This window comes from Leptosomus discolor, chromosome 13 (genome assembly GCF_034619465.1).
Source record: "Leptosomus discolor isolate bLepDis1 chromosome 13, bLepDis1.hap2, whole genome shotgun sequence".
NCBI classification, from domain to species: Eukaryota; Metazoa; Chordata; class Aves; order Leptosomiformes; family Leptosomidae; genus Leptosomus; species Leptosomus discolor.
In genome coordinates this window covers 17,206,832-17,351,010 of record NC_141403.1, presented here as the reverse complement: position 1 = coordinate 17,351,010, position 144,179 = coordinate 17,206,832, and the positions used below count along the sequence as shown (strand labels likewise).

Here is a 144,179-nt window from a genome sequence, read left to right as displayed (position 1 = left end):
TTGTTCTCACGGGTGAAAGGCACTTCCTATCTGAGAGTGCTCGACTACTGCACTCAGAGCAAACACTGGAGATATCCCGCAACAGGTTATCTTCAGAAAAGTAAACTTATTGGCAGCAATTCTTTCATTCATTAACAGGTGTCTCTGCAGCGTCTAGATCTGTGCATTATGGCCAGGGTTCTCCACAGTACCTGTAACTCTATAACAAAACACAGAAAAAGGCTATCAAGAAATTTCACATCTTTGCATCCCTCAGCACAACAGGTCTGTTGCTTTCCCAGCTTTTCCAGTAGAGAAGATCAGGACTATTCAGACAAGTAAGCACATCTGTTTCAGTGTGCAGCTGCTATGTCTTCAATTGCAGTTTAATGAGATTCCTAAAATGTTTGGTACAGGATGCGCTTCTGATCTTCAGTGTCATTATGCAAGTCTGCTACACTGCTCTTAGCTTAGAAATGTTAAGAACAGCTGTGCTGCTGAAAACCTAGTTGAAAAGCTATTGGCATTGCTATTGTAAGAAAAAGGTGCTGAGCAGTGAATATTCTGACTTCTCTGATGTCTATCTTTAAGCTTTAAGTGTGTAAACACGTCTTTTTTTACATAAAAATACTGATACAAAAATGAGTTCTACCTCCTTCTCCTTCTTTTGGGATTGCAGGGTCATGAGTAAAGTCTGTGTTATGGAGAAAATGTCAGGTGACAAGGAATTCCTCAAATTACATTGAAAAATAGCAACATTCACCTGAAAGATGAAATCACACAACTCAAAGGAGATGCAAGCTTAAAGGATAAGAGTATTCAGACACTGAAACAAGCTGCCAATGTAAATTTTGCAATCTTTCTTGATGTATTCATATCAAAACTGATTCCTTTCTAAAAGATATTATTTAGCCAAAAATAAAAATTCCTATTCAAGCAAAACCAGCTCTGTACAGTACTGACTGGGTGAAGCAACGGTGGCCTGCAGTGATGAGACTCTGCAATTTCATTTTTTATGGTCTTACATTATAGATTAAAATTCTCAAAATATACTAAAATAATCACCGCAATAATAGCCTAGCAAGAGTTGCCTAAAAAACCCATTAAGTAGCTCAAAGATCCTTAACAGGTTTCTAACTTTATTCCCAAGCTAGTTTTAAACATGCAGGCTGTCTTCGTGCTATACCAGTAAATACACATAAGGGCAAAGGTCTAAAACGTAAGTGACTCACGTGCAAAATAGCATCAGAAAACATCCCTGGAGCATGAAAACCCCCTTTGTATCTCACTTGTTCGGGCAAATAAAACATGTGGCACTTCTAGACATGGTTTAGTGGGCATTAGGTCGATGGTTGGACTTGATGATTTTAGAGGTCTATCCCAACCTAATGATTCTACGATTCTGTGAAATCAGAAGTAAACAGTATTACTTTAAATTTTATTTTACCTTTCCACTTGAAAAAAAATTAGAATTTTATTTTACCTTTCCACTTGAAAAAATTTTAGGGCTGAAAATAAGCATGGAATATGACCAAGGTAATTTTTGGGAAAAGTAACTGAAAGCAATTTGCAAAGAAGTAGTATGGCATTGATTAGCAACACTCAAAATTATTATTAAATCTTATGGGTTCATTTAAAACGACAACAAAAAATTGTTATTGATCAGATAGCCCGATATTTGAAGTGATCACCCTTTGTAAACTAATGAGGTGATAACAGAAGAAAGCTTGCTGCATTCTATAGATTTTGCTGATGCTTTAGAACAAATAAATGTTTTAAGAACTCTCCATTCCTTACCTTACAAGAACAGATATTCAATCTGCGGAATTATTTATAGTTATCTATCTTCTATAAGCTGATTTGGTACTGATATTTTTTAAACTCTGGAATACATGATCTTCTGAAGTCTCCTAAGAAAATCTGCCAATTCAACAACGATGACTTCTCTTTGGTTTTCGACCGAATCCAAAACCTTGAAATGTCATACTTCTCTACTGTGGTCCCAAGCGTATCTCCATCCTTGCATCCAACAACCAGTAACACTTTTTTGTCTACTTCTCAGGCTGCCTCAAGCAGTTCAATCCAGGAAACATAAAGAAGTTAAACTTTGCAATATGTACTTTGTCCACATTTCCATTAGATGGATCATCCCTTATTGTAAGGGTGGCATGTCATGTCAAATCCTCTGGGTAAAATGAATTCCCAGATATCTCATAGACTTTGCATTGCATTTCCTTTACACCAGCCTATCATCAGTCAACCAGCACAATAAAGTGCAATGAACCCCAGTCAGATTAAAGGAAGCAAGGAAAAATATACTTTTCTTGGTTCCTTTTTCTGGAACAGACTCAAAGTTAATTAAAACTGGGTATGAAGGAAGATCATATATGAATAGTAGCTTTTTGCATACCTGTAAACAGCAACTTACTGTCTAGAATAAGCCAGAAAGTCTGATTTTGAACATGAAACAATGGCCTTTTTCCAACAATTTTCATCTGTCTAGCTCAGTAACATCCAGGCCTGTTTTGGGGATGCGGGTGTGTGTTTGTTTCTTTTGCAGGTTTTTGGTGGGGGGTGTTGGGGTGGTTTTATTTTTTACACAGGAGCTCGTTCTAAGATTTAAGGAAAAAAGCTGAAGCTTAACAGGAAAGTATCTATTCAGTCAACAGTCAGTAGACTTCACTTTTTAAAAAGCACATTCAAACTTGGTAAGCTGCTTCTGCTTAACAGTTTATTGACATCGCACGATAATTCAGCGCTCTGCAATAATGCATCCACCACCTTAAGGAAGAGAGCATCACCTCATTCATATGCAAAATTTTATCTCTGTCTTCAGATAAACAAGTTCCATTGTTTTTTCTGGAAGAGAGTTTCCTTTTGGTTGTCCTTGCTTTCTTTTCTTTTTTCCACCCGCTCCTGGAATGATGTTTAGCATTCTGACTCTAACCTTTTATAGTCAGACAAATCTTTTTCTTCCTCCTGCCGCTCCCCCCCAACAAATAAATGAAACAGAAAATAAGGTCATTCGTCACAGTGCGATAAAATCAGAAAGTTGACCCAAGAAACGAAAGTAAATTTCTTAGCAAACTTACACATTCCTATACCATATAGCCTTAAGTACTATGAAGATGCTAAAGACATACAAAACCCTGATGGGTTTTTTTAAGTACCTGGAGAAGAGATAATGCCAGGGCAGGGTCGATTTACAGTGAAGAAAAGCAATTTTAAAAATGAAATCTACTCAGGCTTGCTCTGTCTGAATACAAGGGATTGTGCCAAGCTCCCTCTGATGCCTTTATCATCTCTTTCACAAATTCCCACTTAGTTACCCTATGCATATTCTGACAACACTGGCAAGGAAAGCACAAGATTTTCTTTGAGTAAAAGCAGACTGAAGAGAAATTACTATACAAGATGGATTTTTTTTCCTTTATGGATTAGAGTTGTGAAAAAGAACAATTCCTGTAATTATTAATGAGATTTGGAGGTTTGTTCATTGCCAGCCTTTGAGGAAAAGTAGCACACTTTCATTATTTTAGAGGTAATCTCTTCCTGCAGTATTCCAGTCTCACGGTGCATTTCAAAAATGAGTACAGTTAATGGTGACAGATTGCCAGATACAAGGAGTTCAGAAAAGAGCTGAAAGGTTTACTACAAAAACCAGTGGCTGGTTCTATCAAGATAAATAACTTGCTCCCAATTTCAGAACACAATGTACAGGAAAGTATCAAATTAGATGGCAACTGGGCAGCTAAAGAGACAAAATGAACTTCTGATTGTTGAACACGGATATCAATTTCTCAAAAAAATTAGACTTTGTTGAGTTAGAAAAGTGAACCCCAAGATAATTTTTTTAATGAAGGTATAAAGCTTTTGGATTATTATCCCTTCACAGACTGGATATAGAATTTCAAAGGAAGACAAAACTTCCATCAGCTTTGCAAAACAAAGGTATTAATAGTTACTCATTGTAAAGCTGCAGCCTTTACTTTCCCTTTTCTGTTGACCCACTATTTTTACTGACAATTATACTTCTTCAGAGAAGTTAATTTCAAGCCATTTCACTACAGAAGATATCACACATGCCTTACATTTATATCCTGGTGCTACCAGGCCTCTCACCCTTTTCTGAACAACAAATTGCCTATTTCCAAGCAGAATATACCCAGCCCAATGCAGATTCTCTGTAGCTTCCCTCTGTCTGTGGTGTAGCACATACAGACTGCACAGCAGAGATACTGCACCCTTATGAAGTGAGCTCTTGCGTTAGACATAAGCTCTGGCCAAAATCTTCAGTTTTGTTCCAGTAAAAACTGGACTGAACAAACTTTCTGTTCTCTTCCATGCAAATACTTGGGGGGAGGGGGGGGGAGGAATGGAAATTTGTAAAATATCTCCATGAGTTTCAGAGATTGTCTCACCGGCAGCCGCCGGTGTGGGTGCCGGGAGGGAACACTCACTCTCCGGTCACTGCAAGGCCACGTCCCCCTTCCCGACCCTTTTGTGCAGTCTGACGAGCACAGTCCCCCACACACTTGCATAGGAGGCTCCAGATGGGAACCGCAGGGGTGACCCTCATAACCTCCGGCTCCACGGCTGAACACATCCTAAGCCAAGCCACCTCCTTTAGAACCGCCCGCCTCTGCTCGGTGGCGGCTCCCGTTCAGCCGCTCCCCCCTCCCCCGCAGCCCCCCGCAGGAGCTCTCCGGCTCGGTCGGGGCCTTCCCGCCGGGCTCCCCCGGCTGGGCGCGGGAAGCGGCTGCCCTTACCTGGAGCGAACACCATGGTGCCGCCGGGACGCGGTGCGGCTCGGCCCCTCGGACAGCGCCCGGCCCCTCGGACGGCACCTCGGACAGCGCCCGCCTCAGCGCCCCGGCCCCGCCCGGCCCCGCGCCCCGGACAGCGCCCGGCCCAGCCCGCCTCAGCGCCCCGGACAGCGCCCGCCTCAGCGCCCCCGGCCCCGCCCGGCCGAGCCCGCCTCAGCGCCCCGGACAGCGCCCCAGCCCCGCCCGGCCGAGCCCGCCTCAGCGCCCCGGACAGCGCCCGGCCGCGCAGGGCGGCTGCGGGCCGCGGTCCCTCCCTCCACAATGCGGCGGGGCGGGGAGGGGGCCGGGGCGGCCCCGCGCCTCCTCCGCCCGCCCGGACACACACACGCACACACACACACACACGCGCGCGCGCTCAGGGAACCATCGCTGCCACAAGTCGCTGCCCTGCAGCTGCAGCAGGAGGAAGGGCGAAGAGGAGAAAGGCAATAGTGACCTGCCCGGCAGGGAGACCGGCTAATTGCCCCTAATTACCTCTCGGCAGCAGCCCCGCTGCCTGACATGCCGGGGCGCGCTGCTTTCACCGCCAGCCAACAGCCCTGCTGGCAGGTTCCAGCCACACCGGGCTCTCTCACAGTGCTCTAGTTCGCCAAGGTTCAACTGCTGAGGAATTTATCCTCTGACTGCACAGGCCCGTTAATCCAGCTGGACCGAACGGGAGCACTTTGATCTAGGAGGGAGCACGGATGTTTCAGCGTGCAAAAGATGACATCAGGGCCAAAAGGTAAATAAGTTACTGAACAAGCAATAAAATAAAGATAAGGAGGGTAAGCACAAAGAGGAGACAAAACTTTAAAGTTTCCATGGACCTTTATATTTCTCATTTAATTTGCTTTTTTTTCTAAAACCCGTGCTCAGCGTTCCTGTGGGCGCTGAACTTCAGCAACAGAAGGGAGAAGCACAACAGCCAGCTGGGACACAATTCAGAGAAACTAACTGTCCTGTTTAAGCCTGCACCTGCAAAAGGTATTTTGAAAAATATTGATTAATCAGTGCAAATTAGAGAAAGCAGTTTTAAAAAACAAATGAGCATGAATGTTTGCATGTAAATTTTAGCACCGCGCAATACATTTTCCAATCACACATTCATAATCTACAGATATTCCTACAAGCCTATTTCATTCTTTTCATAGTCAGGCATTTTATACACACAGAATTCCCCAATTAAATCTGGAATATTTTAAGTCTCCAAATAAGGCCTTATTCTTAAAATACAGATACAGAAAAGCACTGACCTGCTTAAATAACTGTGCCTATATACTCCAGCAATTACTCAAGAACGGCATCACTGTCGAAGTAGAACTAATCATCTGGTCATGTTTTTTCTTTTTTTTTTTTTTTGGAATACTCAACAAGATCATTTCTCCTTGGGAATACCTTCCAGATTTATCTTCCCCTACCATTTCTAGTATCTGATTTCTGGATACTCCTTTTATTCCCCTTAGCAATTTCAGCTTCTTTATTGCCATTTGTTTCTCTCTCCTGTCTTATATTTCAGAGATGCAATTTCACTTCTCTCAGATGGCAACTGAATTAACTAACCCACACATGGTACCTCTGGCTGCTCAGAAATGGTGTTCCCTCAAAGGATGTTACTTCAAAAATCTTCATTCTAACCTTTTTTCATCTACTGTCATTCTCATTCACCTTAAGTCTGAGAACTAACAGGATACCTATGGACTGAATTAGAACAATTTCTAGTACAAGCATCCCACATAAAATACAGAAGAGATTACTGCCAGCAATATTGATCATTCTTAGAGAAAGGTGAAGGATAGCCTATAATCTTTAGAAAAACATGACTAATAGATAATTTGCAAAGACTGTAGGAAAACATGCACCTATATTTTTTATGATGTATCTGTTATGTGGCCCCTACACACTCGATTCATGAGTTCAATGGAGATTCAGCCATCCTGAAAAAAAAGACGTTAATCCACTTCTCTCCAAATAAAAACAAAAACAAAAACAAAAAACTATTGGATATATTTCTATTACATACATCCTCAAAGGAAATTACATGTATGTTTCTAAGGGACTGGGTTTCGAGATGGTGGAGCAGCTGGTTAAAAGACTTTCACAACAGTAAATACAGTTCAGTGATCTGAAAGTCTAAGTAGCCTGTAAAACTCTAGGTGGGTATCTGCAACTTGGTAACAGAACCTATACCATTTTGGTGAAAGAACATACGTCATTAACTAAAATGTTTTACACTCATCTTTCTTTAACTGCTATCTCTATTTAATCTAATAATTCACTCAAAACAGACACATTTTACTTTAGCTATTTTGGTTTCCTTGTTCAAATTAAAAGCTACAAGCAATTAATGTTTTCTCACAGAGGAAAACATGTTATCAAAAAGCATCTTGGGCTTCTTTTCTTTCATTTAAGTCATTTTTGAATTTCAGATTTGGTCACAGGTTCAAATGCACAAAAGTCACTGAAATAATTGCACAAGACAGAGTTCTGTAGTGAATTGTCACCTCAAAACAATGTGCAGTTAATGCAGTGCAACCACCAAAGAAACCAGTACACCAATAATTTTCTCATTCAACTTCAGATCAGTGGAAAACAACATCAGTTATGCCCAGTTATTCAAAAAAGTCCTTGAGAACGAAGCACAGTTGTAAAAATGAAGTTCTGTCATTAAAATACAACCCATGGCCTTGTCCATTTAAAGATGTACCATCAACTTGTATGAAACAGAAAACATGGAAGCACTTACAGAAGCATCTGTATATATTCTTACCAATGATGATACAGTCCCCACCTTGTGTATCATTTAAGTTCTTATTGTTTTGAGCGAGGAATTACTAGCTCCTGTATAACCTCAGGAGACTTAAAAGTTACCTAGTATGTATTTTCAAAGGTTTTTCCTGAAGAAGGCTTGACTTACTTAAAGGGTACTTTGTTAAGAACTTTAACATTTTTAACAGTTAACTTTAACATTTTTAGACAGTTACAAAAATCAAGTTGACTGATGTCACTTTAAATCATCTGTTGCTATCCATAATTCTGCGGTTTTACATCTGAAGTAAATTCTTCAGCTTCTAATGGAGCTGAATACAATTATTTGGTGACATCGATTCAGGAGCTTAGTAAACACGTTTTAAGGAAGAAGTCATTTTTACCTGACGATGTTCAACGTTTCAATGTTTTGTTAACAAGAACGTACAGGTAACATTTTACAGATAACATCTTACACTCTTTTCTGGAAGAATCATTTGGAAACAATCACCTAAATATAAATTAAATCTTTTTATAATAAAATAATATAAATATATAAAGAGATAAACAGGAAGATTTCATATGTCTACGTCAAGTGCTAACTTACTATTTTATAAAAAGCTTTCTCCCAAACTTTGAGAATAAACTAACTCTGAGCCATTTTATTTCCTCACATACATCAACATTAATGATCAAACCCAGCTCTTTGGGAGGTAAGATTAATACGATCAGCAAACTGCCGGAACTACTTGATGCCTTTTGCTAAGGTGGGTACTATCGTAGTGGTCTTCAAAAAGCAATTAAAGTCACTGACTACCTTACGGTTAAGCTTAACAATAAAAATCTTTACTCTCCAAGGTGCATTACAGATACATTACATCTGAATGCAGGGAAACTTTTGAGAGGCAACAACTGTGACTGAGTATCAGCAAGAAATATCTAAAATTATTCAGATGAATATTTGAAGTGTCAATGGCAATTTGTATAGCAGGGATCACAGTAGTCAGTGTCCTAGATTTAGACTAGAACAATTAATGTCTCTGTGATTAACATACCTCTAACAGAGAGATGTAGGGAATAAACACAGAACGGAAAAGAGAAAAATTCAAACTGGTAGAAGTACCATTCTCCTGAAAAAGGAAGTAAATGTAAATCCAGTTACCTTTCCATGAGTACTCCAGAGCAGCAATGCACAGATTTTCAGCAGCCAAAGACACGAGACCTTGAAAGCAAGCAGCAAGAACATGCAATGTTTCCAGAGACAGGAAAAAGAGAAAACCATTAGATTAAAGAAAAACGTGGTCATTAGCATTTGGACACATTAGGCTATTCATTTTTCTTAATTAATTTGATAAACTGCATAGTAGTCCAGGGCTGAGATTTACAAACATGGATAAATTTTAGATACAATCTAGGAGAAACAGCTGTACAGTTTTGGGGTTTTTTGGTTTGTTTTTTAAATATCACAAAGATGAGTCCGCCTCTTAAATATCATAAAGATGAGTCCACCCCAGGACTTCTCCCCGGCATGTAAAGAGATCCCAAAAGCCCCACTTCCATCTAGGGAATCTCTCTAGCTGATTACATCGCCGCCCTCACAGTATCCGAATGCCTTGCACCCATTAGTGACTTACTCCCAGCAGTCCCATAAGAAGCAAACTGGTATCTTTGCAATAAATGAGAGTCAAAATCACAGAGAAGCTGAACCCAAAGCAAAAGGCAATCAGTAAGAAACAAAGACCTAAATAAATTTAGGAGGTTTAAATACAAGACTGAATGATTCACCTAAACATTACCACATATACAGATGTGCAAAAATCAAGCGGAGCCAAAGTAATCACTGCTCCCACCTGCCACACCTCTGCAGACAGCCAGTCCCTTCACCGGGACAGATGAATGAGTCCCAAATTCAGAGCCTTTAGATCACACAGGAATTCTTCTGTACAGCAAGGAATTCAGTCCAGCCCAGTCCTTGGCTAACGACTCTGGGTCTAGCAAAGGCACCGTGAAACACAGGAAGAGACTTTAAAGGATCTCACATACAGCCACTGACTCATGGCATGGGTGAGGCCACACCAGCCCGCACCAGGGTAAAGACTCATAGGATAGGTTGGGAGTCTGCCACAAGTGAAATCCTCATCTTCAAACCTTTTCTGTTCTGCCAGCACAACAACACATTTGTTAGACTAAAAATGAATATTTTTGCATTTTTCCTCTTTTCTATAAAAAGCGTTTTAAGACCCTGATCATACCACAGTTTATTGGTGTGTGTGACTTGACACAAGTCATAAAACTAGGCATATGCTCAAGTCTTCAAAGAATTTAACAGGAGAGAAGCAAAGAAGCATTTATGACCCATGGCAAAACTGCTAGCCAGTGAGCTAAGGAGAAGAAACGCCAGCTTTAAAATAAATGAAGAAATTTCCACACTTGCAAGAAAATACCATTTCATTAAAGTCCTCAATAAATTCAGTTGTAACATTTTGATAAATGTAAACAACCTAAATATGAAACTACACACTTAATTTAATGCTCAAAGAAGAGAACAAAGATATGTAAAATGAAAATATCAAAATCATCATTTTAACATGGATTTAACAATATAGCTTGAATTGTTCAAGAACTGAGAATGAGAAACTATACTGAACTACATCAATACAAAATACAAACAATACACAATGTGATTTCCTAGCTTGGTCTATAGAGTCAAAAGGATGGGGATTTCATCATGCATGGCTAAAAACTACACAATTTGGCCATGAATTTTAAATTATGTTAGAAAACATCAACTTTGTTACAAAAGAAAGGATTTAAAACAGTAGGGAATCAAAACTTTAAACTAGGTTAGCAAGATTCACAGAGCATAATCCATGTCCAATTGAAAGGCATCTACAAGAGGACAACCCTAATCTAGCAGAATTTATCACATCCATCGAATCAGGGCTCCCCTCTGACTGCATTTAATCCGTCCTTGGAACAATGTGAGATCTACCAGAAAGTCATACAACTGAACAAAAGAAAAGTTCATTACTGAAGTGGGAAATTGAACCTATATTTGATATTGAAAACATTTACTAACGTTCTTAAAATGGGAAATTGTTAACTCTTAATTAAAACATTTCTGTCTAACACACCTCTAGTTATGACATTTCCAAGTAAGAATTTCTGATGTGTTTTGGGTTTTTTGCAGACTGAAGAGCAAAACTCTAGCATAAGTAAACTTGCCTGTCACGCACTTCAAAAACTGTACGTTTTAATTGTTGCTGTGGGCATACCTGTACGTAACTGTTAGTCCAGTAAACGAGCCCAGTTATCTTCAATCCTCTAACTCATCCGACATACAAAAGGGTGTAGCGGCTCCTTCCTTCTTGCCAAGTGGACAGTTGAAGTCTTTTCCCTTATTTAAGAACAAGACTTCCAGAAACAAAGTTAGAACATATTTATTTAAAAAAAAAATTAAAAAAAAAAAAAAAAAAAAATCAAGTCTCTCCAGTAGAAGCATTCAATGAGATCTTACTGCTTTTCAGGGGCATAAGGTTTCACGTACAGTGCTGGAAGTTAAAGATTGAAACCTTACACCAGCATTAAAAAGTTTGTGTCTCAAAATCCTGGTTTAAGCTCTAGTTTACACTTTAAGAGCAAGAACATAGCAGCCATGACTGTCACAAATCTTACTGGAAAATCTGGATGAATTAGTAAAATATCACTTGGTAAAATAACAAAATCAATAACATCTGTAGTATAAAATAATGCATCTTGTAAAAAGAAAATATTCAAATGTTGTTTCTTCAGATGGAAAAAAAATCTTGTTAAAGTAAAGCACAGAAAACTATAAGAAATACCAGAAAACAGAACTCACTTCCAGGGAAGAACTTTTCACTGAAAAGAAGGCAAGTCTCAAGAAAGAATGCCTTCCACAGCCTCAGCTACACCACCAAAGAACCACATTTAAAACTCCTTAATCTGTAGTACCAAATGGAAATATAAAAATACCTATGGTTTTTATATTCAGGTCTTCAAATGGATTCGTATTCCTACCTGGAAAGAAATCAAAGTCAATCGTTCTATAAACTTCAAGTTTACTGCAGAAGCCTAAACTAGAAAGACAGAAAAAAGAATTCTTAACGTGAAATCAGCCTAGGTGACATCACCTAATGGAATACAGAATCTATCCCTATAGTTTGGATTTATATTATTTGCAATAACTAAAAAGATTGTTTGGTGATTTTTACACAGTAAGTGATCTAAACCAGACCTAAATAAGCATGAAGTGAATATTGACTGCTTTTAATACTTGTAAACATTAACCTATGTAGCAAAAATATAATTTTTCAACCTTTTGGGATTGTAGCTTTGTCCTTCAGTGAATTAAACACCTATTGTCTCTTATAACTACTCTTTTCTCCTTAACCTGAGCAAATGGTCACAACTAAAGTCTTTGTCGGATTGTTGGATGAGAGGTCAGATTAATTTAAATTAAAAAAAAAAGGAAACAGTAACCCCCACGACTTCAAACCCCAAATTCTGTTCTCCTGAAAAAGCAGAATTAAGCACACACTTCTCCCTCTTCCAAACCCTGCCAGCCTACCACCAGCGGCTGGCGCAAAGGAGTTATGTCTGGTCCTTTCTGTTGCTCAGCTGCTTCTCAAAACACTTTGCAACAAGTGCTCCATCCCCTTGTTCTGAATGTGATGCCGAAGTTGGGTAAGTCCTGCTCCGTCCATCCTCCTAACTCTGTGTGCTCCCGCCACTCACCTCGGCTCAAATCTAACGAATTGGTTCGATAAGGCAGGTCAAGCTAGAATCAACTCACTGAAGCACTGAATTGCTTTCTTATATAGAAACTCACTCGACCGGCTTATCCTAAAGCCACAAAAGCCACTAAATCCGAGGCAAATAAGACGGAGGAAACAGGCACAAAAGGTAACAGCAAGTGAGGACAGGAGGGAACAGGATTACCCCTTTTAGCAACAATTTGCACTTTTCCTACTGCAGACAAAACAGCGAGCTGCTGTCTTAGAAGGCAGCTTTGCAATAGCCAAAGTCGATCCAAACTGGGGCTGCTCTCCCACTGACCCTGGCTCTGAGGCCATCACGTGGGGCTGCTAAGGAGGCCGAGAAAAGAATTCCTCAGAACAGTTATTAGCTTTCAGGTGCTTTGGCTCTCCATGAAGTGGTTCGCTGAGTCATTGCATGAGTGCTACTGCAGGCAAAAGAAGGACAATAAATTGCAGCAACCACAACTTTGATTGTCTAAAATCACCATGGATCTGATCCCTTGACCTTGTTTAGCTCTTCCCTCAACTTGCAAACAGGGAAACATCTCATGATTTAGCTGTGCCTTGGACATAAAGCCTGCTGCCTTGGTGCATTACCTCTCTCTTTTTGTTATCACCCAGGACAGACAAATAGGTTTGAATTAAAAAGAGTGCTAAGCCTGTTCCTGTGCTCTAAGAACACTGAGAACAGATTACCTTTGGATCAAATCCCACAGCCATTACTTTGTTAACAAAATAGCACATACTATCTAGGATATTAACAAGTAATCAGAATATCAGCTCTACCACAGTTCTATGCGTAGTAAATTCTACCTGGAGAAAGAGGTGACATTCTTTTCAGCTTCACTTGAACCTCTCCACCTTGAAAAGCCTTCAAAAAGAAAGAATGCAACAAGAATAAAAGAGCATAACTTAGGAACGAGGTCTTTCCAGACAAGACAAACTTTAAGGAGGTGACTGTGTAAGACAGAAGGAGCTGTCACTCATTTCACTGCAGATGAAATGAGGTCCTGCTCCTTCCTCTTCCCTGTTTATCCTCATCCCTGCTCCTGCCCGAGTATCTTCAGCACTTACCTTGCATTGACACAGTTCACCAGACACCTTTGTGAGCAGGAAAGGAGGGGAAAAGGAACAAGACTCACCCTTTCAGCAGAATTAAGCTTTACCAGACAAAGTTTACTCTGCTACTTTAGAGGACTGTTCTCAAAAAACAACCTTTATGGCAGAACAGAAACAAATAAAAACAATGCTTAAGTTTTGAAATAAACATAAACATTTCATTGTAAACTACCTTTCTGTAGAGAAGAAGCCACCTTCTGTTCACTTTAGGTAGTTGCAAAGCAATCAGATCAAATCCCGCTGCTGTCTGACAAAACATTCCTTGGTGTCCTAAGCAGATCTCATGAAAACATCAGTAATTGCATAAGAGGAAAGGGGGGAATGATAATGGGCTTATTTGGGATATGAAGAAGATGGATCCCCAAGTGTAAAGAAAAAAAGCACTGCTCAGATATAGACAGTCAGTTATCTACAAAACATTAGATGCTTAGCAACAGATTATTAAAAAGAAACAGTAAGACTTCAAAAAGTCTATTTCTATTTTAAAGAGCTCTAGTGCTGTTCATGTTAGAACTGCTGAAGTTCATTAAGTTTCAGAAGTCTATAAATATCTGAAGGAGCACGCCCTGCAAATAAAAAAAAAATATAAAAGAACAGTGGAGAGAAATAAATTGAAAAATATATGAATATTGTATAAATCACTATTTTTAGCTATTCTATTATTTCGGATTTCTTGTATTACATTTAAAAATCATCCCTGAGAAGAGATGTCTCAACTCTTACAACACATATTTAACAAAATCTATTCACGGAAATCCTCCATCTGTTCTGAAATATGAATAAGAATGTTATTATAATTGTTGTAGATGTATATGGAGACAAATGACAGCCCAACTGCTGTAATGGAATTTTTAATGGAACATGCCCGTTTCTGGCTGATGGGGCACACTGCTAGGGTCTATGGACTAACTGCTTGAAAAAGATGAAAATTCCTTAGATCTGTCTTTACCTTCTAGCTCGAATTATCCTATTCTGTACCAATCTGTAAATGTTTACATCCAGAAAAGTCGGATGTTGTTAACAGTAGATGTACTTTATTTCAGAAATGCTTTGTCTCTTCTGTTAGACAGAGGTGTCTAAACTGATAAAAGACTGAGTAATAGATAATCTGTCCCTAAAAATATACTCTAAGCTTAGGGTAGACTTTCTGATACCATCTGATATTTTATTCTATATCTCACCCAACTCTATCAATTTCAATATCGTTACTCACTGGAATCATGAAGACAATATCTAGATTAGAAAATTGGGGCCCAATCTTCAAAAGAACTCCAGTTTGGGTAGCTAAATGGCAAGATTTTTGAGGAGCATTTAGTATTCTATAGCTTACACGAACAAACAGGAGCTGAACTCCTCAAACTTTTGCTACCGATGTCAGCACGAGGCATCTTCTTTCACACAACAACCTTTAAAACTCTGATCTCCAGGTCTAAACCTTCTTAAAAGATTAAAGCAGAAAAAAGAAAACACAAGTACTCAACTGTGAATTGCTTGATTTTCTAATGTCTGTTTAAATATCGATATGAAGGGTGGTAGAACAGGGGGTGGGAAGTGGAGAAGGGCTTGAAGGTATTGTTTCCTGAATTTTTACAGTTTCCAAACTGCATTATGGCAAACAACCAGCAGCATACCCATGGCTAACACAATTTGGATGAGAGATTAATCAGATACCCGAGTTAAAAATGCGTTCTCTCTGTTCCTTTTTCGCTTTACAAAAAACCCACGCTATTTTTAAGCATACATAGTTAAGGTCACAGAATAGCAACGTTCTTATTTCAAATATTTCTTTTCACTCTACGTTATTTAAAGCACAAAACATTTTAACTAAATGGGTATACTCCTTTTGCAACTGAGAAGACTTTGGTTCAGCATCTCAACTGGTGTTGACCTTACAGACCCATTTGGGTCACCAGAAGAACCTCATTTCACATCAGCTGACATGTTGCTGTGTCATATACGTGTAAGTCCTGGTCACGAAAGCATCTACTCGTATACTTAGTTCCAATGCACGGAGAGCTCCGATGCAGCCACTGGGCCACCTTACATCATAACATGGGCAGATGTTCAGTATAAGTCAAAAAAGCAACGGACTCTTTGCTATCCTGTGTATGTTAAAGGCATAACTGACTCCAGTTTCACAGAGATGGAGAAGCGTATGTTTAGGGCCAAGTCCATGCATGGTATTTTTGCTACTTAATTCTGAGAAAAACAAATCATTCCTGTCTAATGTTATTTTACCCACCTATGTTTCTGTAGCACTCTGTCATTCCTGCACACACGCCAATTAGCTAATTGCCCGCTGTTGGAAACCGCGCTAGGAATATTACGCTAGTCTGGCCCCAATAAAGTCAACAGCAAAATTCCCATTAATGGGACAGAATCTCATCCACTGCCTCATAAGCTCTGAAAGAAGTTGCCATCCTTGTAAAAGCAAAAATAAAAATTTGCCCGTTCCTCGATCAACACAGGTCAGAGCTTAAAGGTTTATCACACTGGGTAAGTGGTTTATCTGTGGCTTGGAGCTGACGCATCTGCGTCTCTACACGGCCTCTTCTGGCACAGACAGGAGAGAAGCTGGGCGCAGCAGCACCTTCAGATGCAGGCAGGCTTACCTCAACTCCACAGACAGACCCCCGGACATACGAGCTGACAGACACCCCTTCAGCATGTACACGATGAACAGGACTGATTTAGAACACAATAACGTACCGCTGCGGTTACACCTGCACTTCCTTCCCGAAACCTTTTCCAAAACTTTAAGGTTAAGTATTCTAGGCCTTCTACCTGTCTTGAACAAAAACAATTGGGAAGGGAAGAAAAAATTATCTATTGGTTTTCAAAAAAAGAAAAAATAAGGCAAGTTCACATCCTTAAAACAGCGGTAGTAGAAATTGCCAATAAAATTCTCAACTTCACAAGAATAACTGAGCCTTTCCCTTCTTGATCAATATTGCCATTGTCGGTCTCGGGAACATACAGCAGTCGTCTGACTCTTTAAGCAGCTAAAAACCAGTGAGAGGCCAAGGCCCCTTTCGAAGCCTTTGACATGGGAGCAATTCCCTTGGTTTCACTGAATTTGTTCCTATGACGGACTGTTAAGAACAAGCCTCACGTAAGGTGTTTACACCTGCCCAAGGAACGTGCAATAGTAACAGTTGTTCCCGCCTCTGCACCCTTTGGATACAACACATCATCTAATACGATCCGTCCCAGACTGAAAAAGCTACAAATATCACGCAACCCTTACAGCCGTAACCTCGTGGAACTCGTACCGCGATTTAACAGCAGCAGAATTTACTCTGATGTAAAACAGTGTTATCACACTTCCAGTTGCGTGACTTTTAACGCAAGCCGGCTCTTCCACAGCAATTTCGGATTCACAGCCTGACTGCTTGTGCTCACGTGTCAGAGGGCAATTTTCCTTAACGGTAAGCCCTGAGCTGTCTTTCTACTCAAGTGTCTGCTGTCCCAGTGAGCTCCATTTTCAGTTATTACTTTCCAAAAAAAACCCCAATGAGGCTCTTCTTGAGAGGTTTCTTTAGCTTATCGCTCAGCTTCAAGGCAGAACTAACTATATTTAAACCATTCCTAACAGATGTTTGACTAACCCACTCTCGACTATCGCCACTAGCGGAGACTGCAATGCCTCCCCAGGCATTCTGATCTAACAATTCATTACTCAACCCTTTAAAAGTTTTTCCTAGTGTCTAATGTAAATGTTCACTGCTGCAATTTAAGCGCATTACTTCTTGTGCTCTTCATAGGAGACCTAGAGAAAATTTACTGTCTTCATCTTTTACACTTTGGAACTCTTATCACAACAGATCTGTTATGTACAGTCTTATCAAACCCACTTTTATCATCTAAGAAAAAGTGAACACAATTTTAGATAAGAAACCATAGCAAGACTAATATATTTAGAAAAAAAAAGTAGATCCCATTTTGGACCTACTATCTTTATATCTATGTTCATATACAGTAAAACATTTTAACAATGGTCATTTATCATGTTCCTCAAGAGAACCAATAAAATGCAATGAATACACATCCTCTGATGTTGCACAGATACAAAATGTATAGTTTGTTTACAAACTAATATTACTGAATGTAAAATGAAGCAACATTTTAAAAAAATATATTGGTAAAGGTTCAAAGTTTACATTTTCTAAAATATTAAGTTCATGTTTTATTTACAGACCAGCTTTCAAACAATTATTGGCATTTTAAGATAACTGCTTAACCTGATGAGTACATGAATAAAATGAAGCTGTAAAAAAAAAAAAAAAAAGAAAAAAACAAACCACAAACAAAAAATAATACTCAAAGTTCCATATAACAGTTCCAAAAACATTATTTTCAATTTCTATTTAGAAAAGCAAGATGTGATCTACCACACAGTAACTTACCAGAAACTGGTCTAACACTTTCATATGCTATAGGTATCGCAAGTGACCAATGTATCCAACCACGTGCCCAAGAGCGCCTTCCTTTGCCCACGCCAACTCCAAACAAAGTTCTGACAACAGCTGCAGTATTTACAAATCTAAAATCAAGGCTCGATACCCCTTTGGATTACATTACCACTGTTACTCTGTCTTCTCTGGTTGACTACCCGTGGCAGACTGCAATCCAAAGACCACTTTGTTGACTCTGTGAGTTATCAGCTAAATTAGCAGCATCTACCCCAGCTTGTCTGAAACACCCCCCCGACCTGGCAACTCTAAGTAACAGACTATTAGTGAACACTGGTTCTGGATTGACGGTGACTGAGTCACTCACTGAAGTCTCCCTCTTGCTGAGAGGTGGCGTGTCAGAAGGCGGAGGTTTTTAAACCTGAAGGGGACCCCTCAGCTGGTGTGACCAGCCCCGACACGACCCCCAGCCTGAACAGCGCGGGCAGCCAGGCCAGAGCTCGTAGCTGCGCTCGGCAACGCCGGAGGTCTGGCGGTGACGCCCGCTCACCCCCAACGCAGCTAATCCCCCTGCGCCGCCCGAACCGCCGCTGTGCCTCACCCGTCCGTGCTGGGTCAGGCGAACCGCACGCTGCCCAGCAGGGACTGCAGCCTCACGCTGTACGGGGTCTGAGGCAGGAACACGGCTCCTTCTCCAGGCTGCACCCTTTTTCCCCGTCCCCAGGGACCTGCGCAAGAGCGAACAGAGGAACAAACGCGGCAGACTTTTCCCCACGGAAGGGATCGGTGAATGCCACAACCCTTCTGCTTTGCCAGCCAGGACCACTGTGAATAACGCAGTTTTTTCAGGAAAGCAAGTGTTTCATTAAACTTGCCACCTTGATTGAAATGAGGGTATCTGAGGGAATGGAATAAGAAGCAATCTCATTTCGATCATTGTCTCCCTGTACCAACCTCTAGCACCCACATTAGGTGAAAAAAGGTGGAATTAAAAAGCTTAGGGAATCAACGTCTGTTTCTCAAAATTTGTATGTATAACACCTTCAAAATTATGAAAACCAAGTATTTCCTTTCCATGTTTGTTATTTTCCGAGATCTTGGCGTTTTCAAACATAACTCACTGATTCCGATGTCTACACTGTATGCACTATTCCATACTGGATAAAACAAAACATCAGCCGGTGATGATCCCTGTTTTATAGAGAATTCGATCATATTCTCAAATGAAGTCAGGTGTTAGAGCATTATACTGCTAATGACAACAAAACTATTTCATATTCTAAGAATACCCATCTCTGAAATATTTTAAAATACCCAACCAAGCAATGCTGTGTTCCTACGTAGCATTCAAATCCTCTAAAAATAGGTTTTCTTGAAAAGATAATTCTCAAGTCTAAACGTATACCAACAATAGATTTTGTTCAATTTAATTTCTTATATTACTTCTGATAAAGTTTCTGCTTTTAACTACAAGCTATAGTTTCTAATTGCTGCTCTGCTTCAGCAGCCATGGCTGCTGCCTGTAACTGTTCTGTTTCACTCTGGATGGAATTGGCTGCAGTCACTTGTTTCCTTTCACTGTGCATATTGTTCTCATGCCTTTTTAGATCAGATGCTTTAGCAAATGCCTTAGTGCAGGAACTGCAGACGAAAGGTTTCTCTCCTCGGTGTCTTCTTTCATGGTCTTTGAGGTGGGACTTGTGCTTGAAAGCTTTATCACACATATGGCATGCAAATGGCCTCTCATTACTGTGAACTCTTTCGTGCTTTTTTAGATCTGGTGCCCGAATAAAAGACTTTCCACATACCTCGCAACTATAAGGCTTGTAACCTGTGTGTATTTTCAGATGCTCTTTCAAATGAGCTTGTGTGGTAAAGCCCTTTGTACACATTTCACAAACAAATGGTCTGTCCGCAGTGTGTAGCTTTTCGTGTTTCCTCAGTCGCGCTTCATCAGAAAAGGTCTTGCCACAAGCCTGACACACGATGTGTTCTCTGTGACCATAAAGCAGATACTCAAACTTCATATCCCCAGCTGCTGTGGTCCAGCCCGGTGTCTGTTCATCTTTCACTTCACTTATGCCGTCATTAAATGTCAAAGCCTGAGGGGTCTGAGACCCTAAGTCTTTCGATTCGGTTGTTTCCATAGGCTCTACTTCTTGGCCATAGCAGTTTACTTTTCGAACCTCTTCACTCCCCAACTCTTTCAGAATCGCCTCCTGCACTCTCAGCGTAGTGGTGGGTGATTTTCCATCTTCCTGGCTTGGGGGAGTTCCCTCCACCGTCACATCTGATGGACTGTCATCGTGATCTCCAATTTCTTCCACCTCATCGTCTTGGGTATCATTAGGTTCCCCCATGGGACGGTTTATTTTTAGACAGTACTTGCTCTTGGACTGTGTGTTTTCTTCAGGACTAGACACATCACGCTTCTGAGAGCAGAGTTTATCCAGAAACCGAATACCGAGAATCTGGCCTGAAGACATCATCAAATTTACATCCTCTTTCTTAACAGAAATCTTCGCAGTATACATGTAATTGAGAACTTCCTCAAAAATATCAGAACGTAGAAAATCTATTTCTATTACTGATGAACTATCAACTTCCAGTTTTTTGAAAAGCTTTTTGAAGTAGGTACTGCAGGCAGCCAGCACGCACCTATGTGCTCGGAATTTAACATCTTCAACCACAATAGCTATGTCACAAAATTCTCCCTCCAAACGTTGTTCATTTAATGTTTTCAGGAACACAGTTTTGTGATCGTCGTCATTATATTTAATGGTTTCAGACATACTGATGAAAAACTCCTGTAAAATAACACAGGAAAGCTTTGCAATTTTTATAACGCAGTCTAAGTCATAAAATCCCAAAAGCCAATGCCATTGACACGCCAAAAGAATGTGGCAGTATATTTTATATATATATATATACACACAAATATTTTTTTTTGCTTAATATGATCAGAAAAAGCCTTTCAGATTATAAAAGCATTGCTCTTAAACTTCTAAGTGTGAATAGATAAAGGTCTTTCCCTACGTGATACACTTCACAGGACACAGAGATTTATAAAGGATAAATTTTTGTATCAATATATTAATTTATTCACATATTCATTCATTCAGTTACCCCAAATTGGAAACTTTCTCTGTGAAGCTGCAATTCTCAGTTGGTGTATGATGCAATTGCAGTTGAAGTCATTCTTATAGCTAGAGGAAATGTTAATGCTAAAAAATGTATAAGAAATACTCTAAATGTGTCAGCATAACAAACTAAGTGTGAAATATCAAATACAAGCCTTACCATGTACAATGCAGGAAATTTTCTGAACAAAGGATTATTAAATATTTGACAGATGATTATCCCTTACAATGGGCCACCTTCAGCCTGAAAGACAGGAAGATAATAAAGTTTTCAGAAACTATAAAACCTATTACAAAAGCAGTTTTAAATTTGTGTGTTAAAATACAGTCTTTTCAATTCTTTAAAATGACGTAAAATGCACTGTTAAAAAGACCCAGTTGTTTTGACTGGTTCTACAAACGGCTGCTTAAATCGATCTGACAGCGCTGTTGTCACAAACCATGTGTTTCCGTTCCTCGGGCTACTTCACTCCTGACTCCACTCTCCTGCTACTTACTTTGCCCTACACCTAAAAGTCTGAGAAACCTCCACAGGACTCACCAGCGCCCACCCAGTAACCAACCCATCCAAAAGGGGACCAGTCTCCTGCTGAACGGGTGAGCTGAGCAAGCGGAGCCCTGTCCCAAAGGACAGCAGGCCGGGCTGCCTACGGACGCGCACCCAGGACCAGGGAAAGAGCCAGGGAGGAAACCAGATCTCCGAACAACGGAGGCACCGCCACGGCAGAGGGAAAGCGCAAAACGCCTCATTTAAACTCTTCACTCTTCCACAGGCATCTAATTGTGACAGCAGCAGCAGGCAACGCAGCAGAGAGGAGGGAAATTTAACATTTGGTTCAGAACAAATCCTCCATCACCTGGCACCGGGATCACCTTTGCTAAGTTCCAGTTTACCCCTGACCACATAGGAAACGGAAGCAGATGACAGGTATGGGAACACCCGGTACCTCTGCAGGTCTGGCATCTCAGCACATAGTGCCACCGGCTACAAAAAAAAAAAGACCTGAGGAAAGCCCAAATTCTTTTCTTAGTCCTAAAAAATCAGACGTTAAAACAGCCAGATAGGAACTGCATAAATATTTGAAATACACAAGAGAAATCAAAACCAGGAAACACTTTTTCTGGGCTGTCTGTGTCTGCTGTCCCAGGAAAATGCATCAACCGAGCACCGAAGAGGGCGGGACAACTATTGCAACAGTTTTAGAGTTCTTCGCAAGCTGGGAAAAACACTTTCTTTTTAAGCAAACAGCAAAACGTCACTGCTAATAGCCTAGCAGCAAACCCACCCCGTTTAGTTAAACAATGTGCAATTTTGCTGCAATTCTGTTGAGACTTACGAAGCGAGAACCGATTTTAGGAGAAGCTAATTGTCTGAACCCCGTGTTGCTGAGTACGCAGGGGTGTGTAACGGGTGAAAGAAACAGCGCTGCCGCTCCGGGAGTGGAGCAGGGCAGCGCTCGGCCGCAGGACCTCCCGCACCGAGTGCGGGCGGGGGGGACTCCCGTTGCCACGGGGCGACATCCTCCGAGGGGCACTTCTAATTGAGCCCGCACACGCGTTTTCACGCCGCCGCTGCCGCCCCAGGAGCGGGGGGAAACACGCCTGCGGCCGTCACTCTTCGTGCAGCTCCTGCCGCCGCTCGCCGCGTTCGCTCTCACGGCTCCGGAGGCGCGCTGGCGCGGCGTGCCTGCCGTGCCCGTGTCCGCAGAGGCGGCCGAGCGCACGCCCGCTCCACGCACCCGCCGGCGAGGACGCGGCGCAGGCGGGTTCCCGGCGGGGCCCAGTCCTGACGGGCCGCTGCGGCCGCCACGGGAACCCGCGGCTGCCGGCGCGGCCCTGCGGCGGGGAGACGCCGCCCGCGCTCCCGACCCGTCGTCGGGGGCGCCCGCGAGCAGCAGGCGGCCCCTCTCCGGAGCGAGCCCGGCGCTCCCCACGCCCCGCGCCGCCGCCTCACGGGGCTGCGCGGGGACGGCGCCCCCCTCCCCCTCGTCACCAACGGCTCTCGCGCGGCGCCCGCCCCGCCGGTGGCGGCGGCCGAGACACCGCCGGGCTCCCGCCGCCGCCAGGCCGCGCGCCCCTTTGTTGCGGCCGCCGCGCGGGGCCCGCGCGCCCCAGCGTGCGCATCCGTCACTGGACGTCTCCTCCTCCTCCTCGCCCTCCCCCCGCGCGGGCGGGAGGCGGGCGCGCGACAGCTCCGCGCTGCTGACGGCGGCGGCGGGCGCGCCCGCGGCGCCTCCATCTCACCCCGCGCGAGCCGCCCGGGCTCTAACGGCCGCGGCCGCCAGCAGCCGGAGGCGGCGGCAGCAGCGAGCGGGGGAGGGAGGGAGGGAGGGAGGAGGAGGGAGGGAAGGAGGGGGGGCGCGCGCGAGGGACAGAGCGCGCGCGCGCAGCGCCACGGCGGCCCTGCCGTTGGGCGGCGGAGGCGCGGGGGGAGGAATAGGAAGAGGGCTCGCGCTTACCTGCCGCCCGCGCGCGCGCGCGGAACCGCAGTTCCCGGGGAGCGCGGGGGGCTGCCGCTGCCGCCGCTGCCGCCGCGCGGGAGGGGGCCGGGGAGGGATGGGGGGGGGGGGAGGGAGGGAGGGAGGGAGGAGGGGGGAATTTGGGGAGGGGGGCTGGGGGGGGGGTCTGCGCGCGTCTCTCCGGCCGTCACCGCCGCCTCCTGCACGAGCACTCAGTGCGCGCGCGCGCGCCGGGGGCGGGGGTACGTGCATGCGCGGTGCGAGCAGGGCGCGCCTGTGCCGGGGAGCGTGGAGGAGGCGGAGGAGGTGGGGAGGAGAGCGGGGGCAGCGCGCCGGCTCCATCTCCCTTTTCGGGGGGCCCGCGCGCGGCGGCGCCGGCGACGGGCGGGGAAGGGGAGCGGTGGCGCGCGCCGCGGCGGCCGGGGCCGGCCGTCGCTGAACGGGCGGCCGGAGAGCCGCTCCCGCCGCGCCGCGGGCACCCGCGCCGCCGCGCCCGCGTGTGCGAGCCCAGCGGCGGCTCCCCCCCCCCCGCCCGCGCCTGGCGGCGAGCGCAGCGCGGGCTCGGCCGCGAGCCGGACGCCGGGCGGGAGCGGAGGAACGAGACGTGAGGGAAGGGCGCGAAGCCGCCGGCGCCGCGGCCGTTGAGCCGCGCTCGAGAGGGGCGGGGCCGCGCGCCGGGCACGCCCCGGCGGACGGGAAGGAAGGAAGAGGCGCTCGCGCCCGGCGGCGGCCGCGGCCGGTTGCGATCGGGGGCAGCCGCGGCGGTGTCCGAAAGCAGCGGTGGGGCCGGGGTGGTGCCGGCTCCGCAGGGACCCGCGGCCCTGGGGGGGGGGGGGGGGGGGGGGGGGGGGGGGCGGAGGATTTGGGCGGGATTTTTAAAAGGCGGTTGCGTGGCGAGCGGGCGTTGGCGGCGCCCCCGGCTCCCTTAGCGCGGTGTCGCTGAGGGGTAACGGCCGTGCTGGGGCACGGGGCTGCGGTTAAAGGCTGGGGGGGGCCTTTCCGCCCCTCCGCCAGCTTCTGCGTGTCACGGAGAGGGGAAGCGGCTGCCCACCGACCTCCGCCGCAGGCCAGCGCTTACTCTCCGTGGTTTAGACATCTGGGGGTTTGAATTTTAGAGCAGTAACACCATCGCTAGAAAGAAAGAAGAGCCGTGACTGCACCACCCGCCTTCCACCTCCGATCTTTCTTTTCAGAAACGTGATGGCACAAGGTTCACTGAAATAATTCGTGGATAAATAAAACTTTAAAATGTTTCTGTTAGTGTAAAATGCAGCAGTTCTGCTAGAAAAAAAAAAAAAGTCTCGATATAATAACTACTTGTGTTGAAAATCACAGCAATATAAACAAGCTACTGGAATAGTGGAATCATTCCCTGTGAGCAGCGTAGTGACTTTTTCATCAGGTTAACAGCTCCTGCCCCTTCCTGAGTCATCTCTGATGTTTCTGTGTAGTGCACTGATATATGTGGTGAATTGCTCTCCAGATGCATCACTCTGCCTTTTTTTTTTCAATTATTAATTAAAAGGTTTTATTTTTTCTACCCGCTTTTAGATATAATGAAGTCCATATTTTGCCTGGGCAGTCAAAACTGCCAGGCTTGTTTTTGTAGTAACATCAGTGATCTGCATTCAGAAGGAAGAACTGTCCTGAAGTATTTCTGAATCCTGTACCGGGGGACGGGTAATAGGGGTTTGGGGTCAGTTCATCACACACTGTCTCTGCCGCTCCTTCCTCCTCAGGGGGAGGACTCCTCACACTCTTCCTCTGCTCCATTGTGAGATCCCTCCCACAGCAGAGAGTCCTCCACAAACTTCTCCAACATGAGTAATTCCCACGGGCTGCAGCTCTTGATGAACTGCTCCAGCGTCGGTCCCTTCCACGGGGTGCAGTCCTTCAGGAACAGACTGCTCCAGGGTGGGTCCCCCACGGGGTCACAAGTCCTGCCAGCAAACCTGCTCCAGCCTGGGCTCCTCTCTCCACGGGGCCAGAGGTCCTGCCAGGAGCCTGCTCCAGTGTGGGCTTCCCATGGGGTCACAGCCTCCTTCGGACACATCCACCTGCTCCAGCGTGGGGTCATCCACAGGCTGCAGGTGGATATCTGCTGTACCATTAACCTCCATGGGCTGCAGGGGCACAGCCTGCCTCACCGTGGTCTTCACCACGGGCTGCAGGGGAATCTCTGCTCCAGTGCCTGCAGCACCTCCTCCCCCTCCTTCTTCACTGACCTGGCTGTCTGCAGGGTTGGTTCTCTCACATATTCTCACTCCTCTCTATGGCTGCAATTGCTCCTGCTTAGTAACTTTTTCCCTTAAACCCGTTACCCCAGAGGCGCTATCATCACCCCGATGGGCTCGGCCTTGGCCAGCAGTGGATCCCCCTTGGAGCCATCTGGCATTGGTTGTATCGGACACAGGGGAAGCTTCCAGCAGCTTCTCACAGAAGCCACCCCTGTAGCCCCCTGCTGCCAAAGCCTTGCCACACAAACCCAGTACATTGCATCATATTTTTCGTTACATATAATGTTCCAGGTATTCACCGTCTGGTCTGAATGTGGCGGTGCTGTTTGGTGAGCTTGCAGCCTGAGAGGAAGGCTTCCTTGTCTCTGTGTGGAAGTGCTGGAACACTGCCGGACTGTAAATGCTATAGACAGCGTTACACAGCGCGTACAGTGAGCAGTAGGAGTAAAGGCTGCTAAAATTTAGCAGCACAAGGTAATAATAATAAAGTTGCAGGTGCAGTTCAAGCAGCTGCTACTAAGTGGCTTATTTAAACTATTGCATGTGAGACCATCCCGCACTTCCCCATGACTACTGCCGAGTAGCTGAAGTGAACAAGAAAGAGAAACCAGTGTCCCCTGCGAATCCAAGCTTCTAGTGAAACCTGCTTGTCTGAGGTGCACCTGTGAACACGCGCCTACACACCTCATGAGCAGCCTGTGCCGAAAAGCAGCAGGGGAGCCTGCAGGTCACCTCAAGTGCCGGTGTGTGGAAAGCGCAGGTAGAACAGCTGCGGATATAAACTGAAGCATGGTAACAGGTCTGAATCTGAGTATGTTGCACTAGGTTTTGGAAATAAAAGGCAAAAGGTAAGGATCATGGAAATTTCTGCTGAAAAGACCTGAGATTGAAAATATGTACTACTGAAGATGAAGCACACGAATAAATCACATCTCCACTAGCATCTCTGTGGGCTGATATACACAGTCATGGCGGTTGCCAAAAGCAAGTATTTTTTCCAATCTACTGGAAAATACCTTTCTGCAGAAAAATTGTATCCAGGAGGAAAAAAAATGCCTTGATCACATATCTGACTGAAACACTCACAGCGAAATTACCCTGTACCAGCTAACACAGATCAACATTCAGGCTTTGAAGCAGTTTTGCCATTTTCCTATCTGATGAACCAGACTGTAGATACTGTGGAACTGTTGAACCGACAGGCTGTTTCCAGACTGCTTGAATTCAGGGATATCTGTAGGGAGGAAGACCTTTGTAGGATGCACCTGTTTGTTTAGAAAATGGTGTAACAGGAGCGAAGAACGACAAGAGCCACTTCCTGCAAGCATGTGTGAGGCATCAGAGATGGCATGCAGGAAAGGCTGGAGGTTTGCATCTAAGCGGCAACTGGTTTTGAAACGTGTATTTGGTGTCAGTGGGTTCTGGTGTGCTTGTGATGGTTAGGTTTATAAAGCTTGTATGAGTTACCCGTGGAGATACAAACGTCACGATATCATGGCCAGTTTTCATGGATTCAGGTTGTAACTGGGTCTTGCAGAAACAGTCATCATACAAGGATATAGACTTTCCACATTCACTTTTCATGGGTCAGACTTCTCATCAGGCCAAGTGGGCAAAAGGGAGTGAAGATACCCAACACCCAGGGTGCGTGTAAGGGAATCGCAGAGCCTGTCAGCAAGGACGGTCCGTGTAAGCGAACGCGCTAGGACAGAGGAGGACAGTCAGGGAGCAGATGCTCCTTGCCGTGTGTTTCCCATAGCAACCTGGCAAAGTTCCCAGCAGAAATTTGCTTGTGAGTTAGTCATGGTTTTGCATCAATTCTGTATTTGCAAGTGTCCCTACAAAAAAGGGAATAGTAGAGACAAATGAAGAGGAGCAGAGGCTGGCAGCACAAGCCCTGGCTAAGCTGCGGAGGGAGAGTGAGAGGCCATCGCACCATCCGGACGGCTGAACAGCGCTCTGTGCACCTGTGCCAGGAGGGACAAAGGTTCTCTCTAGAGACCCTGATCTCTACAATCTCATTTAATAATATTGTATTCTAAGTAGAAGAGCATTTTAACTACATACTTTTCCCACCAATTAATTCTAGGACGCCTTGTGACGTGTTCGCCTACAGTCGTTTATAGTAATACATGATGACAGACGTTTGTCAAATGTGGTAGTTAAGATGTGGCCACGTGAACACAGCAGTTCATGCCCTGTACATGCACAAGACACTCCATATTTTTCTTCTTTCTAAGCAAAATAGTCAGATCTAGCTGTAACTTGCATAATTTTACACACCTTATTACTGTCCCTGTTGGACAGTCTCTCTTTCTGTCCCCCCAGCCCCCTCTGGGTATATTTCTCCATGTTCTGGGGTCTGCACTCCATTTCTTTACTAGTTTTCTCTGTTCCCATATCCCCACCATCCTCTCTTTTTTTTTTCTTTTCTTTTTTCTCTTTCACTGTCAATTGCCTCACTCTAGATTTTGTCTGGCATCCTTATTGGATGGACAGCGAGTGAAGGACAGATGCCACTTTACAATGCCAAATGCCAGAGGAATATCATGAAACCACTTTCTCTTCCTCTCCTGCAATGTTCTCTCTGTGTTTCCTTACTATTTTGTCGTTATCTTCCTGCCTCATCCAGTTGGGATCCTGCACTCCTGGTGTGGAAGGCAAGAAGTGCTCCAGGCAGAGACTTTAGGGAGCAGCAATGCCTACTGTCATCCACAGCACCCAGTGGAAAGAGGACACAGAGCAGACATGAGAGGTCCCAGGGGAGAAAGAAAGAGTGCTAAATATATCAGGATCCTTCACCCTAGGTAAAGATTGTATCAAATGAACAGAAGCCTAAAATTACACATTCAATAGTAACCTGCATATTTCTTGACTTTTGAGTGTGTAATATAAGAGGAATAGCAGATGTGAAATATAAGAGGAATTATTTTGGTCAGTTAGTTAATATTCACTAGGCGAGAGCTGCTTCTGTGCTCGATTCCTGTTTGTATCGCAGACCTGCTCACGTTATGAACACACTCCTAAGGAACAACTGGTCCACAAGAGTATAACAGCTTCATCATGCCTGATCTGTCAAAAAAAGAACAGATTTCTCATTCTCAGGTCAGGTATATTTTTGATTTACAGAGCACATATACCATCTGGCCCTATAAGACTAGCACGGTGATTCCAGTTTCAGCCACGCTTCACGTTCAAGGCAGAGTCTTTCAGCATGCAGCTCGTAGAAGAGACTGCCGTTCTGTGAATTATTTACGTGGCGGCCAGTTTGTTTCTGTAAGCAGGGGCAAACACATTTTTTTTGGATGAATGATCTGCAGGTGTGAGAATGGGCAGAGCAGAACAATTTAACTCTTCCTTGAGGTGGAGTTGTGATTACCAAGTTATCATGGATCTCATCGTGGGTCTGCAAAACTAATTTTTATTTGAATGTGAATTTTTGGACATGGCGTTTTTGGAAAGGAGCCGAGCTTGCCAAATGTAAACAAGTACTGTTTACTGAGATGTATTTATTTTGTCAAAACCCAAAGCCTTTATCTTGCGCTTGAATATTGGAAACTGCTCCTCATAATTATGGATAGGCCATAATTGAAAAATTGGTCGTCTCACAGCTACAGACCTCAGCCCCCCTCTAAACTCATTCGTTGTCAACTGCATGTTTTGTTACTCCTGAAAGTTAGATGTTTATTGTCTGCAGCAAGAATAGCAATGGAGAATTTAATGAGTTATTTTTGTTATTTAATATTCTATAAATAAACCAAAATGGTTTCACATCAGTCAACTGCACAGGGTACAACGACAGAAGGAAACGGAGCCTTGTCCATGCTACACAAAGTGCTTGAAATCCTGTAGCCGAGACTGAATGACCAGGACTCTGGCATTCATAAACTGCTCACAAAGTGCCACCAGTAGAGGAATAAAGCCCCCCAGCAGACAGCTTGCCTGCTTCTGGGCGATACAGCTGCTTTCTCTGCTAGTGTGATGCAGATGCTTATTTGCAGACATTTTTCTAATCAGTTGAGCACATTTTGGCATTCACATGCTTAAAGATATGTGGAGAGCTTCGTACAACAAAAAAGTTGTGCGGCTCTACGCGTGACATTTTATTTAAAGGTAATTGGGTTTTCTGCACGTTTGCTAATAACCATAAACTTTCCCTTTTTTAAAAAAGTGCACCGTTCAGAATGGAGAGCACTTTCACTGACTATTCTAGCTTGCACATTTCAAGCCTTCATCAGCCCTTCCCTACGAGGGGATCAGAAAGATTTTAGCCTGTGGACGCCTGCGTTTTTGATCTCACTATTGAATCTAAATATTTGTAGAAAGCATGGAAACAATTTTATGATAATGAAAACAGAATTCAGAACTGATCTCATCTAACAGCAAAGTCATTAAAGATCAGTAGAAAATACATTACTGATAAAAAAATATAACCACAGGAAAACATTTGCACTGAGCTGGATTCAGGCTAGAGGCAAAAAAAAGCTCAGTGCTCTGTCAGAACTGTTAAATATCATTGGTTGTAACCTGTTCAAGAATAAGAAAGGTTTAGCTAACAGGAGAAGTGTTTGATTCATTTTGAGGGAATAAATGGGCCTCGAAAGCTAAAAGAGTTATCCTGATGTCATGCAACATTAAGGAGTTAAGATTTGGCTTTTCAACTTTCTCAGTCCCATGGACAAACACGCAACCTTCAGTACCAGTCTTTGAAAGGGCAGGAAAAAAGAATAGGAATAACTTCAGTATCCACTTCTCTTTGCTGAACTGACAGTCTCTTTGGTTGTACTAAAGGTGGCACTAACTGTCCTGGAGAAAGAATTAATTCTAATGGTCTGTAATGTCAGTTATTCAAACTAGCTTCCTTCTAATGACGGGCGTACATAAAATAATAGAAGCAGAAATAGAACTTGAAGTTCTTCTGGTGTTTACTCTTGCTTACAACCTTTTCCTTTCAGAAGAACAAGCCTCACAAATTGCCTTCAGGCAACTCTGAGATGCAACTCATTTGCACCAGCAATAGAGCTGTTCAAGATACCACCTTTTGCTGATGTTTTTGGCCACACAGTTATCGGAACGCTGCAGAAGGTGGAGTCATATCTGGCAGCCCCAAATGCTCCTCAAGCAGAGGAGAAACAGAAGAGAAATGAAAGGAGAAAAGCTGAGGTACAGAAGGAAAATAATAATAAGTAGGAAGGTGAAATCTGAGATTGGACTGACAGAGGTCTGGTAAAGGCAGCAGGACCAGTGCGGTCCCCCTGGCTTTGGCGGGTCTGAGCATCCTTGAATTGAGGGCCAGCATTTCCAGAATGGTCCTGGCCTTGGACCAGTGGCAGGTCCCATGGTAAAGCTTCCCCTTACCATCTGCTTGTACTTCCAGTACTGGTGACAGCAGACCTCCTTGTTGGATAAATTTGGTTTTCCATATTTAATGCTTTGCAGAAGGGAATGTAACAGATATCATAATATAAAATTAATCTCTTTGATGCGATATGTGTACCTGTCCCAAAGAGGCTGCATAATTTTTGCCCAAGAATAAAAAAATATGGGTAGGGGGTAGGCTGAGATAGGGAGGTGGTGTACAGGTGGTGGATATCAGTCTTTCATTTGCTGTCAAAATATGGCACACAGTTCTGATTCCCATGTTCTGAAAAGGATGTAAGAAAAGCAAAGCAGAAAAGAGCTTCAAAATTCTTTGGAGGGCTGCAGGAAGCATCTTATAGCGAGAGACGTTAAAAGCGCAAGCTATTTAGCTTCCTCAACAAGAATGCGTTAGGATGATTTGATTACAGCGACTAAGACACTTACTTACCTTAATGGAGAGAAAATACAGAGTGACTAAAAGGATCTTTAGTCTGAAGACAAAAGGCCTGAATTGCCCATAGCTGGAAGCTCAGACCATGAAACCATTCAGATAGGCAATGAAGCATACAATTTTTTAACAGAGGGAGTGATTAACTGCTGGAACAAGCCAGCAAGAAAACTAATGAATTCTCCATCTCTTGAAATCCTCAAGTGAAAAAATGAATGCCTTTGAAAGTTAGGCTGAGTCACATACTAGTTAATTGGCCCCAAGTAAACACAGGAAGTTTCATTGTGTCCTGTTTCATATAGGAGGTCAAATGAGATGGTTATAGTACTTCTCTTTGGCTTGCCAGTCTATGAAATGCAACTGCCAAAGGCCTACATTAGAAGAAAAATAATGCTTTGAAGTTTAGTGTTCCAAGGGTAAAGAACGCAGAATTAAGGTTACTCTAGTAATCCTCACTACGATCCTCTGTGCACTTGCATTATGATGCGCTCTTAACTGTTCAGTCACTCAGATTTTCCTCTCAACATGGACCATTACCAAAGTTATAAACCTAAAATTTTTAAATCAGACTCTTCTATTGCTTGATTTAGAGAAACACCTCCTACCTCTTTCCTTTTAGGTGGGTCAGCCCTTCGCAAGCGGTGCAATGAACAAGTAATTGTATAAAGGACTGGCAGAATGAAAGGCACTTTGTATCAATGTGAAGTTAACAAAAGTACAGGAACTCTTAAAGCAGAGAGGATACCCCATTAGGTCATCAGACTTGTCCTGCTTATGATGAAAGACAGCACAGGTATGGAGAGGGCACGATCCTGTCATGTTAAGGACCAATATTCTGTTCATAAACACAGATACAGGACATTGGTCACAGCCCAGTTGCAGAACAGAATATATTTTTTGCAGGAAGGATTTTGCAGGAAGGAATCGGGAAAAGGAGAGGAGATCCCAAGGCTGAAGCAAGGACAGATTTAATGAAACAGCAAAACAAATAAAGTACACAAAAAGTTATACCCAGCCTGGAATGTCTGGCCATCACAGTCCTCAGGAGGAGAAAAGGAAGAGCCTAAGCAGGAACCCCACAGCAGCTCCTCTTCCTCAGCCAGCCTCCCCCCTTTATAACACCCATGACATGACATGGGATGGGCTGCACCTGTAGCTCGCTCAGGGCAGCTGCCCTGGCTGACCAAACTGCTAACGGCTGCCTGGTGTGGCTGAGCTGGGATCCTAACCCAGCCAAACCAGGACAATTGCCCAGCAATTTGCTTGACCCCGTTCTTACAGTCACTGGGAATATTGCCAGTCATAAAGGAAGTAGATGTGAACCCCTAATTAACAATCCAGTGTATAAGTAAAACTGCCTTGTCAACTAACAGGGATTTTTGAGCACATCACTTCATGTTTAGAAAAAAAGATCAAATTTTGATTGAGAAAAATGTATAGAGCTGTGCAATTATCTTTTAAGCCTGTTATAAAGATGTCCCTTTCTATGGCTCTGTACATAACAGAGTATTTAGGAAACAGATTTACTGATTTAAAGAAAATAATGGTGTGAAGACATTTTTAGAGGAGAGAGAAAGAGCGTTTTAATGTATAATGTTGCCTGCTTTTGTCTTGTAGCAGCCTCAACATTACATTAAAAGTTGTACCTTGGAGTGTGAAAGAAAAACCTAAACCTACATTTTGTTTATTTCTAGTGTGCTCCTCTATTTTTTAGGCCCTTCCCAAATGCCGTAGTGTTCAAAGATCTCATCCAACATCCACCAAAGTACCTAGAATGGCTCCTGTTGATTTCCATGGGAGACAGTGTCAAGCTGTGATAAGGATAGGATTGAGCATATCCTAGCTGTCTTCAGATGTAGGGGAGTTTTATTCTGATAAATTCAAAGCTATTACTGTAAATTATCAGTCTCATTTCTTATAAGATGAAAAAAGCTACCTCTCCATTTAGTTTGATGAGGGTTGGGAAATATAAAAATCCTCTATTAGAATCAATGTAAATTTATTACTGCCTTTGTCTGCTTTGTCAGGATTGGGTTTTGCAAAGACTGTATTAAATGAAGTGATTACCTCTATTAAATGTATTGGGGCTACTTGCATCCTTCTGTGTTACTCGATGTGAACAAAGTTTGTGGAATAATACAATGACAATGCTGAATCCTATTAGACCTACTGTTTAAAACGGAAGCAATCCCCTGTGAACTAGTCTGGATCTCCTCCAGTGTTCATTATCAGTATATGCTTCATCTCTGTATGATATGGCTACTTGTCTTGCATTAATTGCCTGCTGGTTTTGGCTCCATCCTTCTATTAAAGTTTACAGACACCAAGAATTCCCAAATACTTTCATTTTTAAATCACTACCATGTCAGAATTTTGGAGCGTCCTTTTAATAGTGTAGGATCACATAGTTAATACAAGTCTGTATTTCTTTGCTTTTCTAAAGAGAATTACAAAATAGTAAGACCATAAGACCATGAGCTTCTTACATGAAATGAAAACAGTAAATTATCAATAGGCATTAAAGACTAACACAAAAGGAAAAGTATTTGCACTAGTGATGGATTGGGAACTTGGCTGGGAATCAGAGAGGTTCATTTTGTTCTTGATTCTTCTCTAAGAGGTCATGATGTTGGTTACTTCACCTCTGTTTGCTTTTCTTTCTTCCCTTAATCTGTGCTCATTTTGATGCTTAGGTTATAAGGGTTCCCAGAAGAGGCATTGGCTCCAACTATATTGTCTTCTACATTGAAACAAAAATTCCTGCGATCATTTTTGGGCCTCACTGTGATATTTCAATACGAAGAGAAATTAATTGTTGGTTATGAGATTTGGTGGGTACAGAAAAAAATCCTTACTGACACATATGTATATATACTGTCGATAAGAATGATTTTCATCATCTCAGAAACAGCTGAATAATCTTTACATAAGATCAGAATGTAGTGTCATTAAATGAGAACTGCAGGTAGGACAGCTAAGGAAAAAGAGTTGGCGAGCACTTACTTTGTGTATACCAGCCATTCATCCTATAAACACCTTGAATAATCTCTTAAATATATCCAAATTAATAGTTCTGAGTTTTAATTCAAAAACATATTCAGAAGGAAAAGGACTGTCTGATAGGGATAATAGGTTTGAACCATGATCAATACTTCTTTTGTTGTGCAATCTTCAACAAATTGCTTTGCCACAGCTTTCTAAATTGCTAAGAGATCCAAAGGTAAGTATATCAAAGCGATGATGTGCAGAAAATACTAAAGATAACACAACTGAAGCAGCTCTTCCCTTTTCTTCCCCTTCATTTTTTTCTTGGCTGCTGAGCGTCTTCCAGAGGCCTGTTAAAGAGTCCTCAGTATTTGCTGGACTGCAAAAAAATGCAGTTATGAGCAAATGAGATGTAGTGGTCAACAAAATACTTTCCTCCACTGTCAGTATGGACCATAGTGATAGGTATGACAGGTGACCACAAGTCGTTTCAAGGGATCACATTATTCTATGGTTTAAATTCTCCTCACTTTGTAAAGACCTATTAATTTTGCCTGTATATGACTGCAGCATTTGTGTCAATTCACTCAAGGAATTACCATGGTAGAATATTCCTAGCAAAGTGACTAGGGTTTGGTTTTTTTTTTGTTGTTTTGTTTGGTTAGTTTTGTTGTTGTGGTTTGGTTTGGTTTGGTTTTAACCTGGTCTTACCAGAGCTAGATCCAGAGCATACACCACCAATTCCTTTTTTCAACTAGTTTCCTGTGAAGTCCAATCTCAATAAAACTAATGCTATGGCTTTCTGAAGCTCATGTCTGCCTGTGTTTGCTCTCGACTTTAAACACAGCACTCTTCAACAGCGTTTCAGGGCACCCTAATAGCTGTAGGTTGGCTTTGCTACCATTGGGGATGCTTGAAAATATCCCAGTACATTGTAGCTGGTGATGTTTAACATATGGCAAAATAACCTCAGTTTGACCTCCGAGAGATCTGTTTATATGCATTTGACTGATGTACAAGAATCCCCAGGGATAACATAGGTCCTTATGTATACTGGTAAACACAGTGACCAAGATGAGAAATGCAGCGACTACAGCATGAAAAAGGGATAGTGCAACAGGTACTGCAAACAATTCAATTTGCAATTGGTCTGCTGCAGCAAGAAGTTAAAGCACTGCTGTGTGCTTCTTGCTGAGGCAGGAAACCTACGGATTTTCCAAATCTGAAGAGCTTGCATAAAAGGGGAAGACTGGAAAAGATCCATGGATATAGCTGCTGCAGTCTAGAATGATAATTGGCTGTGCTGTGCCACTTCTCCCAGTGTGATGACATTCTACAGCTGGACTTGGTCTGAGAACAGTGTTGGTTGTTCAGCCACAGGATTGTCAAAATTTTTGCCAAAACAGACTTTTCTTACCAGCTTGTTTGACCAAAGTTCTTTCAGCTGCTTGTGTCCCCTGTGTGTGTGTATATATATTTTTGAAATTGATACACGATGTTGAATGCACGTGGGCTTTGCGGTCACAATCAGGTTGTGTGCTTCAGTACTGCACAAGTTGCATGAAATACAGGAAACAGAACTTGCAGTAAGTTTTAGACTTATGTGAATTATTAGTCCCATGGAAATAAGTAGAAGTTACATTTGCTTGGTTTGAACAATTTGTGTTTTATAACCACAGCCCGCTAGAGTCTTTTCCACAGAACACATACAGATATCTCCAGCAGCTGTGACTGCCAGATTACTTCGAGCAAGTGAACATTGCTCAGTCTCCGTAAGGACAGAGGGATTAATAACCATCATGCCTTATGGTCACCCCAAACATTACTCATTCTGCTTTACCTAATACATACTTTGGACTTAAATGCTCACCAACATCTCAGCCAAAGCTGCTAGTGTTACAACTGCAGCCTGTGATGGTAATATGAAAAAACTTTTTCAAAATAAGGTAGGGTTACATTAATCACTTATAGTACATCTGCAGCAGAATTTGCAAACTTACAGTCTGATTATTTTATGCGTTGGCAACTAAACTAATCTGTATTTACTGTTCAATCCAAATCTATTATTCACAGAATTCAAGGTGGATGGCTAAGCGTCGTTCTCTGCTTTCTAGCTTCTGCAGTTTTCTTTCCTGTTTATTTTGACATGAATGCAGAGAGACGGTCTCAGAAATGTGGAAAAGAAACACATGCTAAAAAAAGAACCTCTTTTCAGAAAACCTTAGAGGACCTTCACGACTAAGTCACCAATCATCCAACTGTGACACTCAAGAAGATACAGCAGCTTCTCAAAGATCTTGCATAAATAACACAATGTACATACGCAGTTCAGGAATGATTAATACAGCACCTTCTCAGTCCCCATATCTGTAAATAACATAAGTCAAAGGTGGAAGGAACAGGGAGGATAGAGAACAGATATCAGCATAATGGCTCTGGCTACTGTCTGTCTAGTAGCCCAGTTTACAGAAAGTAATGCTTCCAGTCTGGATCATCCTTGAATGGTGGGTCTCATGCAGATGAAGTCAATGGGAAGTCTACAGAGTAATTTAAAAGAGGTCCTGTCCCTCCATAGGCTTTTCCATCTCAAGTATCATCTCTCCCTAAATCAAACGCCACTAGCCATTGCTGATGTTCATACCTGTTAGATGAAGAGATGCGCCAACAAAGCAGGTGTGTGGGACACTGCTACTGCATATTGACTATCAGTCTCTGAGCTTACCACAGACAAAATGGAATTTTCCACTTGCTGTCAGCACTGTCCATCACAGTAGCACTCACTGCAATAATAATCAGGGTTATTTATGCACTTTTTTGGTTAGAGATATTTTCTAACTGCAGCAATTCCCAGACTTGCTCTTGTATTAATAAGGTATGTGGTTAGTAATGGAAGTAAACCGAATTTCTTTGTGTCAGCCTTATGTGTGTGCAATTACATGCTTTCACAGCTGATAAAATGACAGCAAGCAAGTTTCCATGTACATTTACACAAATCAAAGTGCTAGGATAATTCTTGCTTCAAATACACCCATATGAGTGAATGTGGCTGCTGTTTCTGTTAGGTCATCCTGTTAATGTCTCACATCAGTGCCTGTGGGACCAGTTCTGTCTGGTGCTGGAAGCAGCTTATGCCCTGTGATTGGTACCTTAACAGTACAAGCCCTAATTTCAGAGAATTCTTTCAAACAGACTGAAACTTGGCAGAAGCAAGAGTGAAATGACAGCTGCTATAAACATCACCTCTTACATTGATGCAGGTTCTGAAGACGTCATTCATTTCAATAGCAGAAGCCCCTGTGTTTAGGTACATGATGTCCTCAAAGCTTTTCAGAAACCATCATCATTTCTTTTTTGGCCTGTGTGGTACCTCACATTCTGACATAGCCTTTGGCACTTGGGAGGGCAAACGCTTGCCAGGTGATGTACCACATACAATGCACGCTAAGCTATGTTGTAACTCTCTCCAAAGCCAAATTTAGAGAAACTTTGCATGGTTTTTTTTCTTTGTTTGTTTTAAGATCGCCAAATATAAGTGTGCATTCTCCAAGATTCTCACTTGCTAACAATCGTCATCTTGTTTCAGGAGGGCCTGAGGCAGCCTTTATTAGCTCACTAGCTTGAAAAGCTCAGGTGTGTTACATTTAAAAAAAAAAAAATTCATTGACTTAAGAGCATACAGCTTGGCAAGTTAATTCCACTTTTTGCTTTTTTTTTATTAAATCAGTGACTTTATGCTAAAAATATTTAAGTATTTTGTGCACCACACAAGTCAGGAACACGTGTTAGAGCTTTGGATCGGCGTGCTGTCTATTAGCCTACTACACCAAGTGTTAACATTATTATATCTGTTTGCATGTTTTTCTGTAATAGTTACAAGATCAACAGGATTACGTGTGATCAACTCAGAGGCTAAATATATCCTAACAGCCTTAGGCATTGCAGGCTGCTTTGATTCAGCAATATTCTCTTGCAGTCCTCTTAACATGTTATTAAAACTTTTTGCTTGCTTGTTTTGCAGGAGCAATATAACCACAAATTCTGCTCAGCCAATTACTTTGCTTTTCCTGAAATGTATAATATGTTGCTTACAGGAGTTCCATATAAGCAGTAACTCCAGTAATACTTCAGTGCCATTTCCCCCTCATAAGATCACTAGTGCAGAAAGACCAGAGTGGGGATGTGACAGCTTTCCCTTTCCATTCTTCTTATTTTCAAATACTCTCACCTCCTCTGACTTTCAGCGCATTTGCTCTCACCCGACTCTTCTCTTATTATCTCCTGGGCACCTGGACTCTGTAGGCCACTATCTCTAATTTTGACTTACTGTTCTCTGTCAAATGTCTTTCTCCTCTTCTTAAGGCCCCTCATGCTCAGACATCAGTGACCTTTTTGTTGATGGCCTACCTTAGCTGCCTGTTTCCTCACCCTCACCTCTGCTCAACTTATAATCTTAGTTTGAAACTCCCCACAAGGATAATTGCCCAATTTGGGTCTCCACTCAATAAAACTCTGTGTGATCTTTGGCTCCATTCCACCTTGGTACAGTTCAGTTTCTTGCATCATTGGCCCCCATCTTCATGTCCTGTCGCTAGTCTAGCCATCAAAATCCATGTCTTAATTTCTCTTAGTTTACCTTCGTTTTTCTCCCAGGCAGTCCATTAGGGGACTATTTTGGGTTTGTTATGGGAATTCTCTATCATCATTAGCCAAGGGTACAGCTGGAGTCAGATCACTTTGGAGTCTCAGCAATAGCTGCTTTGAATAATTTCATGTAGGTACAGAGTTACTATTAGTTTAGCATAGAAACACTTTGAGCTCGCTCACAAAAATTTGTAATTTCATGACTGTTTATGAAGGGGCAAATGCAAATAAGCATGCTACTGCATCATGGATCTAGGCGCCTCTTGACATTTGTGCTCATGACTGAGTCATCAGCAGTGGCTTCACTAAGATAGAAACTGGAGCTACGCAGGCATTGGGTACAGACAGCCTTTCCCCTAGTATGTGTCAAATATCATCGAATAGTAAGACAGTTGTCAGTACCTAAAGACATCATTAGAGATATGGTTTAGTACTATATATACCAAAAACATGCTTTGGAAGTTAGCAACATGATGGGGATGGCCTTTTCTGTTCTTGTCTCTGTTCATCAAGATTTTAAAGTAATAGCCTGTAAAGGTGAAATATGCCTGTTTCAGACGGTGTACAGGTATTAGCCCATCACTATTTTTACTCTTTTTTGGACAGTAACACCAGTACTTTATGACTGCAATGAACATAAAGCTATTTTTATAGGATACATGCTAACAGAAGAGGTATGTTGTATTGCATATATGAACATTTTATTACTCCTGAAGTACAACATTTTGGCTGATACAGTATTTTATCAAGTGTCACTTCAACAAATAGGTTGTGTTCTCTCTGCAGAAAAAAAACAAATTGTTTTACAAACCCTGCCTAGCTATTGATTGTTCTGTTCCACCTTGAAGTACCCTGTACTGCAACACTCTATTTAACTTGCACATATCTGGAGGTTTTCTCTTTTCCACATGATAGTTCTCTTATAAATAGCCACATGATTTTGTCTTAAAGAAGCACAAAATTAATGCTGTAGATTGAGCACAAAGTTTGACATTATAGCAAAGCATTTTTACTGAGCCTCAGTCATAAGAAGTCGCTTTCTTGATCCTGAACTATTACCACCTACCTTATGATTCAGTCACATCATCTTCCCCAGGCTTACACATAGTGAAGGAATTGATTTTCTCACCATAACATGTGAACAATACTGCTGCTGTTGGAGGAATTTTATTAATGCAGCTGGTAGGTTTTTTTTTTTCCCCCCATCACCAGCAATTTCGGTTTGGCCAAATTAAGTTTCTTGTAACAAAAGACCTTGTTCCAAATCAGTAGAGCAATGGGTTTTGGCCTGCCACAGCACCAGGTGGCTTTTCTGACACTGCAGGGTTAGTTGTCAATAGCAGATTAACCTACTTCACTGGAGAAACTGGAATCAGCTCTCCACTTATATTTCTGGCCAAACAAGGACATACAATGATAAAATTTGTGTAGGGAGCCAACTAGTGCTACTGTTGTCCCAACATCCATTAGCTTTAATTGCTGGAGTGATTGATGTACTTGACAACACAGATTGAAGACGCAGGGTGTCAGCCAAGGTTTCCGTCATCCACAGCACTATGGCAGAGCTTTTGCTCTGCCTCTCTGTCTTCTGGGGTCTCTTCCTCCTCCTAAAACCACTCAGACTTATATACGAGTGCAGCATTAAATGTGCTGAAGGAGACCTTAGTGGCATGACCGCATAAATAACGCTGATGCACTGTTTCAGTACAAATGAACCGATGCATATAATCGGGCAGTTGATACCTGACTTCTCCAGCCTGTGTCACAGCAGCCTCACATGGTTAATATAATTTCACTGCATTCCTAGGGTTTAGGTAAGGGTCATGTGTACAAGAACAGGAGAAGACAGTCGCGTTCTTCAGCCCTTGCACTGAGCAGATCAGATAGAGACCGGCTCCATTTCAGAGGCTGTAAAGATGCAAAGATGCCCTTTTGGTCATGGGGCTTCTTTATCAGCTGAAATAAACTGGCTGTTCACTCCAGAACAGTTTAGGTATCAACATAGCAATGATGTTACCTCTTTATTCTCATACACTGATAAATATCACATTTCCTGGGTATGTTTCCATTTTCCCTTCACATGAGTGTCTACGTTCAGCCGGTACCCAGGGCTAAACTGTAACAGTTGCTTTGTCACCAGACAAACCCTCACCAGCCAGGAAGAGGAATCGGGAAAAAGGAGAGCAGACCCGTGGGTGGAAGTGAACCACCACCAATACCAACAAAGATGTACAGAGTTATACTCAGCGAAATGAATATCCAGTCATCACAACCGACTAGAGAGCAGTCCTCAGGAGAAGCCAGAGGAGGAGCAGTAGGAACCCCAGCAGGAACCCCACAGGAGCTCCTCTTCCTCAGCCAACCTCCCCCCTTTATAACGCCCATGACATGGGATGGGCTGCACCTGTAGCTCCCTCAGGGCAGCTGCCCTGGCTGACCAAACTGCTAACGGCTGCCTCGCACGGCTGGGCTGGGAGTCTGTCCCAGCCAAACCAGGACAGTGAGTGACAGAGCTGTTTCTGCTAAATAGTGCTGCAGCCGTAAATACACACAAGTTGGTTAAAGAAGCAACACTAACCTTACTTTCAACCAGTAAGACAGAAATACAGGCTGGCTGAATCCACATTCATGGGGAAGATCACAGTGAGGCACTGTAAAAGGAGACAGGATGCACGCTAGCAACTCCAAAGATTCCTACAGAAAAGTGGAGTGAAAGAAGGGGAGCCTGTGGCTAAAAGAGTGGTTGGAGAGTCAGGAGGGCTTAACTGAGCGCAGAGAGGAGGACAGGATTCAGATAGCAACGTGGGGTATGTGTCTACAGAGAGGACAGGTCACGGAGAATGGCAGTAGAGTACTGGTCCTGAGCGTGAAGGTACAGCCAGACTTGCTGCAGTAGTTGTTGAGGGGGACAAACATGCTGGCCTGCAGAGTGGGAGAGAGCAGCTCTAGATAATGCCAACAACGTAGTCCTGGATGTGAAATTGAGAGTTAGTGAAGACCAGAGCAGACATTTTAAGATTCAGCTGGACAGGGTACTGAGCCATCTTATCTAGACCATGTTTTTCCCAGGAAAGGTTGGACCAGATGATCCTTGAGGTCCCTTCCAACCTGATGTTCTACAATTCTATGATTTTTAGAATGAGAGGAAAAAACGATTTAGGAAATAAGCCTGATACTTGGGTTGCAATCATGAAGATGTGTTGAGGCCATCAGAAGTTGAAGCAGATGAAAAACTTCTAAGTCTCTGAAAAGGGCAAGTGGAAGCTGAGGATGAAGAGGAGAGAAGTTGAGAGGGTGATAAAAGTAATTCTGCTTTTTAATTATGCTCTTCTTGGAAGGTATGGGCAGGATCCCATGCAGAAAAAAGTAGAGGTAACAGGCAGCATGTATACTGTCTGCTTGGGGGGATTTATTTAAATAGAAGAGTGTTGTTTAACATTGTTAGAGAAAGGAATGTTATTGTACTGAAGGAAAACTATCCACAGGCTTTCCATCATGCATGCTTTTCAGTGATGGGTCAGAAAGAGGAGCAGAGAAACTAGGGATGGGGTTTGAAAGGTCTGAAAGCAGATGACAACCCATCAAAGCTAATGGACCAGAAAACACGAAAGGGCCAAGTGTCAATGGAAAAGAAAATGGGCTGCTGCTGAAACAGATCAGATGATGGTTGAAAAGGGAGAAAGTGGCTATAAAAAAAAAAAAAAATCAAATAGAGCACTGCTTGATAAAATCAGTCACGAAAAAGACACCAGTGATAAGAAGAATGAACCAAGGCTGAAATTTGAAGAGAGATACGAAAGCAAAGACATATGAGCTTAAGGGTTGGATGTGTCATCATTGTAGGAGTTGAAGTTGTTAGGGATGAGTGGGGAAGACTGCAGGAGAGAGAATTAGCAAGACCTTAAAGAAGGTTGATAGGTAGGATAGAATGTAACAGAAGAATGAATGGAAAGAGAAGCAGCAGATGCAGTCTGCTCAAAAGCTGGGAGGAAAGTTGGAAGGGAGAGAAGCCTGATAGATCAAACACGGATGAGTTACGTTGGAGAATATGAAAGAAAGAAAGAAGGGATAAACAGAATTTAAAACAACTGTGAAGTGGTGGGATAAGCCACTATTACAGCCTGTCTGCCCAGAGTTTGCAGAAGCTTCCTTGTCATGGGATCACCTCATGTAGATATTCAAGACAGTCCTTTATTTCTGTGATAGCAGGCCACATGTTTCAGTGTTTTTGTGTTACACACTCCCTTTTATAGATGGATATGACAAAAAGTATTTGTACTGACATATTGCATCTGATTGCAGGAAAAAATAATCTTGTGACATGTCAATCACCAGATGGCATTTTAAATGGAAAACCAGAAGAAAAAAACCATATTCACAGATGACTTCATAGAAATACTGTTAGAACAAATAATTTTCTGTGGAAACATATAACATCTGTGTGTAATTGTCTGGTAGCTTGGGATTTAGGAGCTCCATGGATGAGCGGTGAAAATGTCAACACTTCTGTGACTATACAACAAGATGGATTGGAGACCGGACTAAAGGAATATAAATGCCTTTGGAAACCTTCATATCTCAAATCCATCTACAGAGTTTGGCCAGAAAACCAGTATATCTGAGAAACAGCCCCGTAAAACCCTGGAAGAAGGATATCTGTGCTAGTAGCACTCTTCATTTAAGGAAAAATTGAGCATCATATTAGCTGGACTCCTCCTACTGGAAGAGGCTTTGAAGGTTTCTTAATGCTTTTGTACTTTCAGATATATTGCTTTCATTTTTTTCTTTGCAGTGTTTTACGACTTACGATACACCCTTCCCTTAGCCCTTTAATGTGCTTTGTCTAATCTTGTATCTTTTACACTATAGTCACCCAGGATTATCCACCAAAGAACACATGCCCAATACTTAAAAGCAACATCTGCACTGTAAGGCAGGACCCATGCGGAAACACGCCACTCTTGGTCATAATTCAGGCAGGTCCAAAGCTCCACGTTCTGGGATCTGCCTTTTGCAGTTCAGATTAGTTGACATCATTGCCTGAGCTTTGGTCATGTGCAGAAGTTGAGTCATGGTACACCTCACCACAGAAGCTGACAGCAAAAGTACTTCTAGAAAATGAAAAAGAAATTCCTAGTAAACTCTGGATGAAAAATAAACAAGAATAAAAGGTTGTTATTTAAGTTCTGCACTGGAGAAAACAGAGCTGGTAAACTGTACAGATAAAAGTCTAATGTGCTTAAAAAGCAAAATAATTTCTGGTGTCCCTCTTTTTTCTTTTTTTTTTTCTTTTCTTTCTCCCCCCTATGTCACCGTAGTCATTCTTAAACACAGGCCATTAATCGTACTTACAGTGAGTGATGGTCATTTCAGCTGGAAGAGCAAGGTCATCGATTTATGGAGGTTACAGCTGCATTTGGGAGCATGAGGTGAAGGAAGAGAGTTCACTGAGATTTTTGTGTAATTTGAGCATACTGGTTCTCCTTTAAACAAGGATTTTTTAAATTCTGCTCCTAACAGTCTTTACAGCAGCCATTATTTCTAGCTGAGAAGCAGGTCTGATGTTGAATGGGAGACAGAAAAGAGGGTGAAGGAGGAATCAAATGGCATAAACCAGAGTAATTTACAGTATGAACAAGGGCTAACAGTACTTCCAAGGTACTAGAATAATCTGGCTTCAGTTAATGAATACAGGAATTTGTGGAAAACATTTTAATATAAAAACTAATAGCAATATGCCTCAATATTTAAACCTAAATCCCTATTTGAGACAGAACTAAAAGATGCATAACAAATAACAGTCTTTTTAAGTGTTTGACCAAATTTTTATTAGGAAGGCTGGTATTTTGTGTTGTTCTGAGGGAACCCAGAGCAACCAGGGGCTACCTCTTTGCTGATGTGGCATAACACTAATGACAAAGGACACAGCAAACCACCATTTGCAGAGTAAGACTGATATAATCTTTGGAATCTATAGATTTAAGAAAAGTGCTTCATTTACTCTTTCATTTCATTCTTTCATTTACTTACCTTGAAAAACACCACTTTTCTTCTTAATGCTTGGTAATAGCTAAAGTCAAATGAAAATGGGGTTTCTTCTGGTATTAGTTTGAACTTTGTTCATTTGAGATAGTTACTATACAGTCAGAGACCCTACACAAAAACCTAACAATATAAAAATGATACCAGCCAGTTTGATCAAACATGTGGTTGCCTGAACAGGATTTGGTTTGGGCAATACAGTTAAGAGTATATAGTATGTGCAGCTGGTGTGTTCAACAAACACTAAAAAAATAACCATGCAACATATGTCAGCATCGCCTCAGGCATATCACAGAGGTTTAGTAGACTGGACTAGGAAAAAAGATTAAAACTTAAGGTTTGATTCCTAGCTCTGCAGAACCTGGATCATTATTGGTCCTGTATAAAAAAAGAGGCACACATTTCTTTGCCTCACCCTTGTTACCTGTGAAGAGGGAATATGTAAAGGTGAAGCTGGTAAATGGGCCTTGTGATCTTAACTGACAGAATTATTTTGGGTTAAGGCAAGAAATCTGCAGCAAGACTTGCCAGGGTGTTTGCCAAACTGAAGCCTAGACGCAATGTCCAATTTATTTGCCATGAAGAACTATTTATAAGGAACAGTAATTTCAACAGATACAAATTATTGTACAGGTGAGACACATCATCTCAGCAGCTGCCTAAATCTGCTCTGAGAAGAAATAAGACTAAGCTGTTAATCCCTTGCTTGGATCCAATGTCTGAATTTAGAGGTTCATTAAAATTTTTTTTATAGGCTTGAGCACAGAACACCATTACTTGCCATTTGTGACGAGACAGCCTTAAAAAACTTTGGAGGGATAAATGCTAAAGTGATTCCAAACAGCCTTAAAAATGCCAAGGCAATGTATTAATTCCTTCTGTATCTGCCACAGTCACAAGGGCTGTGGGTGCTTGCTATGCCCATTCGTGCCTGGTGTGCAAAGCCCTGCCATGCCATCCTGGTCCCTTACCTCAACGGTGCAGAGCAGCCAGTTCTCACAGGGCTGAAGCTGCGACTCCAGCTGTAACGAGTGAGGCCGTCTCCATCACTGGTGTCTGTGCTGGTAATGGTGCTTTCAAGTAACGCAATATTTGATGGTTTGTTTTCTAAGCTGTTTTATGTTGAGAATTCGGACAAAGACCAACCACAAATGAGAAGAGACGGAGACAAAAGACAGTTGGTAGAAACAGGCAGGTGTTCTTTATTTCATGTGGCACAGCATTAGGCAGACAACCCGAGAAACAGTTTCTAACAAAAACCAAAGCTATCGCTTCCAGGAACCATCCCCCAAACAAGGGTCTGCTGCCAACAGCGGCACTGAGATGTCCTTGCCTGTCCACTCTCATCTCCTCATAGTTTGCATACACTTCGGCCATATCTTAGCTGTGAGCATCCTTTCCAAGGAGACTAACTTCTAACGATACAATATCTTTAGACAGCGTACATACTGTGCAGTATCACCAACGTACAATCTCCTCAAGCCATGCTAAAATATAACGCTAACTCTGGAGAGAAGGCTGTGCGATCGCCTCGCGTCTCTGAGGTAATACAATGCTGTTTCTTAGCTGACAACATGAGGGGCACCTGAGGGAAGATCAATATGGCTTCAGAGTCTATTTTTAAACTCCTGATGCAGTAGCGAGAACCTGGCATGCCGTCTGCTGAGACACAGGGCCAGCACCTCCTCCACCCCTGGCTGCCGCTGGTGTGGGCAGCACCAGAGAGCTGAGCCTACCGTCACCGGCAGGGCTGAGAACACAGATGACCTTGGACTAGGAGGAGGAGAGGTCAATCAAAGATCACAACAGACCGTAATCTTCGTGTTGGTCATTACGCGAGAGGTAAGCAATGACGGTGCGGGGAGTTACATAGTTAGCACTCTGATTAAAGGCATGAAGAATGGCTGGTGGAAGGATGACGTTTTAGAGACTAAGGGCAAAGCTTTAAAAGCCTTGGGATATTACTTTTAATTATTATCTACAGGTTATTCTCTCTATATATACTATTTTTCTTTCTAAATTAAGAAAATAAACATTTATTAACAAGTCACTGGGTCAAATCCTGCTCTCCACTGAAGCCAAATCCATTGCCTTCAATGTGAGGGAGCCCCGTGTAAACAATGAAGGGCAAATTTGGCCCTTTATGTCCTGAAAAGTCTGCTTGTACCCATTTCTTTCAATCCTGCAAGGAAATAACAGACTGAAGAGTGAACTAATTGTTACGAATTTCTCTTGAACTACCAGGGGAGCGTCAAAGAGATGTGGCAAAGGAGCAAGAAAAAGGAACAGATAAGTAAGCACTGCTTTAAAGAGAATGTTATCCTTTAAAGAGAATTTTATCCATGATTCAGAGCAAAAGTACAAACAAGAGAGTGGATCTGGACCAAGCGCTACTGGCCTTCACTTTCTAAGCAACCACAAAATCCTTCATTTTGCTTCGGTGAAACGGTACACAACCAGAGAAAACAGAAGGAATCAAATACTCCTCTTCCTTTGCAAACATCATATGCCCAAAGGTGAACACTGTCATCCCTTTGGATGCTCCACTAACTCCAACTGTCTGCACAGTGCAGTGTCAGCCGCTGAAGACAAAACGTGTCTACTGTGCAGATGAGTAAAACCTGCGGTGTCTGACGAACTAACTTAATGTTTTCAATATTAAAAAACACTAGGTGCTTTTAGACACAGAACAATACAATTTTGGATGCATTTACCACTTTTATTTCACTATGCAGAAACATACATTCACCATGTGTTGTGATGCAGCTGACAGTGTAATGGACGCTATCCCTTCAGTGGGTATTATAGCTGGACACTAACGAGTTTTCAGTGGACGTTCTGTACAGGTTAAGGCTTGACTCTGAACTAGATAGTAAATGCTGACCAGATTCTCAAACAGATTTTTTTTTTTCTTTTTTTCCTCTGAGAACAAAAGGGAAATCAATAGAAAACCATCATGGTTATTTCAGATTAATAATTTTCTAACGCTGCAAACTAAGTAAAATACAGATTTCTTTTTTTTTTTTTCTCCAAAATAACTACATATAATTTACAAGGTTAGGATCTGTGAAGGGTACTGGAAGCTGACTCTGAACAATGCTGACAAAAATCATTAAAGTTAATATACTAAAATCATTACTACCTCATAAGGTATTCAGTCAGGTATACAAAGCACACTTTGTAAGCATTTAAATATTTTGATAAGAGTAAAGATTTGTCATCATTTATCGGGCAGTAACAAAACCAGATGAAACAAATATAAGATTCAAGTTGTTTACTGAATAAACTGTGTTATTGGCACATCTAATGTGTGGTAAAACATTATACACAGTACCTATACAGCTTCTAGCATTTTGGGGGTAATCTTCATTTACAATATCCGTAAACAAAAGGCTTGCCACCTAACAAATTTTAATTTGTTTAGACTTTTGTAAACTGTGAAAGGCATGAACTGTTTATGTGTTACATGAGATCACTGTTTATATTGTTTATGAACGTGCAGGTATAGCTGAAAACTTAGACATTTTAAGAAAATTAAAAATGCTGCTTTTCTGTAATTTTATCGTTGCTTCATGCAATATTGTTTAACTGCTGCTGATTCAGATTGCTTTCTATGGGAAGGTATCTCTGCCAGTTTCTTTGTTAACGGTCAAGATCAATTCTTCTGTACTGAAATTTTCCATAGACAGATACAAGTCAGTCAGGTTGGAACTGAGACTCCGTACAGGCTCTCGTATTCCTACTGGTGTGCATGTCTGGATTCATATGCAATCTAGGTTATTCCTGCAGGAAAGAGAACGGAATTAATCGTTTGAAGCAACTACTCTCTTGCAAAAGAGATTTTGTCAATTTGCTCGTGTAACAGAAGCTATTTGAAAATGGCATCAACCCAGTATAAGCAACTTGGCCCAAATCCAGTTCCACTGATGCCAATGGAAAGAACCAACGACATCAATACACTTCCAAGCAAGCCACACTGCGTTGTCTCTGGAACAATCAGCAGAATACCACAAGAATCACAGCTACTCACTCCTCAGTGACTGGTTCCACCTTCCAATTACATAACAGATTCTGAAATTCAGTTTTGTTTGGGGTCTGTACATCCAAAAGCAGGAGAGCAAAACACCTTCAAAAGGTGCTGTGCGTTATACTGTTACTTACACCAAGTGCTAAGGAAGATTATTTTTTTAAGAATAAAATGCTGCTATTGATTTAAACAAACCAGACAAGCAGCTTTCTTTTCCCTTTCTGCATACCGCATTCAAAGCATTTGTGCCATGGTGCTGGCATTAACAGCTTTTGCAGAGCAGGTTAGTATGCACGACATGTTTTTGCACACAGAATATATATAGTAATATTAAAATGCCTGTTTAGCCAGCCACAATTGGAGAGCATGCCTTTACTGAGAAAAAGCTTGACACAAGAAAAGCTGCATTATCATCTCATCCTGATAAACAATGCTGCTTTAAAACAGAAAATGTTCTTCCAAATACAAGAAAGCCAAGACATCCAAATACCGACACACTAATTCACTGGGTTTGAAAGAAAAAAATCGAAAGCAAGTTGGACTGTATCTTTGCAAGTTAGGAATCAAAGCTTAACGTATCTGAGCGGGACATTTAAGAAGCTGCTGCAGGTTTTTCCCTTGGCATTTTTAAACAAAATGCTTACCTTTAAGAACAAATTATTTTTGTTCTTAAATGACATAAAAGCAGACAACAGATTTTTTTGACTTCAGAATTAGAAAATTAGACTGTATCAAAGCATGGACAATGAGGACTTTCCAGAGAGCCAACAAAAGCAAATGAGTAGTTTCTCTTTCTCCAGCTGGCACCACTAAATGAAGAAATATGTTTAGAGCTGAATGCGGTTTACATTCAAATACGAGAACTGGTAACCTGCACAAATGCGACTTGCAAATGCCAGTGAGAGAAAGCAAAGAGTTAGAGGTGAATTATGGTAGGAAAACATTTGCAACATGCCAGCCCAGTAAATGCCTAGGAAAATCATCTAGTTCTCTTACCTGTGGTCAATCCTCCCCATCTTCTGGTGTGATTTCTGTCTCTTTATGTACCACTACTTTGGTCACTGACATGTCAGGGTGCTGCTCTTTGGCTTCTTTAATTGCCTGAGCCAGCGCCTATCCCAAGGAAACCACAGAAGGGCAAAAACAAAAAGGAGGTGGAACATGCATGATCAGTAGCAAGGTGGAGAGATTCATGAGATATTACACAATTTACAAATGAGGAAAATGATTAAAATATGAAATATACCATCACTGATTTAACTACTAATCCAATTTAACTTCAGGCATGCTGGTATGAATAGTATCTTTTAAAGCAATGTTTAGAAATGTTCTCTTTGCCGGTCTTCAGGGTAGCCTCTAGCAGTTTACAGATTTTACCTGATCGTGATCAATATCTGCATCTCCTGTGATGACTATTCGTTTTTCAATTCTTGTCTCTGAGATGCCTCCTTTCACAGTCTAGATGGGAGGGACAAACGCATGTCAGTAACTTACTTTACAGAGTGCTGCTACTTATCCAGAGAATGATCAATGCAGGAACCCAGACGTCGCTGGACCGAACGTTCTCAAACAGCACACACAGAGGGGACAACCCCGAACGGCAACCAGAGCAGCTCTGAGGTTGGCTGTTCTGAATGGACTAGGCGACCTCCAGAGGTCCTTCCAACACAGATAATTTAAAGATTGTAGTCAATCTGCACACATGTCCGGAGAGATGTTTGTATGTCAAAAATGTCAGGTACTTAGGTCAAATTCATCCCATGAAGAAAAGAATGGACATACAGACAGCTCATACTAAGACCTGGTTCAGTCTAGCTGCAGACTTCACAAGGACTTACAGGGTGGTATGATCTTTGTACAGCTCATCTACTGAAGGCTGAATTTCACTGCAGAAAGATGAAATCCTGTCCTCAGTGGCTATCAGTAGGAGAGCTGTCACGGCACTGAGGGTTTCTGCTTAGGGAGGAGCTGTTATTTAGATGCTATCTTGGAACTTGGAAGACCCACATTTGTCTGTGCAGCCATAAGCTTTCAGTCTGTCTGTGGGCAAGTTCCTTAGGGTACCACCCAGCAGGGCGACTGTGGCATCTGAGCTGACTGGATGTCCTGTTATGACTACAAGACACAGATTTACTCTGTGCTTTCAACACCGTGCAGGGACAACAACTCAGGACTCAAAGGCAGTATAGTCATGACAACGGAGCCTCATGTTCAGGCAAATTATTCCTTCCCGGCTACCATATGATGCCAACATGGCTACGCTGCTTCCACTTCCAGACAGTATGTGCCGGTAACTCAAGTGTCTCTGCACAGCAAGGTTTTGTGCTTGCACAGACATATCCTGAGGGTTTATGACTCTCAGGACTCTTGTCAAGTCCTTGGATGATGCGTTAATGAAGCCAGTATAGCCAAAGACAGGTGAATGAAGACAGGTACCCAAACCAGACAGGATCTTGTCCAGAGAGTATAAGCTTGTGTCCATGTTTTAAAATAAATAACAGAACTGAAGTTAAGAAAACATACACCCTTGTGAAAAAAAAGCTTCCTGTTTTCTGAGGACTCACTTTGGTGATATGTGTAGTGGTTGTAGTGCTGGTGGTTTCAGATGTGATGGTTTGTGCACTCATCAACACACCTGGTTCTGAGTCAGCACCGCAATCCACCTAGGGAACCAAAAGAGAAAACCAGTCACCAGGAACATGCTCCTGAGCATGGCGAGGCAAGAACTGGACTGGCTCAACTTCCCTGTTTCTACAGTTCTTCATAAAGTGATGGTAGGGAAATAACTGCTATCAGGGTGATCATGTGTCAGTGTCCCTCTGCATCTGGAGACTCTCCTTTGCTTCTGGAGGGACAGAAAAGCTGGGGCTTGGAAATCTGTGGTTTCATCAATCTTCTTGAAAGGCCCTACACCAGAACATGAGAGCCACCCTCAGGTAAGCTACTCTTATGTACATCCTTCTCATGCTATAATTTAATACTTGAATAAGTTAGAACAGTTTACACTAAGGCACACATGAAGATGTGTGAAGAAACATGGGTTCCTCATGGGCATGTTAAATTAGACACTGGCTTTTGCAGAATTTCTTACCTGAGAAGATTCATACGTAATGGTTTTTGTTTCTGTATGGACTACCGGCACTTCCTTTGTGGAAATTTCAAGGTTTTCCCCACCAGCAGAAACACTACTGAAACTGATAGTCTCAGTCTTCACAACTGGCGACTGCGTGAAGAAAAAAAAAAGGAATTGGAACATTTAGCAAAGTTTACGGATTTCTGAGATCATTAATTTGTTTTGCTTGGGTATCCTAGTTTCAGCTGGAATAAAGTTAGTTTTCTTCCTAGTAGCTGGTATAGTGCTGTTTTGGATTTAGGATGAGAATAACGTTAATAACACTGAATGTTGTAGTTGTTGCTAAGTCGTGTTTATACCAAGTCAAGGACTTTTCAGCTTCTTGTACTGCCCTGCCAGTGGAGGCTGGGAGCGCACAAGGAGCTGGGAGGGGACACAGCCACTTATTTATAAATGTACCAAGCATGGAAAAAACAAGATATTTTCTGTCTTTGAGGACACATGAATTTTGCCAGTCTTGGTGGACTTTCCCAAAGAGAATGACAGCTGAATTCTTGTTAGCTGTTACCTAAAATGCCACCAAATTAGGTATTTCTCTGTAGTATGAAATCACTTTTAGGTAAAACATGCACGGCATTTAGCCAATGCTGGAAACCAGCAACGAGCCTTGCAGGTGCCACGCAAGGAGGAAAGAAGAGGAGAAACAAACTGCCTGCTGTAAAGACACAGTCACACCAGCTTGGTACGCGTCACTTTCCATGCCAGGAAGTAGCTCAGTTCACTATTGCCTACATTCACAATTCAGCACAGACATGCCTGATGTAATAACGAGTTACCTCAAAATGAGGTTTTCTTTCCAAAGACTCTGAAAGGCGGACTGTTGTACTGTGCTCCTCTGCCTGCTCACGCGAAGCAGCAGCAGCAGCGACTCCTTCCTGTTTGGCGAGAGCTTTCCCAGCCTCCTCCCTTTTCTCCTCCTTCGCCCCCTCAGTCCCAGCAGAGCCCTCCTTCCCTTTCACGCCAGCGGCCACCGCCGACGCCGCCTCAGCCTGGGCATCCAGCGCAAGTCCGGCCACTTTAGCAGGATCCCCGCTCGCAGGCACATCCATCCCACGTCTCTCTGTGATAACTACAGTCTCCTGTACAACCTTCTTCACTGTATCCTGGTGAGGCTGAACCGCTTGCTTCGTTTCACTGGAAGTTGTCTCCTGAGATGTCGTCGTGTCTATTCTCTGCAAGGAAGGAGAAAAAAAAAAAAAACCCTCGGTGTCAGAAGCAGACAGCGCTACTTGCAATAGCTCCTCAGCTTAATGTACTGTGAACATAAATAAAAAAAAAATGGGTATTACATTTTGCCAATTTATTTCTCTCACGTTGCATGGAGTTTCACTCTCAGGATGTTACCAGAATAGCAGAAACGAAAAACAAAGCAAGAATCACAATTTTTAAAAGTTAAATGTCACAGTGTTTTTCTCGTTGGTATTTTTGCGTGAGTTTTATAAAGGCAAAATACAGCACCCTGCAAAGTGACAAAAAAAAAGTTAATGAGAGAAAACCTCAGGGTTTTTGTTTTTCTTTTCTTTTTGGTGAAGTTTCTATGGCGGTCTATTGGAGCAAAGGAAAAGGCACACGATACATGCATTAGATAGGTTCCGAGTCATGCATAAAAACAGGAAACAAAAGAAAAGCAAAAGTAATTGGTGTGCGGTTGCAACGTTGATGAAGGGAATCAAACGGCCACCTGAGCCCAGCTATGTGAAGTAGAAGTAACCCCTCCTATGAACTCAGTCGGTTTTCTGGCAGATTCTATTAAACTGAAGATATCTGAACCATCCAAGGTTTTTTCACCGGTGGACTGTTTAGTCTAAACAGACAGAGAAATGTAGAGTCATACACAGCAGAAAGGCAGATCCACATGCAGAGACATATTAATTGCCAAAACTGGAGGCAGAGACGGAGGAAAGGGAGAGAAGATCGCAGGGGTAAGGAGAGGTTGGAAACAGGAAAAGAATGAGAAAATAAATCAGAGCAAATTCATAATGGCTGTAGTAAGCAAGAGTTACAAAGCATAGTTGTTAGCGCTGGCATTTTGCTGGTTCAAGCAAACCTTTTTTGTTTTCCTTTTATTAATAAGCCACAGCAGCAATACAACATTTCAGTAACATGGATCTTTAAATAAACCAGAAAGGTTGAAAGCCTTATATAATGTCTGCTTCAGACCGTGGGACGGATTCAAAGTATGAGGGGAAAAAAAATAAGCTGGGTTGGCTGTTGTCAACATAAAGTCAGGCAGCAAGAGAACCAAAAGGCAGGGTGGTGTGAGGGGATTGCCTAGAAGAAGTCATGCTTTAATCTTTAAACCGTGGCATGAAGTCAAAGCCACTTGTTACCACTACTTTTGACGCGGACGACTCGGTAACATAGTGAGCAGTAGCAATGGTAAATGGCTGTTCTCTGGAATATCTCCACTCAGACAGGCTCTTATCTCTCCGGGCAAACGCCCCTGCTTTTACAGCTTCACTGCCAAGGTGTTTCTCTGCTTTGCCCAGCTGCAAGCTTCCCAGGGTACCATGTAACTGCAAATCCTGGTGCATCTTTAGTGTCTTTTTCAAACTCTCCTCTTCAGGACTTTGCAACTGAGATTCTGCTTCCTTTATGGGTGTCAGGGAGTCGGACAGCTTTCTTTTCGTGCTCTGCACGTCGGATCCCCGCCTGGCTTTCTCATCAGTGACAGGCTCGAGGATTTCATACTTGGCCACTACTGGAATGATTTTCACAGATTCTTGCACTTCCCTTTCCACTTTTTGCAAAGCTTCTACTGACGGCTGTACTGCTTTCTCACCCTCTTTAGCTTTACTTGTCATGGTTACAATTTTCCCGGATACGGTATCATAGGACTTTCCTAGGGTGAACATTTTCTGCTTATTCTCCTCTTTGGATTGTATTTCACTTTCCAAGTCCTCAAAGCTCTGCATTAGAACGGTACTGGACTTTAATATCTCAGGTGGAAAGGCAGTTTTACTGCTCACAGTCACTATTTTGTATGCCAGATTTTTTTTCGATTCACCATCAACTACCTCAGAGGGTATTGTGTCTATAATAACCCAATCCTCAGTGCCCTATATTTGAGATATAAAAGCTAAATTAGAATATCTGAAGATTTATCTGTACTTCAGGAGCACTAAATTACGAAGACTTTCAAGAAATCAATGCTGCCTCTTCTGAAAGCATATCATAACTTTCACAATTGTACCTCTTAGAGCAGTTATCAAACAAATAAACAGAATCACCTTAGGCAAAGTGTGATTTCTTTGCATGTTCCCTCCCCTTAGAGGCCCATACAACATGGACACAAAAAAATTACTTTTGCCACACTATTTCTGTATGAATTTGAAGCAGAATAGCATTTTAGTGCATCATTTAAAATGATGACTGGAATCATCCTGACATTAATAAATCATTTATCGCAATGGTTCATATTGCTACAGTCAAAACCAAATTACAAAAATAGGGCGAATAAGCCCATTCAGCTGTTCCCCAGTTGTCACAAACACACTGTAGATGAGCTTTTAGGATAGTATGCATTTGTATGTAGCCGTAGCCTGCACTGAATTTCCTTGTTTTCATTAGAATAACATCAACCCCCTTCAGGATTGTTTAAATTGAGCAGTACCACACAGTAAATGCCATACTACTAAAGATTCTGAATAGAATCTAATGCAGCATCTTTCTTCCTCCTTATGCAAATACGCTCTGTGATTTGCTTTGACTATGCAACCAGCATCCAGTTATTTGACCTTAAGACCGTAACTTCTGTATTTAACTAAGCAAATGTGGTAGCTTAAAATCAAATGAATTAAAAATAACCTCTAGGGATGATGGGATACTTTTCTGGATAATGATTTGATGAGAAGTAACCAAAGTGCCAGCAGATTCTCCTTCCTGCAGCTTCTTCTCTATCACACTTGGCTAATAGAAAAACCAATAAGAATACAAAGTTCACCATCACTCAGCATAATCTGAATTCACTTGACAGTATAAAGGAAGTTCATTCTAATGACAGAAGTGCCCCATTCACCATAACATTCTCAGTGAGGCTTATGCTGGAAACGCATGCACAACTGCAAACAGCATCCACAAACAGCACCGTGCAAGTAGATTTCTAACTAGCAGAGAAATCAGTCTCTATTAGGATGCCATAAATTCTGGAGGGGACTCATTCCTCAGATTTTGCCCCCCAGATCACACCTCTCTCTGGAACTTACGAAATAATAAAAAAAAAAAGGGGGGGGGGGGGCTTGGAAAGGAAAAAAGATAATAAAATAATAAATCATTGCCAGCCTATCTGACTGTTATTTCAAGAAAGTATTATTTGTTTTTACCTGCAATTCAAGGAATGTAGTACCTCCCTTCTGCAAAAATATGAGTTTTTCTGATTTTTCTCTTTCTTCTTTGGTCTAATGTCAGGGGAATAAATGGTTTAAGTAAATGGAGGGTATAAAGTCCACTATACTTTACAGTAGCTCATCATATTCCTCTACAAATTATTAATTGCATGGTAAATCAGGAAACAGAATTAAACAGAACGATTTTACAGCAAAGAAGTTTCCAATAAGAAGTGAAATCAGTGTCTCTGCGACGAATGCAAAGCAGACATGGGCGTGCCATTTGCGTTATACAAACCCCACTAAACTGAGTAACACCCGGGTGCGGATGCCCTGTGTTCATTTCATTTTACATCACTCATTGAACTGTGTCTGGTGCCAACTCACATGGCTTCCACCAACAGCCTAGCCCAGGCCCCTCCACCGTCACCCTGCACTTAGCTCTTTGCTGAGTTCGCAGCCTTCCCTGCCGAAGCAGGCAGGCGGTGTGCCCTGCAAAGACTTCGGCTCTCCCTTTCTCCTCACAGGTGTAAGAGGTCTCAGAGCCTTTTCCCCACGCAGGAAGCTAACCATTGCTGTCTTATTGCTTGTAGTCTGACACCAAAATCTTCGCACCCACTTTTATCCCACCAGTGCCTTCCCAATGCTCTGAGAACAGTCAGAGTATCTCTGCAACTTGACCAACCGGGAAAGTTTTAAATGCTGGTAAAGTCTCGATTTCCTAGGCCTTGTGAGCCCAGCTTCTGGGCTGGCCACCTTTTTCATTTGGCCAGAGCAAGTAAGCCCCTGCAGAGCAAAGCAGGGTCCTTGCCAAACCCTTTCTACCCACTTCAATGGCTAGTGTACTCATTAGACGTGCCACTGGCAGTACTACGACTGGCATGGTAAAAGGGTACTGCTTTAAATAGGTATACTCCATGAACTCAAGAAGAAAGGCACACATTGAAAGAAAGATACAAAACTAGAGACTGAAGAGAGAAAGGGAGAAATGGCCCATCTCCCCAGCTGCAATGAGAAGCGTAACTTCTTTATTTCTAAAGTGCTGGCTTAATACAATCCAGGCCAGACTAAACATTGTCAAGGAGCTGTTAATATGATGGCTTTCATGTTCTACAGCTATACGGCCACCGTTATGGCAGCTATTTAAAACTGTATGTTTCATAACTAAAGAAAACCAATTTCCCCTTTTATTGTAAGAAACCGACTAGTGACTTGAAGTCAAACTGTGAACACACACAGGTGTCAAATGCTCACAGCACGCATCTTGAAAAGGTGTATTTTCCCTTCTGTTCTTGTTTTCTTATATTAAAGACATATAGGTAACAGCACTGAATATGTTTTCAAAGTGGATATGCTAAGCTGAACGTGTAAGAAGAAGCTACTACCTTATGCAGTTCTATGTACTCTCTATCCTGACTGCCTCTGCATTTCTCAGTAGACATCAGGGTGCTGATTTTGACACATGCATGGCTTCAGTTTTTTCCTGAAAAATTCCTCTCTCGGCAGGACATGTGAAGTGAAACCATCCCGCTTAGGGACACCAAAAAAAAGGAAGGTCAGATGTTATCTACAGCAGGGGTCCCTTAGTGACAGAGGTCACCTCAGAGTTAGGCTCTGATAGCTCAAATCCACTCACATTTTTCCACAGAAATGCCTTCATTTGGAAGAGATTCTGTGGGACAGCTGTAGTTTACTTAGATGCACATAAGATATAGTAACTGTACATTGCTTTTGAGCAAGTCTCTTTCTTCCAGTAAAAGAAGAGATACCAGATAAGGGTAACTCTTGCCATTTTCTTTTCCAAATGAATGGCTAAATCCTGATGTGATTCCTCAGGGTGTAGCCTATATAACTGCAGTGCTTTGCTACTGCTTGGGCGGTTTTAATTAAAAATTGGCATTAGACTTCTAAAGTAAAAAAGACATGAAATGAACTGGGGGTGGTGGGATTTGCTTCACCTGCACTCCTCTGATTCAGGCTCAGTTAGCCAGCTGCTCCCTTTTCAACAGTTCCTTACATCTTTAATATGGTAAATGCATTCTGTTCATTATACTTACAATTTTACTTTTAAGAAAGAAAATCCATATTTTCAACTACAACCAGACCAATACGGTTGTAGGACCCATCACGATTCCTGAACAGAAGGAGCAACATTCTGACTCCTCAGCACTGTCTCCAAAAGGCAAGCTTTGGGCACCAAATCTGCTTTTTAGGTATTTTAATTCAACTTGATGGCCACTCTAACACACGTCTGATGTCTGTACCAGCCACTGGTTAGATGGGAATAACATGGGAGAAGAGGAGCTGGGGCCTTTTCTTGGCAACTCCCTTTCCTGAAGAGGAGAAGCTGACATGCGCTATCCGCATCCTCCAGTGATTCCCTCCCACAAAGAGCTGTGGGTCTGCGATGCCAACCTCTAAGGTGGGAAAGCAGAAGACTTTTGAATTATACTTTCCAGCCAATTTTTGCTGAATTCCTTACAACATTACATCAGTGCACAAATTTTATGACCATTTATTTGGTCTGTAATGCTAAAGACAAGTGGTAACCATAAAGATGATTCCTATGAGACAGAAACTAGATTTCCATCCACAATAGGATAAAAAAAATAATCTTCATGCAGACCACACAAGCATATTTCTTTTTGTTCCACTGGATTTAAACCAACACTCTCTGCTTTTTTTGAAGATCTACCTACTCTGTGGCAACATGAGTGTCACATTGTTATCTCTACATCTCATTATCTACCCACAAACTAAATAAAATGCAGCTTTTTAATAGGCAAGTTTCTTGCAAACACTTGAAGACTGCACAGTAAGCAAGATTTTTTTCACGCACGCACACTGCATGAAAATGCACATGCTTAGCAATCTGCGTTGGGTCTTCAACGAAACTGCAGCAACTATCAGTTCCCTTATGGAACTGGCCAAGCAGGTCTAATTATCATCATTTCTTCCGTGTCTTCAAAGACTGAGAGAATTCTGCCCTTTGCTCTGTATTTTCTTGTCAAGCTTGGTACCGTACCCCGATCCGTCCCACCACACCGCTGCTCCCAACCAGTCACCACTACTTAAATGTTCTCTCCATCACCTTCATGGTTCCTTTCATGCATGGGTGGACTTCCTCAAGCTCACCGAACCTGTAAGGAAGCCTGCGTTTCGCACCCTCAGAGAGACCCAATTCTGCCACGCAGCTTACAGTGAACTTCGTACTCTAAATACACGTAAAAAAGGGGCCTGCTCTTCCTTGCATCTTTGCTGCTAGAGCCTGAGCCCTGAGAAAAGGGAGGACCTGCAAGTGGGATATGGCCTCTAACTACGGTCTCTAATCTACTGAGAGCTGTTGTAAGTAAAAACGAATAGACAAATACATAACGAAGCCTTTCAGCTCACGCTGACCTCTTCAGGCACTAGTGGTTCAATCATAGGAGCTTCCTCCTGCCTTGCTGCAAGCCGAACGGGAGATGTGGAAAGCCTCTTCTCCCACTCATTAGACACAGCCGTTTCTGTGGAGGTTTCCAAGAAGGTGCGTTTCAGCTCGCTTATATTGGTCTGATGTTTCATCAGATCTTCCTGGGTTTTGTCTAGGTCCTGGACAGTTTTAAAAGAATAGAGCAGTTTGTAATACATCCTAAGCCAACCAAATTTTAGAGCCAAAACACACAGCTTCGTTAGTAAAGAGGGAAGAAACATCTCAGGGAGCTGGGGAGCACAGCACTGACACAACACTCTGTGAAAATGTGGCATTTTGAAAGATAACAGCATAGCATCTCTCGTACAAGTGAGTATAAAAATACTCTTAAAGAGCTTATCTGTATCGCTATAATTTACACCTGATAAAGAGGCTTCAAACAAACATACATATGCGCGTGGATGCACACACACATACGCACACGCACATATATATATTTATAGTACAAGTTAGAGGAGTCATCATAATCTGAGAAAAAAATATCTATTTGATTTATTAGCAGGTGGGAATACACAGTTCATGCATCATAGTGCAGATTCACAGTTTACCACTAAAACTAACACACAGGTACGTACATGCACTGGTATATACCAATACCAACCTCTAACATAAGATTACTATGTTTGACATACACATTTTCACCCTGTATTCGCTTAATCAGACTATTCTGAAAGAAGTGAAAAAGAAAGGGAAAGGTAAGGGACACAGTATTGAAAGGATACAAAATGCTGTTTCTACACATTTCTTCACAGAGAACCGACAATAACATGCTGAGAGAGGTGAACACCTCCAACATTGACACTTGAGCAACACCTGGGCCTTTTGTTTCTTTACCTGTGCCTTTAGATCTCCGTCCTCCTCTTGATCCGACTGCCAGCATGAGAGAGATTGGAAAACAACACCTTACCCACTTGTATGACCGAAGGCTTGACGAAAATTGGTGAGAGGAACACACTAGGTTAAAATCACATTTTCTCTGCGTTAAGGGCTTAAGGAGAAGGAGCAGACATGCTGGCTGCCTTTCCATGGTCTCCTAACTCAGAGCAAGCCTCCTCTTTTCTAGTTTGTTATTTGTGAATAAAGGAGTATTAAACACTTGTCTTTTATAAATATCGGTGCACTCCATGTTCATAGATCTCTATTTAGGGAGCAGCAGTTGGACCTCCTCACTGGGATCGTGGCTTATTTAGGACCAAATGGCAACAGCAAATTCTTTGGAAGTCTGTAATCCCAGAGTCTAAGCCTATGACATCTCCTGGGCCAAAGCTTTGCGTCAGCTCACCACGGGTAAACAACGCGCAACACGTTCTACAGAATGAAGCACATTTTATGTGCTTAAAATGCTATTTCCCTAGCCTCAGGCCCTTTCTGTATTTATGCAATTTTACTTAATATTTAGCCTGTATATATTCTTTCAGGACCTCTCTGCAATGGTGATCCTCTGGACTGGCACACACAGCGCATTCACTTCAGCTCACATTTCCAACAGCAATGCAGTAAGGACTGCCCAGGCAGCCCCGTTTCTGAGGGCTGAATTTTCAGACGGCAAGTACAGCACCCGTTCTGAAAATCAGGTATCTGTAAGGAAAACTGAGGTTCACAAAATCTTCTCCCCTAAAATAAAGATGGCCAATAGGGAGAGTATGATGCATTTCTGAGTAATAAACTGAACATTTTATATGCCACGGTTTTAGGATTAAGTTTTTCTTTCTGCAGGGCTCAGGGCCTGAAGCTACAGAGTACAAGGGGCACTTCAAAGCACTTTGCACTCCTGACTTGTCTCAACAGACTTTACATTGTTGCTCTATTTGGATTCTTTTAACGGTCAGGCCACTATTTTATTGTTAATTTTTCGTATAGTCCTAATTAGTCAAATGACCCATGGGAAAATCTGTTGTTACTTTATAACTCAGTTCAAATCTATTCTATTTACAGCCAAGGCTGAATTGTCCTGACGTGTCATACAGAGAATTTTTCCTTGATGATAATTTTAACAGCCTGAAATATTAATGAGATCCTACTGAAAACCTACAGTAGTGTTTGTGGTAAGACTCTGTCTTCTACCAGACGTCAGACCCGATTCAGCTCATGCTTGCAGCTGCAACCATATTAATTATGAAAGCATTATATGCACTTCACTGGAGTCACATAGGGTTGAATTTGCCTGCACAGCCTATATACCGTGTTGTGGACATGAGGCTTCTCAGTGCAAAGAAAGCATACATTTTCTTACGTTCCTCCTCTGAAGACAATACCTGGGCTACTGGTGGCAATATGTGAAGACGACACGCGGAAATTACATTTAAGGAAAATCTTAGATATTCATAATGCGGAAACTGAAAACGGCTTTTTACTGTCTCTCCCCCGCCTCTCTCTCACACATGCTGCAGACTGTAAGAGCGAACAAGCAAACAGAAAAATCCAGGGCACAATCCGGCCAGCACGACCACCCGGGCGGGCGGCGCTGGCGTGGGCCCCGCGGTCGGCACAGCACTTCCCAAACCGAGCACGGGAACGCGAGGGACCCGCAGGGAGCGCCGGGAACCGGGCTCCCCGAGCACCACCCTCACACTCGCTCGCACGCGCACGCACGGAGGGGGGGCCTGAACGGCTGCAGGAGACATGCGGTTTAGCCCTCGCGCCCAGGGTCGGGAGGAGACGAGGCAAAACGCTCTCCCCCACCATAACTGGGTGCCAGCGACTGTACAAACCTCGGTGGCAGTGGTCTCACCATCAGCCGCAGTATCCGTCTGCTCACTGTCAGTCTATTTGGTTAGACAAGTAACCGGGTCCCAAGAGGAAGGCAGGAATAAAGAATAAACCCAGCTCATCAGTACACGCAGCTCACACAGGGAACTGTTAAATTCAACATCCCTGTGAACTGCATTAGCATTGCTTTTCAAACCACGCACAAGTCAAAGAAGCAAAATAAAAATGCTATATTAGTAAACAGAACAGACTCAGAGGAAGACTCGAGGCGTACTGTACACAGTATATGGCTTTACTGGAACAAATTTATAAGCCAGACAAAACATTACTGGAAAAGTGTTATTTGAATAGTAGATTTTTTTTTTTCTTAAGAAAGCCAGGTGGCTTTAAAAAAACTGGGGACAAAAAAGCTAGTCTTTTCTAAACAAACTTTTCCTCCCATAATGAATTTTTAAAGAAAATTATTCATCACTTTTTTTTTTTTTTTCTAGCCAATACAGATTAATGTGGTGGCTGACTTTTTATTCGGAGGGGGAAAAGATAATTAAAAAAAAAAAAGGCTACTTTAACAGTCACCTGACTTTCAGCCCCTCATTTGTACAGAAGTTGTTCTTGTCTCCACATTTATACACCATGAGGCTGTCTGCATTACCAAGGAGTTCAAATAACCATACCCCCAGCCCATCTACTGTCTGCCTGTGGAGTAACGGTAAGGCTCAGATCCCACTCGGTTCCAATAAAGAGCAGCTGATGTTGTTAACGACAGTAAAAAGAAAGAAAACTGCTATTAAAAGAATCAAAAATACTTCTCATTCCATTTAAGAATATGAATGAAAGCAGGAGAAAAATAAAAGTGACCCCCACTCCCCCCAAAAACACTTACTAGGTACGAGTGATAAAAATGAAACAAAGCACAGCATTGCACAGACTGATCTATCCCTGCTTTGCTCGACACCGTGAAGAACGTTTTAGTGGAGAATGCGAGTGTCGAGATTTAGTAAATCGAGAGTCAAGTGTAGGTTACTACAGGCTGAGAAGAAGAGTTCAAATGACTATTTTTGATGCTATGCAAGCTTATGGAGAACTAGTAAGTGAAGAAAGTGCTCCCTACTGGCCCGGACTGGCACATCCAAGTTGTTTTAACATCAGTGAAAGCTCTGGTTTTGATCAATGATTTTCTGTGGGCCTTAGATAACATTCAGTAACGCAGGCAGGTAATTTAAAGCTAGGACAATACATCTCATCCTCAAATCACATCCGTATGAAACGAGAGAAAAAAAGCAACCTACTGGTGGATGGAGTATCAGTCTTAACTTTGAATTTCCTATCTTCTGCCATTTTCTGACAACTCCAATGTTTCATAAAACTGCTTTTTTGATATTTTTTCATTGCTTTGTTTTCCATCATTCCTTCCTTTGAATAATCTGTATTGCCTGTATGACAGGCAGAAGGATAAACAGGCATTTTGCACTATTCAGTAAGCGCATGAACGCAAGTTACATGCAATTTTTCAAGCAATAACTACTCACTAGAGAGACTGCTTTTATTTTTAAATGAAACTGTAATGCCGAAACAGTCTAACTAACCAGTCAAATTCTTCCACTAAAGTTAGAAAATTGTTTCTTTATTAGTGAAGGATCTCACACCTTTATAACACTATTAGTGAAGGATCTCACACCTTTATAACACTATAAGCAATTGTAAAGGTATGGTAATACACACAAAAAAATAAATCAATGCATTGTCACTCCTATTTACAAAGGAAAAAAGAGGAATTAATGCATCTAGGCATTTAAAAGGAATTGAAAGACTTGTGTCAAGGCACTGTAACATGTGAGTCTGGCACACAGGGTTCATTTAAGAACTTGAAGTTGGGAACATTAGAGAAAAGTCAATAGACATATTAGCTGCCAAGGTACAAACACAGAAGCTAATGAGATCTAAGGAGAGAGATTCTGTCTCTGCCTCCAGATGCACTGCTCAAGGGAGAACAGAGCTCATAAGGTATGAGGTTGGTTCAGGATACTGGCTGTAGCCTTCTGCATCACTGTGTGCAACCTTTTGTGAAGTGGGGGGGAGGGGGGGGAGATTTCTACTTCACTGTAACAGCAATGAAATGCTAAATAATGCATAAAATTCCCTTCAGTGTAACATACATGTCTGCTAATAAGCCAATCGACAGCCATGGAGTTGAAGTTGGCATTACTGAGTTACTTGAAACAAAGATCTGGGGTCACCGCAGAGCGGGAATGGCAAATTAAGGCTGAGCAAGGCAGGTCTCTGCTGGAGCGGAGGGCCAGAAAGGTCAGGCTCAGCTCCGGGACGGGCTGTAGTGCAGGTGCTGGTGGGGCTCGTGGGTGGGCGAGGGATCGAGCAGGACGGGAAGGCAGCTCTCTGAGGTGCTGTGGCTGCACCTCCTCTAACTTGCGGTCGTAATTGCTGTGATTTGTTTTGGCAATGTAATGCAGACATGCCCGAGTTTAAAACATACCCACTTTCATGCAATATCTTGAACAAGAAATACCCCCTGGATTAGGCACAAGTCTGTGTTGTCTGCCAGGAAGCACTGCCAGAGTAATCACCCTCATAAAAGAGTGACACTAAAAAGCCTATTTTATACGTTTTTATGCTCAATACTTCCTAACTTCACTAACGAAAAGAAGCACTCATTTCTGAAAGAGGAACAGACCAATGTATTACATAAACACTGCCTCGTTATTGCCTCTGGAGCTGGCACTGTATTAATGTTGTTATTGCTATTAGATTAATCCGAGTGCTGAGCTAATGCAAATTGAGACCTAAATGCTATCTCAGAATGAGGACACGAAATGAGACAGGAACATTTTGGATGCCTTTTATCAGAAATTGCATATTATTATTTAGTTGTTAGGCATAACAGAGCCCAAAGCATCTAAAGACATTGTTTTTACCAGATAAATTGATGTGACTCTTGGCTTTCCATAAAAAGGAAATGAAATCCTGCACCAAGTCTTTACAAAACCATCAGCAGTAGATTACACAAATATTTAGATGCACAAGCTGGTTTACTGAAGACAACTACTGCAACAGCATCAACAAGTGGCCAAGACGGCTTTTTACAAATGGCCAACTAGTCTGGGATTATCTGATCTGGGAGGTTTTTTACATACAAAGCAAAACCACGTTTTTGCATTTGAAGACGAAGGGGAAAAAGGAAGAACAAGGAAAAAATGAACTTGCTGTTTATTCTGTCAACAAAGAATAACTAGAGACCAGCAAAAACTGAGATGCCAGTTACTCTGTTACTTAAACAAGCAGATTCCTTTCTTCCTTCATATCACATCATAGTTCCCAGAACCGCTGTGGACTCCTCTTCTGCTGCAGTTAGTTTATCTGCCTGTGATAACCCCGGTGGCTCGAGGCATCTGTTTTGGCAGTGCTAACGGAGCACTGCAAACGGCAAGGCAGCCCGCATGGCATGCTCCCCCAACAGCTGCGGAACAGCTGTCCCAATCTGACCTCTCACTGGTACACTGGGTTTAAGCATGGGAAAACAATTTAATCTGCAGCAGAGATGGGATCAAGGCTGAAAAGCCAGATCCAGGTTTCACTGGAGCAGAAAGGCCTTTTCTGGGCTCGAGCTCCAGCTGATAGCCTCTTGCAAAAAACTGAGTCCACTTGAATTTTGAAACATGCTGAAGTTGGTGAGGGTGCCCATTATTACTGGGCAGCTACTTATACAAATATAATGTATATGCATATGCACATAGATGCATACATACGTAATTACGCAGGAAATTGTACTTAATACCCACAATTCAGATAACTATTCTAACCCCAGTATAAACTGATAGGGTGAAGAAAAACATCTTGGTGGGTTCAGATACAATACTTCAGAGCTGATCAGTGGCAGTTTAGTGCAAGTCACTTTGCATCCGCTGACACAGTTCAAGCCAAGCCACTTCCACACAGTGTTGTGCCTAACCCTGGGCCCCAAGCTGCACTCCCAACACAAGGAAAAAAAAAAAAAAAAGGAGAAGAAAGAAAAAGAACCCCAAACCAAAAAAAAAAACCAACCAAAAACACCCCTTCTAACATATCAGCACAGACAGAAATGAGGCTCTGAAAGTAGGACCACTATTGCAGCAATCTAACACTGGTTAGGACTGAAGCACTGAACACGAAAAAGAGTGTGTTCGATGCCGAGGTACACACCTCTTCCTCTGAACTGTCACTCAGGTCATTGGCAAGTGAGGCACTCAAGGAGGCCGCCTTGGGCTCCAGGTAGCAGAGGCACATAGCCAGAGGAAAGGAGAGAGTGAGGGCGTATGGCACTGAGAAAGAGGCAGAGAGCAGAAAGAAAAAAATGAAGAGGAAGCAAGGCACCAGGGAGGGGGAGCGGATGGGAAGGTAGTGCTGCACGCTGGCAGGCAGGAGGTTGGTTTCGGAGAGGTTAGGGAGCGACAGGTAGCCGTCGTCATCCAGGAGGGAAGGAAATGACTCTGGAAGTTGCAAGGAGAAGGAAAACAGCGTTCCGCCTTTGCTGGCTTTTTGCTTATAGCCAAAAGCCACGTCTTGCTCGGCGGAGCAGACTCGCCCCTTTCTGTCAGGGTCTGGCTCCGACTCGCTGTGCTTCGGAGCGCTCTCGTTGGGCGCCTCACAACCTAGGGACTTGGTTCGAGTGCTCTCCTTGCATCTCCTGCGAAGCTTTGCTGAAGATACATGGGGGCCAGGCTGCGAGGATGGCGAGGGGTGGGGGGAGTCAGTGCCAAGCAAAGATGGCTGGTGACAGAGAAAGAGCAGCAAACAAGGCGCAAAAGCAAAAGGACAAAAAGAAAACTGTAATTAGTTAATTTTCTTCCGTGATGATAATATATATATATATATAAAACTATAAACAGTATTTTAACACCACAGCTTTCCACTGAGTTAAATGGTGCGTGTTCCCAGGCTGCACACCACAGGTATTAGTGAATCAGGGTTACAGCTTACAAAAGGCAACTTCTCAATTCAGCATTTGTCTAGTGTCATCTACAGCATGGGATTTACATAAAAACCATCATGGCTGTATGTGGAGTTTCAGGTGCTGCCAATTCCCACTTGCTGTGAGACTGGCTTCAGATCATAAGGAGCTTTCAAACATGAAGTACATGGTGAACAACAAAGAAACGAGGTAATGTATTTCTAATACCAACACTGCTTGTGACAGCACTCCTGCAGTCAGGAGCAGACCCAGAGGGGGCCAGATGCTTCCCATCTATGCCCTGGACAACCTCTGCAGCAATAATTAAAATCCTAAGGATTTTAAGACTCTACGTGCCCAAATTCCTCCATTACAGTACTTAAACAAAAAAAAAAATCTAGGTCCTAAACCTAAATAAAACACATTCTGATTTGGGGGGGCATAAATCCATACGTCAGCTGTTACCAATGGTAAAAAACTGTACTAGCTCAGTACCTACCCCAGCAGCCAGCTCCTCAGCACAGCTCCCATCACTGTCCAGGTTGGCCTCTGCCAGGCATCCCCACAGCCCTGCCCGCCCCGAGCCTTCGGCAGCACATTAAGAGAGGGGAGCCAAGGGTTTTGGCTAGGCAGACCCCGTGCTCTCTCAGTGGGGGTCTGAAGGGGGGCCGACCAGAGAGAGGTCTGTGCCCCACGCAGCCACATTTCCTCATACTCAAAAAGTGACTCTTCACCCATAGTAAAGAGGTAAAAATGTACCCAATGCTATGCTACAAATTTTGCCACAATGCAAAGAATATCGGCCACCAACAAGCAAGATTTGCTTCCATACGTCGCCTGTAGGGCATTCAATGAGTCCTTAAGGTCATTCAAGGACAAAAAATTGGTAGGAGGGCGGTGATTCAGCAGAAGGGGTGACCGTGACCTAATACGCTCCCTGTGGGCAGCCCCCGCTGCTCTTTTAGGAGGGCAATAACTACCATTGCCGAAGTACCCCAGTGCAACAGACCTGCCACGATGCTGATGGATCGGAGACGTTTTGGCCAAAGTCAACCAGGTAAAGTGGCTCCCCGGCTCCATGACCAAACCCTACGTGCCTGAGCTGCTCCATCCACCACGCATCACCCCGAGGAGCTATAAAAGGCACTCCAACCCCACTGCCAAGCCCAGCTCCCAAAAGCAAAATGACTTCAAAGCCAAAAGAGCATTTGCCTGTACAAGCTGGTGCCAAAGCTGAGCCAACAAGCAGGATCAAGTTTCACACACAGGTTGCACCAAAGCTAGCTACTAAGCCAAATCTTTACCAGGTGTATCAATGGTAGGAATGGGATTTAAGCTCAAGATTTACATGGAAGAGCCCCTTCCCCTCCTCTTAATATTTTGCTTCTCTCTCTTCTCTAACCAGAGCAGTTAAAAAACCAATCTATCAGTTCAGGCAATCTGTATTCCTGAATTAAGCAAGGTAAACCAAGCCTAGCTTCAAATCACTTACAAATGTCTTCTTCATGGGCTTAATGCAGTAAGCTCAAGTCAAAATTCAATGCTGATAGACTTTATGTGAGTTAAATACACAGAAGGCAAAAAACCCAAAGCAAATTTGTTCTTTGCTAATACAGACTATTCACTTACTGACATCTTTGCAGTGTTAATATTTAGAATAACTTCTGGTACTTAAATGCATATGGATAAAACAAAGGAAAAATGTGTTAGTGGAAAAGTTGGAAACCTACCTATAAAATCAATACAACCTTGAACAGGAATTTGATTTCAGTTCTGTCCTATGTTTCTTGAGACCCTATTCTCTTTATGATGCACGACAAAGGTTTTAGCAGGTCCAGTGGAAGCAGGACCGAGATCTCCAAAGGCTTATAAACTGAAGCTCTATTAATGGATGGTTTAAACAGAACCCACCTCTTTAGCAGGGAGTGAGGTGGGTAAAAAAATGTTAATTTGTGGATGTTTAAGTACCATTAAAATATTATCCTAAAAATATCTTTGATTATTTCTAGCCATATATAAGAAACAGATGATCTTTGAAATGCAGCTGATCTCTCCATTAACCAAAATTAACAAACACTTGGAACAGAATTAGTTTCTATTGCATATTTTCTGCACATTTGACTTCCATCTATGTTTCTCCATGCAAAAACTAATGGAGTTTCAAGAAGACCTCAGTTAAATTTTACAGAGATTTTTTTTTTTTAAATGCTATAATTACAGTGCACACTTTCAAAAGAAAATCTTTTCTCATCTGCAATTTTTGTAATTCAATTTGTTTCCGATTGTCGGTACCCTAACTGCAACTTTTTGAGGACTTGATCCTTTATCTACGTAGCTCATTGTGGCCTTATATGATAAGACTAGAAGTTCAGGTTCTAACATTTACATGCATGACAGTTTTGTGGGTGTAGAGGTATATATCAAGGTTTTTACTCATAAATGAAGAGGGTAATCCTACTTGTTCAAAACACTTTTTGAATGATATCCTAGACTCAGTATTTCATCTTCTGTTTTCTTCTCCTCAATGTAAAAGAAAGAGAGGACATTTTACATCCCTTCTTTTCTGATTCTACCTTGTTTCTCTTCCCTGTCAGTCTCTGAAATTCCTATGTTCTCTGTCCCTCTGATTTACCCCGTCTTAATAACTCAGTAGATATAATGCACAACCATGTGTGTATGTGTACGTGTACGTGGCGGTGGTGGGATTGGAGACGGTGAGCGATGAATCAAATTTAACAACTGAGCAGAGAATCATCAACAAAAACAGTTTTCTTCAATGCAAAACTTCAAACGAGGGAAGCAAATGCTTTTGTAAGCCAGGAAAAAGAGCTTATGATATTAATACCCAAAAGTTAATAGAGAAAAATGCTCATTGAAATACATGCAAGGAAAGAGAGCGTTGTGAGAAGTAAATGAGAAAAATACAATAGTTTAAAGCACAGAGCTACACATAGGAACACAGAACTATTTTGTTGCCTTGTCAAAAAATAAAAAACATGATGCCCATACTAAAGTCAAAATATGCCTGAAGACCAAAGAAGCAAAACGTGCACCACTAGGCTACTTCTGGGGATTTCCTAAAGAGCTCTTGAGTCTATGTGAAAACACTGTGCTGGATGTTAAACGGATTTAAAAAAACAGTCCGAGGCAGGAACTAACTTTTACAACATCATAAGAAATGTGAAAGGACTGTAAAAATATTGATTCCAGACATGTATATAAATGTACATACAAGCGTGTATATTCTAGTTTCTGTTCACAGAACTAGGTATCTCCTCCCTTCCTCCCTCCTTCCCAATTCTGCATTTCTCCGAGCGCTCTCCAGGCACGCCAGTTTAATACAAAAACCTCAAAACTCTACCTTAGTGTCATGGCGTATTGCCGAGACTGGGGTGACTTCCTCTGCTCTTTTCTTTTTGCCCTCTTCATCATCTTTCTCTTCTTCTGCCTTTTTCTCTGGAGTCACAGTGGTTATCAAGTTGGTCTGAGAGATGCCCTTTGTTGTGGCGTACTGGCCAGTACCAACCTCTGCAGCAGACACAGAATCCTTCATGTACATTTCATGGTTTTCATTCACTGATGCTAAAAGCAAATATTTAAAGAGGGAAAGTCTGAAACAGCTTTTGCTGAGAAGCTGCATAAAATTAAAAAGCTGCGTTAGTAAAACATTTGAGATATTGCTGAAAACACAACTATGTCATGTTTCAGGAAACCAGAAGCATGTGCATACATTTAAATAAACTGTTTACTTGAAATAAAGCTGGTAGCTTTTATATGCATAAACATATATTATGGATGTGTATACACACATTACTGTAGCTAATGTGCGCATTACACAGTTGTTAAATGTTAGCAAGCCATTAAAAGTGCTATTGTAGTAAAACATCAGAAAAAAAAAAAATCAATGCGTTGCCACAGTTATCAAGCAGGAAACAGAAGGAGAACCAGCTATGACATCAGCCGTGGGGGTGGAAGAGATTTTTTTGGAAATCTGTCAGAATATAACAATGCAGATCAAATGCACAGTAAGTAACGTGCTACATTACAGGAAATGACAATATTGATGTATCACAGCCATAATATCTGAGAAGCAAGAAATGAGATCTTTGTACTACTGAGTATTAAAGTCTGGCAGTTAAGTGAACTCATTATCCTAAAAAATTCCGGGAAGTGATGGCATTCAGTTCAGCAGACCAAACCAGAATATTTTAGGATGTAAACCTTCGATAATTCAGCAATTTATAAATAAATGATTTTGGAATAAATAGTAAATTTACAAATAGAATGTAATCAAAACATTAATGCATACCCAGGCCCTGCTCTTGACTACTGTGGAACTAATTTCTATGTCAATAGGACTATTCAAATTTATAAAGTTACTTGCATCTGTAACAAACGACAGGGCCCGGATCACAGTGTAATGGCAATGCAGAATGTTACAGCCACATTTGTGTTACAGTAACAGCATTAGTGAAGAAATCATAAGCATTGATTAAAAAACCTCTTTTCCCCATTTGCACTTATGCAAATTAACATCATAAAAACTTCGCGGAGTCTAACAAATGCTGGGGAAAAGCGTTTCAGATATCTTGTCTCTCGGGAACGAGCTTAGGAGGCGGGAGAAAGCAAGGGGAGTAGAGGGAGACATCTTGTTTAGATGCTACAAACAAAACAACGCAGAAGGATAATTTCTGCTTTGAGACACATGCACAGCAATCAGGTCACCAGTTGCTTAGTAACGAGCAAGAAGCACATCAGAATTAGAAGATTCCAAAATAATTAATGACAAGCAGCACCTTTAGGGGGAGAAAAGAAGGCTTGTCACTACTACTTTTAAATCAAGGCTTCTCCCCCCTCCCCACCATCAGCTACACTCACTGCAATTCGTTTGTGATATTCTGCAGGAGAATTCACTTTTTTTTTTTTTTTACTGTAGCAATTCTGAATTTAGTCTCAGTCTTTTTTTTTCTACAAAAATAAACTACAACCTCTTTTTACTCAACAGCTGACAACAGTAACAGCTGATGAAGTAGCTGAGATTCTGAATCACACACTGGTTTAACCTGAGGGAGCCGCAGAACTGTGACCTCCATGAACCACGGAGAAAGAGAGGAGGAGGAAGGACATACTATTAACCTGTGTACGTTACTCTCCACCTCACACCTTCAAAAGTAACGTACGGAAAAACCCTGTTAGCGCTCATCCGACTACGACACACGGTAATCGTAAGCAAATGTTATTACTCAGTCAAGGGGAATAATTCACTTACGAATTATAACAAATACTTAAAAGAAAAACCTACATAGGAAAAAAAAGCCAAATTAAATCAAAACCCGAACAGTTACTCATGCAAACCCTGAAAAAGCACTGAAGCCTGACTTGCTTGGGCAGGCAGGTCCAGGAGCCTCGTCCTTCCCCAAAGTGGGGAAGCGCTTTGCAGGTGCGAGGCCAAGGAGAGAGGCTCCACCAAGAGCGGGTTCCCAAGGACCTCCTCCAGGCAAACATTTCACAAGGACCGCAGCAGTGCACTTAGCACAGTATTTCTCTGCGTCCTTCCCTACCTCTGAAGTGAACGCGCAGGTACTCACAGCCTCCACTCAGCTGAAGCTCGAGGAGATGAGGTGACAAGAGGTTTACACCTAATCTAAAGCAGAGACCACCATGATGAGAGCTTTTGACAAAGTCAACTGAGAGAACCTTACCCCCATCTAAGCTGCGAGACATAGTGTAACGTTTACTAGAAGACCGCTCAAAGTACGGTGCGGGACGGTCTATGAGGGCGCTGGCTCTTCTCGTCTGGGCCTGCGTCCGGCCGCTGTAGCGGAACTTGGAGCCCAGCGTGAGGAACTTCTTTGGAGGTGCTTCTGGCAGCAGGAGCCTAAAACACACCAAGCAGTGCACCCGTTACTCCTCCTCCTCCAATAATCAGTCCACTGTTTCTGCAGAGGAGAGAAGATGACTGTTGGGTATCACTCTCCATCATAACCAGTGCCTCACAGGTCTGCAGCCGAAAGGGAATCAAAGGATGCCCCTCACGCCACATGACAAAAGTGCTTAGCTAATGCATTTGAAGAGCTAAGTCCTTCCTAACAGGCAAGGATCACTGAGTCCCTTCCCGCTTGAAAAGCAGATTTATTGTTTTCTAATCACTGGAAATAAAAATAAGGTGTTCCTCATATCAGGGACCCTGATCTGGGCTGAAATACAGATATAGCTCTTACACTTCAAATGTAACGTGGTGCTGCTGTGCTGAAGACAGGGCCAGAACAGATTTCCAGTGAATGCTGGTCAGTACTCATTCTCAGGGACACAAACGTTTTTCAGGTTAGAGCCTTCCTACTCTCTGTATTCTGGCTATGGGAGTTTGCTGAAGAAACCATTCTCCTGATATGGAGTTTAAGTTTAAGACATTGATTTTCCATTAAAAATCAGAAACACCCCAAAAATGCACACACAATTTCTTTTTAGATCTTTTGCTGCTAAGACTGCATTTCATATGAACGTACAGACAGCCTGAACCAATAGTTTTAAGAAAGGAGAATAATTCTTCAGTCCCACCACACATTTTGAGAGAGGTTTTTAAGCACTGGATGCACTTTCACCCCATTGAAAATCTCACCCTTTTGGGTTTCCATTGTTAAGTATTTCTTTGCTGACACTCTCAGCACAAACTAATTACAGCATTTATTCCACTATCACAAACTTTTCTCAGGTCTTGTCAGACGTCAAAAACATAGCTGCAAAATTCCTCCGTAATACAAAAATTACAGCTATGGACTGGGTATTCTGGGTGACAAAAAAGATACCACTGACTACTGTCTGTATTTTCATATGCAATTAAATAAAAAACTCCTTTTTAAAAAAAATTCTTACCCACATCCCCCAGTAACTTCCCACATAATTCATTCTCCCTATACAAACGTATGTGCAGAAGTGCAGCAGAGTCCTTTATCTCTTTAATTATAGCGGCTGGTAATATCACAGCATAGATAAAGCAAAACGATTAATTGGGACCATATGGTGATTTTAAACATTCAGTATCTATCTGAAATAAATATGAATAATTTGGGTGAAACATTTCACATTTAGAAGAAGCAATAACCTTCCCATGTCTGCTCAGCGATACCTTGTGATCAAAAAGACAATTTGATTTGAAGGGTTTTGTCTCTGCTGAAAGAACTAGTCTTTTCTGTTGCGTTTTGTGTCACCTTTAGGAAAAGAAATCCACATACCTGAAAAATGTATGGTGCTCAACACACACTTTCCATAAGCGCTTTGCAGCACGATGATTTGGCAACTTAAACCCAATAGTGCTTTCAAACTGCTCAAACTAGGTAGGAAAAAAGAAAAAGTATGTATTTGATGCTGTGCATCTATTTTTAGACAGTGTACATGGGTTCATCTTCAATTCCTCCGTCTACATCATCTCATTGCAAGTGTTAACATATATGCTCATGTATATAGCCACATATATACATATTCTACAGACTACTGTCTGGGAAGAAAGCTGTGAGTGATAATCAATGGAAATCTCTGAGGATCATTTTTTGGGGGGAAACCCAGATAACGAGCAAGAGGTTTTTGACAGTGACAGTGATGTTTTATGCCCTATGGTAACAAAGAGTCCAGTTAAGACTTGGGAGACTTCTGAGAAAACCACCATTTAGGTGTTTTAACCCTGTTATTTTAACTTCACCATTTTAAACAACAGCGGGAAGCCTGATAATAGCCTGGAGGGGAGCAATAGTCCCCAGGGACTGATCTGGTCTCACACAGCCTTAGATTAAGGAGACTTAGAGTAAAAGAACTACAGTCAGTAAACCACAGTGGTTTTAGCTAATTTATCTCCTGGGAGGATGAGGAAAAGACAGGTAATTGAAGAGTCGGCTGGGGATACTAAGAGACCTTTCTAGGTTGTGCTGCAGATTTATATATTCCAGATGCAAAAGCTATGCCAGCTACAACTGCTATAACATGTCGATGGCTACATGCAGACAGCTGAGTAGGCAAAATAGTGTTGCTGTGATCAGGAAAGGTAGGCAGAAGGGCACTTGTAAGGAAGCCTGGATCCCTACGGGGAGCTGACAGAGAGAACCAAGGCAGGAAACAGCAAAACAATCAAGATGATACAAGCGACACATGGGATGGTGAATCACATTATCATTAAATGTGATTTGGAAAGAGGCTGCATTGATTATTTTGCATAAGGAACTATGCCCTGGTCACAGGACGCTACATACCAGGACCAGCAGAGCTCGGTGCTGGAGACCTTGAGTGCAGGCACTGGGAACATCAGTGGCTGTTTGTTTTTTTGTGGTTTTTTTTTTTTTTTTTTTTTTTTTTTTTTTAAATCAAACTCAAGACTGGGAAGTTGGTTACTAAAACTGTATCTGCTGAGAGGCAGGGGATGCAGGTTTGTGGATTTTGGTTCAGGACTCTCAAAAAGGCTCAGGCCCTGGGGCTGGTAGGGGGCCCCAGCAGATTTCCCAGGTCACTTCTGAAGTTAGTACTGGAGACACTGGCTCGGGACGCCCAGCTGCCCGACTGCATTAACGGCGAAAGGCCAGTCCTCACCCTGGTGATTTCGGTCCCGCTACACAGCTCCACCCTCCAAACTGGGTACAGGTTTTCCACCTGTCACAGACCGATGACTCTACCAGCTCTTAAAGCGGAGACGCTCCCTTGCCCGGGATGATCCCGAACTCCTCCTGGGGTTCTCCCTAAGGCTTATCCCTCGCTCCCGGGCGGCGCAGGCTCAGCCCGAGGCAGGTACCGCGGAGCCCGCGGCGGAGCCACGAGAGGGCACCCGCTGTACGAGGTTGGGCATCGCCTCCTCCGGAGCCAGGGCATCCCCGGGAGGGCCAGCGCGCCCAGCCACCCCCAAGGCGCAGCGATGGGGGCTTGACTCCGCTTCCATCAGCCCCTGGGTGTCTGCTCCGACTCCCAACTGCACTAGTCGGATACGCCTATCAAAGCTGGTACGGCCTGTCTGCATCTCTCCGTGGGTAAGATGAACGGACACTAATTTAATACACAACATGACAGTGGATAACGAGCACTCCATCAATAAGCAGTATGTCACTTAAATTCCAAAGTATTCATAATACGGATAAGCTTTTTACATGCAGATGGCCATATTTATTCTTTATGTTAATTCACAGATGCAAACAGAAAAATACCAAAGAAGATTTTACCTGTGTTTTAAATAAAGTGTTTACCTAATCTTTCCTATGAAAATCAGCACAAATTAAAGAAATATAAATGGAGAGGAATGTTAAAGACTTGTAAGACATAACAAATCAACAAATCAATGAGAACACGGGTTTTTCAAAAAGGTTCATTCACTAAAGACTGTCAGGATGCCCTTACCTCCCCTGGTCGGATTTTGATGTAGAAGTTGTTCCTCTTGTAGGAAATTTTCAGAACCTTTGGCCAGGCAAATCTATTTATTCTGAGTCTGTCTCGATATATTAAGAGACCACTTGCACAAACTCCTAGCATGATTTCCACTCCTTCAGAATCCTGGAAAAGCAAGCAATGCACTTTGTGAATATCTCTCTCCTTACATCCTACAGTACTACAGATTCTTGTCTCCCGTGTTTCTGTCTGAGCTATGGCTTTTTAATGCATCAGCTGTAGTGACCTGATTTCTGCGAGCCACCCCACTCATTGACTGCATTCATGCAAGTAACAGTAAGGTTGGGCAGGGTGAGAGAAACTGAATGCTGCAAATGTTTCCTTGTATTTTAGAAAGCCTCCTAAAGGAGATGGGCAATTTTAGACATTCTTAAAAGAATTATATTAATCATATAGCAACATTTTATTAGCATAATTAAAAAAAAAAAAAGTGTTATTAGCATAAATACCAGATTGAAAGTAAGTAGGACAGCATACAGATTTACTTCTCCCGGCATCACTCATCTCCATGACTAAACCTTGCGAATCCTTAGATAAGATTTTTCTCCTGTAGTTTGCTCATCTTGGCTTTAGTTGGTTTGATAGTTTCTTTAATGCTGTTGTGCCTATGCTCAGCATTTTCACTTTGAAATGACCAGCGGGCAGAAAACTGGGCATTTGGACCAGAAAGATTCTTCTAAAAATGCGCGACTGCCTGTGCTGTAACCCATGTCTGACAGGAAAGCTGTAGGGCAGACATATTAGCACTACAAAAGATTTGTCCATGATCTTATCAGAATATACCCCAAAATTTGTATTTTTAAGTAGGAAGTATACATTTCTGTTTCCTTCAGAAACCTTCAAATAGTCTGAAACCAATCGTCACGGTTTGCTATCAGCACTAGCCTGCATAATTCTGGTTTTTCATGTAACTAAGTATTAATACTGCTGGAAAAAAAGAAGGATCCCCCTTAAAGCACAGAGTTCTTCGGTAATTCTTTTAAAATAACTTAAAAGTTACAAAAGCCTAACAACAGAAACTATGAAGATGTAACCCTATGACAATTATGAAATTAATTCATCATTTTCCTCTGGTTTTCCCAACAGGCCACCTTTTAGGCACACAGTGAAAATCTGATTATACTTTAAGATGAACACAAAGGCACGCATGGTCAGTCACAATGAAAAGGCTACATACAGCACAGCTTGAAATACACAAAAAATTGTTTTAAAATCAGACACAACACAGAATGAGCGCCACAAAGTCACTCCAGTGTTAGAAAACACACCAATAGAGGATGTATGTTCCAACAATGATGGTATTAACCCTTAAAGGTAGATGTTTTTCTACATAAAACACTCATGTGGTATCACTGTCAGGTACTACAGAAGAGAAAAAGCCCATTTTTTTAGTGGACTTTAGTTTCACAGTTTCCTAAGCAAAGAGTAACATCTAAATACAATGAATACATTCTAAAAAAGAAAGTCTCATTGCCAGTATTTCCACCACCTGGCGAATGCCTGAAATGCACATTTTTCTCACATACAGCCTATGGCTGCGTGTGCAAGGGGCTCTTTCTTCTGACACACTTTCTCAAAAACCTGTGGAGGAATGCCTTCTCCCCTCACCCCCACCTTTGCAGCAGATCTCCGTCCATTCAAGGCTTCGGTTACTTGTCGGTGTCAGAGACTGCTTTTCAAAGGGATACTACGGTCTAAAATTAAACCTGAATAAAAGAATTTTATTTTTTCAGGAGTGATGTGTTTGCACAGGACAGGAAACTGTGAGCTGTAACGTCTGAGGGACGAGACGCACAACCCTGCAGCTCTGCATACGAATGGGGGGCTTTATCAGAGCAGTGACAGCCCAGAGGACAAATCTGCCTATCTGACAGCATTTTTTATCACAGCTTTGTGCTGGATAATTGAGAAGTAGTTTTAACAGCATCTGGCAAGCCCAGCATCTGTTGAATACCTAAGATACTGGCACAGCCATAGTGAATTGACATTTACATAGAGACACCTGCCATGGCGTGACTTCTAAAAGGCATCCACAGAGATACCTGTCCCCTAGCCTGATACCATCAGGTCTCACTGGCAGACCTAATTAAAACTAAACATCTCACGCAGAGTCTACTTTTCCCACCTTCAGCTCAGTTTCCAAGATTACTGTTGTGTTTCTTAACCCACAGACAGACCCAACTCAGTTACCACTGCAGCTTTTTAACTTAAAAACATTTATTTAGAGAGAGATTGGCTTATCCACCAACTTCTCTTGCTCTGAATCTTTCCATGTGAAAAACAGAAGAGTAATACTGGGTACTAACATTTTTTGGATAAGAAAAAAAAGGTTATCTGAGGATATCTTAAATTTCACAGCCTTTCTCCAATATTCTGAAAAAAATACTTAGGTATTACAACGGTGTGCTGTGTTAAATTTTCAGTAACAAAGCCTGTAACATTTAGAACAGGAACTCACTTTGTTGGTGTTTTGCAGATTTCTTTGTGTTGGACGAAGGATGTTGCAAAAAAGCTACTGAGTGACATTCACCAATCCATTTCTATGTCTGCTCCAAACGTGCATCAAGATTTTGTGCCTATCTGCAAGACACCTCCTGCTAGGGTGCTGCCTGCTGAACCATACCCAGATTTTTCATTTTCAGTGAAGGCAATTAACAGAACACAAGAGATTGCCTTGAATTCTGTAACACACATGCGCGGCTCCTACAAAATGCTCCAGGGACACAGTTTCAGGCCCTTTCAAGATCTGAGCTGCAAATTTATCTCAGTTCTTGAAAGGGTCTGCTGCAGCACAAAACCAAGCTCACAATAATTTGACCTTCACAGAAAACACAGCACTGTCCACAGCTCAGGATTCTTTGTGCAGCGCTCATTTGCCAAGGATGCTTTCTAACTTCAAAGGTGTTAAAAGTCCATTAGCCTTACTTTGAAGAGTGAAGAAAAAAACCCAGCAATTATTTATTTGCAAAAAAACCCACCAAAAATCGAAAACCAGACAACCAACACAAGGCTCTCCCAAGCCACAATAAGAATAACCACGTTTTAATCATAACCTGATGATGATTAGAGAAACTGCTTCATCATGGGAGAATGTTACCAGCAGAATCACTGCCCTTCCAGTCAGCTGCAACGACCACACTTCGGAAGAGAGACAAGCTGCTGTCTCCCCACTACTATCAATCTGATTAGGCTTCCAGCATGGCTAAGTAACTGCTTGAAAGTTCTCTGCAGTGTTAGAAATGATCTGCTTATCTAGTTAAGACACCATAGTCGGCCTTATTAAATTGGAAAATATTGCTGAATGAAACGACAATTGATCACTCTCTGGACAGCTTCTAGTATCATTCCTCATTACTTCGTCCATTCAATATATTCCCAAAGGATTTGGTTGTTTAATCAACATGAAAGGTTGATGTGCAACATCTTTGCATCTATTCGCTAAGTTATGTTACAGTTCCAAGATACACTTATGTTTACTCCATGAGTCACCTTTCCTCATGTTGACACGATTTACCCCACAAAATGCCTGTCTCAAAACAGTAAGAAAGAATAAATCAGGGAGTCTATACTACACCGCAGGAGCAAGATGACTGGTGAAAGAACTAGAGTACATACCTTGGCATGATGGAGATCTACTCCATACATGGATAGCTTTTTGGCATTCTCCAGGAAATGCATCTCAGCCTCTGCAGGTGTCATTCCCCTGAGGAAAAGTAACCAATTCTAGCATCAATGTTAAAGAAACCGAATCTGAAATAAAATCCAGCAGCTGGAAAACATTTTCAGCCTGTCGGAACTACAGCCATACCCCTTAGGTAGCTGGGTACCTACCAGAGCCAAAGCTCTGGTGCAGACCCGGTTATCTTTCATGCTGCAAAGCTCTTCTCTAACTGAAGACATGGAGAGGAGTCTTGTCCAAAAAATATTCTTACTAAGTATACCGCAGCAGTTTTTAACATTTCCTGATGCACCAGGACGGTACCTGAAGGCAGGCTACAGCCCACACTGATGCCCTCTGCCTACCTGTGGCTCTTGTGCAGCTCAATCACTTTATCCTCCAGCTCTTTAGTGTGATTCGGCGCAAAGCGAAACTCGCTGATGTAGTCGCTGCCGTACTCGTCGGGGTCGTAGTCGCCGAGCTCTGACTGCACGGTGTAGGAGCCCAGCAGGGCCAGCGTGACGAACGAGCAGGGCAGCCGACCTGAGACGATGTCATCTCTCAGCTGCAAGCAGAGGTAGTACCTGCAACGGAGCACCAAGGCAGCTCAGACAGTGCTGCTCCACCGCTGCTCTCAAAGGAGCACTGGCAAGAGGCCTCAGCTCCTCTACTAATTTGCAGACAACTCCCAAGCCCAAAGTTTTTCAGGCATTAACAAGGATAACAATAATTTTGAAAAACAAAACAGAACCAGCCTTGCCTCACCTACAAGTAGCAACACCTAATTTATCTTTATAGAGCAGTGTGGATATCCCTTAATAAAATACGTTATTACTTTGTTTAGTGACTTTGATGGAGAATTACCCATTTAACATATCAAGTTTCTATCATAAATTGCTAAGATATACAGCTACATGATAATTCTTTTAAGAGAAAAATGAATTAAAAGCCCCAAATACTCTTCATTAAAGGGTAGCTGTCCAAGCCATTCAAAAACATAAACTGTCTCTTTAGCAAACTGTTGAGGTTTCTCAATAATACATTTAAACAGTAATCACTGTTAAAACCATGGTGATAAGCAGTGCAAGGGATCACCAGATAAAAGAAAACAGAAAAAAAGTGAAGAGCGTTGGCTTGGTGATGAAGGCACCGAGTTCCCAGGGGAGATTTGAGAGTGAGAAGAAGAAAAAAGCAACCCTTTCTTTTGGAAGACCTCTGTTGAAGTGTGAACTCTTGGCACACTGTCTTTCTGCGCAGTGCCTAGCACAGGGGACCTCTGATCTAAGCCAAAGGCTTCACGCTACCTTAAAAGCAACAAGTAGTCCACAAAGCAATGAAGGTTAAAAATACCCACAGGTTGCAAAATGTTATAACAGGCTAGGGAACGTTTGCTGATGGCACAAAACTCATCACGGCTCAGAAGTTTTCCTGCCTTATACCAAGGAGGAAACCAGGTGAGGGTTATTTTTTTTTTTGGTTGCCGTTGCACTCCGAATACAGAACCAGAAAGCAGAGGTGCAGACTGCAGAGCTAAGTGACCTGGATAGCAGGGAGCAGCCATTCATCATCACCATATCCCTATACCGTGCACATCAGTTGCTTGCCTCATCAAATAACGTACAAAATTTACACACATGCGGATTCTCATCCCACTTCTTTCATTTTTACTTACAGTAACAACTTGTTACCACTGCAAAAATGGGCATCAGGCATCTTGGTGTGCTGGTTTTGGCTGGGATACAGTTAATTTCCTCCATAATAGCTAGTATGGGGCTGTGTTTTGGATTTGTGTTGAAAACTGTTGATAATACAGAGATGTTTTTGTTATTGCTGAGCAGCGCTGACACAGAGCCAAGGCCTGTTCTGCCCCTCACCCCACCCCAGCAGCGAGTGGGCTGGGGGTGCACGGGGAGTCGGGAGGGGACACAGCCGGGACAGCCGACCCCACTGACCGAAGGGACATCCCACACCGTACGCCATCACGCTCAGCACAGAAAGCTGGGGAAGAAGAAGGAAGGGGGGACGTTCAGTGATGGCGTTGGTCTTCCCAAGTCACCGTGAGGCGCGATGGAGCCCAGCGCTCCTGGAGATGGCTGCACCCCTGCCTGCGAAGGGACGTGGGGAACGAATTCCTTGTTTCGCTTCGCTGGTGTGCGGCTTTTGGTTTACCTGTTAAACCTGTCTTTATCTCAACCCACGAGTTTTCTCACTTTTACTCTTCCAATTCTCTCCCCCATCCCACCGTGGTGGGGGCGGGGCGGGGAGCGAGCAAGCGGCTGCGTGGGGCTGAGCTGCCGGCTGGGGTTAAAGCGCGACACTGTGAAAGCTAAAATCAACTCTCAGGAACACGTACATTTGAAAAGCTGGGGCTTAGGGTTAAATTACACAAAAGTCTTCTTAGCTCAGAGGACAGACACTGTTCACAATGTCTTTTCTGCCAAAGCATTGCATATTTTCCATAAGCTTGTAAGAGAAAGGAAGCCAATGGGAATACAAAACATTCCTTTTCTTGGATAATTAGAGTGTAAGTGCTACTACGAACAGCTTTTAAGCCCCTTCTAGAAAGGTATCTAATGTTTTAAACACCTGGTAATATCTTCAGATAGCTGGGCAGGGTCTGGAGGGTAGAATTTCACATTAAATGCAAACTGCCAAGCACCACCTGGAAAAGAACACAGATTGACTGACAGTACACTGTAAGTGCAAACGGAGATGCTCATGCTGTTCGATCACCAGCAGACTTAAAAATACCCCAGCCAAGCAACTCCTAAGAACAGGATATAGTATTTTTTTCCCATATATCATTCTGAAGATACTACTCTTCCCTCTCACAATGACAGTATTAGATCAGATTTCACAGGTCTTTTCTCATTTAGTTAAGATTTCCACTGAAGCAAGGACCCTAAGGCAGCAGTAATTTATTACCACCACTAAAAAAAACCTCAGTCCAAAAGCAATGTTTACTGGAATTAACCATCTGAAAACCCAGCCTATACAAGCTTTAAAACCAATAACCCAAAACACAGAGCCGCTGGAAACACCACAAGCCAGAGTATGAATGGGGTCCAGAGTGGGGTGATGTGCTGAGGTCTGGCTGCCCAAACCAGCTCACAGCATCCTCTCAGAGTGCTGCCTCAGCACATAGCTCCCGTCTCCAGCAGACATAAATTAGTGTGTAGACAAAACTGCAAGGACAAACACAGAGAGCATGACTGAAAAACAGTACATAACACTGGGAATTCTTATTTAGTTATTTCAGTAAGTTTAGGTGACCCATGGGATGGATACTGGTTTGTGTCACCACAGTTTGTGAAATTGTTTTTGGAGCGTTAGCTTTAAATGTTGTAAAGAAAGAATGTGAAGACTAAAAAAAGAGTTGAACATAGTATGTAAATACAAAAGCTATTCTGAAAAAAGGGACAGGTTATACTAGTGCATGTCTCAAATGCAAATAAAAAGCAGTAACATAACCCCAAACTACAGTGTTCTTTACAAGCAACACAGTGGTTTTTCAGTTTTCACCGAGGCCTCTGTTGTGGGATATACCTCTTATATGTGCTTCTACCACATGAAGTTCAGTATTTCTGTAGTCAAGAAACCAAAGCCAAAGTAATGACAATTCCATTTCCTGAAATGCATTGATGCCAAAGTACAAATCTAACTAAAAATAAATAGATCTCTCCTGAAAAGTCCATGTCAGCTGTGAAATGAGGAAGTGCTTGTGAACACTGTGAAGAACAGGACTCTTCCTTGTAAACCTGAAGGGTAGGGCCCTCCCATGATCTTCAGCTCAGGGGCACCTTGTGCCTGGGTACCTCCTACAGAGTATGGGGTTTGAAGGGTATCTGGTGCACTCTCCAGTAAAACAGTTTATATGCTGGACAGGTCTGCTTGCCTGGAAATACTGTACGGTTGTCCTAATTGGGTGTTTGGGAGTATTTATTTAGAGACGACAAAGAAATATCATCTTGTGCAATGCCCCATCCACTTTGGTCACCCACGCACCTGAGAAAACAGGCTCAATGTGCGAGAATTTGACATTCATCATCCAGACATCAGCTCTTGGTGAGACTTTTGGGCTCCTTGAGTTTAGGAACTTTTTCACTCTCTTGGGCCATAAATGCTGGTGGAAGGAAGATTTGGCTGGCAATGAGGACGGGGCACAGTGCCACTGGGGACCGGACCAGCCCTGAGATGGGAGCAGAGCCTGTGGGTGCCACAACAGAGGAGAGGGGCCATGGCCTGAAAATCTATTCCTCTGACACACACAGAAATAAATCAAACCTATGATATATCCTATCATATAGCATGGACGGTTAAGATACTGCGTTCACCCCTCACTTTATTTAAACCTCACTTAGGTTTAAATAAAACCTAACACTGTGCAAGTCAGCAGGTTATAACTAACGGGGTGCGAACCAGGGGCCGCAAACACAGCAACAGCCTCATTTCTCAACCACTGGGATGAAACCCCTGTGGTCTGCAGTGGAATCACAGATAGCTCAGCGTGCGTAACTCAACCAGCATTTAGCAGGATCATATGTGTGTGTTTTGGAAAGTGTCATGGGTAACAGCCCTACTTTTCCACCATTGTCCTGTTGCAAATTTCTGGGGTGAATTGTACAGAGCAAGCAAATTATCGCTGTCATCTTCTGCAAATACAGCTGTCCACTGTGTCAAGTCCAGGACGAGACTCTTCTGCCCGGTTAATCTCTCGCTGTCACAACCTTTCATTGTCTATCTCACGGCTCGGGCACATACTAAATGCACTTCAAACTCAAAAAGAGCTGAGCTGCTTTACTCACACTGACCATCAGTGTAACCGGACTCACCAAGGTCTACAGCACTTTGCTCTCCAGATCCATCTTCTCAAGACATTAAAAAAAGGCAGATTTTCATTACTTTTTATGGTAGATCACCTACTTTTCATGAAAGTACTACTGCTGGAAAGGCGCAGTTGCTCATAGTGAGTGGGGAAGTTTTCCAGCCAGTGTAAATTAACCCTTTGAATCCTGGAGAGGGAAGTGATTAATTTGCCGAATCAAATGTGAACAACCAGATATATTTGCTTGTGAAAGCACAAGTGCTTGAAGAGATCGTTTACAAAACACGTGAAGAAAAAAAACTACTTTCCTGCCCAAAGAAGTCACACACAAACATTTCACCGATTTCAAAGCAAAGGGGAAAAAAAAAGACAGGTTAGATTCTGAGCCTGGCAGTCTTGACAAGGCTTTCCTTCTAAGAGGTTTCTGAATTTCTAATGTAGCAGACAGCTAAATTTAACAACCAAGCTTTTTAAAATATTTATGTGAAGAAGAAAATCGACCATTTCTCTATGAACCTTAGGAGCAAAGTTCAAGCTTTTGAAATGCAGGAAGGAAAGATATTTCAGTTAGAGTGCTCTCTTTGCATCAGCGAAGTATTTCAGTATGGGGCATGACCGGCGATCTTGGATATGATGTAAGTATCAGTAATGCACACAAATAATTTATATACGTGGCCTAGTCCCTAAGGTTACGTCGCTTAATGTCAAACTTCAGGCTTTCGCATCTCTGCAAATGTCAAGTTGTTTTCAGCACTGCAAGTTCACGTGTTACAAGCCTGCGCTCATTATGGAGTACAGCACCTAAAAGATGCAATAATTCCTTTGCCAGGCACTCGGGACAGGACGTGAAGGAAGTCCGTGGAATTCGCTTCATCGCCCCGGGGCACATGCTCCCGGGGAAGGCATTGAGAAGGGGGATGCTGCCCCGTCCTGCCTGTCCCCCCACGCTGTGGGCAGCAGGGCCGGGGCTCGGGGGTTGCGGAGCCCCTGGTCCTGGGGGCGTCCTGAGGGCACCCTGGTGGGCCGGGCCCTTCGACCCAAGAGCAGTGAGCTACCCCAGCCCAAGGTCAGAGGGGCTGGGCAGTGGCGGGCACCTGGTGCCCGTGACACCCCGGTTACATGCTGGGGAGCCCCCCCTGCCTCTCGCACCCCTGCTCGGCGCCACAGGGGTCTGACACAAACACTGACGGCAGTTGAGAACAACAACTTTTTTGTGCAGATTTTTGGGGTCCAGATACACCAGAATCAAAGTTTTCCAGACCCCCCAAAATAAACACACAAATGGTAACTAACTTACTTCGGATCTGCTTCTTGATTTCCTTGGCAGGGTCCAACCAATTCTGCAAAGAAAATGTTTCCTTTTTTCAATTTGAATTAGAAAACACAACAAATATTGTTTTTAAAACTGTACTATGAGTCAAAGCTAGAATATGTGAAGGTCTGCCACCCCTTTGTCCTTGGAGCAGCAGTAGGCAGGGATAACACTAACTTTCAAGGGATAACACTAACTTTCAAGACGTGGCCCTAGGTAGAAGCAGGATTTCTATCAACCTTCCCAGACGTTGAAGGGCTCCATTGTTTGAAATAAAACATAAAAAAAATAGAAATTAGTAAAATAATCCCACAGAAATCTTTTTCCAGAGTATCTTCTGGGAAAATTAAATTTCTACAAGCTTGTTAAGAAGGGCTTTTTAGTTGTTTGGTTGGTTGTTGTTTTTTTTTTTCCCTAACCCTGGAAAGGCTGAAAGGCCTTGCTAGAGGACAGGCAAGGGCGGCATGGGGCACTGCCCCATTTGCAAACTGGCGTGGGCACGAGGAGCTCCCCAGGGGCAGGGGGAGTGCAGAGGCAGAACACAGCACTGGGGCTGCCCCATCCACGCTGCGCAGAGCCAGGTGACCACACACGACAAAACCCCTGCTGAGGAGATGGGGAATTATCACAGCCATGTGATGCCAAGGAGCAAATGAAATTCCTCTGGAGGAGGCGTGCGGTAGTTTGGGGTCTCTTAGTGCCGCTGCTGCCTTTTCCTCCAACAGAATCAAATTAATATTTAAAATGCGTCACACAGCCCAGAACAAAAAGTTTCCTTCCCCTAGGGAAGTTCCACTTTCTCCAAAGACAAACAAATGTATCAGATTAAAAAAAAAATACTAAAGAAATACCAAACAAGCAGAACACAACAATCCCCCCCGCAACAAAAACAACCAGTCTGCAGCTGTCCAAACCCAGTCTGTGGTGCAAAACACGAGTCTGAAGAGCTCCAGCTATGGAGCTATTAAAGCTAATATGTGCTATTAAAGCACACTACGCACCAAGAAATTAAAGATGCATCAGGATTTCTGTTTTCAAAGATGACACGTGATGTGGGCACATATATTGTCTGGCTGGAAGTTATCTGGCAGAGGATGGAAGTGAATTGCTAAGTACTTTGACATTAAAAATATGCATGGTATTGATCTATAAATGCGGTGTCAGGCAGTTATTCTTTTAGCTGTTTAGCTCTGTAAAGTAACTGGCGATCTAGAAATGTTTAGTGCTTCTAAACCACTTGTTAATAATGAATGTATTCTTCTCTTTACAGTACAGGAAAGCACACCTATCTGGAAATGCATTTGAACATCTGCCTAACTTTTACCACAACTCAAAACTAAGCAGATGCTGAAGTGTTATCTTGCACTGGCATGGATCAAGTGTCTGCTTAAGTGATTTTCTGAATCAGAAACCAAATCCTCATATTTAGAAGTCTGTAAAGAAAGGAGAAAAGAGAGACAAAAAGACTGATTTCTTTCGCATCATATGTAACTAAAACAAAGGGAAGCCTAGAAAATACAACTGTTGTTCTCAAAAAACATAAACAGCTAAAGTAGTAATAGCTCCAGCTCCATCAGGAAAGACTTTTCAGGCCATGCAAAGCACAAAGTACCTTCACCTGGTGAACTCTGCTGGGCTGCTGCACATATTGCTAAGAAGTTTTGATAATGGTTTCTTTCAAAGTATTTATCTTAAAATGCCAAAATCACACCGTATATTTTAAATTATCCTTTGATACTCTCTCTTTCATCACAACATGTCCAAAACAATACATCTATATCCCCTGCACACTAGATCATCTTGGGCACTGTTAACATACAGCTTGCTTAATACTAAAGCTGAGATGCAGACAAGTAGAATGTGATTCGCTATTGCTACCAACTGCTTATGAAGACTAATGTCTTTAACTAAATCAACAATGCTAAGATAAAGTTAGTCCAGACTTAAAGCCTCACCTTATCTTAGCGGTTAGCAGGAGCAGTAAATGAACTCCTGCCTGTCTGCAGCCCAACCACAGTATTGTACGCCATACTTTAGTATTATATGTTTAGTAGTGTATCTGTGAATGTAAATCTGACTTTCATCTATGGCAGTAATGAAATAAATCACACTAGAGAGAGAACCAGCTATGTTCTCATAACCAAATATGATTAACTTCATTCCTGTCATAAATAGCTAGCACATAGGCAAGCCAGAGAAAGACAGGGGATGCTCTGAAGAACCAGTTACAAAAACCAGTAGCTCAAGCTATGTCTATGGAACTTGGCAAGGAAGATAAAACCAACTTCTGAACTGTTTGTCTGGGGCTGTCTTGGGAAGTTCGATGTCCACATGCCGAAGGTCAGCTGCAGTTTTGTGGGTTACCTTTTGGTTTTCTGTGTCTCTGTATGTTAGCCCGAAGTAGTCTTTTTCCAAAAGGTTCAGATGCTCGCACACTTTGTCGAATAGCACTTGACCTCTGGAACGTTTCTGTGGGAAATGAACAGGAAAAAAAATCACGTTTGCCAAAGAAAGTAATACAAGCATTAAAATAACATCTTTTCTGTTTAAACCTCAAATCAATAAACCCCAAATGATTTAATTAAACTCATCCACCTTTCAAACCTATTGACCTGTAGCTTCATAAGGATCTGCCGAATGGGGCAAAGCTGCTTTTCGTGAAAGTTCAGGTCTTCTTGTGGAGTTAAAAACAAATCAATACATGTCGTGCTTCAAGTTTCAGTGAGAAGACATCTTCTGCCTTCAGAAATTGCAACTTCAAATGCATACTGAGGTCACATCTCAGCAAACCAGAGCATCCTTTGTGTGCAACAGCAGCAACAACCAACGCCACAAAATATTCTTGGTCAGGGACCATCAGATCTGTGACTGGAGGCCGATCTACTGGAGTAAAAACCAAATGTGGAGATCTTTCTCGCTTCAGTAACAGTACAGACTGATTCCAGGATCCTTTTTTTTTGTCAGGGAAGCACAGTAACACCATCTACTGATATCATTGAAAGAGGAGCTGGGTAAGAAAACAGCTTTCCAGTGTCCCACTAACCTTCTTTACTGCTAACATGTTGGATGAGAACATCTCTCACTGTCAACAGCCAGAGCCCTTAGCAGAAGCTTCATAGTATCTCTCATATTGGACAGTAAAAATTCAGGTCGTTCTAGTTCTCAGCGTTATATGTGGCATTGAGAAAAAAAATCTCCAAAGAAACCAAAAGCAGACAGAAACATCCTCTTTATAAGCTACATGTGCCAGCCTTGATATGCATTACGATAAACAATTCAAAATTATCTGAGCCACTGCTTCATCACTGCCTGCACTAACCGCAACTCAGCGAAAGGAAAAAAATCTCCCCACTCTATTTCAAATGCACGCATACATAAATATTTCAGTTGATGTCAGCGCTGCATTTTCTTTATCTGTAGCACACAGACGACTTGAAGCAGCCTGGAAATGCACTACTTTCTTCGAATGCAAGGCAGGAGGCTGACACAAAAGAGGGGAGAATGCTGCTTCTGAATTTATGTGCCTCCGACGACAGAGCTGCGCCCGGACCGCGCTGCCAGCTCAGCAGCCTTGGCTGGGGCGGTGGGCTTTTCACAGTCCAAGCTGACAGAGCTACACACCCGTGGAGCCCAACAGTGGCCTCAAACTATTTCAGAAGTGGTAAGCAAGCCAAAAGAAAAGGCAAGGATAAAAAAAAGAATGGAGGGTGGCTGCCTAACGTCCTGTGAAAACATTGCAAAAGCTGATGGGCGGAGTTGTGCAGTGTAACCTAATTTATGTTTAATTTGGTATTTCTACCAGGGCTCTGATGCTATATTAGCAAGGAAGCAGGGAAATATCCTCTACATTCTTATCGATGGGGAAAGTGAAGAGTGTTGCTGATGGAGTCTAACAAGTGCTCTCCAGCTGAGAAAAAAACAGGCACAGAAGTGCATTGCAAGCACATTGCTGTAACTTCATTTACTGTGTCTTCCAGCATCATTTGAGCGAACAGCTCTAGGGCCTTGTTCTGCTTGTCACATGCTTTCCACCCTGTAGTAGGAAGCATAAATATATGCCAGCTCCTTTATAATGTCAAACAAATGCTTAGTAAATTCTTCACGCCCCAAACTTGGAAGTAGATAAGAGGTTCATGGTTTTATACTTCATGGAGAGTATCAGATGGATAAAAAAAAAAAGACCTCACTACTGGTGTGCAGAGAGGAACCAACTCAGAGCCTTCAAGCCAAAATAGTCACATTTCTGTAATAGAAAAAAATGTTGTGTTTTGCCAAATTTCTTGCTTTGTACTCAATAACAAATCAAGTGGTTACACTGAATGGAGAGAAATAAGCAGGCTAACTCTAGAGGATATCTGCTTTGAGAAACACTATGTGTGCACCACTGCACCACCTACGTGTACCGTGACACTTCAATGTCCTCTTAATTAAAAAGTCACACAAGGCCAACACAGGAGCTGTTTTATGTGGCCGATTCGTGCAGCTACACAGATGTCAGCTTTGAGAAATAGTAGCTAGCGGCTGCAAGGTACGCAGTTTTAACAGGGAATTGCAGGGAACGGTTGTGTGGGGCTGTGCTGTCATAAAAAACAACCAACCAACAAAACCCCAATGCTCAGGATTTCTTGTTTGGCTACACATTGCGGGCAAGTGAGAATAAGCATGGCAAGCCTGGAATAATTGGCATTGCTCATTTTTTGTCCATGACCAAATGTATCCTCCTCCTTCTGCATGAAGATGCCCAAGTTGTACTCAGCCACTTTCCACAAAATTCCTGCTGCATCAGGATATGGGAAAACCCTGCCGGTGCTGCAAGAGGACATCAGAAATGCCATGTATAACTGACAGCCTGGATCCTCTTTTCACCAGACACCAGGTGTGAACTGGTGACGGCTGAAGTGAAGCCTTACCAGGACCACTTTCCTTCTCACTGTCCGCAGAAGCGCCCACCCGTGCCCAGGCAGACGAGCCTCACATTGCAGCCTTGCCGCTGCCCCCGAGCTCCTCTTCCCAGGTCAGAGCTGACCCATGGGGGCAGGACTTAGAGGGCTCCCGTCATTTGGGGAGTGGGGGCTGCCTGGCAATGGAGCCACCCCTCCTGCCCTCCTAACACAAAGGCCAAAAGAAACCCTCGTGCACCTGGGTACATGCAGCACCTCTGCTCCGTACCCACGTGGCGAGAGCACGTGCGCTCTCCTTCTACATCGCTGCACAGAAGCGCAGTAAGGGGAAGCTACTGCATAACTCCACGGGAAATTAAGAAGTTTAGTTAGGAATACATAATTAAAGCAACTGAACAGACCTCCCGTGTTTTGTTAATTGCTTTTATTTTACTGTGTGTCCAAGTATGCATTCCAGCCAAGGCACGGGTATCATTGCTTTGGCAGGGAGAGATTGGGAGGAGGAGGAGAGAAAGGTCAAGTTACAAATTCAAACAGCTCTTCAACCCATCCTAAACCTTTGCTTTCTATCGTTTTGGGGTGACGAGTCCAAGACGATGAAAAACTGACAGTCTGCTGGTTACTGTGGATCACAAGTTAATGCCCAAAATGTCAACCAATTCTCAGCAGTCCAAAAAAATGTGGATTAAAAAAAAATAATCAGACTTCATGCTGTAAAATACTGGAACTGTAAATGAAGAGTTTTTCTGAAAGGTAAAACACGGCAAGAGTCTCCTCCAGAAATATTCTTAGCTTTGTCAGGCATGAATGGGATGAAATGAAATGTGCAGATGTGGAGGAGACACTTTGCTTAAGCTTTGGGAAATCAAGACAACAGAAAGAACGCAAAACATCGATTGAATGGTATAAATGAGCACAAAAGTCCGGGAATAAAACTTTACGCTTTTCACAGCCTCCTCCCTGCAGTTCTTTAAAGGCCAGGGCTCTCACTTGAAGCTGGAATGGGAATAAACAGCCTCCTGGTCAAGCTCCCTGTGAGAAGAGCCAGAAGCAGCAAACTTGGCAAGCCTGCACCCGCCAGCAATTCCCACACACAAGAGAGAGGAGAAACCATCTCTCCTCGCCAGCTTCTCCTCGGTTTTGGAGCTGAGCTTCTACCTCCTCAGGAGGCCGAAGGCCACAAAAGGCTCTCCCGTCCCCCAGTTGGCTTCTCCAGAAACAGTCCATGGCCAAACCTCTCCACGTCAGCTTCTTCAGCCCACATCCCTCCAGCACACTCCCGTCCCCTTACAAGATTATCAGACCAAGATAACATGTTGTACATCACTGAGAGAGAGAGAAGAGCTCAAAAATTAAGTACTTCCATCCTAGCTCTGCCTGGATAACGAGATTATTATAAAGTGAATTATTCTCATTGGCAAACATTCGGGTACAATGTCTGGTATTTCTTAATGCAGAAAAATAATGAGAAAGTTTTCCTTTGTTATGATTAAGCCCATAAGCTGTAACGTACTTATGATAAATGAACATTATTAAAGTGAAAAAACGCAAGCCTTTGTTACAGATACATTATCATTTCAGCCACAAAACAGGTATTGCACATTAATATAATCACAGAATCACAAATTGGCGGAGGCTGGCAGGCACCTCTGAAGATTGCCTAGTCAATCCCTCTCCTCAAGCAGGGCCACCTAGTGCAGGTTGCTCAGGATCATGTCCACCTGGGTTTTGATTATCTCCAAGGATGGAGACGACTCAGCCTTTGTAGGCAATCTGTGTCAGTCTTTGACCACCCTCACAGTAAAAATGTGGGTTTTTTCCTTCCATTTAAATAGCAAATCCTGTATTTCACGTTGTGCCTCTTGCCTCTTACCCTGGCAAACAGATATCAGTGAGCACAGTCTGGCTCTGTCTTCTTTACTCCTCCCATCAGATATTGATACATATTGGTAAGATTCCCCTGAGCATTTCCTTCTCTAGGCTGAACAGCCCCTGCTCTCAGCCTTTCTTCATAAAACAGATACTCCCAGTCCTCCATCACCTTCATGCCCCTTCACTGGACTCTCTCCAGTATGTTCATATCTCCAAGCCCAGAACTGGATCCAGCACTCCAGGAGCAGAGGGAAAGGATCACCTCCCTTGACCTCATGGTGATACTACCGAGGATGGCAGCAGCCTTCTGTGCTGCCAGGGCAAGTCACTGACTCTTGTTCACCTTGTTGTCCATCAGGACTCTCAGGTAATAATAAACCCTGTATTGCAGCAATCAAGCTACCAAAACCATATGTTACTGCACTGTGATAAGCAATGAGGAAAATTACATGGCAAATGAGCAACCAACACGGGAAATGAGCAACCAACAACTTCATATAAAGATGTGACACGAACTTCCTTGTCATGCAGGTGCTAGTAAGACCCCAGGAACCCTCTTTGCTGTTTAGTGAGATATAGGGAAGAGATCAGGAAGATTTCAAATGTTATGTGCTGAATGGTGCTTCCCAGACGGGAAGCTAGTTGTGCCAGAGGAAAATTTATCACGATCCCGCACAGTCCTCTCCATCAGACTAATTTTGCTTCTGTGCAAGAGTGTAGGCTTGGCTGCCCCACGCCAGGAGGCACCGTCTCTCAGAAATGTCTCTGAGCTGCTGTGGCTCCCAGTTTGGCAATCCTGCCCTGCCCCTGAAACATGACCATTTTCCACTGCAATCTTCCTGTGGGGTATTTTGGCACCCACCTTGATGATACAGACTCAGCCTCTCTTCTGACACACCCTCACCCTGAACAACACACCTTCGCTTGCTGGGTAACTTCCAACCTGCTGGACCAGCCATCTTTCCTAGCTTTATTCCAGCAGAGAGGCATCCGTGCTGAGCACCTGTCACCACTCAGGCTTCTCCCAGACCAAATCCAACCCTCTGTCTGATGGACTTCTCCCTGGAGGGGCAACGCTGCACTGGGACCAGTATCTCAGCAAGGCTGAGGAGCCTCTGTTCTTGGAGGGTTTCAAAGCATTGGCCAGGCAATGCCACAGCTGGCCTGACCCAGCGCCAGCCACCACCCGACTCAAATCAGGGACCTCCCCAGTCCCAGCATGGCCGTGATACTGGGCTCGCTATGAACCTCTACAGGTGCTAAGGGGTTAATTGTCATGTACCTGATTAAAGTGCAGAGTGTTAGTCTACTCTCATACTCTATTTTTACTCATGAGCAGATTACTTTCCTCTCACTGACAGGGAACTAGGATGAGGAGCTGAAGAGCAGAAAACAGCCCTCTCCGCTTCCTCGAAATGAAAGCTATTGCAGCCTCCAAAGTGTCGCATTTTGGAGCGGTTCTATTTTTGCATCTGATGCTGCAGTCTCATGTGGGTGCAAAACGCTGAGCAAGGGCTGTCTGCAGCACGCAGGTATGTCCCTCCTGTTTGAAAGCGGTTACGAGAGATCACATTCACACCGAATTTTACAGGCAAGGGGAAAACATAAAGAGAGAAAGAGTCCCGCAGCCAAGCAGCTATAACGGGACTCATTTTTGCCACCAATAACCATCATCTCCACTGCACAGTAACTGCAAGGTCAGGGCACCCACTTCTGTTCAGGGAAGGAGCACAGCAAGACGAACAAGCATCGCAGCTGTGGGTCTGGATTTCAAATGGAAAGAGTTTGCACATTCCTTTCTGTGCAAATACATACGCAAACACGACATCGCCGCTTTCCTCGGAAGAGCTGTCACGCTGCCAGCGCGCAACGCTACGCTAGCGCTCGCCTGGCGCTAAACGCCGTACAATTGCTGTAATAATTCTAGTTGGGCATGATCGCTGGACGAAGGACCAACAGATTAGTATCATGAAATCCCGGTAGGAATAATTGGACTTTAACTGATGTTGAGGTTATCTGGTTCACATCCCTAATTAGCGTTTGCACTTTCCAATGGATCTTAACAATGCACTGTATAAAAGTGTGGGCTGGCTCTAGCCTTGCACGCTGTAATGTATTTTGGCACGTGGCTGTACTAACCTCTTCCTTCTCCCCTGTTCTTTTGGGTGGATAAGTACAGCTTATTTTTTCATTTGCAATGTGCCTGATGAAAAAGATTCTAATCGTGTCCAGACCACTGATTTTATTTCATTTTACTGTTTCAATTTAAATTGCTTTTTGCAAGTTATTTTGGTCAGCACTTGGTTTTCACACTCCATGGGCCACATGGTGGTCTCCTCTGTGCAAGGAAAACACCCATAAAAGTTAAAATGTATATGGCAACAAATAACTAGCATACACAGGGGGAAGTTTCTCCCTCCCCACATTGCAGCTTCTGCAATTATTCTTGCAACACAAACAAATGTAAATGATTAACTGGTTGTCAGGAATACTTTGTACTTGCCGCAGCGAGCACTCGCTTCCCACAAATTCCCCCAGCTGAGTCTCCGCGTTGCTGAATTCCAGCCTCCTGACAACACAATTTCTCATTCTTTCCTCATGCATTACCCAACTTATACAAAAACATGACCAATCCCAGAAAAAACCCCAAACATTTCTTATGCAAATAGTCATTACTTGCAAGTTAAAGTGATCAAGTGTATGCAAGCTTCCAAGCCCACTTTTGTATTGAGAAGCCCACTTCTGGAGGAGGGATTTGAATGTCACATCTATGTCACAATTTAGTATGCACAGGCAAATGTGTGCATACACAAACATATACAAATCTGTAAGTCAATGTTCAGTGTGGTTCCAAATGCAGAGGAGCTGGTGACCACACCACAGTGCTGCTCCACCTATAGGGAGTCAATCAGAGGTCCTAAACTCATGCAGTCATTCTGGTAAGGCGTGCATTTTTATCTGTGAATAAAATAAAAATCTACATACTGTGAATTTCCTGCATTTTTTCTGAAAGAGTTTCAGCTGGTCAAGATATGAAGGGCTGAACTGAGAAATACTAGAAGGTAATCATTGCACTTCAGGCCAGAAAATTTCCAAACATGAAGAATGTGGTTTTTTAACAAATCTTGATTAGAAGATGAAGTAAAATAGCAGAAGGTTTATTTTTCCCAAGGAAGATAAATGGTAGAAGTAATTCCAAAGAAGCTTAACTTCATTTCACTTCTACACATTTGTAATTTACATTTGCCAAGGATTTGCTCCTGTTGTTTACACTTTTCCACAGTTTCTCTCCATGGGGAAAAGAAGATGAAGGAGAAAGGTGACAGAAGAGAAAAGAAACCCTGAATACCTTCAAATCTATTGTTTCTCAACTGAAGTCCCCAGCAGGAAGCTAAGTGGGGAGCATCCAGGAAGAAGAATAGGATGGAGAATCTTTCCTGGGGTGTCAATTGGAAGAAAATCAGCAAGTTTCCTCTGGTTTACTGAAGTACATCTTACAGACAACATGTACAGCTTGCAGGATGAGAGCTTTTAAAAGCATAACATGACTTAACCACTGGAATTTAGGCCTCTACATCCCCTGCTGTGCTTGCTGAGAATGGCACTGGCAGGTCCAGAAACATCAACGTCTACTTCATCTGAAAGTTCACAGTGTTGAGAGTGATGTTCTAGGCATTATACAAAACGTTTTAAAGAAAGTCACTCCTGCTACAGAACAAAAACTTTGCTGAAATCAGCACAAGGCTGTACACCAAAGACAGCAGTAAGATACAGAGAGCGACAAAGCAAACAAGTACCTGACTCCCCTCTCCCACACAGACAGACAAAAGTTCAAAAAGATAAAAGAAATTAACTCATTCGATCATTTTACTCCAACTATTTTATGTTTCTTAGGGAAAAATCTTGGGCTTGGCATACTCAGAGTATTATAAATGAACACATGTGTCCGTTTGATGGACATGACTCTCACCCAGTTTATAAGCAGTTTGCCGGTATGCGCAGCAGATACTGAAAAAGACCCTTTCTGACAGCCTTTCAGGTGGCAAAAAAAAATACAGCCAATGAAAAGAAAAGGTTCAAAGCAAAACATTCATTTTTTGGCTCTCAAAAGGAAGAACTATTCAATATTTTACATACTTCAATGGTAAAGTGCCATTTGGAAATGTCTCAGGTCACAATTCCAAATACAATCTACTGAATAAACAATTTAGCCAAATGTGGGGAGAACTAAGAACTAGGCAATTTCAGGAGGATTTAGTTGAATAAAAGCTGTGTTAAAATGACTTTTGTTTTTTTTCAGTGTGAAGGTATTTCATATAAGGAAATGCTTTTCCTGAAAGCAGCATGCCAATACAAGCTCTCCAAATTCTTTATTAACTTTTTTGTGTGTGAACCTGCACATACATCCCAGTATGTGGGGATATATTCTAATAGTTTGAAATTAAAACTGCAACAGTATTTTGCCTATCTCTGCTTTTTAATTTAGAACTCTATCCCATACAGCTCTGCACGTATAAATGAATGCCACATAAGAAAACTTATGGTAGACTAGAAGGTACTTTGACATACAGTGACGACTGATCGCTTTCCTTTTTCCCCCATCATGGTAGTATTATAAAATTTATCAGTTTATTGATTATTGTAATGTAGCACATTGAAATGTCTTAGCATTCCTGAAAATAACCTTTTCTGACACCTATCTCCTAAGTATTTAGATAAATAACACTGTCGAGGCTACAGTTACATACCTGCAGCAAGTGTCACTGACATTGTATAACACGACACAGTTTTTATCAGGGGCAACCTTCTTTAATGCCGTTTGAGCTTGCAATCCTAAAAAGCCAGCACTAATCTAAAAAAAACCCAGGGGACTGCTAAATCCCAGTAAGAAGATTGGTGACCTAGTCCCGATTCTGGCATCAAACCAAATTCGGGTCTTTGCCTTCTACATCAGCAGCAGAGATCACACCAGCACTGGCATCGTACGAGCTCCAAGTGTTCTGCCACGTGCACTACACGGTTTGCACGCTTAGGAAAAAAGCCGGCACTTCGTTTCTGCCAATGCAAAGCAGCGAAAGGGGGCACCTGAGAAAGAATCAATACTCTGGAGCATGTCTCTGTATGTGGAAACCTAACAGCCACGGCTGCATGTGCACGATGACTACAGAAATACCTGCCAAACGTGACGATTATCAAATGTGTGGTCATCCCAACTACACCAACAGAATTCATACTGTAAAACCCGAGATCTGGTAACAGCTTACAAGCGCTACTCTCCGATAAACGAAACAAACAGTGGGTACTACTTTTCAAGCGTCAGTTCAATTCTCAGCACACTGATTAGTCTCACACATTTGCTAAACCCTGACATAAAATAATAAACTGTATTCTACAATTTTGAAGGCTTTTCAACAGAGAAAGTACCCCCCTTGCTCAGCTTTCTTGAGAGCACAGATTGTTTGGGCTTGGATTTTAACTAGATGTGCAGCTGATCCATTGGCTTAATGCCTCCTGATTGCCCTACTGCCTCCTGCAAGGCACTGCGGTAACTCAAGCGGGTCTCCTGGGATTCAATGTAGAAGCCAAAGCTTTCCAGTGGAGATTATAAATATAAATATTTTTCTTATTCTACCTATAGTTGGACAAGCTCAGCAAACACTCATCTCTCCCTATGTAACTGCTAACTATGCACAAGCCTAACACCGACACAGCAAGTGGAACAAACTGCTACCTGTAACATAAATAGTTACTGGCATCTATCCGCAAAAATCAGCCATAAACATTTTGTTTATTTTCAGCTGAAAAAAGATCTACTGTCAACATAGTCCGATTTACAGAGTAATCTTGCCATATGAATTTAAAAGCCACAGAGCTCTCCCTGACCTACATTGCCAGGCTGGAGTGAAAAAAAAAAAAACAAACCACATAAATAAATCACACAGAAACCATAGCACAGAAAGATGCTCTTGAGGCAGGAGAGGCAGCATGATGATCAGGCTTTTAGATGTGGGGTACCTTAGACAGTATTACGCCATCAATGCTGTCAAGAAAAATAGCATAGCCTGTTTTCAAGGTACATTCAAGCTTTGTCCACTTCAGATCAAAACTATTCCTGCCAGAGCAAGATAAACCATGAGAGACAGACCTTGCTGCCTATCAAAGCTTTGCTTTGCAAGCAGGTATCTCCTCACTACCCAGTCCCATCTCTGATATTTTGTTCACTGTATTGACAGGGATAAGAAAACATAAGAGCAGCCCAGTGAACACTGCATGGGGCTCAGCTGGAAAAAAAAGTTACCTATATGAGGTGTTAGAATTTTATACAACAGCTAATATTTTTAGGGTATGATCATAAAAGTGAACATTTACTTAGTTTTGGTCTGGAAACAGCAACTCTTAAGTTTTAGTATGGGACAGCACCTATAAAGTGGGAGCAACTAGCAAGAGAGTTGGAGATGAATGCAGACGGCTCGGCTGGGACCTGGAGCAGGTGACAGGCCCTTGAGTAACACAGGAACGGGACATGAAACATGACAAAATGCAGGGAGGCTCGGCAGAAGCGTGACCAGGTACTGACATGAAACTCAGCTACTTCTCTGGGAGGATGGGCATGGGGTAGATGGGGGAATAGACGCATTGTCCAGAAAGAGTAGGAGGCTTTAAAATCTGAGCATCCATTTGGGGAAGGGTAAAGGGCAAGCAAAGCCCTTCATCCACTGTTCGTGATTTATATTCCAGTAGCACTTAAAAATCTGTGTGGAGGTTGGGTGCTGGCTGCACCAGGCACCCCAGTAAGAAGCAGCAGGCTCTCTGGGATGAGGACCACCCCGAGCAATGAGCCTTGAGATGACACGTGGAGGGACTGATACATTCTCACCCTGGTGAGGCCTTCAGCAAGGACAGTGACAAGGACAGGACCCCTGAAGCCAGCAGATCTGCCTGTCTGGGGCAAAAAGTGGGTAAAAGATGATCCTCTCCTGGGCTCTTGCAACAAGGTTAACCAGCAATGAGCCTTGCAGTATCTGGGTTTGAGTGTGCATGACCAAAGAATTCTTTAAAACTTCGCCAGATGGAGAACAAGCTCCTGTTGCCTGGCTTGTGTCCAACTAGTGCACCAAGGGGAGGGAACCGGAGGCAACATTTCACTAGGAAGTTTTCAGTTAATCATTTGTTCCCTAAAAAACGCAGTTTCAGGGCAGCTGAAACTATTTGTCAATGTAGGTCGACCCCTCCCCATAGTTTTCACCATTAGCAAAAACGTCTGGCGCCTCAAAAGTATCAAAATGAAGATTTTTTTTTTTGTCTGCTAAACCCATCATTTCACTGCCCAAATGATTTTCAAAAACTATTAATGAAAGGGGAGAGATAAGAGTAGTAGAGGCAGAAAATGGAAGTGGATAGGACATGTACAAGTTTTGGGGTTTTTGTGTTGGTTTTGTTTGGGGTTTTCGGTTTTTGGGTGGGTTTTTTTTGTTATTTTAAACTTTTGATATTTATTTTGACTGTGATCATGTCTTCTGCTGTGCCAAAAAGGTGGAATTTAAAGTCCAACTTGCTGTTTACTCGGTATGACATCTGAAGGAATGACTTGGTTTTAATCCTTGGTTCTCCTTCCGTCTCTGTAAAATATCTGCATATTAACTGGAGGAAAGAGAGACCTCAGCTGCCTAATTCCTGAGGTATGTTTTCCTACCAAGGTTGTAAGAGACCTTTTCCCTGAATATCACACAGCCCAGATGTTCACAGCTGCGAGGAGCTGCAGGTGAGCTGGGGGAGCTGAGCCTCTCCCAGCGAGGAGGAAATGCTCCAGCCCCACAAGCGCCACACCAGCATCCTCCCTCTGCCTTGTGGCATTTCCAAAAGGCTTGGCTCAACCTGAAGTGACTTTTTTTCGACTTATTTCTTTAGCTTCAGTGAAATAATCATCATCATCACCACCACCACTAAAATCGTGCCCAAACATTTTTATTTTTGTTTCAACTACTAAACTGAAGCAAAACCCCTTTTTCTGCTCAGCCTCACAGTTGATTATTGTGAGCTGGACAACATTGGTACCAATTTCCAGACCATTATGCTTCTTGAATTGACAATTATTTTAACTCATAAAAAGCTGCCTACAGTATTTGGAAAAAGCAAGCCAGTAGAGTTGTATATTAACTCTATTCAGCTGGAACATATTCAGGCAATACTCAGACTCCTACTGACATGTGTCAGGTAACATAGATCTTAACTGAATCCCCTGGCTAATCTAAGTCAGCCCTAATTAGCAGGTCTGGGAACAGAAAACATTCTGTGTAATGACGACGATACATCTCAACTCAGTCACGTTCACTGAAACACGTCCCGGGGAAGGAACAAAAACCTATAACAAAGCTCTTCATATTAAATTAACTGAAATGTAAGCAACGAGTAGGTCAAAAGGAAAAGACTTATTAAAAAAATTCCCTCTTGCATTCAGTAATCACTTTCACATGTAAAGCCATTTGCAAGAGACTGTGTGGAATTCATTAAACAATTAAAATGTGCAGGGGGTAACTGAAACTGTATCCTTCAGAAAGCAGAGTGCATCTTATTACAGAGTTTTCCTTCCTGACCTTACAGCCTACCTCAAAACGGATGAGAAATTCAGTGTTATTAAACTTCTCATGCAAAAGCAGCATGCAGGTCCACGCTGAGACAGCTCCTGGGGAAGGGTTAGCTCGGATGCTGAGCAGGGAGGGGACAACAGGGCCATGCGTTCCCCCACTGCCATACAGAAACACAGAAGGGTCTTTCCTCCACAGGTAGGAAAGAAACACAAGCCAGGAAAGAAACACATGCAGCACTGAAGGCAGCCACCACTCTCTCATTTCTGGTAGTGGTGGCAGAGCAGCAATAAATCTGCTTGTTCTCTGGTCTTAAAGCCTGTCCTATGACCACCTTTAATGACCTATTTTTCCAAGGAAGTGTCCGTGCACTCTCACATTTCTATAAGAAGAAGAAAAATTCGTGTGAAACACAATACTCCATGCCCATTTTGTCTCCAAAAAGGAGTTTCAGCACATACTTGTGCAGGGCAGAAAGCGACCTGTTCGCTCCAGTCTGCCTCTGTCCATACTATAAACCCTGGTTTTGAATGTATGGAAATAAACCACCTCACCGCTGCAACTCAAGCATGCTACTCTGAAGTCACCTGAGGACGCAGGGACATCTACTACTAAGAAAATGAACTCTCCATCAGGGAATCACTGGAGGTTCGTCACAAGGCGTAGCAGGGGCCACAGCACTGGAGATCCAGGTACTGCCCAGGTCCCAGCAGCAGCATGACTGAGAAAATTGTGGAGGAAAACCAAAACCCCAAACACTGTATTTTGACCAGTCCCCTCCTACCTCAGCTGACCCCCACCCACCAAGAAGAGAGGATTCCAGTAATGCTTTCTGAGATGTCGGCTTTCCACGTGCTCTGCAGCCTATCTGAATCCTACGGTGACACACTGTTTGATGTAGGGCTGCAGAGATGCCACAGCCAGGCTGCCATGGAAACATTTGCTTTCATTTACTGGTGTCCTGCATGATAAGAAAGTCTGAGCGGTACAGGAATGAAGAAAGAGTATAAATTACCAATGGGCTTAGACAGCTGAGCCTTTGAAAATGAAATCTAATTATTTTACCATTTATTTAGACAGATTATGTTATAGCTTTCTGATCTCACTTTGCGACTAATAACATGTATATGTTTAGAGCAGAAATGATGAAGGCAAATTTCAACCTGTTTTATGCAGACACTTCAAATTAGGCTACATGTAAGGGAGAGGATGACAGCTGGTTCTACTTGCATCTTTTAATTAAAATGGAGTAGTCTAGATAACAGAAAATTGAGATGGTGCAGAGAGGGAAGAGGAGGGAAATAAATCCTAGAAATAGTGTAATTGTACTCCAGCCCTTGAAAACCCCTACTTAAACTGGAAGAAACCCAGAAATAAGTTATTTCTGCTTGCTTTCTTGTATCTTAGGAAAAACCTGAACTAGTGCATTCATTGTCTGTTTCTAAAGTTATCTGAAATCAATTTTCAGTCTTGGATCTTGCTTTATCTTTGGTTCTTCAAACCAACAAATGCAAAGTATAGGTCTAGCTTGCTTAACAGAGAAGGGTTCGGCACTGTCTTTGCAGTGCAGTTTTAGTCCCAGATGTGGACCTGGCCGCTTTTGACAGCATTTCTGATCCTGATGCTAGCTGGGAGAGCACAATGAAGAGCTCAAGGAGAACCCCTTCCAGCTGGTGTGGACATCCAGGTGGAAATCACCACTCAGCATTCCTCTGAGCAGACTGCATTGACTCCCATGGCTGAGTGCCCATTAGAAACCTCCAGCTTCTTCATGACATGGGAGAACCACATAGGCACCCCGAGTCTGTTTTCTTTGGCAGAGTACTAGGGACAATGTCAGCGTACAGCAAATGCTTCTGCTCCAAAAGACAACAGCTGTCCCTGGACAGGTGAAGCACCATGAGGTGGTCATCCCACCTCTGTAAGGAAACACCTCTCAAATAAGCCCGCTGCTACCATCTGTAGGCTGCCAGACGCGAGCGGCAGTGGGGTACAGATGGTAATGTTTATGGTTTTGGAAGAGGATGAATGAGCAGGTTGGGCTACCTACTTAACCTGGCTTTGGCTTGTAATGCCTCACTGCATGAAAGACTTTCTGGGTCAGGACAGATACAGCACACAGACAGTAACACTGCAGGGCCTCAAGAGAAAGCTTTTACCTGGCATTTGCTTAAGATCCTTTCACTGAAAGGATATCACATTAGATGAACCACTGTTAACACCAGCTTTGAAGTTAGCTCCACTACATTTTCCCCTGATACATCTCATACAATATGAAAGACTCCTGGTGTCACAAATGTGATGAATTGGACGCGAGAGAGACTGAAAGATACGGCAGGAGGCAGTAAAGACGCTCAGCATTAAATATGGAGTAAGAAAAAGGGGCTTCTGAAACCAAGGACACCAAGGGGATAATGGATGAACGAAACCTGCCTCAGAAACATCTCAGTCTGTGAGCACGTGCAATTTTGGCTGTCAGGTCATTAACTGGATGAACACATAATTGATAAGTTGTAGGTTGGGCTCTACTTGAGAGCAATAAACTCCTTCAAATGCTATTAATATTTAACATATATAAAAGCATTTGTCATGTGCAAAGCACTCCATAGAGTAGCTGATGGATTCTATAATGATCCCCAACTCCCAGACTAGGGAATGTAATTCTGGAGGGATAAATATCTGGCCCATGTCCAAACAAAGATTCACTGACAGAGCTATTATTCTAGCTCAAAATTAGGTTTCTAAGTTTCTGGTCCTTCTAGGTTACACTGCTTCGTAGCCTTCAATGGGCAGAACCATGACACACAGATAGAGCTGGAAGACAGAAGCTGACAACATGGGATGACACTTCTGACTTACATTCACTGATTGTCACATCCCTACCCTGAGCCACCGTCCACACCAAGAGATGCAGTTAAGTGGGCTAAACACAAGGAACAGAAATACTACATATTTGACTGCCATGTGTTGTCCGCCCCCTTCGCTTTCTTTTAAGGAATTAATCTTGTTAAATTTACTGACGTCCATAATTTGTTAGGTTTTTCAGAATACTTTTTTTTTTTTTTTTTTTTTTTCACCCCAGCTTAAAGGGATACAGTAAGTGCACTTGTAGGCTATCCTTAAAATATGACGGCATTTTTCTGAAATGTGACAGATTATTTCTCATGCTGCAGCACTGAGTTTCCGTCAAACAGCCACAGAACTTTATCACCCAAAACTACAGTACAAGAATTTCACCTTCAGCCTCCTACATGATTTCCTGAGACGTCTCACGAGACAGACCCTCAGTCTCCCTGCCCTACTAACTCCCTTTGTATATATTTTTTCTCCCTGGAAAAAAGTGAAAGTCACATCATTTCTCTTGGCTGGACACATCCTTTTGCTGTAGCTGAACTTTGCGCACACGGAAAGCGGACTCCCCTGGGGATCTACCAAGTGTTCCCATGGTCCAGAGTGGGCTGTGCCAGAGAGGTACCTGCAGTTGCATCCTCAATGCACACAGCACACTGACAATGCCACCCAGGAAGGATGCAAAGTCCGGATCATCCTTTTAAGGTATGTAAATGCATGCATCGCTCCAGTTGCACTTGTTCCCTGAAATATTTGTGCCTTCTAAACTGCTCCCTGAAATACTTGTGCCTCTTAACCAGCTTCTGTTTCAACGCACCCAATGGCCTGCTCATTATCACAGCTTTGTCATTTGAGGATTCATCCTTTTAGGAGCTGTATTCTCATCAATATTACATTCTGCCTAGGAAGTCTAACCATCTTAGAAGCAGATAAAGTGCTTATTGATGACAGTCAATACAACTTCAAGATATTTCAGCAGTGTAAGTAGAAAAAATGCATTCAAAATTTATATTGGACATTATTCAAGAGCTATTCAGAACTTGCAAAGCAGAGAAATCTGACAAGCAGTAAAACACGATGGCTTCTATCTGCTAGCATTTTGACACTTCAACTCCAACAGAGTCAAAGTTTAGCGAAAAAGTGGAACTTCCTAAAAAAAAGTATTATTCACAGCATTTTTTTGCATAAGTAGAAGTCTAACATAACAAATCTCTCCTTCTGCTCCATCTTATATTCTCATAAAGCTCAGCCTGCTAGACAAGATTTCCACAAAAATCCTATTTGGTAAAATTTGCTTGACTGTATTCCAAAAAGTGACTCACATTTTATAACCAAGTGGCAAAAGCTGAAAGGAGTTTGACTCTTTCCACCAAAGCCAGTATTAGTCATTGTTCCAGCTTAATGGCTTGCATGCTATCCTCGACAGACAAAACTGGGACCACAAGTCAAGAAATTACAATTTAATAGTCACGAAGTACGTGGCCAGAGAGCTATTGCTGGACTGAAGAAAACAACATAGGACTTGGCCAGTGAAATTAAAAGATCCTCAACAGCATGACTGCTTAGTTGCTGTAAGAATAGTGAAATCACAGCTCCTGTTTGCAGCTAATTCCCAGCATAGCAAAATCTGGCCCAAACTGTAAAGCCACTGTTAAATAAAAATCATAAAGTTCTTCCGCGTCTGCCACTCTCCAAAGTGCTTTAAACAAGTGTGGCTGGAGGATGCAAGGTCTGAGCGCAATCAGATCGTAAAGACATCAGGACTTGGCTCCCCATCAGGTACTCCTTTCCTCCACCCTCCCTCCTTCTCCGTGTTCCTGCGGGTTCCCCTTTGAAGCCTGCAGACTACCCCATCTCTACCTTTATACTCTTCTGTCCTCCCCAGGTGGCTTTTCTTCGCCACCGCACCCTGCGGTGGCCTGAACGAGGGCACACTTTGCCAAGCCCTCCAACACACATCCTCCCCTGCTCCCGGCTGCGGCTTGTGGCCTCCTGACCTAAAGCAGGCTCAGCACAGGCTGGTCCACTGCCCAAAGACCACCTCGGTGACACAGATGGAAAGGCTCAACAGAGAAACAGGTCCATGAATTTGCTCATGCCCACTATGAGATGCTGAATCCATCACACTCTGCTTCTCCACTGCCTTCTGGTGTGAAAGCCAAGGCGTCCTCTTAAGCGTGGGTCTGCCTGCAGGTACAGACCAGTTCCTAAGGGACAGTGCAGCAAAGACCATCCCTCCCAAAAGAAGGCTCCTGGCGCAGTCCCAGCAGGGAAGGCAAGTTTCCTTACAGAAAACCACCAGCAACATTCTGCCAGTAACATTCAGACAGAGTTTATGATTCACAGACATTGTGGAGAAGCACATAAACCCCACCACTGTCACTGCTTTTTGCTCCTGACATATCCCCTGCTTGCCCTGAGTGTCTCTTATGCCACCGCTAATCTCATGATGGTCAGAATTACTGTTTGGACAGTGACTCAATGTGAGTCTCGACTTAGCAGACTACCAAGGAAAAGAGAAGCCCTATGGGATCAAATCCTTTGTTTATGGGCTTTGCCACCCATAATTCATTTTCTGCATTCTGTTGTGGCATGTGCTGACATAAAATTAATCCAAAGTCTTTGGCTGTTCCAGGGACTGCTCACGATCCCTCATCCAGTGCAAATCTGTGCAACGCCTTCAACCTCCACAGAAAACAACGGAAGCATCTCTGTGCTTGGCACTGGCAAAACACCAGGCCGTTCATTCTTCTGCTTAAATTAGGAATCTAATTTCAACTATTTTTCTCCAGACAGGACAAAAATAAGACAACAAAAGGCAATTTACCTCTACTTCACATGCATATTCTGATCCATCCAGGAGTGTCACTTTGCACTGCATATTTTTCGGTTTCTTGGCGATCTTCAGAGGAGATTTGGAAAGTTTGCTAGACGATGATTTTTGAGAGAGCTTGTCCTCCTCTAGCTGCTGGTATTCCAGCTGTTTTGCACTCGCAGCAGCAAACTCCTGTTCTTTGTCTGTGGCCTATAAAGAGAAAGAAAGGTACTTTTTGAAGTATCCCGCCATGCAGCATCCTATGCACCCTGAACCCAAGCACTTAAGTGAGCCTAGTGCAGAGCTTGTAGGAGAAAGCCCCTAATGCTTTACCTATTCAAAAGATTTCCCGTATCGCCCGTACTCCTTCAAGCCCTCTCTTCTCACTCCAAAACGCACAGAATGCCTGTGGAGGTGGGGCATGCATGGAAGTACTTTAGGCTTCTACTTTTTCCATAGGTACAAAACCCCTCTTGGACTTCTTGGACCTGTTGTTTTGGTCTGTTGGAAATGCTGAATAATTGGTAAACGTTGTGATGAACAGATATTCCTACAGTTTGTTGATATTACTTTTAAGTCCTGTACCTATTAAATTGTATGACGCTTCCATGGTGTCATTCAGAACAGGAAAAAACCATCGGGTTTGCACTAATTTCACTGTTGGTGAGAAAACAGTCCCGTGAATGAGGACACGGATCCCCCCCGTGACGCTGTGAATTCGCAGGGGTGTGCTGACATGCCCGGGAAATCAAAAGGCTCCCCAAGCACCTGAGCAAAGGGTTAAACAAACAGGATGGAAGTGAGGCCAAACAACTTTCATGTGCAGTCGGCTGGCTAATGGATGTTAAGTACAGGATGAGAGGCTGAGTTTTGCTCTCTACAGATGCCTGATAAGTCCCTCAAGCTGGTGAGAAGTAGGTGCTATTTGAATGACAAATACACTGCAGGGAAAAGGGGCAAGAAGAAACATCTGAGGTTACTTTTGCTTGGGTTTATCTGAGGGTCAGACCATTTGAAGAGTTACTGTGATGCAGCACAGCTCGTGGTCCTCTCCATGGCACAAGATGAAAGCCAGAGCAGCTCTACAGCATTTCACCCTTCCTAGCAACAGCACTGTGCCGCAGTCATTACCTTTCTCATCAGTTATGCCCCTGACAGTCTCCAAACAAAACCTCAACAGGAGTGCAGTAATACCTAAGCTAACGTTTGAATAAAATAAAACTAACATCTTTCTGTTAACTCTCTACAAGGGAAAAAACAAAACAAAACAAAACTGTTCTGGCTCTGAAGGATTTCAGTGTAATAAACAACAAGCATCACTGGAAATACAGTGTAAATTAACCATCCAAGTCTGTTTCCATTCACTGTGTGTAATAAATCTTCATGAGAAGGGAGCAAATCCGTCCAAAGGCTTTAATCTGCTTTGAGACCAGAACACCCTTGCATCGTATAACCAGCAACAACAGTGTACTGCTAAATCACAGGGAACTTTCCCCGAGAGATTTCATACAAACAAGTCACAAGTTTCCCCTCTGCCTTTGGGTGAATGGGGGAAAGAGGAATTTGCAATCAGCTCTGCTGCCAACAGCGCCATCTCCCACCAAAGCCCCAGCGAACTGCAAAGAGGCGAGGCAAGACCCACACCCCTCCCTTCCCTGCCAAAGAGAGGACACAGCAAAGGTCTCCTGGGCTTCCTGGGTGGGGAGACTAGAAGAAAGTGGGACTAGAAAGATAAAAAAACAACACAAAAGCTGCTTTCAAAACCTGCCTCATCCCCGAGCCTTGGATGTTCTTCCCTAGGAGCAGCCCAGCGCCAGCCAGCTCTTCCCCCATGTAGCTCCAGCGCTGGAGGACTCTCTCCTTCCAGCACTTGGACACCAGCTCTGTGTCTGGGCGTCAGTCAAGGTCCTCACATACCTTGAAGGCTGGCGGGAGATGAAGGCACGGCGGATTAGCTGTTTGCTGAGCATGCGAGGCTCACAGGGGCTGTGATGAAGGGGGAGAGCCTCACGGCAAGGCTCGAGGCCAGCTACCCCTCTACCACAACCGTGGCCAGCTGGCAAGTGGTCCAACCTACTGCACTGAGAGAAAAGCAAGAGCGAAGATGTCTCCTCCTAGGGCCTCTGCGAAGAGGCACGCTGCTGCTGCTGATGGGCAAGGGGACTCTCTGATGATTTCCGTACGTTGTGTTAAAGAAATCTGCCCAGGAAGGTGCACGTGTGTAGGTGGCAAAAGTGGTAGAAACAGACTGGCTGCCACTGCCAGTAGCTCATTAGGTTTCACACGTGAAAGTTAACATGACACCCCAATGGAAAAAAAATAACAACAAAAAACCCCAGATGCACAGAAGTAATCTTTTTAAAGAAAACAGGAAAGCTGCTTGAGGGAAAAGCCCACAACAAGGGCACCCCGCAGCCATTTAAATTTTAGAAGCATCTTCAGCCTACAAACGAATTCTATAGATCCTTATGGATCGGTGATTATTTTCAGTAACTCAAGACTACCGCAGAAATTTTCTTATTTATGAACCTTTTTTTTTAAATGATATTGAGGTAGTTTTGTCTGTTAAGGTTCCTGGCCACATTAAGAACAGAGGAATGTGTCTAGGTTAAAATCATACAAAGGATTTTCTCTCATTTGTCTAGAGAACAAAACATGCCAACAACTATTAGAGAAGATCCCCCAAACTGTGCTGACATGTTCAGGCAGTGAGGTACATTCAGACTGTATTAAGCCTCTTCTTCCTAAAGAAACATGACATCCTGGTATCTAGGTAAAAAAAAAAAAAAAAAAAGGCCAGTGAAAAATCCATGTACTCTGTGAATTACTTTGAACTCTGCAAGCATAGTTGCATTTTCTCCTGGATTCTTCCCCAAGATACCTCTGTGCTGTGTTTCTGCAGTATTTTCAGTGTCATGGACTCAATTCTAGTGCAGCACAAGTTGCTTCAGGGTTTGTGGGTTTTGAACATAAGCTATCTCACCTCTATCTATGTACTTTACTATAACACAGTATGTTCAACCCCTTCTGCAGCTAGACGCCCCTCTCGAAGCAAGCCTTTGGAGTCACAGGATTCAGCAGTAATGATCTTTGACACTTCACAGCTTCTCACTGGGGTATGAAGTGATATTACCGAGCTTGCCCAATGCATGAATCCCATCTACTTACGGTAGTTGCTTAGAAATGTCAGTGCCCAACACATGTGATGCTTTCTTCCTCATTTTCAATGAAACAGGAATGCAGGAAGATAGCAAGATTGCATTATTATACCCGATAGAAAGGACCCGTTCCTGTAGTAACTGCTAATCTCCACATGAAGAAGCTTTTTTGTCTTCATTAAAATGTTCCTTTTTTTATGTGTACAGAATGACAACAAAAAGCCACTGTCATGGATCGGTAACTCAAATCTTTCTTCCCAAGGTTATCCCATATGAGTGATAGCAAAACCCATCAACTTCCTCACTGCGATTACAGATGGCAAGAGAGAGAATGATACCCATTTCTCCCTCAATTTTTGGCTTTTTTAATGACACCATTGCCAATAGCTCTGTCTCTTAGTGCTGTGTTTAAGTGGTTCTTTCCTGTGATACAGACACTTGAGCCACTATGAAATATACTGGGCAGATCACTGCAGCTGGATTTGGCAGTCAGCTTACAACAGGGACTTTCAGATTCAAACTGGTAATCTCAATGGGAAGGTCTTGCATATCCCTCCACTAACCCAGTTCTTCTATCAAGGCTTCTGCAGACACCTGCCCACAGGTGATCTTTGGGGGGAAAGGAAGGGATCGCGAAGCACACGAGCACAACTCAGGTCTCCAAACTCACACTGCCGTAAACACAGATGGACAGGGTTTGGTTGGGTTTTTTTGTGGTTATTTTGGGGTTTTTTAAGATAAAAAGAAACTTGAGGCAGAAACATTACTGAAGATGTCTGGAAGAACAAAATTAATAATACTAATGCCTAGACCAAATAGAATTACACTTTAAATTAATGACCTTTCTCTTTCGGACAAGCAGCCCTGCCTCTCTTCCCCAAACTAACTACAGGCAAATTCGGATCGATTTCAGAGACCAAAATTGTCCCAACACATAATCGGTGGATGTGGGAGCAAGAAAGGTCTTTGGTGGGCATGGAGTGAGGCTGATCAAGGGTTATCAACGATAAAGATGGTTAGCAACCAAAAAAATAAGCAGTTCTTCCCATGGTTGAACTTCAGTAACAACAAACACCAGAAATCCCGCCCTGCCATGTCTACCTCTTGAGATACTACGTAGCAAGTCAGACATAAGACACCTCTCTTAATTTGGTCCCAGACACATTTGTTGTCCCAAGCATTTAGGTAATGCACCCCTAAACCAGGGAGATACAAAAATACTTTGTATCTGAAATCGCTTACACCCCCACTAAGTTTACTGAAGTTAAGTTACAGTAAATTTGGGCTGTAGCTCTGTGGACAAAAGCTTAAAATCCAAGACCACACCCATCCCCAAACAGCTTCTACGGGAGCACTTGCTCTGATTTTAAGTAACGCCTTACATCTGCTTGCTTCACCAGCACTGTCTCCCAGCTGGTAAAATGCCAGGACTCTACTTCAAACAATATGAATTTTTAAAAGGGTGGCAAAGAGGAGGAGTTTGACTGACTTATTCCATTCTTCAAAGGTGAATGCGATCAGATGGGGGTCATAACCTTATGTAGCTAAGGGATGCAATTTGCAGGTACCTCATTAATTGTGTGTCACTTACCCATGAAGAACAATGCCTGCTAATCCTATTGACTGGAAATTATTAATGGGAAAAAGAAAGCAGCTTCCGCAAATTTAATAAGTGCAACAATGAACCAAATGGAAAAGCATGTGATAGCTCTTCTGAAACCTATTACATGAAAAGTTAAAGTAATTATAATACAGCCATTTCAGAACTACGAGAAGCTTAAGGGACCACAAATTCTTCATGGCTCACACATCAGACAAGGAAGCATGAAATCAGTTTTCAGCAGGTGTCAAAGAAGAAATGAACTCTGAAAACATTTTCAGGTTCTTAAAAACTGGCACTGTTTGCTATTTAATGCAAATACAAGACTGAAGATGTTTCCTGCTTAGTTAATAAGCCCTTATATTTAAGCACTGGAGGCAGAAAGACTTGACATGAATATCCAAACATGCTACATGAGAACTATTATTTTTTAAATGCAAAAGACAAGCCAGTTGAGATCTGCAGCATCACACCAAACAGCCTTCCATGCGTATCTGAATATGTATTTCCACTCCTAACACACCAGGCTTGTTATTTCCCAGGGGCAGTAAGTGGGCGCGCAGCAGGCATGCATGCCATGGGCTCCCTTACCTGCTCCTTTTTCACTGGCGTGCTGTGGGCTGCCACAGCTGAGAACTGCTCAAGTGCGTTTTGATGCTCTTCGCTCAGCTGCTGCTGCTGCTGGTCCTGCGGCTGGGTGTCCGCTGCCCCTTGCTGCGCAGGGCTCTCCTGCTGATCCTGCTCTTTGTCCTTGGACTCAGAGTCTGATCCCGACTCTGTAGTCATGGTCGGTTATTCTGCAAAACAAGGTGAGCAGACCTACTGAGTACGATCTCAGAGCCGTGAATTTGCCAGCTAGGCTTACAACACAGAGAAACATCAGGTGCCAAGTTTTAGTCTCAATATGCTCAGCCTTTAAAACTAAAGGGGCTACTACGCTGGCCCAACAAGGATCCCTAGGAAAGCTTCCCTGGTGCAAAAGGCCAGGTCTAAACGCATCTGTACTCTAAGGAAGAGCACGTTGCCATAAAATCTTATTCTACATTATAATATACAAATGTTACAGGACTTGTGTTCAAGTTAAATGCAGACATACAGTTCTACACAGTTCATAATTCATGAAAGGAGAGTAACACATTGAGAAAAGCCCATGTGATTGAGGGCCTGAAATGCAACACAATTCATAGAATCATGAGGTTGGAAAAGACCTCTAAAATCATCAGGTCCAACCATCAACTCAACACCACCATGCCCACTAAACCATGTCCAGAAGTGCTGCATCAACATGTTTTTTGAACACCTCCAGGGATGGTGACTCCACCACTGCCCTGGGCAGCCTGTTCCAATGTTTGACCACTCTTTTCAGTGAAGAAATTTTTCCTAATGTCCAATCTAAACCTCCTCTGCTGCAACTGCAGTTTAGGTTTCTAAACCATGTGGAAACCTTTGAAAACATTCAAATTTTTGTTCTTTACATTGAAATCAACAGGGCTTGAACTCCTCAATACACTTTCTTTTGGAAATGGACTCAAGCACTTTTGATGCTTCCAGGCTAGAAACATCTGAAGTGGGCTCACCATCATCAATGCAAATGTGCTTAAGCCCAGTTCTGTCCTCCTCACTTGAATCCACCCACACTTCTGTCATTTTTAAGTGCCAGAGCATCCAGAAGAAAAGATAAATACTTCCATTCAGTCATTCTAAGTGTCAGATTTAAAGCAAAGTGAATAAGATTTTCCTTGAATGGGAAAAGTCTATGTTTGAACTTAACTTTGTCCAGTAGGTGATCAAAATTAAAATGCTGATGGATTCCCCTGCACTGAACAGTTTTAAAACTCAACTTGACAGGTGCTGGGCCATACAATTTAAACTATACTTCTACCTTGAAAGGTTGGACTAGATGATCCTTGAGGTCCCTTCCAACCTGGTATTCTATGATTCTATGGTATTAGCAATATTCATTAAAAATCTATAACTATTTCAATTAAAAAGTTTCATTACAAGTATGTGGCTGGCACCCAATTCTCGAACTACATACAAGCAAAACCCAACTTTAAAAGAATACTGTGATTTCGTATCAAAACAAGGATTTGAAAAGGCAGACTGTGTCAGTTCAGCAAAGAGAGTGTGCTTTTATGTTTGTTACTCATATGCTCTTAGTCTTCATGATCCTATCCGTGAGCATTTTGCTTTTAAGCAACAAAAAACCAAACCAGTCTGCTGCAATCTATTTCTGTTCATCATCAGCCTGTGATTTCTTTAACCTGGTAACCATAGCTACTATGTAATTATAAGCAGTTCCACAGAATATACATCTGCTAATTCATCTGCTAGGAAGCCACTATCAGCTCTTAACATACACTACAATGTTTACTAGGAGAAGCACTTCTATTAAAGATGACAAAAAAAAAAGTACAGGCCTTTTTTTTTTCTTCTTTACTTACATGTTTAATAAGCTACATTGCCTGACAAAAAATGTTTTAAATGAGGCCAGCTACTATTTTCAAACTCATTTACGTATTCTGCACTTTCAAGGCTAAGCTCCCCAGTGAGTACATGTCTCCGTACAGCAAACAAGTGCCCAGCATCCAGTGTGTGCTCAGTGTTTCCACTGTGTGTGAGGACAGGGGTGCACGTTCCTACCTCCTGCATGCCAAAACAGCATGCCAGAGCAGCGGAACTAGAAAGCACATATGTCAGATTTATGCTTCAGGCCACATTTTTGAAGTACTAAGGTGTGGCACACTTGTTTACGAATACATCGTAAATTTCTACACTCAAACTGGCACAGTTACATCAAAAATACCTTTTAACATGTATTGTTTAACAAATTGTCTTTAGCATCCACAAAAAGCAATCATTAACTCCTGTCTTTTAAAATGTGACAGTCAGAAAGGCATTCATTTAATGGAACTTCAGATGTCCACATCTGAAATGGTCACTTTAAACATGGAGGAGAAAAACAGACGTTTCAGGGAGCGATTCATCTGACCTATTTTAGACGCCTGCTTTAAGCTGAGATAAATCACATACTAGCACAACTTTGTCCAGCTTGCTATGAAGGAAACCTAAACAAGCTCCTCTGATGTAGATCAAACAAGCCCATCCTCCATTTTGAATTCCATTAAGCCATTCTTTTTTGTACACTTTAAAAATTAAATTGCAGAACAATGTAATCTCTCAGAGTTTTGTTTTGCCCATCTGTCAGATCAACATGGAATAAACTATTCTTCACTATGTGACGCTATTACGGTTGCCTTGCTTTAAAACCACCCAGGTCTCCACAAACTTCGCAAGTTCCGCCCCCCACCCCAAACTATGTTTTGTACAAGCGTATGAAGACATGAAATGCAAATTAATCAAATCATTAATTCAATCAAATCAAACTATGTATTTGATTTTCTTTCCCAGAAACTGTGAATTACGAAATAAAAACCCAACAAGCTACAAAAATCATTGATCAAACAGCACAGATGACCAACACAGAGCGTAATGCGTGGAAGCTGTAGTACAAAGTCTTTTTTCCCTCCTCTTAATATGAGTTAGAGCAGTGTAAACAGAAAGCAACTATCATACTCGCTGTTTGGAAACAGTCACCTCAAGTATCTTGAGGCATTAATCTACGTAGGATCAGATTGCCAGTGAATATGAATCAAAAGCCTGTTTTCCTTCAGCTGCCATCACTGTGTCTCTGGAAGCTCATTTTTGCACCCTATATAGCTTCTTTCCTAATGAACACGTGGATCCTGGCTGTTCATGAGCATGGAAACACAGCCATTCATATTAGCCCCATAAAACACAACTTCATATAGTATGAGACGAAAACAACTTTCACTTTTCTTGCCAGTTATAATTCTGCATCTGAAGGAACAACAAATGTGGTTCATCACTTCTTCTGGGACATTCCCACATGAAGCAGAGCCTTACAATACTGTGAGTTACTCTCTGGGTCTGGTTTTCTCTCCAGTCACACGAGTCCTCACTTGCTCTAAGAGTGCTTTGTTAGAAAACTTTTGGTGCGTTATCAAATCTTTTAGCATAAGCCATTCCCTGGATACAACATACCTGTTATTAGTCAGACAGCAGATGGATTTAATTAACCTAAGGTTACTCATTTCCAAATGTCTTTGTTCCCTACGCATACGCACATTTTTAATAACAAATACTGAGAACAAAATACTATTGATTTCATGCTGTTATCTTACCGATGTAAATAGAAGCAAAGCAATCACATTTTGAATCCAATTTCTTACAAACTCCTCAGATGGCTGTATTGTTAAGATTCATTTCATTCCATCTAGTGCAGGTTGAAAATACCTAAATTACAAGACAGAAAACCACATTCCCCTCTCAGTGCAAACCAATAGGTTGCTTTGCCTTCCTCAGCAAACAGCTGCTTATCCAAACGAACTCTGAAAGCATTTCCTTTTTCTATAAACGGCACAACAGCCCTCCTAGGAAGAGGCTGTATCACTCACTGGAAGAAATAACAGTAATCTTAAGAAATTTAACAACGTAAATATTACTCTACCTTTGTACTCAGGAAACCTGACAGAATAGCTAGTAGTGTCTACACATTTGTCAAACACATATAGATGGTTGAGAATCTCTTAATCTTACTTTATTAGTTTATTTACTAATTTATTACTAGTTTATTTACCTGGCTATGTACCAAAATGTGAATTTCAGCACAGGAAGAAAGAAACGACTGAAGTTCCTCAAACTTTTTCTGTTGCCAGCACAACCCTCATATCAAATTCCCCTTTCCAGCAAACAGAAAACAAACTAATGAAAAGAAACCAAGAGCACTACCTTATACAAATGAAGTAATACTATGCAAGCCAGATGTGCTCTTGGACAGCTAAGTTTTGGCTTACAACCCAGTATTCAAAGATTCCAAAAGATTAGCTGAGTCCAAACTTAACACAGATGCTGCTAATACTGGATAGTCTAAGGTTACAGTCAATTTGGCTACAGAATTCAATCAGGATGAAACTCAAGTCTTTTGATTAAAGGGAAAAAAAGCGCCAAGAACTAGCTTATTTTAATCTACTACTAAAAAATTCAGTTAAAAATGCATGTACTTTCAGCAGTGTAAAGGTTTAAAATATAAATTTTTGAGAGTGCTGCAGAAGAATAACAAAGGAAAGATAAACATTAATACACCATCAAGGTATTAAAACACTACTTCAAAAAACTACATTAAAAATAATTTTTATTAGATCAAATCATAGGAAAGAAATCTTTTCATACCCTTACACTACACAAAGTAAAGACATTACATAAAGACTGCAAAACCTGCAAACTACTTGTACAAAAAGCCTACACCCTAAAACCTTCCAACACACCTAGCCCTTGTTACCTACAGCTGTCAACATACTGCAGCTTGGGAGATTATCATTTCCATTACCAATTACTTGCTATGGACTTAAAGCACATAATTTCCTTTTCTCCATACGGGAAACAAAATCATGTTGTCATCTTCTTAATATAATTCTCTAAGCAGGCAAAGCCCAGGCTATGTCCCCTCCAGCAAGTGACAGTCACAATCTACTGCATATATTAATACATTCCACAAGTTACCTGACTCCTCTTCTCCTGCCCTCAGAGCACAGACCCTTCAGGTTGCATCTACTGAGCAACAAAATTCACAGCTAATTGACAGCAGAGTCCACAGCTTAATTAACCCAGCAGTCATTAATAAACCTTTATTTATATGTAAATACATCCTAGTGAAAATGTCTGCCATATTAAGCAAACGGAAATCACATTACAGAAGAAATTGCAAACTAGTTCCAAATAAATTGTGATGTAATGACAAACCAAAACTGAACCAAGTATAATTAAATGAACTATACATAGCCACTATTTCCTGTAATGCACAGATTAATGATTTACATTTAAATGCATCTTTGATCTAATTAATTCTTTTTGTCGAAAGTTCTCCTTTAATTACAATAATTTCTGAAGATTGTTATAAATCATTGCGAAGGTCCAAATTTGGAAGTTATGTAACAAGATAATGATTCCATACTTCAAAAATAACATTCTGCATAACAAGAGACATATTTATCCAATAATGATGAGGTGCTGATGAGAAGAGCATATGGAGAACAATATTGCTCTATGAGCAGCAACAGAAATGTCAATATACTTTTCAAGAACAGAATACGCGCCAGAACGCCGACTTCTAAGCTTGAAATATAAACTGTTTTCATCAAACTGCTTGAAGTCTCAGCTCACTTCATTCCAGTTGGGTTCCTTATTAGGAAAACAACCAATTTTTGTTGATCCTCTTTAACTTGGGTGAATTTTGCCCTCGTGCAGGAGGCACCTAAGCCACAAAAGCCTGGTGCAGGGTCCCCAGGAAAGGCAGGACCTCTGCTGCACTTCACCAGGAGGTAAGACAAGCCCTTTCTTTACCCATCGCCATTCTCCGGCGCCAGCAGCAACAGAGGAGGCATCTCCCTGGTGTCACGGTTTCTCTGGTGGACACCAACAAGCCAAAGCGACTGCGGAGATGTGGCCTGAACAGACATGGGTGGGAAACCCCCAAAAAGGGCAACTGGATGCCCCCTCCCAGCCACACGCTTCTGCCACCTCTGTTGCGCCAGCACCAGTGTAATTTTGGGGCAGCTCAGCTGGGAGGGCTGGACCTCCCCAGCATGGGGAGGGGGAAGCAGCACCCCTTCTTCACGCACCGGTGGGCACTCCGTCTAACACGGCTGTGAGGCTCCAGCCCAGCAAATGCAAGCCTCAGACTCATGCAACACGATGCAAACTCATACACACACTGGCTGTACTGAGAGTTCAGCACTGCACCTTAAACATATACATAACAAACACAAACACCTTAGAGTCAGCACATGGCAAAACCCATGAAAATAAAGTCAAAAAAGCAGTAACAGGAGAGACAAGGAGAAAACCAATGGAGAAAGGTGCTAAGCACGAGGATGAGCTGCAATCCTGCCAGCGCAGCATGCTCCAGCTGAAACGACTTAACAGATTTGGTGGCACAGGCCATGGGCCCAAGCATAGGTGCAGGAAAGAGACTTCAGGGAGGACAGGGAGGTGTTAATAAGCAGTAATAAAAAAAGGCTGGTTGGAGGCGTTGCAACACACAGCATGACTTAAATTATTTGTTTGGTTTTCTAGGAAGGTGCACGATACAGATTTCTTCAAAGTTTCTTGATGAAAATGGAAGAAGGAAAAACAGAGGCAACGTCTGAGGAAGGAGTCACGTAATCCAGAGGAGATGGACGAGACGCCTTAAACCAAACAGACACACTCTTCGGAGGGAACAGAAACGCAACGGCAGACTTGAATTACCCGTAAGGACCCAAAACTCCCCCACCCCAGGCATGCGCACACCTCTCTGGGACCAGAACCAAAATATCTCAAAAAGGGATTGTACACCAAAGCAGAAGCAAGGACATGTGACTCGAGGATGAACATAAAAGACCAACATCAACATAAAAGGAGAAATGAAGACTAGGATGCAGAGTGACTTACAATCAGCAAGAGATGTGGCAAACAAGAAGAGAGTCTACAAATACATTAGAAGGAAAACCAGGCATGTTATTGAACCTAGGAAAGGCTGAATTACTCAGTGCCTCATTTCACAGCAGCTAGCTGGGACCAGATACCCAGGGCATCTTTCACCTGGGTGTACAAGCACAGGCTGGACAAAGTAAAGGAAGAGCAGAGCAAACACATCAGTAAGGAAGGCCGTTTCAAGCCAGCAGGAACCACTGGAAATGTCCCCGCAGCACTTGGGGAACTACCAGCAATCACCTCTAAACCATTAACCACTGCCTCGCAGATGCCAGAAGCCAGGTAAGGTCTAAAAGAGATGAAAAGACGCAACACAGCATCTGATCTTACAAAGGAAAGGGGGGATGGAAAATCCAGTAATTACAGTGTACTTTTAACACTAGAGTAGTTACTGAGGCACACTGATAAAGGACTTCTAATCCTGTAAAAACAATGAGATTAGCAAAAAAACCAACATTAGCAAACAAACAGCCAACATTAATGTACCAAAAAAGTCATGTCAAACTACTGTAATGTCTCCCTCGCTCTCTCTGACAGGGCATCTGTCCCAGCTGATAAAAAGAAAGTGGTACAGGCGACAGTGCCTATCTTTAGAAAGGCTTTTAAAACAGCCCCATATGACTTTTTCATGAGTGAACCACAGAAATAGTTTGAATGATTAAAAGAAAGAAAAAAAAAAGTGGGGGGTTGTAAAAGTGATTGAAAAACCCCAAACTCTAGCCTTAGAACAGTTATCAGTAGCACAATGACAACCTGTGAGAATTTATAGATTTGAGGAGTTACAACCCTTTGAGCACCAGTGAAGGAAGGGAGAGTGCCTGATCCATGCTCAGCATCACACCGGGGAGGCAGCGGCACACTGCTGGCATCCTCACCAGACTTAAAGAAGAGAAAAGCAGTCTGACAGAAAAACCACATATACTCTCGATCTGACCACATTCCTATAAGGGTAATGGCAACAGGAGTGGGGACCTCAGAAGTGAAAAGCGATGGGGAAGCTATGGGTTACGCAGCAGGAATGAAGCAGAATGAGGGCCTGAAGCAAATTAAATTTCAGTCTGGGACACAATGCTGGAGCTGTTCTGTCTTCTGCAGCACCGGGGAGAAGCATACAGCATATTGAAAAATATGCATTAAAGAGTGTCAAAAAGAGAGTAGGAAGAACAAGAATAGGTTTAGAAAATGCAACCAGTGGAAGAAGGTTTAAGGAGCTGAACTTGTTTGCCCTGGGAAAGGGAACAGAGAGAGGGGAGCTGTTAAGAGCCTTGAAACACATACAAGCTTCTTGCAGATAGAAAGTAATCAAGCATTTGCTAATTGTGGAGCAAGAACTTGATTGGCATCAAGTGGGATTTAGAGTAGACAGTATATCAACTACAATGACAGTCAAGAAGAGGTTATCTATAGCTGTGTGGAGTCATCACTGGTGACTTATGTACAGATAAACAGCAACAGCAAAATTGTTGGTCCGCAATTTTATAAAGCATAAGGAAATAAAATTTTATTGATTTTACTACCCCTTCCACTTGGGTTGGGGTATTCACTCTGAATTCACAAAACGTATGTATTTGCTTCTGCTTCAGATGAAGCACCTGGATGCCCAGGATAACATTTTTATTTCCTGTTTACCTTTCATTTCTGTGACTCAGTGAAACCACCCGTGTCTGCTTTGCTCTCTTGATGGGTGGCTTCCCACAGCAATAAACCCCAGAATCAAGTGCAGCCCCTGCAATTTCTGTTGCCCCTCCTGCACGCAAGGTTTATGAAGAGCATGACTGACCAGGTTCCCTGAAGACACCAGATCACCTTTTGGAGGTCCTATCACTAGAGCACCCCAAGGCTACCCTAATTTCTGAACAGGGCAAGAAAAATCAGGCCACCATAACCTGTTTTGGCTGGTTTTTTTCATGCCCTGCTGATCCAAGCCATTTTCCCCGGGGGCAGGCATGGATTTACTAGAGGAAGAAGGGAACTGCATTCTCCCACCAAATTCTGTACAGGTCTCCAGGCATGGGCTGCAGTTGCTGCTGCACCCTTCCCTGCACGCAGAGTAGGGGCTGGCTCTGCTCCCCTCACTCCCCAGTGCCAGGATTCATCACTCAGCACCAAAAGCAGGATCGTGGCCACTGCCCACAGCTCACGCTGCGGTTCCTGCGGATGGCTCTCAGCTGGAAGCGGCCACACACACAAGCTGGCAAACACACACCTTCCTAGGAGTGCTGGGTTTAACTGTACAAGGGCACAGTGATTACACTCAAGCCTGATGGCTATTTAATCCATTAAAAAAAAAAAAACCACAACAAAACCAAACCAAAAAACCCAACAAAAACCCCACCACCAATAACACACACAAAAAACCCCAAAAGGTAAAAGGAGGATTCCTGAGAAACAGAAGAAACTACTGCTTATAACAGACTTCAGCAAAGCGTCCCCTCACCAAAAAGCTTTAATCCGCACAAATACTGTCATTGCAGGAAGGTAAGGGGAAGCAGAAATAATACACAAATAAATCAATAAGTATGCTGAGAAACAACAGGGAATTACAGGGGGGAGGCAGATGTGAGGAGAAGGAAATGAAGGAACCAGTAATGCACACTACAGCAGCATCCCACAGACGCTGGTCATGACAGAACCACATAGAAACACCCCCAACTTCACCCTTTCCTCATTTCAGTTAAAAAAACCCAAACCATAAATCCAGGCAAAAGAAAACACAGCAAAACTGCCTGTAGTGCTGTGATTACAACTGATTGATAAATATTTCATTTAGCAACTAAAAAGGCAAGAAAGAGCCCTCAATGGCATATCCTGATTTTCTGCAGACAAGTGACTTTGATTACTTGGGTTACATTTACGTGAGGTTTTGACCTTTCTGAATCACTCCAGGGCCAAATGTTCATGTGGGGCCCCCTGTGCATCATTCACTATTTAAAAGTTGTATTTAATGCTACAGAGACTGAGTGTGCTTCAGGCATCAGATCGTTAAAGTTCATATTCTCTTACATTGAGCAGAAAATAGAATCAATTCAAACCCAAAAAAGAAAAAAAAAAAAAAAAAAAAAAGAGTTGCACGAGTTGCTGACACATGGCAGGTGTGCTACATTATCACACTACCCTTAGGCCAAAATACTGTAACACCTGTGAACAATATTTTCTGTTTCATACGCTACCTAAATAGACTGCTCCCAAGCTGGTGACCTGCCTAACCTCAGGGAGACAAGGGAATCGGATAGGCAAGGTAGAGAGCAGAGCATCAAGCCCATCTCCTCTAAGGGCTTCCTGCTCCCTCCCACCAGCCATTTATCTTTCTACCTCAGGTGATGTAAAAGCCTACAAAGTAAAACAAAAAAATGATGAACTATCATTTAAAATGTCTACATGGCTCTTCTGATTTCCTGGACACCTTGCTTACTAAAATTCAGCAAAGAAACCAGTTGGTTTTTGCTTCATTTTACTAAGTGGTGCTTGAAAAAGAACAGCTTACTGATGAATTAAACCCTCCCCAGCCTATTACTTGCAAAAGTGATGGAGTTTTACAATTTTTTTCGCTTTTGCAGTGAATGGATAATTTTCCCCCATTTTTGTGGTTTTGGGGTGATTCCTTTCTACATTTTTGTAGCCTTTTCTCCAATTCAGTATGCTTCAGAGATGGAAAAAAAGAAGCATTTGTGGCACAGAGGACAGACACTGCACAGTTGGCAGGCTAATGCCTCCTCCAGCCAGCCACTGCCCTTTCCATCATCCACCGCTGCTCCATTGCAGCAAGACTCACGCTAGCACTGCGGCCCCAAGCTCTGCTCCGCGGCCCACACGTCCTGCTGCCCTGCAGCACGCTCCACTTCAGCAGGCCACAGTGCTTTCCATAAACCTGCCCAAAACCCAGGCTTTCAAAAAATTTAAGGGGGTCTTCAATCATTTCTTCTAAGAGGCAGCCGTCCGACACGGGTCATGCAGAACAGGGTGCCTGAGCGACGGCTTCCCCCACGGCATCCAGCCTAGTGCCTGGGGAGCTGCACCTTTTCTGAAATGCTGGGTTAAAATTATTGTGAAAACTTCAACCTCGGGCAGACACGAAAGGACGAAGTCAGAGGCAGTGAAAAAAAACAGAGGAACCACCCCTGAATCCATACTGGGTCCTAGTTAAATAAAGGCGGCTCTGTGTGAGGAGAGTGATCGTGCTGAGGCCTGAGGCTGAAAGTGCTCCTACTTCATCTTCTTTTTTTTTTTTTCCCCATGTCAAATAATACTAACTTTACATCCTGTTTTTCAACTTTTGAAGGCATTAAACAGGTCTGATGCAGTAAGGCTACATGATGGGGCATCACAGCATGCTTAGTCGTAATAGCTTTTGTTTTTCTGAAATGGATTATTCACTTCATATTTACATTTTAATGTCCTGGGCATTCACGTCAGTTTTGAACATAAAACATGCCCTGCAATAGCAAGTAATAGACTTTCCAGTTTGGAGCACTGCATCAGGAAACCACTGGCTCCCCAAACAAATTAAAATCTTGCAAGTCTAAACAACCAAACCCGTGGCATCACACAGACAGCTATTTATACTTAAACACTTCTGGGATCCTCACACTCCCCAGCGCTTTAATTACCTGCTCCAGGTTACAAAAATACCGTTCATTTGGCACCAGCAGCTAGCCTGTGACACCCCTGCTCCAGGTTATGCTGTCACTCCAAAACCACCCTCCCAGCCCTACGCAGACGACAGCGTGCCAGGCCATCAGTCAGGAGAAACTGCCAGCTCCCAAAGCGCGGTTCTACATGTCCCCCCAAAACTCAAGTGCACATACTAGAAGTTGGCCCTGATGCCTCAAAGCCACCAGCTGTTAAATAACGTGTTGGATGCAAACCAAGACCTACAGATGGTGTGGGAGCAGGGACTTCCAGGAACGAATCCGTCAGAGTGGAAATGCACGGATGACAAGAGTATTTACAGTGGATCCAGGCATCTGCAGAGCAGAGCGATCTCATTTAAAATCACTGGGTGTGCGGGATTCTCTCCCAGCTTCAGTTACGCTTTAGTTACGTGTTTTAGGACCATTTTAGTTGAGTGTTTTCACAGCATGGGAAGCTCGTGCACCTGTTGTCCCAATGCACACTAGTTAAGTCCTGAGGGTCCTCTGCACGATGAACTCTACAAGAAGAATTAAGAGCAAGCTTTCTGTATCTTCACAAAACATCCCAATAAAGCCAAAACTTTCCATCATCTCTGCAGCTACGCTAAACCAAGGGGATCTGAAGACCAGCATCCAATACAGCCCAACAAAGAAAACAGTTATCTTTAAATAGGGCCTAACCATTTTTACCTATTAAACCCTGAAATGCTATACATACAGCTATGCAGTAATTACATTATGAACTCCTGACCCAGTATTATACTGGATTATGCTGTCTCTGAAAATGTCTGTCACTGGATCTGGCAACTCCTCCTCAACACGTATGACTACTTTGGATACACAGAAACGACAGCAGCTCAGAAGGGGTTGAGGCAATGGGGACAGCCAGGTGGCTCAAAGTGTCCCCACAAGACAGTGGTCAGGAGAAAACACCGGAGGAAAAGAGGAGGGGGAGAACAAAAAAAAGTAGAAAGTGGCGGCGATGCAGTTTAATCACAAAAATGAAAGAGGGAATGGAAAAATTCTTGCAGCAGAAAGAGGAAGAAAGCTCTTTGCAGCTTTTAAGTCACTGGGGATCAAAACCAGAAAGTAAATCACATAAATCATTCTAAGTTACCCAACAAGAGTTGAGCACTTTAAAAAAATAAAAATCTATTCTGTATCAACTTGATCATTTGAAAGCAGAAGTGATGGTAATTAAGCTACATGCTGCTGTTTCCTAACTCAGGAATTAGTGACTTTACAACCTGAGTTACTTCCTTCACCATGTTCTTTTTTCTTATAGATAGCTCTGGTAAATGTTTGATGGTGTGGTTTTTTAAGGCTGCAAACACCTAATTTGGTGGCTCCTAAATAATCCAAATTATATACCTTGATTTAGGGTAGTATCCTACAATTCGGAAATAAAGTGAAATACTTCAATATCAGACCCTGTTCAGTGCACTGAGTTTCAAACCAGTCTCATGTGCTAACCAGGAAAATACCCAAATCTGCTGAACAGTCCATAAATGGTGGCTTCTCCCGTTCTTCCTCCTGGTATTGTGCATGTGACAAAGGACCACTGTACATTTTATCTACTGATTATTTTACATCAATCCATTTCTTTCAGTACCTTTCAGACCACAGCATGTAAAATTCAGCTTATTTATATTCTACACTATGTGGTAGTGTGGGGAAAAAAAGAAATCTCACTCCTTAACAGAAAGATTTGCCCAAGAAGGCATTTATCATTTCAAAGTTTAACTTACCAAACAATTTGGACATCTTAGTGCAAAATCCAGCCTTCTCAGGAGCTAATAAATATGCAGAAAATATACAGAATTACCCCCTACTTTATCACAAATTGTGGTTCAACACCCCAAAATGTCTTCTAGTAGCTATGGCTGATGCTAGATAAATGACAGAGTTGCACTTCAGCTCTCCTTCCCCTCTTCTGTTTACTCTGCAATCTGTTTTCTGTGGGGACAGAAATCTCCTTGCCAATATTCACATGGCCATTACAGCTGAACTAAAAAATGAATGAAGTAATCCACTCGCTCCCTGGATGTCATGAATGCCCTGGGGAAGCGCTACCCTGCAGCTGGGGTCCAACCCACTCTGCTCGCCATCGCCTTCGCTACATGCATGTGTTTCCCCACAGCTGGGGCCACAGAAACCCTATCCTTAAGAAATCATTTTTTTTAAAGATTTGCAAAGAAGCAAGAAACCAACTAATCCTTCCTCCAGCTCCAGAACAGCATTAATTATCCCTACAGCAGCAGCCACCAAACTTTTTTGGAGAGATGCAGCCATGCAAGCGTGCCAAAAGCACCACCAACAAAACATCAGATACGTGCCTGGTCTTAATTAGGGGGTTCATCATTTCAAAGTGTCTTGCACACCGACATCAGCGCTTCACGGTCCCCTTCCCAGCCCCCCTTGTCTAAACTCTACCTGGTACATATTTATGTCATCTGTTACTAAAAATCCCACAATGCTGAAGTTTCCATGTTCCCCATGGGCCATTTATTCCACGGATGCCCTAGCCTTCCTGTTTAGGAAAAATTTCCCAAATGTCTGACCTAATTCTTCCTACTTGAAATGTAGGCACACTCCTCCTCACCCTGACGACAGCAGCTGCGTAACATGGCTCTGAGGCTTGCAGACGGCTGCCTTTCGCCCCTCAGACCACTCTCTCCTCTGCCTCTTCTGGCAAGTCCTATTTTTAGTCCTCTCTCAGGCTCTCTTCTCTCTCCTCTGTTCTCTTTTCCATCAGTCCACCTCTCTCCCGAGCAATAGCATCCAAACCCTACTTTCAGCTGAAGATCAACTGTGCTCACTGGTGCTGAACAGATTGCAAGGATAGCTTTATGTCTAGAAACAGTACTACCCTTTATACCTCCTGGTAGCAGAGAGTTCAATATTTTCACCATATTATGACCCTTATCAACTTAGTTTTAATCTTTGATCTGTTCATAAACCCACACAGTTTTGTCCAAACTCCTGCCTAAAGATCTCCCAAGTGGAAGAAAACTATCTTAACTATATTCAATAATAAACTATCTTAATTATATTCAATAAAAAGTAAGAAAAAACCCCATCTACTTGGTAGATTTTTTATTTTACATTTAAAAAGTTTCTTCTCTTGTGCTGAGTATCATTCAAACAAGTAAAATATTTATCAATGTATGAGATCTAGTTTCAGTGACAGAGTGCACATGATTTATATTAGAACAACTGCGGCCCCCTGTATCTGAAGTACATTCAAGCCATGACATTCTCTTATTTATTAAAACATTAGGGAGTATCAATTGGAAACACTTCCAATCTCACTGCCAGCTTCCATCCACTGCTGAAATACCCACTCCAGAAACAGCCACCTCGGTCCTTGGCAGGTGTTGGGGGCACCAGCAATTCAGCTGGGCCGACCCCTCGTTACGTTTTCTGTAGCCGTTTCACAGGAGCTGAGAACATCTTCCAAAAGGAACTGGACGTTCTTGTCCGCTTTCAAGAGCCCCTGGGCCATTAAGGTGACCCGAGTGGCAGTGCTGGCAGTGTCACAACTTATTAATAAATTAGGAGCAAGCTTACATCTGCTAGGAAAGGAAAGTCTAGTCTACCCCATTTTATGCTCTCTAGACGAGTCAAGCACATTAAAGTATGTATTACTTCTGTCTACCTGTCACTTCTTGTAATATGCTTAGGTGAACCCATGGCTGCAAGCCAGAACCCAAACTGTTTCAACACAAGCAGTGCTTTTGGGGAAAAGTTATTCTCAGCAAAAGTGTCAGGTCCCTTTCAGTACGCTGGGAAATGTTTGCCTCAGCCCTTAGCGAACCAAAAGTTAAATGGTGAGGAAAGACTGCAATTTCAGGTTAATGTGGGCATCTTAATACACTCATGAAATGAACTACACGCTATGCCTCGCCAATGAAAAAAGGAAGATCAAGACTGATTGAGGCTGATTCCTTCAACCTGTTATTTTAAGAATAGTTTTGATACCGGTTTCTTAGTAGGGAACAAAATCCCAACCTACATTACACCACTAAGGAGAACATCTACTCTTCCTATCCCTGGTACTGACAGCAAATGTGCCACAGGGACATGATGCCAAGGAATGGCTGACAGGCCACTATAGGATACCATTTCATTCAAACCAGTTGCTAGACAATGGCTGGCATTCAGACGACTAAAAACTTGCAGAGAAGCTAGTTCAAGCTGGATTAAGTAGATGCAAGTGTGGACTTGGATATTCAGGAGTTCTTGAGAAGAAAGCAGCTTGCGATATTTCAGGGTGGGGCTCTGAGACTTTTTTTTTTTTCCCTAATCCATCAGTAAGTACTAAATAAGACCAGAAACACGGCAGGGTCCTTTGTGCCCAGAACTGCATCTAAGCCTCAGAATTACAGCTGTAATTAATGGGTTTTCCAAGCTGGGGGGGCAAAGAATGTACTGGGGGAAAAAACCTCAACCAAAACAATCCGAAAAACCCCAGCAGCCCGCAGACCGAGCGAGTTAAGGATTTCTTTTCTTGCTCAAACATACACGCTCGCACGCAAGCATACAATAAAGGGCACAACTCCCAAAACACACATAGCGGAGGCTCTTCCCCGTTTCACCCCATTCGTAGTCTTTTACAGTCTCGTAAAAGCGTGCTGCCTTCAGGAAGATGAGGGTCCTTTTTATTTCTTATTATTTCATCTGCAGTTCAGCATGTTGCTTGACCTACACTGACATAACCTTAAGCAAAACGGGTTCAAGTATGCAGTTTCCCCATCCCTAAAGCGAGCCATATTTTATTAGAGTTTTTTCTTTCTTCTCTCCCTCCGCTCACACTTCAGAGGAGAGGAAATGCCTGCTGTGAATTCTTGTCCAGCATTTCAAATACCACATGAAGCGCTTTCTTTCCACTGCCAGAGAGCTTCCCAAGGACCGCAAGCCCTCCAAGAACGAGAGGTGCAAATACCTTTGTCCTTCCCCGGCGAGCGGGAAGCAGTTGGGCTGGAGAGGGAGCCAGCAAGCCTGGCGTGCCACGGCACCCTCCCAGCACGGGGTGCTGCCTGAGCTCCCTCACACACACTCACACTGTCGGCGGGTTAACCGGCCACTTCGCTTCGTCGCCAACCAGCACCAAAACCAGCAAGTACTCCAAAGCTACCAATTTTTGGTATGAAGATCACACAGTTATTTTTCAAGCAGCCAGCTGTGCTACCCTATACACTGCAGCCATACATTCATTATGGTCAGTCATATTGAATTATGTGTGGAAAGGCTGAATTATTACCTTTTTGCAACAACCTCAGTGTTGTAACACCCCAAGTCTCATAAGGGACAGGTCTGTAGCTTATTAAACTAGACACATTTTTGTGCTCTACAAGCTTTTAATTGTCAAGGAAAATCATGTACAGCTATAAATCTATGAAATGTATTATAAATAATGCCACATGTTCATATTAGTTTGATTTTATGGGGAAGATGATTCCCTTAGTTTATTCCTTTAATGCTCAGGCCACAGCAATCTGTAATGTACAGCAGATCTACTACTGCAGCTGAATAAAAGGCAATCTTAAAACTCAAATCCATCAGGGATAAATCCAAAGTTCTCCATATATGCTATCACCCTCCAATCTAAGAATAGAAACTCCACTAAGTCACTATTGCACATCTGTTTTAAACACTCTTAAAAACAAAAGAGTTGGATTTTTGGTTTGGTTTTTGTGAGTTTTGGTTGGAGGTTGGTTTTGGGGGTTTTTTTTGGTTATATTTGGCTGTCAGAGTTTTTTTGGTTTGGTCTGTTTTGGGGTTTGTTGGGGTTTTTTTTTTGCAAAAGGTGGCTCATGTTATCATTGTCCTCTCAGAGGACCTCTGGTTACTGCAGTGTATTAGAAAGCTGATTCGTTAAGTCATGTATGCACCAAGCAAGCTTAAGTCTGGCTCACTTCCCTTCCAACTCCTCCTCATTCAAACAAAATTTGTATAATAAAAAACCTATGTCACAGAAGGAAAAAAAAAACCCAAACGAAACAAACAATTACTTTCAGAGCAGACTGAAACCTAAACCCAGTCCTGAGAAAAATGACAGAAAGGGAAGACTGGTCCAGCCTTCGCACTGCATTGGCTATAACTGTCCTAGCAATTTGCACCACTTCTAATCTCAACAGTGGTGCCTGATCTGTACAACAGGATCTACAGGTACCCTAAGCAGATGCAGAACTATTTCCCAACCTGTACACTTTTGAAGGCAAAAGGATCTGGAATTTCCCCTCACACGAGCTACAGCACGCTTACAAATCCCACGCACCATGGCATGGGTTTTCTAACTCGTTTTCATGTCCAGGTCTCGGCAGGCGCAGGCAGCCTGCTGTCTGGGACCAGAGCAAAGCCAGTGTAAAGCACATGGATGTCAGGTTCTCAGCCCTGAACATTCCACTTTAGGGACCTCCTTCTCTCAGGCCGATGCCCCTCGTCTAACGGGGACACGGCACGTGCGTGGTTTATATTTATCCCTGGCCCAGGTGCTGTTTTCCAACAGCGAACACGAGCTCGCCCGTGCTGAGGGCTCTGGAACAAAGGCAGGAATTTTTCCCCCCTCTACACACACCTCTCCATGTGTGCGAGCCATTAAAATGATGTCATACAAACCAGGTTCACATATCAAGGAACAAGTGACCTGGAGTTTTTGAATGTTCAAAGCCAGCATATGTTTGGCCCTACACTTTATGTTCTATACGTACTTTGCCTCCCTGAAGCCTGCAGCAAACAGCTGTCATTAACATTCACCCCTTCTGCTAACACTTTCCTTAATCCCTAACTGACTTCCTAGCCTATAATTAAACTTTCCAGCTGCCACACTTGGAGATGGCACCAATATCCATCATTTGTTTCTCAGTAGTCCCTAAAAAGCTCTTTATCCAGTTTCCAAGACCATGGGCTAAGACCAAAGCCTCTTACACTTACAGATTTTAGGCTAAAAACCTTCCATTCACTTACAAATTGTCCCATCTTTAACCAGGGAAATTAAATGGCCCAGTAGTATTATCTTAATAATTAAACCGATGCACTTTTATAGTGCCAATGGCTGGAGTGAAAAGACCTTGAAAACTCATGGATAAACACTGCAAGTACTTCCACACTTTGCATGAAAAATACACTGTGTGACCACCATCACTTACAAAACTCTTCAAACCGAGCCCAAAGTTTAAACAGCAGCTCTGAGATGAAAGAATTAAGATTTGGAAAGACCTTCTGAATAAATGTAATGAAAGACCAAACATCTGACTTCAGATTGCAACAGTAAATTGGGGTTAGCACTTCGATCTTGAAAACCTGTTTTTCACATGCATGTAAATGATGACTTGAACGGTAGCGATGCTTGGCAACATTTTTGTCTGATGCTATTGTTTGAGTGTTCAAGAGGACTTGATATTGTATGAGAAAATTACTGGCTTCACAGTTGAAAAAGGAAGGGAGAAGATGTCTGAAGCAAACATGGTAATTTTTGGTAACATAACATAACATGACCCTGGGGCAGCTGAACAGAGCAGGCTGGGGCAGTGTAACACCCAGTGCGCACACACCACAGGCTTTGAGAGAACGACGATCCACAAGCCCTCCAGAGCCAGGACAAGAAAAGCCCACCAGACAGCCAAACACTCGTGTTGCTTTTGTGAGCCCCAAATGTCTGGGACATCTGCTGAGCCTCCGAGTCCACAAAGCTCCCCCCACCCCAAACCTGAAGGCTGGATAACCACGCATGGCAGCCTCAATCCCAGAGCTCTGCAACTCGGCGCACCGCAAAACAGGAGCCAACATCTCCAAATGTTATCTGTTACAGAGCAGGGCAACATCTGCTCGACTGCCGAAGCGCTGTCATTCCAAACAGCGAGTGGGATCCATTCATAACGCGACTGGCGAGTGTCCACCGGCAATGCTGACAGCCCACCAGCCCGCAGGAATCGCGTCGCCTGCTGATGAAGACACAGGGATGTTTGGGGTCAGCCACCCCTGTGTCTCCTCTTAACGTGTTTAGGAGTCGCAGCGTGCTTTGGCTCTGCCTTTTGCCTCACGTGGCAGAGATAAATTGAGTGCTTAGATCCAGCCTTCACGTTTCTGAAACTGCAGCCTGGTTTCGTAGGGGATGAAGGCTGCAGCCTTGCTGGAAGTTATCTGCTATTTAAACAAAGCAGGGGCACCCTCAAGAAAGGAACACATTCATTCTCAATGTTATCCCGCTGGTTAACAATTTAACATTAAGTTTTGATTTTGCAAAATACATCAATAACTGCACAGGATTTACCAGCTACAGTAAGGGTATTTCGGTAGGCTACCAGAAGATTCATCATTTGTGTTTTGCCAAGTCTAAAAGCATCACCGCTTAGCAAAGAGATCATACCAGACAGGTGCAAAAATTAAGAGCTGGACAGCTATGGCTTGTTCCTAGCGGCAAGGCAAGAAAGGTCAACACTTTAAGGGGAAATTAATACGTTTCCAGTTCTATCTAAACTATAGGCAAAACTTTCCTCCCTTCTTACATTAAACGTGTCATTTTAAAGGTGAATTTTGAAGAGTGCATGTGACACGCTTAAGCTTCAAATATACGTGCTTTGAGAGGTTAGGAGAACATGCAAACAGTGTTCCATTGAAAACTGTTTGTCATTTTTAATCACAGGATAACTCTACAGGAGGCGTGACGGATGCAATTTAAATTTTCACCTGACAAACTGAATTATTAATCTTCACAGTGCCTACAACAAAGGATCAAGTGGAGCAGTCAGTCAGTTGCCAGCCCCAGGAGCTACTACAGAACATCCTTGAGATGGGGAAGCGGCGTCTTGCAGCACCCCAGGGTGAAGCACTTCTCTGTGCAGGCGCTGCAGCCAGGAGGGCCCAGGACTTCTGTCCTTGCCCCCACTGCTACCTCCTAGCTTTGGTTTTCCAAAGCAGTGGAGGACCTTGGGCAGCCCCACCAGTAAGAAATGCTGTGGTTTGCAAGGAAGGTGACAGAGAAACAAAGTTGAGCACTTTATCTGCGCCTGGAAAGAGCAGTTCGTTCTGTACTGGTGGCTCTGGCAGGAAGGGCCAAGGAGCTTGAGAAGCTTTTCACTCACACCTGGATGAAAGCCTTACCTATTAGCAGTCACTACTTCCTCTCCCTATGGAAGGCAACAAATATCCAAGCTCCCGCTGTTTTCAAGAAGTTGCCTTTTTCTAACAGAGTACACTTGTCGCGATGCCTTGCCACGCCAGTCCTGGAAGATACCATGCATTTTGCAGAGCTGTCATCTTTAGCGCTGTTCAATACTACTCTTAGGTACTAATTTTGTACCTCTCTAATATTACTGATCAATAAATTCCTTATTATGTGTCTAGAGTTCAGAAAGAAATACAGTTCTAAAAATTTCCACAGAGTAACTTGAAATAGGGTTACCATACACCACAATTTCCGAATACTAGGTTAAATTAGTAGGTTATACAAGGTCGTAAAACAAAGGCCCAATGCCACCTGAAAGCAGGATTCCTGGCTTGAGAATCTTAATATATTTGGCTTAAACATGCCACTAGTGAATGAGTGACATCTGCTCAGCCCACCTCTCCAACTAGTGGGTTTTTAAGTAGGAAATAAACCTGTTCATCACATAAACACTCATTCAGACTCTTGTTAATGTTTGTGCTATCCCTTCCGAACTTCTGAACAGTTTCTTTCAGGCTCAGCAGCTAACATTTAATTAAGAAATATTTAACCACTAGTATTTTTTAAACAGTGGCATGTACACAGAAATAATTGCCTATCACATCCACTTTACAAAATCAAAATACCGCCAGTGGAAACCAGATACAAAACACTTGCCTTCAGCTGAAATAATTTTGTTTAGAAAATGAGCAGACAACACATTTCCTTGGCCGAGACCTTGATTTGTTTGCCAAGTCCCATCCTACAGCTATTTTTCTTCTTACAACAACATCCCAGGCACAGAGGACACTATCAAGGAAGTAGACTCGCAGTTCTGCAAGTTAGGAACAACGATAGCCCCGGTGTGACTCAAAAGAAGGTAGCAAAGCGGTTTTAGTAAACTATGTAATGTAGGATGTAGTAAATGTATCTGTTGTATCCCTTTATAACTGCTTGGAAGCTAGAGAATGACAGGTATCTTCTTATGGCAATTTGTATCTTTGTAACATGATGGCTTGTTGCTGCATCATCTATCGCGTGCCAGCATTTTTTTTTCAATTTTTTTTTTTTTTTTTTAAAAAAAAAAGCACAGCAAGATTTCTTCCAAATCTATGGAGATACTAAACACTTATATTGATTTCCACAGACTGGTTAGAAGAAGAAAGCATAACTACACTGACTGTGTTCTTCAAGGCAACATCACAGGATCAAAAGGTCACAGGGGGCAACCTCTTTCATACCAGCTACCTTGTTTTTAGATAGAAGAAACGCCAGCAAGAGTTAGAAAGTGGTGTGCACGTGATGGAAAATGTAGGACATAGGCAAGCAGCAAAATAAAGTGCGATAACCGAATGGCTACTGGGGTGAGGTGAGGTGACTCAGAACCAGCCCGGATGAGGAAAACACAGTGGTCACGTCTGCAGGCAGATAGGAAAAGCCAAAATTGGAGCTGAAGAGGGAGGGAGTCCAAAACTAGACAGAGAGTTTACTTTAATACAGACACCCCTGTTACAGAAGCTGCTGGTATCCTTCCGGCCAGTGTAACGTAGAAACTACAACTGCCTCTGCTCTGTGGGTAACCCCAAACCCACACCATTTGCCCTACACTGGCAAGACACATTTTATGTCTGTTCCTATAGCACAGCAGTGGGAAGTTGGTAAAAATTTAAAAAGGAACTTCTTTTTATTCTTCAGCTCTGCATCCTTAATTCAATCACTGTCCCCTCAGGCCGAGAAAAGGACTGGCTTTGCTGCTCTGCATTATCATGTTAGTAGAGAAGCTGCAAAGGACAATATTCATGGTTTATATATGACATGAGTGTAAGAAAAATTGTTTGGGGGTCACACAATGAAGAACAAGTCAAGAAATCTGTGTCACACCAGTAGCAAATGAGGATAAAACACTTTCAAACTTTAAATGTGAAAAGCTGGATGGTTTGGCTTGGCTTTGCAAGAACTGTGGTCAATGGATACAGATTAGAAATAACCTCAATGCCAATGCTTTGAAAAGAAAGGCAGGCTTCTCAGGTAACTTCAGTTACATCAGTATTTCACCATCACAATAATTAATTGTGTGGTATATTTAGCTATGTGTAAATGCAAGTAGGTACACAGTTCATGCACACAGAAAGCCTGGCTGAATATATTTAAATATACTGATGAAAGCGGTGGGCGCTGTCGTCTTCCCCTGCTGTGGACAACCGGTGGGGGTGGAAGCATGGTCTGCTGGCTCTTCTCCAGCCCATTACAGGCACAAAGGGATTCCCCAGATCGGAACAAACTAAGACAAGTCAACTCTTCTCCAGTTCTCAAGGGTATCATTAAACAGGGTGGCATGAGAAGTGGTCGTGGGTAGTGGTTATCTTTTTCACTTTTACTTTTCCCAAGATTTCTGCTATAACCCATTAAGACATTATTATAATTTACATATAGGACTAGTGGCACTGAGTGCAGGACCGAACACAGAATGCAAACCAGTGTCAATACCAGATCTAAACTGGCATAGAGCCTGTCCACAACCTCTGTTTGCTGCACTTAGCATGCTACCCCTGCAAGTAAGCGATCAAACCCCGACAGTGCGCTGGCACAGTATTAAAGGACCCTCTTAATTGCCATGCCTCAAATTCCAGCTTGATGCCTGCGAAGAGAAAGCCTGCAAAATCCTTTAATAAATCATAGAAATCAGAGATGGAAATGAGGTCATCTTGCCCACTCTTCCTATCCCCGAGTTTGCTACCCATACAGTGCTGCTGAGTGCTCCGTCTTGGCAGCTCCTGAATGATTCAAGTGCTGAGGTTTTTCCCAAATCCCCAGGCAGGCTGTTATACAGCCCAGTGCACCTCACCATCCATACCTTCCTGCCTACCAACCTCTTCCTCTCCATCCCAGTTTTGTCTCTGCCCCATTTTGTTCTGTTCCTATTTATATCCCACTCAGACTCCCCCAAAATCTGCTCTTGATGCTACCACAACCACCATCCGGCAAAAATTGTTGCTCAGGAAACGTTCTTCTGCCTCTCCGGTAATCCCACTGTAGTGTGCTGCTATTTTTAGGAGAAAAAGGAGGTGGTAAGGGAATGAAAGGCTGCCAGCTCCAGCTGCACAAGAATAACGCTCCAGTACGTGGAAACTACATTACAGTGTTTCCCTTTAAGCACATATAATTAACCAAAACTTTCAGTCTTCTGGAATGATCCAAAGGAGAGACAGTAGAAACGGAAAAGACAAATTCCAAGGTTAAAAAGCCACCATCTCACTTCACCTTTCAACCCCACACCTGGGCCTCTCCTTCCAGGGCTGTTGTCAAGATTTTACATCGGCGTTTGCCTAGCGAGACACATGGTTAAACCAGCCACCTACTGCCACCATAAAATGATCAGCTAAGAAACCTGCTTGCAACAAGAGGCAACTGTGCCTTGCACCAGCCCCTCAAGTGGGGGCCAGACCTGTGTTTTAATCCTGCTTAGAGACAAGGTGATGTGCTGACGTCCGAAAAGGCAGCTGCCCAGCACCCTCCCCAACCTATCCAGCCAACTCCGGTGACAGATGCCCCATGCAAAGGTCTCTGTGCAACCAGTGCCTGGACTACTGACTGTCTGGCTACGGCAAGAAGACCCTGCTTTCCTGAGAGCACACTTTTACATCTCAGCCACCAACTTTACCCTTATCAAACCCTCCATTTACTGATATGCAAAGTCAAGAACCGCTACTAAGAACAAACCAGAGGAACTAGGTTTCTTGCTGCAAATAATTCCCATAGGCAAGCAGCAATGTGTCTCTCCATACAGATGTATATGTCCGTATACTGACTCCAGCACAGCAGTCGCATTGTGCTGAGGAGCAGAGGGGCCGAGTGCTACCTGCCCCAACTCTTGCTCTGCAACAGGGGTAATTTAATTGAAAGAAAACAGTGACGATTTCAGTGGAGCCGGTGAAGTAATCACCTCCGGGGTCCTTAGAGAGATTACAGCTTCCTGACCTAAGCTATGATTTAGTCGGGTCAGATTTTGATACCTCCATCTAAACCAAATCGAGCCTTGCTTCACAGACAGGCTTACTGATTTCCGTGGGAAGACTGGCAGATAAAGATACTCCCCGACGCGAGTCAGGGTGCAAGAACAGGTCTCTCAGCTAGCATAAACATATGTTTCCTAGGTCTGGAAGAGCTTTTTTTTCCTTGTTCACAGCCTGTTTGCATTTGCTGGCTTATTAAACAAGATTTTATTTGCAGCCAATATGTCCTAGGAAACCAGGAGGTGTTACACATTAATTGCCCTCTGATTCATAAGGAGTAAACAAGGTAACCTCCACCACCAGGGACTCCTCCTGCTCCATTGCCACCAGTAATATCGCGCTCCCCGGCTGCCGGGAGCGGTGTCACCTCCTGCCAGCAGGGAAAGGCTGCTGGTGCACCCCAGCATGTGGCTGCCTCCCAGGATTTACTCACCTCCTCTGCTCCTCTGGGGAGGTGGAGAGCACTGAGGCTGAGCCACTGCAAGGGATGAAGCTCTGAGGACGAGTAACATGGAGGGATAATCCCGACTCGGGAGGAGGGGAAGCAGGGCAGGTGCTTGACCACCTTCCTGGGTGATGAGAAGGATGGACAGTGCGATGGACAGTGCTGGCAGCTCCTGCCCCAGTAGGGACCCCACCAAGGAGCCAAAAGGAAGGGGCAGCCAGTCAGTGACCACAGCTGGGGGAAGGGGACATGTGGTGGGAGTGATAGGCAGGAGCCTGGCAGGAGCCTGGCTGGAGGTGCAGGACACAACCAAAGAGAAGAGCAAAACCACAGGCATAAGCGTGCGGCTCGCTCTGGTCTGACACGGGATAGAGACGGGTGTTTTCCCTTCCTCTCTCCCATGAACATCCCATCGTCCATCAATAGGGCTCCAACCAAGAGCGCTCCAGGGTCAGCTGTTCCCACCTCAAGTATATTCCCCTGCTTGCTACCTGCAGCCCATCTGGGATCAAAATCCAGCCCGTTTTAGGAAAAAGGCTGCAGTAAAAGCCAAGCGATAGATGCACGCTACATGTGGTATATTGGTAGTTCAGATTTTAACATAGCCCAGAAACAGAAATATCAACCATTCTCCACTCCACTCAGCTGCTTTCTTCTCCCACCTCTAACTCATTACAGCAGCGCTAGGACTTTTCTCTTCGATCACATTTGTCAGTATACATACATTTCACACAAACACATGTATGTGAGCATGTATCCAAAACTGTATCCTCCTTTTTTCTCTTTACACTTGCCCCTCTTCCCAAAATATTTCTTTATATTCACATATGCTTTCTATTTATTCTAGCCTTTTACCCCCTACATGTGCCCCGACTGCCCGGTTTCCACATTCTTTAACCCTCTAAAGACTTTTCTCACTAGGATCAAACATCTGGTGGGTGATCCTCACGCAGATTTCAGTACTTCTTTTGTTTCTCAGCTTGCCAGCAGATCAGTTTTGACAGGTAGTGAAGCCACTGAAAGGGATTCTCTGTCTGTGGCACACAAAGTATTTCCAAGATTTATAAAGGAAAGCGTAAAAATAGAAGGGGTCTATGTAAAAAAGTGTCATGTGTCCCCTTTCTTCACTTCTATGTACTTTTAAACCTTATTTATGTATTACCCTGTGTTCCATAGGATGCAAATAGATTTGTAAGTGATTTAGAAGATTATTATCATTTCCTTTTTGCTTTTATCTGCTTTATTCAAGAATAGCCAGCTCTGCTGGTACAGTCAAAGACCAAGTAAAAAGTAAAGATTTCATTTTCCTCCAGAGACAAAAAGCTGACAATTACTCAAACTGCATTATATCAATTACTCAGGAAGGGTGCAGGAGATACTGATTTTGCTGTCTATACAGCACACTGTCTCAGATTAACTCAGTTGCCCCAAATACTGACCCATTTCTGCTTTTCCATAGAGATTTAGTCCTCGGCAATTCTCCCGAGTTTCCTCTGCACTGATGCTTATGGTGACAACGATTGAGAATGGCAGGGACAGGAGCAAAGGGCCCGTAGGATTTCTCTTACCGAAGCCAAGATAAGTGCTTACGCTCCTCTTCTGCACTACCTGTGCTGTTCGTTTTAAGAAATGGCGAGCTTTCCAAAGATGACAAGCATTTCTCTTTGGGTGTTTCCAGCCAGCTAATGTGAGGAGAAGTGCTTCATGTCCATATACACATTTAGACTTGGACCATTCCCCAGCCATTAGACATGGCTAATACTGGAGATCAAAAATTAAGAGAAACATGATAAAATCTAACCAATCTATTACCTTTTCAGTTGTTCGTCTCTTTTAAAGGCTTCCTTTACGATACTGATTCAAACTGCTTAATGACGCTTATTTAAGTCTAGTTCTGGGTAACACCCTTTTACATACTCAACTTCTGTACCAAATAAAAACAAACCATCATGATCCTTCATAATAAACACGTTTTCAGCTTAATTTTCAGCTTAGTTGACAGCAATCGTATTTTTCAGTTACATGCATGCATTTATTTTCACTTGATTAAAGAGAAATTATGTCTGAACAAAACACTCGAAAATTCAAACTCTGCAGCCGTAACATATTTCCAGTAAAAACCGTGATGAGTAAGATGCTAAAACCCAGTATCCCAGGGCCATGCGATACACACTGAAAAGGCACAAACCTGCAGACTCACGAAACAGCCCTCCCTGCATAGATCGACCCTTTGTTTTCAAAGCCCAACATACACTGAAGGCACACTGAACGTGCACACATTCTCACCCCAGGATGTATTTCAATGCGATAAAGTCACACAGTTATTAATACTTTCACATTGCAAACACTGTTGCTCGAGAGATAAAGCTGATGCTTCATCTCATGAGAAACAAGTATTCTTTTATAACCGCTTATAAATGGTTTGATGTTTTCTCTGAGACAACAAGCAGTCATTTACTGGTACATGAGATTTCCATGAGACAAGTCTGAATGTCACCCACCGTGAATAACACATTTAACACATTTCAAGAACTTTCTGTTAACTCAAGATCATGCCCGAAATACAAAGAAGTGACATTTTACGTACTTAAAAAAATAACCATGCATAGCCCCCAAGGAATTCACAGCCATTGCACCAAACGACAAATCTAACAAACGCAAGTGTGAGCACCCTACTGTGGGTCAAACCTACCACCAGGGCTCACATTATCTCTAAAAACACCCAGCCATCAAAGAAAGACCTGTGAACAGTAATTCTTTTTCATCAAAGAGTAAATATTCATCAAGTTTTCACTACAGACAAGACAAAAAAAAAAAACAAACAAAACACCACGACCTCACCCTGTTTAATTCAAAAATTACGTAAGTTGTATCTTCACCTTCACTTGCTCCTTCTCAGAAGAGAGAATAAAACCCCAACTAAAATTAGACCTCTCCAGTTCTGCTGCAGTTCCCCAGCAGACGGGCACAGCCCAACCCTGTGAGGAGCCGCCCAGGCGGAGGCGGGGGGGCTGGAGATGGTGCCACACCCTGCCCCCCCCCCCCTTCCTCCTCCTCCTCCTCCTCCTCCCAAAGGCGAAACCTGCCCACCGCAGATGCAGGCTCCCACCCGACGAGCTCCTGACGCACCCGACCAGCTCCTCGGTCACACGGGGCAGCCTTTGGGGAGAAAAGGCCATCAGCTGCGTCATGACCGGAGGGACGCGACTGCGCGCAATTAGTTTGGGGAGAGGCCCAGACTGTGCCGCTCTGATTAAATAAAACCCATCTATTTTTAATGCTTCCCGACGTGTTTCACGTTCTCTGCTGCAGCGAGCAGGTCTGCAGCACGCTGACAGCGCAAGGAGCCTTCCTGCTCGAGCGGTGCCGTAAGGAATGAACTTCCAGTGGCTCTTGCTCCAATGCGGTGCTCTTGGGCTCTCTTCGCCCCTTATTGCCATGCAGGGCTCATCCTCACGTTCGGGCTGAAACTTTCCAACCCAAGGAGAGCAGCACAGCGGTATTCGCCTACACCACATTATGCATGTACACACACGGGTGCAGCAAGACCCAAGAATTTAACCACATCAGTGATGCAGCATGATGATCTTGACCTTTTAATACTCTATGAAAGGACTGTTCTATATAGATTTAGAGGAAAAGTATACACTGGATTGCATCTGACCAAGATTTGCTAGTCAAAAGCTTACATATTTTGCTTATATTCTCATTTTCTGTAAGATTTAGTTATCCTTGTTTTCTTTATACAAATCTTTCAGCTTTCTACCAACACAAATGCTGACGATATTAAAATGAAAAACGTATCATTCAGCTTGCCACGCTGTAAAGAGACGGATGCACGTGGGACGCATCTAACCCAGAGGTTTTTTTTTGGCAAGCAGGCCTCTGACTTGCAATCATTTTGACAGAAATACTTCAAACGTCATAGACCCTTTCCCTTTGACTTACAATCAACCCGCAGGTTGAGTTGGGGAAATACTTTCCATCTCTCCCTCGAGCACAAGCACACGCTGGAGAACAGCATTCGGAGAGACAAACACCTTTCCCGACCACCCTCCTCCTCACGCACAGCCCCGAGAGGAAATTAAAAAAATCCAGAAACCCCAAGGCCGCACTGGCTGTACTTTACGGTGACCCCAGGAGAGCGTCTCCCAGCCTCTCAGTGCCTATGACAAAGTTTCAACTCCGTAAGAAAAAACCAAGAAACCCTAAAAAGACAAACCCCCCTTGCCCCTCGCCCCCCCAACTCCTCCCCAGTGCCCCGCAGCCGGGCTGCAGGAGGACGGCACCCGCACAGCCATCCTGCCGGCCGCCCCAGCCCCGCACCCCCGGCCGAGCTCCGCACCTTCCGCGCCGCGCTCCGCGGGGACACGCGGAGGGGGGAGGGGAGGGGAGGTGGGGGGGGCAGCGGCCGGGCCGCCGCTCCAGCGCACCTGGGAGCCCCCGGGAAGGCGGGCGGACCCACGCGGGATTCCCCCCCCCGCGGGCGGCCCCGGGAGCGCGGGGCGGAGCAGCCCCGGCCCGGCGGCTCCGACACCCGCGGGCGGGCGGCGGGGCCCCTCGCTGCCGGCCGCGGGGGGGGGGGGCGGCGCTGCCACTGCAGCGGTCCGGGGCTGCGATGTGCTCCCTCCATAACCACACCCACCGCATTGCAGAAGCCACGGCCGGGGCGGGCGGGGGGGGGGGGGGAAGAGGGAAACAGCCCCCCCCCCCCCCCCCCCCCCCCCCGCCACCGCAAGGCGCGCCCCGGCCGGGTAGTGAGGGAGAGGAGGGCTGGGGGGGGTGGGGTGTCCGGCTCCCCCTGCACTACCCAGGCGCTGTGCCCCCCAGGTAGAGCAGGGGGAGGCAGGTCCCCGGGGTGCGCCCTGCCAAGCCAGACCCCCCCCCCCCCCCCCCCCCCCCCCCCGCTGTGCCTCCACCGCCTACAGAAGTTTCCCACAGAAAGACGTAGCGCCCTACAAAAACTAAAATCGCACCCACCAACACTCCCCCCCCCCCCCCCTCCTCCCGGCACAGCTGCGGAGGGAGCAGCCGTGTGCTTCCCCCCCCGCCCCGCGCCGCAGCGATCGCCCCCCGCGGAGCGCCCGCCGCCCTCCCCGCTCTGAGGGGGGGCACCGCTCGCTGCCTTCCCCGGCGCTCCCCCCCGGCACCCCGGCCTCACGCACACGCCGCCCCCCCGGCCCCCTCCGCGGCTGCTAACTTAAAAATGGCTCCTAGGAACGAGGGTGTTATATATATATATTTATTTATATATATATATTTATTTATATATATATATTTTATATATAAATAAATACGTATATATTTTAAAAAAGGGAGGAGGGGGGGAGGATGCAGTTTGCCGCGCCCCCCTCCCCCCACCGGGCATATCCTCCGCTTCCCCTTGCGGGGAGGACACCGCACGCCCCGGAGCCGGAGCGGCGGGAAGGTACCTTGGCGGCGGCAGCGGCGGGGAGCGGCGGTACCGGGGGCTGCTCCCGGCGGCGGTACCGGGGGCTGCTCCCGGCGGCGGTACCGGGGGCTGCTCCCGGCGGCGGCGGCGGCCACGCGTCAGCAGCGGCAGCGCAGCGCGGCTCTGCCCAGAGCGAGCCTCCGCCGCTTCCCAGCAAATCAGGGCTGCGGAGGCTCCTCCG

At 43.3% G+C, this 144,179-nt stretch overlaps 2 protein-coding genes and 1 long non-coding RNA gene across 3 annotated transcripts; all 3 read right to left on the bottom strand.

The window, feature by feature from the left end:
- Window positions 1-5,744: 5,744 nt before the first annotated feature.
- LOC147414539 (uncharacterized) lies at window positions 5,745-10,997 on the bottom strand. Its single transcript, XR_015183868.1, has 4 exons — window positions 10,808-10,997; window positions 9,383-9,523; window positions 8,695-8,754; window positions 5,745-5,762 (listed from the first exon to the last, which is right to left on the bottom strand). It is a non-coding gene; the product is annotated as an uncharacterized LOC147414539 (long non-coding RNA).
- A 7,502-nt stretch (window positions 10,998-18,499) lies between these two features.
- On the bottom strand, window positions 18,500-21,156 carry ZBTB14 (zinc finger and BTB domain containing 14). The gene is made up of 2 exons (XM_009946414.2): window positions 21,142-21,156; window positions 18,500-20,648 (listed from the first exon to the last, which is right to left on the bottom strand). Exons 1-2 carry the CDS (start codon window positions 21,142-21,144, stop codon window positions 19,305-19,307), a joined length of 1,347 nt encoding a protein of 448 aa, XP_009944716.2. The 5' UTR covers window positions 21,145-21,156; the 3' UTR covers window positions 18,500-19,304.
- Window positions 21,157-48,903: 27,747 nt separating this feature from the next.
- Window positions 48,904-113,541, bottom strand: EPB41L3 (erythrocyte membrane protein band 4.1 like 3). The gene is made up of 26 exons (XM_086472733.1): window positions 113,347-113,541; window positions 108,010-108,207; window positions 89,339-89,443; window positions 86,960-87,002; window positions 83,424-83,499; window positions 81,203-81,421; window positions 80,795-80,882; window positions 77,132-77,284; window positions 74,995-75,092; window positions 73,465-73,640; window positions 71,124-71,344; window positions 67,015-67,581; window positions 62,823-62,876; window positions 60,946-60,981; window positions 60,713-60,778; window positions 60,039-60,230; window positions 56,637-56,711; window positions 56,122-56,223; window positions 54,645-55,373; window positions 53,996-54,118; window positions 53,091-53,486; window positions 52,273-52,404; window positions 51,746-51,844; window positions 50,559-50,639; window positions 50,178-50,294; window positions 48,904-48,937 (listed from the first exon to the last, which is right to left on the bottom strand). Exons 1-25 carry the CDS (start codon window positions 113,539-113,541, stop codon window positions 50,184-50,186), a joined length of 4,335 nt encoding a protein of 1,444 aa, XP_086328859.1. The 3' UTR covers window positions 48,904-48,937; window positions 50,178-50,183.
- Between the last annotated feature and the right edge of the window lie 30,638 nt (window positions 113,542-144,179).

Excerpts from the sequence above, each read along its gene's own strand:
- EPB41L3 (XM_086472733.1), bottom strand. The coding sequence starts at position 113,541 with ATGACTACAGAGTCGGGATCAGACTCTGAGTCCAAGGACAAAGAGCAG. Across the intron at positions 83,500-86,959 it reads AATCAAGAAGCAGATCCGAA|GTGGTGCTTGGCAGTTTGCA; the intron begins GTAAGTTAGTTA and ends GTTCTTTTCCAG. Across the intron at positions 56,224-56,636 it reads CTACATTCCTTGAATTGCAG|CCAAGTGTGATAGAGAAGAA; the intron begins GTAAAAACAAAT and ends TTTTTCTATTAG.